Source organism: Python bivittatus, unplaced genomic scaffold (assembly GCF_059951505.1).
Source record: "Python bivittatus isolate LINGU-HERP-01145 unplaced genomic scaffold, Pbiv_v1 ctg000330_np1212, whole genome shotgun sequence".
NCBI lineage: Eukaryota > Metazoa > Chordata > Lepidosauria > Squamata > Pythonidae > Python > Python bivittatus.
Window position 1 is genome coordinate 41868108 of NW_028277058.1, and position 125929 is coordinate 41994036.

Below are 125929 nucleotides of genomic sequence, written 5' to 3' on the forward strand. Positions count from 1 at the left end.
TTTCTCCTCTTGAGTCCTGAAACTTTTTCATGATCTTTGTAGAGTAAGTTGTACCTTTCTGGTGCTTCCCAGTGTCTATGAAACCCACTTCAAAAGGTCTTTCTTTAGCCATTACAGTTAAATGTCAATCTCCTGGTTCCACTACAGTATAAAAGAAGCCCATCTTTTCGCACAGTGACATTGCACCTAATGGATTTTAATGTCTTGCTCCTGACATCACTGCAGTGCTGCTTAGCCAGCTGGGAAGGTAAGGAGTATTTCTGATACTACTACTTTGAGAAATCACAATCCATATAGAGTTCACAACTGCAAATGTGCTAGCTCAAAAGGGAAAAGTATTTTGTTACCAACAAATTATTGTCATTTTTGTGTCAAGAAAGCAGCGTATTCCTTAGAATTAATATTTTAAAGATGGATTGTTAGAAGTCCTAACCACAGACGCTACATAAAAAAATGAGCAAACTGTTTAAAAAGTGATTGTCTGGAAATGTAAGTTATTTGCGGTTTTAATTTTGCATAGCCACAACCCATGAAAACATCCTCTTTGCCCTGTGCTCTAAATCAGAAAACAGAAAAGAAATTGTTTCTCCGGGACGGTTTCCTGATGGGTTTGATCAGAGGTGTCTCCCAAGTCAAGTGTTTGTTACAGTGGCTGAACTCTTTATAATTAGTGTTTATTTGATAACTCTTCCCCCTCCACCACCAAAATTTGCAAATGCAAATGAAGACACCATGTGATTCAGGATATCTTAGAATTCTGCAGCTATACTCCAAATAAGTCTTGTACAGAGCTCCATAGACAAGTAAGAGCTGACTATTTTATAACATGTGGCTGCATCAATCCTGTTTGCTAATACTAGGGACTCTAATATTGTTATGCCACAGCAGCATAAGACATTTGGCCATCAGAATCAACACTGGACAATATCCTTTAAGTTTTTATTAATTTACAATCTCAGTTAATAACATTAAAAAAAATGAAATTATAGGTACAGGAAAATAACCTCCATTTACTAAAAATTACATTTCAATCAGCAACACATCAAAAGTTGGTCCTTTAAACTTCATTGATTTTAACAGTATATTGCCATTCCAAATTTTTATTTATTTATACATGTATGTATGTGGCTTGTTCTGCTGCAAATGGTTGATCTGTACCGCTTCCATGCAGTTCAAAGGATACCAAGATGAGCATACCGCAACCATTTCCTTTTCTGTCTTCCATACAAAATCTCTAGCTTATTGTCACAGATAGATGCAGCTTGAGCCTTTGCGTTTACAGCTTCTAATGTTCTCTTGAGCACTGTTCCCCAACCAAAGAGGGAAAAGAAAACCAGAAAGGAACATGTGGCCTACGTGATTGAATACTTGTCACTTAAACTCCTTTTGAACGCCCTTCTGCCTGCCTCTTATTTCTTTGCTTCTCCATCGTTTATTCATTGTACTTGGCCAATTTTAATCTGGGTATAATGTTCATAGACTGAAGTTCTTGGAAAAGAAGCTTACATGCGTATGGTATACGCAGAGAAGACACATGGCATGAAGATTTGCAGTAATGGCACCTAAAAGAGAAGAAAAACAAGGTGTTATTTTCATCACACATCATACAAAAACATCACATACATCAGAGTCATTTATTAAGCATCTCTTTAAAATGACCTTCCTTTTATGTCCTATGATGCCCACACTGATAGCAATAAAAGGCAAGTTACATGGGAAAACAGTGGTAACAATAACGGTACCCATAAATCAACAAGTAAAAGAACTTGCCACAAAAGTTTTAAAGAATGATAAATTCTGCCTCCATCTCAAAGGATAGCAGAGAAAAAGTTCTGTAAATTGGGCATCACAAAAGTCCTCTGTCCAGTCATGGCTTGCCTTGGACCCTCACTATATATTCAGGAACTGTTCCAATGAATGCGGTATGTTCAGAAGCTGAATCCAAACCCATTATTTATAAGAAATTGCTCTTTGGCCCAAAAGTTACTTCTCTTTACTTACACAGACAAACCTCTTCACTATGATCTAAATATCAGTCCTTAGAATTTACATATAGAGTCCAAACCCAACAAAAATGCATCAATTATGGAAACAGGTTGCAAGACAGACAATTTAGCAGCAGAACTAAATGATGTAACTATATTACTTGTCACAGAGGACAGACTATCTATGGGAACAAAAGACAAAGTGGTGTCTAAACCAACCAAGATGCCCCTGCCCAGTCCTCTCCCCATTTCAATTGGTTCAATACAATTTTATGCTGCCTAAAAGGCTACTTTAATGTCCTATGCTTTAAAATTAGGCTTAAAACATGAAATTAACCTTTATCTCTGCTCAAAAATCCCCCAAATGAAAATCATAATCCTCCAAACTCACCTGTATGATCCTCCAAACTCACCTTCTTCATCTCACAGTGGGTCTTAAGTGCTGAAAAAAAGGTTTCAGCTCCTAGCCATAGTAAAATTGCCTGGCCCTAGCAGTCTTCTGCTCTTAAACCCATTATTTGAGATAGAGGGGCATGCTAATTTATGTTAACTAGATAATTATTTACTGAATTAGTTCAAATTAATATATGAAGTTCAAGCCTTCCATGCCAAATGTTCTCTCCCACATTCTTCCAGGTGAAGCATTATAGCTACTTCCCCGCATCGCCAAGAACAAGTGGAACATTCTCCAATGACATAGCAACTTAGCTGAAATGTGCAGCAGATAAGATCAAATTCTACATACTATTAACATACGAACACACACACACACACACACATACACACACACAAATATAATGGTGCACAGTCTGTATAAATACATTCTTTACATTACACAAAATCAGCTAATCAGTGAAATGCATTCAAAACTTATGTTTTTATATTATATTTTAGGCCGAAAAAAGTAAAAAGAAAAAAGAGAGGTTCATTTATAAATAAAACAAAATTGTAGATAAGCAGAAGCCAGATGTTGATGTACTGCCACGGCTGACTAATTTTTGGGACTGGCCATGAACAGCTTTGTACTCTGAGGTCCTCATCATAAACTTTAGTAACACCAGCCATTTTCAATTTTCCCCAAATCTTGAAGAGACACTAAGTCTATTCCATTCCAGGACATTCAGCAAATTTAGGTAAGAATTTTAAGACTTTGTGGGCCAGTGTTTGACAATGATGGACATTATGAGGCCCATGAAGCTTGAAAAAATATGCCTGGCAATCTCAGGTGTTGAGGTAGTTCTCTTGTATATTGTGAATTTGGGATCAAATCATGCCATTTATGATGCAATAAATCTTTTTGAAATATTCCTTTTAGGATACTACAATTTCTGTAAATTTAAATACACAGTAGATGAAAGTGTGATCCCAATTAGCCAATTCTAACTTTTAGAACGGATCACTTTGAATGTCGTACTCCCTTCCCCCACATCACTTCCACTGTTAATCAACCTATGGTAACATTTAATGGACACGGATGTGCTAACATATTGGTGGCGCCCTTTAAGTGCTGTGAGAGCCTCAGCTGCAGTTCTCTATTACCAAGGAAACTCTCAGTCAGTGGCACAGAAATGTTAATTATAGTATTCCAATTTAGGGGTGAAGAATGAGATTTCCCCTCAATCTTAATTTGTGAGCCAAATGAATGGCCCAACCTGTACTTGCCAGAACAGAGAGGAAAGACAATACCCTGAAACCCATCAACAATAACAATAACCTTTTTTTCCCCCGAGAATGCCTGTCCAAAAGGCTCACTACTTCAGCCACCAGAGTTTCACTCTAACCAAAATCATCCTTTTTAGGGACAGTTTCGAAACAAAGTTTTAAGGGGAGAAGGAAAATTACTTGAATGTTATTCTCCAATGTGTGCAATGAGATTAAGATTTCTCTTTAGGTGATGCACTAGGAAAGCATGCCTGAAAGTGACAACCTGAAAAATAATCTCAGAGAGCATTGCCTGGAGGCATGACACAGCTATGCTTCAAAACAGCTAACAGTTATTAAAATACAAAATGCTGAAAGTGAAAAACACTTAAGTTAAAATCAAGACCAAAATTAATCAACCATTAATAGCCTGAAGAGATGTTGTAAAAATGCTTCTCTTCTGCACAGAACAGGAATGAGCACTCTCTTGGTAGCCAGAGGTTACACTTAACATTTTGTGGGTGGGGCAATGAAAATTGGGCAGAGCCAGGATTTCCTGGAGGTTTTTTTCTTGTTCTCTCTCTCTCTCTTTTTTTGGTTTTGTCCTTTCTTAAAACCACATTAAGTCCATGTTACGACCTAGCCACAATTTTTAAAAGTTTCCTACCTCAAAATGGAAGAAAACAATGTGATTAATCTTTGGCAATAAGAGATGATTGTAGGACCCCACCTTGCCCCAAAGTGTCTGAGGACCACATGAGGCCTTGGGACATCAGATGGCCTAACCTTAACTTACAGTATGCCAGTACTTGTCAAGAACAAGTATAAACTGAAACATTTTTAAAAAACTGCCAACCACCCTTACCACTTGCACTCATTTTGTTGCTTTTCTAGAAAATGTATCTAGAAAAGATACCCAGAAGTGTATTGGAAGGGATTTTGCTAATGGTAGGACAGATTCCAGGATGGCCTTTCTATATGTTATTCTTACAGAAAATTTTTGCATATCAGATAGCTACAAAGGGGCTTGGATAGGAATATTCTCTTGGCACCTATTGTCCATCTAACACCATATCTTATTTTATACTTAACTGTAAAGCACTACACGTGTTTTAGAAAGTACAAAATGTGTTTCTGAAATTTTACAAAATATACATCATTTTTTACAAAGTATAGAACAAATACTAGCCTCAAAGAGCTCCAAAGTATAAATTTCACTTATGGGAGTCCAGGAAAGAAGGAAATGATAGTGTACCCACAGTCTTTAGCTAGCACTGAATTGTTTTGCTGGGAATTTTAGGAGTTGCAATCCAACACATCTGAAAAGAGAACAGAGGTAGCAGTTGGGTTTTAGTGCGCTGATGATCGTAGTGAAATGTCTGCAGGAAAACAAGCTCAGGGGACACAAGAACCCAATATCTGAAAAGGCACCACCCCAGAGAGGTCGCATGGGCGTGATCTTGTCCAAGGCCTCGGCTTTGCGCAACTTCCTGTTGTGCGCCAGTTATGCTCCTTCCTAGATCAGGAGTCCCTCTGGTTTGTCACTCACGCCCTAGTCATCTCTCGTTTAGACTACTGCAATGCGCTCTACATGGGGTTACCCTGGAAGCTACAGCTGGTTCAAAATGTGGCCGTGTGGGCAATTTTGGGTGCCCCAAGGATGGTACATGTAACACCTTTGCTGTGGGAGCTGCACTGGGTTCCAGTTTGTTTACAGGTCAATTCAAGGTGTTGGTTATCACTCTTAAAGCCCTACATGGCATGGGTCCAGGTTACCTCAGGGACCATCTCACCCCCATTACATCGACCTGTCCCACCCGGTCTAGCAAAGAAGGGATGTTGCGGATCCTGTCAGTGAGAGAATGCTGACTGGCGGGTCCTAGGAGGAGCCCCCACCCTATGGAATACTCTCCCCACAGAGGTGAGGTGGAGCCCTACCCTCCCAATTTTTCGGAGGGAATTGAAGACTTGGCTCTGCCAACTTGTGTGGGGTGAGGAAAGATACAATCAACCCTGGGGATGGCTGGCACCTTGATGATGCTCCCTGAGTTTTATTAACACCTAATTAACATCTGCCTCTTGGAAGTATTATAAAGGAAGTTTGTTTTTATTATATTCTAATTAATCAATATCTATTTTAATTAATGTTTTATTCTATTTTTACTGTAAACCGCCCAGAGTCACTCCACAGTGAGATGGGTGGTGCAAATTTGAAATATAAAGAAATAAATAATATATATACACATATGCACATACATACATATATACTGTATATATCTCAAATGTTTAAAGCTTCACCATAGGTGAGATACTGGAACTTCACTTAACACATTAAAATTCTACTGCTTTTACTGCCATGATAAATGCACACATCTGATAAGCCCTAGATTAAACCCACAGTTTCAAACTCTTACGGTGTAATGTTCCAAATAACTATAGCATTCAGAATCTCTAAGCATAAGAGTTTATCTATGGGTTGCTCTATCTTTAAAGGAGCATTCTCTGAATAAACAACATAGTTCGAAGAAGCAGTTCAATCACTGGAAATAACTTGTCCTTTCTGATTTAACAATAAAATGAAATCCAGCTACTATAACATTTGCTGAATTTTCAATATTCTGCTGCCATTTCCTGGACAGTTTCAGTCTGAGAGCCATTCAATCCAAGTACCACTGGAAGTATCAAGTACCATATGTTCACTTGAAATACTTTTCCAATTCCTAGTTCACGGCTATACAGCTAAATCCAATATTTTCTTTTTCTGTCTTCCATACAGTTTTTCCAAGGCATGCTAATTTACACAGCAATTCCTCACTAAAGCTGGACTTATTGGCAAAGGCCCTTTTAGACGTCTGGAGTTGCTGTAATTGCCTAGCTTTTATTGTGTTGCTCATTAAAGGGCTGCTTGGTTCTTACTATTGACAGACAGAGCACATAATCACCTAATAACTGGATGACAAACCCAATTATAGGTTATGATCACCATCACACATTGTAAGGCCAGAATTACTTCCTTTAAACATATTTTCCACATTTATGTAATGTAACTCACCACAGTTAAACAACTTTTGTAAATGTTCTACAAATTGAATGGTAAGATATCAATTTTTACTTTTCTCTGTTTGAAATGCAATCCTTTCATGCAATAAATTACCATAGCTATGGGTAGCAGTTTTCTGCATTTGTATGTAGCATCTTCTTTATGGCTTTCAATTACCTTCTTTTAACATTAGTTCTACTAGTCGTCTCCTCCTCCTCCTCCTCCTCCTCCTCCACCACCACCACCACCACCACCACCGCAGCTCTAGAGGGGCGTACGGAGAACTTTTATGTGTATAATCACTGTGTAATTTTCTGATATTGTATTTTTGTGCTGCAATGCACAACTTACTTCTAAATAACTGTTCTTTAATAAATACATATACCATATGCAATGTTCACTGTTATTCTCTACTAATTCAATACAACCTATTGTTGTAGTACTTATTACCCACAATTGCAAAGAAAAACTAGAATCAAAATTGAAGATCTTAGGCTTTATAAAAGAGCTAATTAATGCCAACAGGTACATTTGGCTCCAATTGACTGCATGGTTAAACATTCACCATCTTGATTTGGCTCTAATAATAATCTGCAGTTTTTTGAAGGACAATCCTGTAATTTCTTTGATCTCATCCATCAACCTGATCTGTTGTCTCCTCCTTCCTTCAAACTTCCCTTCAAAGGTTTTTTGTCTAATCCATGATTTGTTCCCATCACATATCCAAAGCACATGAGTTTCTACTTCCTGTTTAATTGGTCCAGGGATAATCGACTGATTTTTCTTGCAGTTCATGGTTTTCTTAGCAGGTGTCTACAGTATACTTCGAAATTGTCCATCTTCTTTCCATAGCTCTTTGTTAACATCCTCCTTTTACAACTATGCATTACCACTGAAAAGCCTATTGTTTTAACTGTTCTGATCTTTGTGGTCATCAAAATATTTTTACCCTTTGTGATCTTATCTAAGTTTTTCATTACCTGCCTGCCTAGGACTAATCTATTTCTCCAGCATAATGTCAAGCTATTCTTGAACTCAAGAAAACAAAACTTCTTCACTGCCCACTAGTTCATTAAACATGGTGATTGAGTTTTGACTTTTTAATATTTAATGTTAACGCAGATTTTTCACTTTCAATGCTTACTTTCCTAATTAGTTCTTCTACATCTTCCTTTCTTTCAGCTAACAAAGTGGTATCCACTGCACATCTGAAAGTATTAATGTTTCATCTATTTTGTTTCCAGTGATTGTCTCTTCCAGTCCTGCCATTCTTATAATATATTCACTATGTAAGTTTAACAGATACCAGAATATCTGTTAAACTTACATAATTTCTTTCACTCCCTTGCTTTTCTGAATCACTCTGCTTCTCCAGATGTTCACTGTAAATGTTCCTCAGAAGAATAAGAATGTATCCTGATATAATCATTAGCCTTAATATGTTTCATATTCTGGCATGATATATGTAATCAAAGTCCTTGATTGAGATCTCATTATATTCTCCCATTGTCTCCACTATGCATCTTATGTTGACTATCTGATCTCATGTCTCCCTTTTTTAAAATCTGCCTGTTCATCTGGCATTTCATATTTATGTACAGTTTTATTCTTCTTTGTGAACTATTAAGCAAAATTCTGCTTGTGTGACGGATTAACGCAATAGCATGGTAGTTTGCACAGTCTTTTGCAGCTCCATTCTTTGGTATAGGTAAATTTTGAACATCTTTTCCAATCTCTAGGTCACTTAATTTTGGTCACACTTGTTCATGTAGAGTTGTTAGCATTTTGCTTTTTCTCCTGCAGCTTTAAACAGTTCAATGAGTATTTGATCTGCACCCGGTGCTTCCTTTATAGACTTATTCTCTGTGTATGTTTCTATCATCCTATAATCCCATTTGTAAAGGGTTTCAGCATAAACTTTCCACCATTGTTTAATCTCATTTACTTCTACTACCCCTCTCCCAAGATTACTCTTGAGTATTCCCCACTTAAATGGTAAATTTCCTAGGATTTCTCTGAATTTCTTAAAAACATTTATTTTTCTTTTCTTGTCATGTTCTTCTATTCATATTTTTGACTGAGATTATCGTTCCTTGTTGCTGGCAATCTGCATTATTATACAGTGGTACCTCGGGATACGAACGCCTCTACTAGCGAACATTTCGGGTTACGACCAGCTTCAGCAGGAAAAATTTACCTCGGGTTACGAACTTGCCTCTACTTACGAACCGGATCCGCAGCCATTTTCCCTGCTGCCACGCGGTCGCGGCTCCCTGTGGGTGAGGTCGCGGTAGCAAGGAGACGTTCGGTGAGGCTTGTGGTGTGTTTTGCGAAGGTTTTTGGTGTGCGTGTTAGCATGGCTCCAAAGAAAATGCAGAGCAGGCTTGGCGGGAGTAAGGCTCTGAAGAGAAAATTGCCTTGGGTTGCGACCAAATTCGGGCAGAGGGCGGCACGGATTAACCGGATTTACATTGAACCCTATGGGGAAATTTGCCTCGGGTTGCGACCAAATTCGGGCAGAGGGCGGCACGGATTAATCGTATTTACATTGAACCTTATGGGAAACTTTACCTCGACTTGAGACCAACCCGAGTTGCAACCAGAGTCACGGAACGGATTAAGTTCGTATCCCGAGGTACCACTGTATATCCTTCTTATTGCCCAAGGTTTTCATACTGTGTCTTTCTTTGCCATGACGATAGCTAGTTCTGAAAGGCAATGGATCTTTTTCCCTTTCAAATTCTAGGAATATCTTTGCACTTCCATTTGATAATGTTTCATATCTCTTTCCATAATTCCTCAGTTCTCTTTTACATAAGATAACCATACTGAACTTGTTCCTCAGGTTAACTTTTTATTTTAGTTGCATGCCTTCCAGAAGAAAAGCAGGTTTGAACCTGGCTAGAAGCTAGATGTGAGATTTCCAAAAACTACCTGGTCTTTAGACCAGACCAGGATTTGAAAATAATATCATGGAAGAAGCAAAGGCAAACTACTTTTCTACTGTTGCCAAGAAAAACTGCATGAGTATATCCATGAAGTCACCAGGACTTTTGACTTGAAGGAGATTGCTTTTTAAAAATATTTAAACATGCTTATTCAGGACATTGTGGGTTGTTAGGATTGGTACTGATGTGGGATAGAACTGCCTAGTTTATTAAAATACAAAACAGATTCTTTGCCATCTTCAGTTTCCCACAAGCCTGAATACTTTATGTCCATTATGAACAGGCTCAAAATAAATAGATGGGTTTCCAACCAAGCAGAAAATAAGCTTTGGCCTTTTTCCCTTCTCAGCAGCCACAAAGATTGGCCAGGCCAGGCCAGGCCATCCACTGCTCAGCCTGGTTTGTCATCTGCCTGTAGTAGGGGAGCCTGAGTTTCATTTCATTATGAGACTTTTCCTCCTGATTACATTTTTGCAACTGAGAACAAGGCACTACAATAGGTAAGTGAGAGACAACAGAACCAACTAATAGGGCACAGTTAATTTTAAAAGGGCATAAGGAAATGGAATAGTAGAAGCAGGCAGGCATCAGTCCTCAAAACTGGGTGAAAAAATGGAAAGATATCCTCTTGTTGACTCAGACCAAAGTTTAATCTGTTTAGGGATGATGGTGTTCAGGAGAAGGGAAGAATTCTTCCTCTTACGACCAGAACTCCTGACAGCTTCCCAGGCCAAGACCTATTGCATAGAGAGCAGCTTCTGATTCTCCTATTCCAAATTTGGCACTTTCATGGATATACAGTAGCTGCAAGAGAAGCCAAAGTGTGGTATCACCTGAAGCTTCAGCCTTAGTGGGCTGGAGAGCAGCTCAGTGCTTCTCCATTTGAGGAATTTGAGCTGGCAATAATAATTCCCTTGAAGAAACATAAAATAATAAAGTATACTTTTGTATTATTTTCAGGGAAGCCTGTCAGAATTGGATGGAAAGGATATTAGTATCTCTGTTCTTATTTTTCCCAAGCAAACTGTTATGATATCTTCTCAGATGACAAGTCTAGGAATTCTGCACTATTTGCAACATTTTGCTGCAGATGCTTCCCTTCTTAGCACTTAAATTTTTTCATAGACATTGCCCTTTCCTACTGCAAAGAATTGTCCTTAAGCCCTTTTCTACCTATTGGTGAAGAGCAGATAAAAAAGGGAATAATGAAAACAGTAAGGCCAGTAAGGAAGAACTGATTATATATCTTACATTTGGAGAAAAAGTTTTTCTCTACATCCAAAATATCCATTACATTCATCATCATCTTCTTCTTCTTCTTCATCATCATCATCTCCTCCTCCTCCTCCCCCCCCAAAAAGATACAATTAAGCTCCACTGCCAGACTTGTTAGTGGGATCCAATCTGAATTTTACCTTAAATGTTGCCATCTAGTGAAACCTAGGCAGTACCCCCTCCCCCAAGATCTGGCAAGACCCTACTATCCTGGCCTTCCAAAAAGATTTGAAGACTTGGTTTTATGCTTTTTATTGCTTTATTATTGTTTGTAAACTATTCAGGGTTATGATATGCAGGATGGATAGCGCACACTCGCTCTCTCTCTCTCTCTCTCTCGCTTGCTCAATAAATAAATAAATAAATAAATAAATAAATAAAATCTTAGATAGAAAAAGACATTGACCCAGCTTCTCCTATCTTTTCTGAGAAAAAAAAAACTGGAACTCAGCTATTTGTAACACAGATAATAAAAGCAATCACTTTCTATAATTCCTACATTCATGTATAATTCCTACATTCATCTGATGGACCCTTTTTTTCTGTCCAAGTTTAGGCAATTTTTTAAACTGCAGGATTGGAAAATGTCCAGAGAAGATGTATTTTGGAAATACATCTATATATTCTAAAGAGATGAAGGTAAGACTGGTGAGTCCTCTGGTGAAGTTGTGATTGATGAGGGTCTGACCTCTTGCAGGCTACGTCTCACATCCTGCTATGGTCTCATCTGAATCCTTAAGTCAGGCTGACAGACTGGCAGCCTGAAAAGTCAGCAGTCAATCAGACATCTGTAGCCACTGAGCCTAAGCAGGTGAAATCTGACTTACATAATGAGGGGCTAGATCTTGGCAGGACACCTAGCCCAAGAACCTATTAGCAGCAATGAAGGCTGAGACACAGAGATCAACACACCGCCTGAGAGGAGAGCACAGCAACACTTCTACTCAAGCCACATCAGCACCTCCAGGCCCTTGCCCAATGCTGAAATAACTTTCTGACTTCAGTCCTGTTCCTTGCCCTGTGTTTAAATCCTTGGCTTGACATTTGGATTGGCTTGTTGAATTCTCTGGTGTTCATACTCTGGACTGTAACAGACAACATTTGTATTTCAGCCTCTGTCTTTGTCCTGCTGACAACTCACATTTTAAGGCAAGACATTGGGCTCTGGCAAATCACTCACTCAATTACCAGCTGTTATCAGGAAGCTTGTAACATGGTAGTAAAGCTTTTCAAACCTGTAATTGCCTGGCTGTTTTGCACTCTCTGGCACAGGACACAGCCAGGGGAGACAAAAATGATTGCCATTATAGTTCCAATGAATATGTGAGTTGTGAGCTTGAAACCAATACCATTCCTAGGACTATTGGCAAAAACAAGGGGGAGGCCAAATAGAGCTGGAGGAAATGTCAAGTCTACAAGGCTAGTGCTTGATACAAGGCTGGTGCTAGTGCTTGATACCAGACTGTCACTGCTGCTCTGGTAGCAGCTTTTGCAGGGTCTCCTGGGACCCCTGTTGTAACTGGTTGCTTATATTTTCAGCATGCCTGCCTTGGGAAACTCTAGTTCCCAACTATCTCCTGCACCAAAGACCTTATATCATTATGTTATAGGCACCCTAAAAAACATGCATAACCACAGACTGTGAATGAGCAACAAGAAAATACACTACCAAACAAACAAAATCTACTTACCAGCCAGAATAGCCTAGTAATCCACACTGGCCACAAACATCTACTTCAAATGCATCGCTTGAAATCATAAGCCTCTCCAACAACAGCATGCTGGCTCCGTAACCGATCAAGCAGTCTCTTTCCATTTCTCCCAGACGCAGTCCTCCATCACGGGATCGGCCTTCTGTGGGCTGCCTTTAAATCAAGAAGTTTGTAATTATTTTATTTCTAGTTCCAGATGCAGTTATGGTTCAGTAGTATGTATATAAATTGTCTCTTTCCTTCAACTACCTAAGGATCCAGCAGTGGAAGTGGAAGAAGCACCTGATCACCTCTATATAATGGATAATAGTAAAGTGTACTTTCTTCTGTATTATTTATTGGAAATATTCAGTCAGTATATATTATTTAATGGACATTGCTATGCAGTGTAATGTTTAGTTTTGATTAAGAGTGGGGAGAACCAGGTTCAGGTCCACCCTCAGTTTGAAGTTCACTGGATGACACTGGGCCAGTTATACCTAATCTGAGCCCTTCTTTGCTCACAGAAGTTTCCTCTGAGGGAAACTGGAATTAAGCTTAGGTGGAAGAGCAGGATATAAATCTAACAAATAATAGTAACCACCACTGATGTACAATATAATTGAAAACAATTTGGAGTATATGTGAAAAATGTACATACACAGCCGAAAAACAGTAGCAATCTGAACATCAAACCCAATTCAGTGGTTTTCTTTTATACTGTATATCATTACATATTATTCATTTTGTGCATCTGTGTTCCTGTTTCCTTCATACCTGGTAAGAACTGCTCTGGGTCCTCTAGCTCTTGCATGCATCTTATCCAACACCATGTGCTTCAGCTTCTGATAATACACAGGGCCAAAATAGATATAGGCTTCTAAGGGTTCCCTGAGAAGGAAATGAAATAAAAGCAGAGAAATTAATTGTAAAAATATACACATCACAATTGTAAAAATATACCAAAATACATGACTTTCATATAACCAGCATCCAGAACAATGATACTATATATGGAAAAGTTGCATAGTAGACAACTTGGGTTTTTTCTCTTCATTATGTCTTGGCCAAGTCCCATCCTCTCAGAAGCCAAAACTACAACTGTTTACTCAATTGAAAGAAAAACTAGGTATCTGTGAACCAGGTAGGTAAAATGTGAATATTGTTATTGAAAAACAAACAGTTCAGATCTTTTTTTTACATGAAGAAAATTCTTGAAAAGGACTTTTAACATAGCTGCCGAGCTGAAGGGCCTGAAAATGGGGCCAATAGGAGAAAAAAGGAAGTGGAGAAATGTAGCAGGGATAATTGCAAACAGTGTGCTAAGAGGAACAGTAGAAGCAACAGTGGGGAAAAATTCAATTGTCCATCCTTCTCCCTGTGCCTAAGCAGTGTGGTGCAATTCTCTCCCTCTCTCCCTCACTTTTTTGTGATTTCCAACTCTTCTACCTTTTCTGTAAAGCTTAATATAAAGGATGTGTTTTACTGACTTATACACAGAAGTATAACGTAGGGGTGGGCAACCTGAGCTCCTAGGGAGGCATATAGTGTTCAAGCTCCTGACCAATATTACTGCAAATAAATGGCACGCTTCTATGGTAGGAATCACACAAAAACTGTAGCTTAAGACCTTAAAATAGACTGTTGTTTAAACTAAAAGGAACCCACCTACTGCTGGGGACTGAAAACTGCTAACATAAAAGAGAGGGAAAAAGCAGTTTTTAACACTCTTACAAATGAAGACAAATTACAGACTTTCATTAAGTATGTTGAAGTAAGATTTAACATCCCAATGTATTTTGTTAGGAAAATCACAATGTAAAATTAAAAAAAAATTGTGTTTATTTCCCTGACTTTAATCTGGATAGCAAATCTGATTTAAGATAAAAAAAAAAAAAAATCTTCCACACTTGGAATAACTCAGTGACAATGGATGTTGGTTTTGGAATAGGAGGGAATAAGAAATTGAAAAACAGAATTAAGATAAACTAAAGACATATTGTGATATGGTCCTATCTTATTCTTAAGTCATTTCATATTCCTTTGAACACCACATCTCTGAAGATAGTTTAATCAACGCAGCAGGAAGTTAAGAGATCAGTCAGCTATGCCAGACTGATTCGATAATTGTCAAAAGCCTCAGACAAAAAAGACCCAGTTGACTAACACCTGCCTCCAATACTATATTTTATATGACTTTATACAACAGAAGGTTACTGAACTCCTAAGAGTGCACAAAACTTCTGCCAAGGACCTTGAAAATATCATTAGCAAAATATTATTAGCAAACAAGACTTCCCAGTATGGAAAAGTTGTTTTTGTTTTGTTTTGTTTTACTGGATAATTTAGGGATAAGGGGTTAAAAAACCTTTTGAAACAATTCATATAAATATTTAACACACATTATCATTACATATTAAATTCAACACAAGAAGAAACATTAAAAACTGGAAATGGCATATTTCCCAGTACCCTTTTAAGATATTTAAAGCTATATAAATTTGTTAAAACAAACAAACAAATAAATAAATATTCTTACCCAGTGATGCCAGATGTTACATAATCCTTCCCCAAATAGTTATAGCCATAACGAACAAGATCTTCACACACATCCTTAACTTTACTGCCCCCAAATGCTGTTCCATAGTGAAATCTGCCATCTAGGACACCAGCTTTTCCTGCCAGAAGTTCAATTAGTTTTCCCACCTATGCAACCCAGAACACAGACAGCTTTCCATCAACACCAATCTATGATACGGAAAAAGAGGTTGGCTGTTTAAAGAATAGAAGTGTTGTACTTAAGGTATCTTAGCCCTTGGTGTACCTTAAGTGGATGCCGGACAGAACTCTCTACCTGACCAAGATGTTGTTGGAAGACCAAACTGATCTATTCAACTATTGTCATCTTGTATTTCTTTCTTCTATTTCCATACAGCCTTATCCATTCTCCTTGGGCAATACAACCAAGAAAGTCTCTTTTCCAACTGAGCTGTGTTACTTCTTCAAGTTTATGATGATGATGATGATGATGATGATGATGATGATGATGTACAATTAACTATATTTCCTTAATATTTTTTTAAAAAGGAGTATGGAATCAGTGAGCTAAAGCAAAACTATAAACTGGAGTTGATCAATGAGGACAGGTAACAAGAAACCTGGGAAGCCCCTCTGACATATAACTAATGCTTTATAAGTAACAAATAGAATCAGGTAGAAGACAATTAAAAAGGCTACGTAATGCAGTATCAAGCAAGTTTATATTTGATCACGCTGGCAGTAAAAGAAGCACAGATTCATTTTCACCAGCTTCTTCCACCAAAGCAGCTGCCCACTGCTTTATGAAGATAGATATTACAGATAAATAATGAATATAAAAGCCCCAACAGATAAGCAAAATCGTGAAAAATGTTATTGGGCAAACCAGTTTCTTTCCACATAGAGAAAAGCATAGCCTTTCAAGATATGTAATAGACTGCACATTTGTTCTACCCTATGAAGAATAATGTAGAATATGAGAACTGGCATTGCTAATAGAGAAATTTATAAAAAAAGATAAAATCTAAGCATTACAAAAGTCCATTAAAATGAAATGCAGTTATAAATGTATGCTGTTACATACCGTCATACGTGATGGGAATCCATGGGGATTCATAATAATATCAGGACAGATTCCTGAATCACAAAATGGCATGTCTTCCTGAGGTACAATCAGTCCACAGACCCCTAGAATAGAGTTAAACTTTCAAACAAAAGCAAAGAATTCATACTGTACATCAGATCAATAGCATATATTATGCTTTTATGTAGTCCAGTTCCTCTCCTGAATGAAGCATTACTGGACAAGCGTTAAGTTTTATGTTAGGAAATAGTGTTAAAACATTTACCACAAAAATATTCTCATGTACATGAAAATGTAGCTAACAATACTGTCAGAAAGAAGCTTGGGTTTTAAAATTATATTGATATTTTGCACACTAAAATGTCTTTTGATACATAGTTTTTGTCTCCTTTGTACTCTGCAAGAGCCAAGCTTTTCATAGAAGTATCCATTCCAAATTATATTTTATTTCTGAAAATTCAGTCCCACGTAGCTTAATTAAAAAAAAAAAAAGACTAGCTCATACCCCATATTAATCCAGAATACAACCAAGTTTAGATTATATGGGCCCCCAAGTATCATTATATAGAGTAAATGCAAATGTTAGAAATATTTCTTCTACCTACACAAACAGACTTTTCAGGCAGTTTAGTTTAAACTTTAGTTTAAAGGATTCAATCAGATCTAAAAAATATTTATAATCCACAGAAGATTTCAATAATTGTAAACTGAAATACTTATTTTATAACTATTATAAATTGGAGGGAGTCTTAATCTAGAGAAAACTTAGCAGTCATAATGATCTGACTAAAAATAATTTAGTCAATCAACTGCCTTAGTTTTGAAGAGCAAGGAAAGAAAATATAGAGATCCTGGGGCTTGTTCAGAACATTAACCAAGGAACTAAGCTCACGAGTACTAGGGAAGGCATAGTAAAACAAGAATTTTTTATTTTAATTTATTTAGTGGTTAGATTGCTTGTCTCTCTCCTTCAAGGGATCTTACATGGCTATTTCCCTTCATTTTTAACCTCTCAATAGCAACCTTGGGAGGCAGATCTGTTTGAGACCAGAGACTGGCCTTAGTCACCCAGTGAGCTTCCATACATAAGAGTGAACTTGGAGCCAAGGTCACCCAGTTCTTTTCCAATACCTTAACCACTACCCCCATGTCTATACAATTTAATTCATTATTAAATAGTGATTCAGCACTTAATCCTTAATTTGGTAAGATCAAATAGTCAAAAACATACTTCAATACCCACCTTTCGAAATAAACAACTGAGCTACCATGTGATTTAATAGGTACAAATACATACATATTGACAGACAGATAAGTGGTTAAGGTACAATATCAACTGGCTGTGCAGAAGGTGCACGTAGTCCATGACTGGGAAACTGGCTATTTCCCAGCAAATATACAAAGTATTTTACACACACACACACACACACACACAGTGTGTGTGTGTGTGTTAGTTAAAGTATGTGTCATTCACTCCTATACATGCATGTATATATAAACACACCCAAACATATAAATACATATAAATATAAAGACAGATACATGGGGAATGTATATCATGATGATTGGTTCTTACGTACATTAACCATTCAACGCATACTTTACCTACCCACCATTTTTTTACACACATATTGGGGCAGCTTTGGTCAAATTTACATGTTTCCTTCCACTAGGAAATTACTTGGTGTGATTATACTGAAAGGGCACCTATAAGGCAAAAATTAAATCTGAGCTAACTTAAAATTACTTCAGGCGCTGAAACCCTTTTCTCTGCCAAGACGGTTCCCATAGCAGACAGCCACTGTGTTGTTTGTTTTGTGTGAAAGTGAATGATAAAAGATCCATGAAATCGACACAGAAAGGCAGAACAGCAGAAAGAACAGAGGCCTCTCCATCATAGCAGCTTCTACCCTTTGCTGACTTGTATAACAATGGAATCGAGACGTCCAACTGCAGATCTAACACAGCTGTGCATTTCATTAGATGAAGAGCACTAGTGACACAAGTAAATAATTAACTTATTCTGGTCCGCTGACTGTGCTTATGAGACCAGTCATAGCTGACAGATTTTAATACAAGTTAAACACAAAGAAAGCATAATGAGATTAGACGTTAAAACAAAATATTTAGAAAGACTTGGGGGGAAAGAAACCACCACTTTTACAAGACATTTTCAAAAGTTCTTCTTTTTGGAAATAAGTTAAAATTCTTAATTTTAACCAAACTCTAAAAAGCTGCTCAGTTGAAACATTCAAAAACATACACATTTATGCTGTTGCAAGGATTGAGCAACAGCACCTCTGTTATTTTTGTCTCTAGAATATTAACACGCTTTTTTTGAGTCTAAGCATATATTTTCTTCATTATTAATTTAAAATGTTATTTTACACTGCCAGGTCTACATATTATTTTATATTAAAGGTTATCTAATACAGCAAAATAACAAGTCCTTTTCAAATTCTACAACAAAAACAAAAGCTGTTCAGAATCTACTCTATGCATATGAACGTCTGAAGAATTATTCCACTAATACATACATACATACCCTTCAATATGTGCAAAAAATTAGCTAAAGGGGGCAATAATTATATTTTAAAAAATGAAGTTTTAGATTGCAATATTACCTCTCACTTTTTTGGAAGTAAATCCCATTCAAAACTATGGCATGTAATTTTAAATACAGATTAAATCATTAATCTACTACTAATTATACTTAAAACTACTAATTATACTTAAAAGAAAATCAGGTTTATATAAAGGTACACCAGGTTTCTATTTCAATATAATGCTCATTATGGACTAGAAATACCATATTAATAGAGTCTATGAATCTGCATGTCCCTGATTTCTGATGAATGTACCCATCTTTTTGTAGGGAGCATAAAGTCAAGATTTATGATTTGGCAAATAAGAAACTTCATCAATATTTGCCTGCCCCCAACTATTTCAGCAGAGAAGAATTGGTGAAAAACACAGAACTGATTATTTGATTAATATAAAACATCAGCAAAATCTTAAACATAATTTTAAATTAAAAATATTTTGGCAATAAAATGTTTATAAAGAGGGTTCTTCATTTGCTCACAAAGGTATTGCTCACAAGGGTAGATGATTTTGTGCACTTAAGTATTAGCTCACAGGGACATTAAATATTATCCTGACTCGTGGGAGAAGGTTATTTAAATGAAGGACAATCATTAGTCTTGGAACCTCTGAACTGACAGTGGGGAACATACCTGTGGCTAGGATGATGGTTAAATTAAAGAATTTCGTATGTTTAGAGGATGCAGCTCTTCAGATCCAAAGCAGACAAGATGCTTCAGAAGAGATGTGGCTTAAGGAAGCCATCCCTTTTCCTGGTCACACACAGAAGCCACACTGACATCCAGGAACATATGTGTAAATTTCAAGAGATGGCACCAAGGTGCCATGATCCTGTCATACTCTATCAGCCCCTCCTTAACTCAAATGTACGCTTGACTGAAACCAGGTAGTTACTGGGAAAAGGTGTGGCCTCTTTAAGAAAAGTGCAGCAAACACGTCCCTACTCTCCAAAGTACCTCTTCTGCTCTGCGTCCAAATAGCTGTACATCACTACTCATGCAGAGTTGATAATTCAGAGTCTGGTTTGGGCTAGGGTGTGTGAAGTTCTGGTTTTCAACCCTAAATATTTTGATGTTCTGAAAAAGGTTTGTATTTTTTCCCATGTGCAAAATCCAAGTATTAGTGATATTTATAGTGTTTCTCTTTTAGCTGTTAAAATCCATACTATTCTGCCTTTATGCAAAAAGGCAACAGGAACAAACTGATACCCATGAAACTAAGCAGTAAAGCACTTAAAATTCAGAAAAGACAAATAATCCTATGACATTTAAACCCTGATTAAGCCGCACAGTATAAAGAATGTAAGCCAGGCCACAATTAAAAGATCAGAAGCCACAGCTGCAGTATTATCAGTTTCTGCTGAAAAGATTAAAAATAGAACTTGCCATTAGGACAGTATCTTCTAGATATTTAGTGTAATTTTAAAACTTTATATATTCAACAGAGGATCCTTTATTACACAGAATTTATATTGTATCTCTCAATTTTTGTTCTTGAGATTCTGCAGCATGGGTCCTGAAATGCTTTTAACTTTATACTACAGAAGTTCATATATTTTAAAATATTTTAAAACATATATTTTCTTAGTGATTTATTGATTCTACATTGGTATTAAGAATTCAGGATTATCTGCATACCTACTCTCTCTTTTTTACCTCCATTAATTTAGAACAATACAGATGGATTTATGGAATCCAGTTTATTGCTATATTTGGGGGGAAAAAACACAGATACCAATGGTCTTCTAGTTAGCAGAAACTCTTTGCCAATATGCACAAATTCCCCTAACAGAGAACAATTCATTTTCCAATAGTGAATAATGTGCTGATCTGTCATCTCATTGGGCAGATTCTAGATGAACAGAATGAGGTTTAACCAATAAATAATACAAAAGCAAATTTGATTAGCCTCTTTATTAAAACCATTCCAAGTTAGAGGAGGTGCTAGAAGACAATACTGCTTGTACATTGGTTTCCCATGAGCTGCTGAATGGTTTGATGTGATAAATTTGCATAGTCTGAAGGACAAAAAGAATTGATTAACTGAAAATCTTACAATGCTCCTGGAAGTAGTTACTGTAAAACCCCCACAGGAACTTTGTAAAATACACATAGTGAACTTAATCATGAGCTTCAGGAAAAAATGGTTTTAAAATTTAAGCAAAATTGGGAGTTTTATCCTAAGTCATAAAAAACATTGTAGTTTAAGGAAGGGGAAAAGGGGGGAGGGGGGAGAATTACTGAAAAGGGTCAGAAGGTTACCTGTTTGCTTCTTTAGTCAAAATGCTCATTTGACTGTTAGAATAGTAAATTAAATAGCTTGTTAAAGAAAATAAGATAAAAAGCTTGTATGCTTTTTTAAAATGTGGATTTGCTTTAAATTGGCAAAGAATAAATTAAAAAGAATGAATACGTTTTGGTTCCATATTAATTCAGCATGATTTTGTAAGGCTTTTTTGAAATGCAATCTGACTCAAGTTCTTGAGATGAGTTAGGTAGCGAATAACCAAAATAGAATTGCATCCTTCTGTGAATACACTTAAGACTATTTGTCCACCATTTCCTCATGCCATTATTAGAAAGAAAATACTTCTTGCATGCACTGTTAAGCTGTGAAATTTGTTATCTGTGGAAGATGTAATTATGTCTACCAGTGTGGAGAGCTTCAAAGGAAATTACCTAAAATCAGGGAAGATAAGGCCATCAGTAGCTTCTTGTTATGATAGCTATATGTTAACTGTAATGTCAGAGACACTATGTCTCTGATGACCAGCTGCTAGGGAATACAAGTGAAATGGTAGATTTGCACTCATATCCCTCTAAACCCAGAGTAGTTATTGTGAGAACAGACTGCTCGCTTAGATAGATTATTATTTAACATTGAATTAAATGAGTAATGATTTAAACAAGAAACCCACACATTGCACAAGTGTAAAGAGTCTATATTAGAGGAAATCAAGAATTTATAGAATAATAGTGGCCGGCCATTAAATGCTGGCCATTGGTATGTCTAATGAATGTGTATAGAATACTGCATTCATTAGAACGTTCATGATATTAATCAACCAGTATGATTTTTACTAGTTCAGCTGGAGCTTGATTTTGTCTGTCACTTGATGTATGTTTCTAATGACATTTGAAATCCAATTTTCTTGTTTTTTAGGATGCATCCTTTATGCATTTACCTGGGAGTAAGTCCTATGAACTTAAATGAAGCTTATTCTGATATTTGTAAGACTGTATTAATTGGATTGTTTTATATAAACTATTTTGGGAGTCTATTGGTTTAAACGGAGGATAAAAAACAGAAGAGATAAGGTATCCTAATGGGTCCAATCCAAGAAACAAAAGCCATCATAGATTTAAGAAAAATGTCTATGTGCCAGACCAGGCCTTAAAGTTAATTTATAAATGTGATTTTACATTATTTAATATTAAGAGATAGTCAATGTTGCAAATGAAGTATATTCTGCAATAGGATAAACACATCCTTTTCAACAGAATGTTTTCATAAACATACAATCAATGAATGTAAAATCATTTCCTTGTTTTTAGAAGTATTTTTAGTGTGCATACTCAAGAAAGGTTTAAGCCTTTATCTGGGATCTTTAGCTATTAAAACAGCTTCTGTTTGCCATTCCAATCCTCGTTGCTTAAATACAGTTCTTCCACTTCAGGAATACAGCTCAGCACTACTGTTTAGTTCTGTGATTTGCACGACCTTTGTTAGTAGTGTTAATCCTTTTTCACATGAGAGACTGAGAACTGTTCTTTCAGAGAAGTGATAGATTGCTTTTTCACATCAAAGGACTCTAACTTTTCCCTTTCACTGGGATTCATACAGAAGGAAAAGAAATATAAAGATGCAAGGAATATGAAAAGCCAGAAATTTTCTCTCAGTCTCCTCTGGAACTAAGAATGATTCCAGTTGGGTGAATTGAAAAAAATAAGTATGATATCCACTAAGTTGTTCTCCTATGCCAGTGTTCTTCCAGAATGCGTTGGGCTGTAATTACTCTGGCTGGGAATTCTGGGAGCTGCTGTCCCAAAACGTCTGGCAAATCTGGGAACTACAGTCTAACACAGTGTTTCTCAAACTTAGTAACTTTAAGATGCATGGGACTTCAACCCCCAGAATTCCCCACACTGGCTGGGGAAGTCTGAGAGTTGAAGTCCATACACATTAAAATTACCAAGATTAAGGAACTCTGCTCTAACAAATCTGAAAGGTGCCAGGCTGGGAAATGCTGCCTTCTGCTTTTCCCAAATTATCTGGATAACACTAATGAAAATTGAAGTCAATCAAGCCACTCATAAAACTGGACATTAATATTCACAAAAATGCTTGTTACACTAATAGGATGACCTTGTGAAATGTCAAGGATGGCATAAGTCTTCCAAATTTCAGAACTTTCACATTTTGACTTATTGAGTCAAGTGTAAAATTACCCCAACTTTCTAACTGTAGGGAACACATTTTCCAAAGCAGTCTATCTACAATACTCAGAAATTCAGATGCTGTTTCCATTTATAGGTACATTTCAACATTCATGTACAACACTTCCTGAACTGTGGAGGTTGATATCAACATACAGAAAGCAAAAATTCACCACGGAAAGCACATAGGACAGGAAGAATTTAAAGAGCCTCAAAGTCCTAATAGACCAAAAAAGTCTAGAGTTATTTTCTGAGGACAACTGGTTTAACTGGCAGGAATTTATATTTTGGTTAAATGTCAGAAGAAAAAAATCCTCTAGCTCATGTGTAAACACAGAATGATGCTAACAAGGATGCTGTGGCATCTTCTGCCTTGAGTTTTTAAATATCAACAGTATGTATGCATGTATGTATTTATGTATTATTTCATGGTTTTTTGTTCTTGCAAGCACTCAAGGTGGCTATGAAAATTAAAAATAGAAACAGAATATAAAATGTGAAAAGATATATTAAAATGAATGATAAAATAAATATCATCTAATGATTTTAAGCCTAGCAAAACCTTTACAAACTTCCTAATTACCAAAAGAGTGGGGGCCAAATGGAATCCTGAGGGAGTACGTTCTACAGGTTGGGAACAACACAGGAGAAGGCACTCTCCTATGTGCCAGAAAAAGGAGCCTCTGACAACAGGGGCATTTTCAAAAGGTATCTGCTGTTCAAAGCAACCAGACATGTTCAGTTTGTAATGGGAGATGTTGTCCCTTGGTTTGTCAGGCACTAAGCTATTTAAGGCTTTATAGGTCAGTACCAACATTTTAAACTGTACTAATTTAAAAACTGGCAAGCAATGCTGATCATTCCACAAATTTACTGGTAATTAAGGATCTTACTACTGCCTCCTTATGCAAAAGGGAACACAGTGCCCACAGGTATTGATCACCTCCCTTAATTGTGAGGCCAGTCCTGCCCTGGCCAATTTAATTATGGATAACAGTTGAGTAAACAGGTAGTGGCCATCACCTTGCCAAGCTGGAAGAACCCAAAAGAGTAACATGAAGGGATGGGCTTTTGAAGTTTATTCCTCAAGAGCTATAAGTCATAACCCCAGTTATATATCTTATAAATGCTATTTCCGTGGTTCTATGATTAAGATATCCAAGTATACAATTTCAATTTGTACTGAAAATAGTATGTGTACATTGAGGTTCCTGAAAGTACCTGAAAACCATTTCAGACCCCAGGTCCCTTTATGAAAAGCACGAAGACTTCTCCACTTCTGGCTGCACACAGTTCATTTTATATGAACATATTTATGCACAAATAAAAGTTCATAAGGCACTGAGGATCACTGCTCAATTTGACTTCAACTATTTGTGCCTATCTGCTTGATATCTGAAGAGCAATGGGGAAAATTAAAAAGCCCAATCTTTGTCCAGGAGTGGTCTTTATCTAGGATGAAATGCAGCATCATAGGAATGGAAATCCATTCACACAACAGGACTTTTCACTCCTCTCTTCTCCCAATTGAGGCTGCTCTCTGCAGAGCAGATATTGGGACTGTAAAGGACCACAGGGAAAGGATTAGTGGACTTTATTCCAAGAAGTTTCTTATTTTTAAAAGTGATTCCAAAAAGGCTTAGAAACCTATGGAAACTTATTTTCCTTTCCATAATTTCTCCCAAGAATGTTTCTGTTATCTTCTTTACTTGCAAATTGCCAATGGAGAGAATCACTTCATACTAATAATATACATCAGCTGGAGCAATAAAGCTAGTTTAAACATTGCATATACAATTAATTTCACTAGGATATTATGATGTGTCTGATTATAGAAAGCAGATTTGGCAATGATTCTACAGTACCCCCATTCTGATTTAATTATTAATATTTTATTGTATTTTATCTTTGCAACTGCATTAAGCTAGACTGATAGATAATGACTGACCCTAAGTGAGGTTACTGAGCAGATAGTTCTCAGCTCCCACCTCTTGCTATTCCTCCTTCTAGTGGAGCTATATACTAAAATATAGGGAAGCATTAAGATGAGTTCATGGAGTTAGTTTTTTTCTCACTTCAATAATTCTTTAAGGCAAAGATAGCAATATGTGCTGCCTACTGTTATCAGTTTCAGCTACTATATTGTAGAAACTATTGTCCAAAATATTTGGGCACAAGGTTGACTATACCTGATTTAAGTAATTAAGCCACACTGCGTCCATTTTAACTGGGTATGCATCAACCATAAAGATTTAATGGAATAGTTCTGGCCTGTTGTGTATGGGTAGTAATTTCTACTTTAGAATTTTCCTACTTGAAAAGAATAGGAATAGCATAGTTCCATAGATAGGTAGATAGGTAGATAGGTAGGTAGGTAAGTAGATAGATAGATAGATAGATAGATAGATAGATAGATAGATAGATAGATAGACAGACAGACAGACAGACAGACAGACAGACAGACAGACAGACAGACTCCTCAAAGAAGCTGGGATGGTTTTCAAATAGGAAGTTTCAATGTTAGATCTTCAAGTAATTACAAATTTGACCAGTTTTCACATCTTTTCAAATACATCTAAATAACTATTATGGCCAGAGTCCCTATTATTCTTAATGGTTTCTCATGTCTCTGTCACTTATTACTCAATAGAGGAAAAAGACCCAAGTATTTTTAATGACTGCATGTGAATTTATTCACAATATTACCCATTCATTTCAAAATATAGTAACTTTCATTATTTGCTCACATTGTATTTTCCTTCATGAGAGTGGTAGCTATTCAGTTTTAAACTTCCAAGGCAGCAGCAGCATTTATGCAATTGAATTTACTCTTTCCAGAAGCAGAAGATTCAAATTCTAGTTCAGTCTAATCGAGGCATGTATAACAATTATAGTATTCTGCTTAGTGTGCTCTGCTGTTATACTAAGAACTAGAAAAATATTTCAATGAAACTGAAACCATTGAAATGGAAAATGTACCTTTTTGCCCATGACGACTGCTAAACTTGTCTCCAATTTCTGGGCGTCTAGTTTGCCTTAGCAATATTTTGATTAAAAAAGCATCTTCTGCATTTGAAGATATCATGACTTTTTCAATGTATGAATCAGTTGCACCTTTGTAACTAATGAACAGAAAATGATATATGTATTTCAGTTCAAGAAAAAAAAAAGCTGAGTTTAGTCAACACTAGACATCTGTAAAACAGCAACCTGCAAATTTTAACTTCAAGTGGCAATTTTACTTCTTCAAGCAAAGTTTCAATACTGAAAGCAACTGCAAAAGAGGTGTGGGAACTAAGTAACAATAGGAATGGTGGTAGATGAAGAAAAGTGCCTTTGCCCACCTAGTTTAAGAATGAACAAGAAGGACCCATAAGAAACTTGGATGTTACAAAAGGCTGAGACAAGTTGAGATCCAGCTCCTTTATAACATATATAATGTAACATTACCAAGAAAACTAGACATTTGAACCCTTTTAGTCACCACGATGCCTGACATGGCTCACTTCTATTTTCTTTTCCAAACTAAGCATTTTCTACCCACTCTTTCTTTTCTGTTGGTTTTTAAAAATAAAATAAGGTAGCGTGTCATACGTTACTGGCACATCCTTAAACTGAGGTTGCTGGGATACGCTGCTCCCTTCCAGGGGGGTTTGGGTCACCGTGGGCATCGACTTATTCACAAGCACTTGCTTGTTTTCTACTTTTTCACCTGTAGGTACATGAGAAAATAATATGTTTACCACCTGTATGAATTATTTTCATCATCCTTAAAGCAGGGGCTGTGTTATAGTCTGAGGTTACAGGCCTCATCAAAGCCCCTTATCAACCAAAAATCAGGTCACCAAAATTTGGCAGCAAAACACTGAAAAATGAGGGTGTGGTTTTTGAGGGTTGTTAAACCATCCAATATGTTCAATGCATGTACAAATTAAACAGCAAAAAGAGCCCTCCATCGAATCAGCTCACTACTACTCCCCATGTTACAAGGCAAAGGCTACAGATTTGGGGTTCAATCTGATAATAGCACATCGACAAAAACAGTAGTTCCCATTAATAATTCTTATAATAAAGGAAACAATATTTGTATACCTGGAGAGCAAATACCATCAGCATCTAAAATTTCATGCCGCCAAATTGGTTTGCGTGTCCCTGCATCCAGCATGGGTCCCATCACTTTGTCAAATGTTTGATTTGTGTAACGCTTCAGAGTACACTTAGCATTTTTGTACACAAGACATCTTCCAAAGCCTCAGAGAAAACAAAAATGTTAATCAAAACTACTATCAGGGTTACCTAAGATGACAATTAGACAGCCATGATTATGTTTTAAGTATCCTTAAAACTCACCCATTGGGGGAGATGGGCGGCATACAAATTTAATAATAAATAAATAAAATAAATAAATACTGTACAAATCCACAGTACAGAAAACAGTTGCTTGAATAGTTATTTATGAAACCTGACAGCTAACATGTAAATTCTGTAGACAACTTAGAGACTATGGCTGCAGTCCTATGGATACTTTTCAAGCTATTATATTATACTGATTTCATAGTAATTTTAATATGGCATGAGCCAAAGGACATTCTGTTAGCAATGCAGTGGCCTATGACAATGAAATATTATGGCATGATAGAAAGTTTAAGGTGCCACAAGACATTTATACGTCATCTTTCATTAAAATTGCAAGTTCAAAGAGGTCACAAACTTCCCATATAACTGCATTTTTGAAACAGCTAAAAACAAGAAATTGTTATAATTAGAGAATTAAATTATATTATATTTATTTTTTTGGAAGAACAACAATGCATTCTTTTTAGAATAAAGCATGCACATTTTAGAACAAACAACCTTGTGTTTTACAGGTTTAAAGTACAATAAAAATGCAGCTATTATCTAATTTCCAGTTTGTTTGTTTTTTAAAAAGACCATAGTTTAACTAAGGAATGTTCCTCTGGTCCAAACTACTTTGTTACTTTTCTAAAAATATCAAACCAGAAACATTAATTAGCGTTAATAACTTTTGGTTACAAGATTACAAAATAAAAAGCAAAACACATAAATGTTCTGGATTTCTTTCCCTGCCCCTACTGGCTTAGTAATTCCTAAATTTAGGAGAATGCCTCTTCATAAACTTTACTCTTTAAAACTATATTTCAGTTGAAGTTATGCACAGTATATCTGTATCATTTGGCTGTATGAAGTAATTTTGGAGAGTCTTTGATTTCCCCCCTAATGTTACTAGTCTACCAGAAAGAAAACATTTTGCTTTAAATCATGTCTGCTATTGTTTTAGGCAAAAAAGAATAAATTAAGTGTGCAGACATTAATGCCAAAGATACATGTCCAGCAATACTACTAGTGCTGCCTGGCAACTAGCAAAAGGGCTCTTAAGGATGGGCGAGTGTAGTAGAATGTACTGCAGTACGCAAGCAGTCTGACCACACAAAATAAACCCACAATATTATGCCTCAATCAGAGGAACCGTGTTTTAAATATGATTGATGAGGCAACGCTAAAAAGCGTAACATCCAGGCAAGTTTGTCTGAAGTGAATGCAAATAATACTCTTTGAAAAGCATAGAATATGCTTTTCCTCAAAAAGATTTAATACACCCTTTGGGGAAGGTGCATGAATGGCATTGTATCCTAAAGATAAACCATGAAGGGTTAGCTTCCTTAAAAACAGGAAGAAAATTTATTATTAACCACATTCATTTGCTAGGCAGTTTAAGACTAAGGGACTTCTTTGGTCCAGTTTGTTTGCTATTAACTTTTTTCCAAGTATCATAATAATTCCTTATGGCATTCAAGGAATGTTCATCTCTACTGAAAATATCTCAAGTTCAAATGCCACTGGTTTTCATTATTAATGAAAAAGCAGTATTATGTAGGGCACAATCCAGCCAAATGTAAATGTTTTAAAGTCAGATGACCAGTTTATTTCAGCTACAATAGTGAATTTGGAGCTCGTTCTAAAAAGCATTTTCAGCAATCTAATTCTTGAATAGTTATTGTACAATAGTTCAGCTTAGATGTAACTATAAACCAAAGTTTTGTTAAAAAGATTTGCAAACTGTACCCATAAAAAGAGCCCACAAAAGTACAAGGAAATCAGATTTTGAGCCACCTGTTTTAATTTTCCATCAGCTCAGCATACTTACTTGTATGATGCAGTACGTCTGAAGGCAGACAGAGCCACAAGTGTGATTTATCAATTCAGATATCACACCAAATCATAGTTTTCACAAACTATGGTGTACAAACATATCTAAAAATATGGTTTGTCAATTTAAATGGTTTGTCAATTTAAACACCAACATCATGATTACATTTCTTTATTCATAGTTGTGAACTATTTGTACTGAGCTGAAGCAAGAGACACAGCTATCCTATTACATAAGTAGAGTCTTCCTACCTCTGTCTAAAGAAGCCTTGTTTAAAACAAGAGCATCTTCAATGTCATAACCACTGTAACTCATCACAGCAACTGTGGCATTCTGTCCAGCTGGCAGTTTTTCAAACTCGATGAGCTCTATTGTTTTGGTCTTAACCATTGGTCTTTGTGGATATGCTAACAGATACATAAGGGTATCAATCCTGTTCCTCTGATTATAGCCAATGGTACCTGCAATTAAAAAAAAACATACCCTAAGCAAACTTGGTGGATGCTTGATATTATTGCTGTAAAGCTATTTATGACATCAGCTACAAAAAGTGGAGAAATCAACAGAAAAAGCAGCAAACATTTTATGTCATCCATTTCCTTGATGTTCATTTTAGTTGACAGCTAATTAAATGAAAATGTGCACTTTGAATTACCAGAGTTAGATTGCAATTGCTGTCACAGTCTTTCTACTAGACACTTTTGAGAAGTAGATCTGAAATAACCTAGTTATAAATATAACAGCTATTTCAGTGGACCAGCCAATGTACAAAATATAATGACTACCAGATCGAGCTTCCTTTTCCACAGACATGAATGGAAAGTAATTGTTGAGGCTCCATAAATTGTTAAACAAGATGCACTGAAGAGGCAAATCGTTTCTGTGTACCTGGAGTATGACTAGTAATGTCTTAGTCTCATTAGTACCTGAACAGATTACTCATATAAGCTGCACCAACAGGCTTGTTGAAGGAAAAACAGGATCTAAGAATTATATAAAAAAAAATGTAAATGATTTTCCAACCTCTCAAAATATCATCTACAAATATCATTTTAGTTCTATTTAAACCTACTGTACACTTTCCAACATATATCATCAGAATTTCAGTTCATCTGCTCCGCTCCGTGTAATTTAAGACCCACCGATTCGCCTCACCCTAATTTTTACTAAGCTTTAAGGAAGGCATTTCTCAGGCAATGGAAGTATTCAAATGATCAGAATGGGGCAATGCTGAGTAACAAGTCCTTTCTTCTCAGCAGGGAGCCAAAAGACTATCTCAATAATCCCAAATTCTTGACAGCCCAGGAAGTGACTAAATGGACTTGAACATGTATCTCTCACAGGACAATACAAAGACTGTTAGTGGCAGCGGGTGGCGAGGGACAGGCAGAGACAACCATAAGAGAGGGCTGACTCTTTTAAAGAACAAACGTATTTTGATGTGATGAATCACTGTCCAGACAGATTTAAAACAGCCAACTCTTAAGTCACAGCACCAAATGTAAGCTATGCAGATGTGCCTGAAGTTAATTAGTAGCAAATCTAGGATTATATGGACAGAGCTTCCTATAAGCTCTATGTCTGCACTTTCTCTAATCTGGTGCCTTGGATTATAACTTCTTTCACCATAGCCAGCTGGCGATTATAGGAACTGCAGTCCCACACATCTAGAGGGCATAGAAGGGAAAAAAAGTCTAGGCATTATTAGCAAATATTCAGCATAGAACTAGATGCTTAATATGTCTGGGTTTTTTTTTAAATAGTCTATTACATCTCAACTTTAGAATTACACTTTTATCTCCTTGCTCATTCCTCAGGTGCTTGCAATAGCACACGGAAACAAAGCCTTTAACAATTATTACTAAAGATATTCAGCAGCTTTTGTATTCCCATCGTCAGCAGCAACGTCAGAGGATTGTATCCAAGGAGCTAAATGTGCAAGACCCAGGGTCAAAGCAGCTGAATACACCAACCTCAGAAAACACAGACAATGAATTGCAAATGACACTGAAAACAAAATGAGAAAAAAAGACCTTCACACAGAAAAGTACAAAAGAACTCTACAGATACTGAATTGGCTTTCTGTACACACTGATCCTGCTTAACTGTGTGTGGTAACTAACCAAACCTTCTGAGGCTAATAGTGCTAAAATAGATTCTCCTGGAAAAAGAAAGCATAACAAAGAAACAGGATGCAATTAAAATAAAGGGATGGCATATAAAATAATTTTTCAAATGTTTCTAATATGCCGAAGGGAAAGAAAATTTATTACATAGGGGTTTCACCTATATAAAAAAAATTACGTAAGATTTTTGTTTTATTTCCTCTCCTGCCATCAACAGAAAAGAAACATTATTTGGCTATATAATATATTCACTGGATTAATGTAACCACCAGGAATGACAGCCTACCTAAGTTTCACTGTTAATATTTTAAACAAATTGTAATGCCAAATTCAATTCACTGAAAAAAGCCTCACTGAAATGAATGAATGGTGGTAAGAAACTTCTCTCCCATCAGTTGCAATTGCTGCAGAGAAAAATCCTGCAGGTGTTATTTAAGGACTGGTGAAATGTCTTCATAAAGCACTTATTTAGGGAAATGGCGAACAAGCCAGGTTAAAGCTATACAGTAACATGTAATTTGCAAATGAAAGATTGTATGTGACAGGTTGCCTTAGTAAACAATTGGAAACATGTGTGTTATAAAAATGTATAATTTATAAATAAATGCTGAGCAAAGCATTTGAACCATACAACCTCATACCAGTAAAGCACTCCGCATCGAATTCTGAGACTGCTGCATTCCTCAGAAGCCTTGTGCAGTCCCAAGCACAGCCAAAGCTTCTGCTGGGACTGCTGGCGATGTGAAGCAGTTGTGTGTCCGCATGCGTGCAGAGACAAAAGGCTCTAGGGAAAACACTTTGAAGCCCTGCGCTATCATTCCAGGGGGGTGTGACTTCCTCAAAACTTCAAAAGGAGATGCTTCGCTTTTGGCAAAATGGTTTACAAAGCATCTATTCAAATGCTTTGCACTGTCTTAATGTAAATTAACAAGTATATGGTCCATGCACAGACTATGTATTAGTTCCAACGTATGTGGGCTATAGGGGCCAGCAATGTAGATATTAGTACATGTGATCCTCTTGTGCTTATTAAAAAGTGGCAAAGGGCAGGGAAATCATTGCTGGATTGAAACAAAATGAAACAAAACAATCAAAATCAGTAAAAGAGATGATTAGCTATTTGTATGTTCATTTATAGCATACATATATAATATACATATATACAGTGAGTTTTTCCCACTGGGCTAGTTGTGAGCCCAATCTATTAATGTAGATTAATTTTAATAAGTACATATTAGCAAAAGGTTGAACCACTGAACAAACGATAATGCATATATTTGCAGGGGCTGCAACAGAGCTGTTATGCAAATTTATTTCTTATTCATGAATTCTGGAACATAGCCTAAATAATATTTGCTACTCTGTTAAGAAATAATAATTGAATTGTGGGATTTCCTGTTTTCTGAAAAGGGAGTGTTATGATTACATTTCCATACAAAATAATCTTGATAATTTAATGCTGACAAATAAAAACAACATGTCACAAAATATCTGTCATCCATGTTTTATATCAGCCTTTGAGTACATTTCTCATTCCTTTTTTAAAAAAAGGAAAGCATATAGAACATTGTGCCAAAAAAGGGGGATATAAATTATATTCACTTCTAGTTTTCCAATATTTTGAAACACATTTCAAAATGATCAGTCAATGGAGTCAGATGTTCAGTCCAAACTGAATTACAGTCTAGTGCAGAAAAGTTATTTTACTTATTAAAAAATTTAAACCACCTAACAGCTGAAGTGCTCTGAGTGGTTTACAATAAAACATACTAAAAAAATACAATTTGAATTAAAACATGTACAATACAATCAAATAAAATACAAAATAAAAACAGTATATCAACTAGATAGTTGCAAGGCAGTCACTCAACATCTAAAAAATATGAACTAAAAGCCAAATAAAAGCCTGGGAAAACAGAAAGCTCTTCACCTAGCACTAAAATGATGCTGATATGGTTGCCAGCTGAGCCTCTCCGGGGAGGGAATTCCATAAATGGGATGCCACTACAAAAAAACTGCCTCCTTTGTAGAGGCCAACCTCACCTCTTTTGGTGGGGGAACATGGAAAAATGCTCATTAGACAATCTCAAGGTTGGGGTAGGGAGAAGGTGCATGTTTCCAAGTCAGATTGTCAGAAATATCTAACAAGGTGAGGGAAATTAAATCTGGGGTGAATGAAGCAACTACTCTGATCTGAAAGCACAGAAGTCTTACCCATAGCTTGCTTTCCCATAGCACATTGGTAAGTGTTTCTTGGAGATTGGTTATGATGAGGATATGGAATGAGACCAGCACAGACTCCAAGAAGAGTAAAAGGTTCAATCTCCAAGTGTGTTGTCTCTCTTACAAAGGAAAAAAAAATAGTTACATTTCTTAAAGCTTACAGACTGCATGGTTCCATACTGAAAAGCTGGACCCTGAAGTAAGGATGATCCCCACTCTCATGGCCTTCTGGAAGTAGGTGAAAATCTGGCTGTTCTGAAAGACCTTTGGGAATTAATTATATCCAGTGGTGCCATACCAAACAAACTATGAGTTCATTCACTGTAGTACCAAATCGGGAAATTGGATTTTGGATTTTACTATTTTAATTGTACTATTGATTTCATACTATGTTTTATTTGTAAGTTTTGTAAGCTGCCTAGAGTCTATTAGATTTCAGGAGGTAGACAAATTCACTCACTCACTCACTCTTCTGGATTTTTGTTTTAAATAATGGAAAAGTCTCCTACCTGAACCGAGAAAAGAGAATGACAACTTAAGGGAATAACTATGGAATATCTACATTGTTATATTAGCCACTAATATTACATATCCTCCATGATTCAGTGGTGCTTTGCAACCAAAATATCTAATTTACTACAATGGTAGGAAAATGCAAAATAATTGATTTAGGAACTAAACAAAGAAGCACACATGTGCTATAGGAGTTCTGGAGTTACACATCTTTATCAGATATGTGAGAACATAAATATTCTTGGAGATCATTTTAATAATTGAAAAGAAACTTCTTTTTAATATCACATATACATCTGTGCATGCATAATTTCCTCTTTTTTCATTCTTACAATATATTCCCAACATAAAATATCTTCTTGTACCAATTCCAGTGCTACAATACAAACATTATATTCTAATGATGCCAGAACACTTACTTATTGATGGTTTGTTCATATAGTGCAATGTTGCAATCATTTTCCTCATTCACATCCAAATATTCAACAAGGCTTTCATGTAAAAAGTCTTCAAAGTTCCTGAATATAGAATATGAATGTTTCAAAACAATTTATATTCTCACATAATTCCCTATGAAGGTATATATAAACAACAAGCTCTAATGCCAAAGCAAAATGAAAACAGGATTTTCAGACGAATGAGTTTCCAGACACAGATTCCTACCTTAAATAGAGTCAAGAGTATTGACCCATTTAACTAAGGACTCTGACTGGCAGCAGCCCTCCAGAGGTTCAGGGAGAGGACTGACTGAATCATCCCTGGAGATGCTGAGGACTGAACTAGATTTGGTTTCTGCAAAATATGTGCCTTACTCATTCAGCCAGGAGTTTCCATCTCTAACTTTTGTGGTGCCAATAAGTGCATTTGGAATAGGCACCCTCACCACATGACTACCATACTGGGTGCTGCTGATCATAAGGCGCCCCATACTGGATGGCAAACAAAGTATCGGACTGCAGCTACCCACCATTTTATTTCTTACTTCAGGGAGATGCAGGCATATTGTCACTCCATGTTTCATTTTGGGGAGCCAGACACTGAACAATAGCTCTTTCCCCAAAATAATGTGAAGAGTATAGAAGTATCTTATGTTTAAATAGTGTATTGCAAATGTATGAAATGTCGTTTACTCTATTTTTATGAACAGCTGTATCCTGGAAAGGAAACAAGGATGGCTGGCCTAGCTGTTTACCTATAACCTTGTGCAAGTTCTTCCATATGTTTTTCTGTAACAGCAGGTTTTTGCTTCTTCACAATAATGTAGGGTCTAGATTATAAGAAAGAAGAGTTAATGCATATTATGTATTATATTATTATCAGGTCACCTCAGAGATTTAAAAAAATGATGTTAATAGATATTACTAGCATGAGGAATATGATAGAGAATTACAATTAAAGTGCAGTGAAGCAGAATGGGCTCTAGAGTCTTAGAGCCCATATATTCAGTCTTAGCTGGCTGTATATCCATGCCATTAAGAAAAGACAGATTACGCTTGTAAATATAATGTGCAAACTAAAAGGTCAGCAAAGAAAGAAAGAAAGAAAGAAAGAAAGAAAGAAAGAAAGAAAGAAAGAAAGAAAGAAAGAAAGAAAGAAAGAAAGAAAGAAAGAAAGAGCATATGCAGGAAGATGACATACTGAAGGAATACAGGGCTTCCAGCTGACATACAGAACACATCTTTCATTGCAGTATGGGAATAGATCTGCACATACTTTCCAAAGACATTCCCAAGGTTGAACAGGAAATCTCATGCAGTAATTGTACTTATCCATATGGTGGTTCAATTTCTAAAGGTAGATGAACTTAGAAGGAAGTACCACTCAGTTATTGGCATTTATTTTCAGTTACAGTGATCACCAGGAGGCACCACTGGTGATCAATTTAACTAAAAATACCGCACAGGATATACACCGGGTAAAAGTAGAGAAACTGCCCTCCTCACCCCCTGGCGGGTGTGTATGTAAGTCATGTAGAAACTCTGTTTCTATAACGGCATGACATAGTACATCTGTATCTCTCTGCTCTGACAGCTTAACAGCAGGTAGACTGTATATCCCATTCTAATAGTGTTTGGCATTTATTTTCTAATATATAGGCCTAGCATGACACCTTTAGGAAATGCATTACAGACATCCATTTAATCTTCTTTATAAATGACTGCAACAATTTTTAACAATGAATAGAAAAGATACATATTTTAAAGAGGGCTGTATCAACTGTTATAACTCATTTAGTGAATAATGTATTGCTATCATTTATTTCTATATTTAATATTTAATTAATTCTCTAACTCTAGAAACGTCAAAGTTTAAATTAAACTTTAAATTAAAAGTAAATTAAATGTGAGTGAATGTCTCTTGGAGGAAAGACTAATCCTTTTTTGAAGGACAAAAAAAAGCAGATAACACAATATAGACCACTCTATGGGACATGGTTCAGAATAGAGCACATGGAAACCATCTATCCCTACGTCTTCCATATAACACTCCGAAAGACACCTGCTTGAAACTTGGAGCCATCATGTGTCAGTATTCATAAATCCTGACTTAGCAAGGCTATTGGTTTTGTTTTTGTGTAAGACACTCTCCAATGTTTTATGCTGATTCCACACACATTGAAAGAAATGTTTCCTACAGTATTCAAAATTGGCTCCAGAAAACCCAGAACTGAACTCTTGCTGTAATTTACCTACTGATAAACCCCTCATGAGCTCAGGTCCAAGTGTTTGGACTTTTTCAACAGGGGACAATTGATTTGATTATGCCAAGTTACTGATTAAAATGCTAATTGAATGGTACGTTCAGTTAGTTCCTACCAATTTGCTGCTCGGTAGAGACACATTTATTTAGCTTACACAGTAATGCTATTAAATCTATCATACCAGGGAAACAAAACAAATTCTGCCGTTTTCAAAGCTAGAAAAATAGCTTTGGAAAAAATGACACTAAATTATTGCATTATTCTGTTATGCTGATTTCTAGAATTGCTGATGAAAAATACAGCTTGCTATCTGAAAGTATACTTAAAATGCATGCTTTCAGTCAGCAACCTAAGCTTTAAAAGGCTTTTTACTATAAGCGAGGGTTGTTACTACTCGCACATGATTCTTAGTATGCAGTAAATAACTACAATATTCCAGTTCAAGCAAACAGTTTAAGAGCTAATTCCTGTTTTCAAAGTTGAAGTGGAGATCTCAGAAACTGCGACAGGATGAAAGAAGAAAGCCACAGCAAAATTGAAAAATTAGGTAACACCAGTCATACAATATAAATTCCAATAATGATATTTTTATTGCTGAAATGTGCATCTCTTATACTTGAGTTCCAATTTATATGACTGGCTTGTTGGTGAAATGCTAACTACTTGGCAGTCAACTTGTGGAATGCACGTGTGTAAAACTGTTTTTTGTGAATGAACTGAACAAACATGGTAATATACCCGGAATGGAATATTTTGTGCAACGGCCCAGGAAAAGCATATTCAAAATTCTTACCTACATAGCCTTCCACCATCACTAGAAATATAGACACATCTGTCTGTAAGATTTGTGGAGATTGAAACAAATTCATTGATATAGCCTGCTCTACGCATCAGCCGGAATGTGTAGACCAGTTTCTGATGATCTCGAATGACACCAAGGATGTTGCCTGTTTAAGCAAACAATAACATTATATTGTAAATGTTACTGTTGTTTGGATGAATGGATTGGGCTAACACTAGCATTCAGTAATAACAATCCAAGCTGCTATAAGCATAGCTATGAATGTTTGATCAAATTCTGTTCTTTCTGGGGACATAAACATGCATCAATCAACAGCAAAGTCAGTGAATTTTTAAAGAAATTACAGTATGGAACTCAACTGGACTTCTGCTATAATTTGGATTAGGATCAGTCAGTCCCAGAAATGAAACAGTAGTAAAATTTAGAGCACTGAAAAGTAAAATAAAGTGATACAAGATTAGAATGGAGAACAATTTTCATATTCCCACAAAAGCAATTTTATCATACTTATTCTGCACTATTACTTCTAAGAACTTTGGTATGGTCTCCTAAAAGTTAAAAATTATGTTTTCTGGAAAACTTTTGCTGGGTTGGAACTTCCATAGTTATGGCACATGGAGAGATAAAGCTTTCTTTCATGTATATCTTTCTTCTATCGTTTCTACACAACTTTTCCCCAGTTGGTGCTTTCCAGATGCAAGGGGCAATAACTCTCAACATCTCCACTCATGTACTGTATGTATTTTTCTTAAAATAGGTTCACATTGTATTTGATGCACTTTAAGCATTTATTGCATATTACCTGGGAACATTTTGCATGAGGGATGAAGTTCTGAGAACTTCTCATAACAGTATTGGGATCAGTGCACAATAACTACTCACTATCTCACATCTTGCTCCTGATTTGTCAACAGTGTTTAAGGGTTATTTCCTACCATAACTGCATTTAGGCACTTTTTAAATGTGGAAGCTGTGTTTCTAAAGCGCTGTCTCATGTCATAACTAACATAAAAGATTTACAATCATGCCCATTATATGAAAATGGTATCTCTACAATGAAAGGAACATATTACAGGTTTATGAAAATTGGCTTCCCCAATCAACATTTAAATGCAACTTTAAATGTTGCATTGATGCCATGGGATGAACCCTAAAAAATAGCAAGAAGCATTCTACTTGGCACATTTGCACTCTGCAGTTCCCAAACTGTGCACAACGGCCCCTAAGGTGCCACAGTGAACTCACAGAGTCACTGTGGGATATTTTAAATTTTCAGGGGAAACACAGCGATATTCAGTGTTGGTCAGACACCACAAGAATTACTAGCTTGAAGTAGTTCACAGTTTTGGCTTAGGGGTGCTGTGAAAAAATTACTGAGACACAAAGTGAACTGAGAAAGTTTGGAAACCTCTATTTGCACTGTTAACGTACACAATCACACATTAAAAATCTCATTTTCTGAAAAATCACCCGATCAAGCCTTGATTATTATGAGAAAGACACATAGCTTATGCTAGTATTTAATTTTCTAGTATCCTGTTTTGTCTGGGTTGAAAGCAGTAACATACCATTAAGGAAAACAAGAAACACGTTTGGATATGAAAGTTCCTCTCCACACAGAAGGTTTATGTCTTCTACTCCAAGGTTACCAGCTAATTTAATAATAGGGCCATCTTCCATGTCAGTAGTAATGTGCGTCATCAGTGCTAGGTTTTTAACCAAGCCACACGCCTGAAGAAAACAGAAATCAATTAAAAAAATGAAAAAGGAAAATGAGTATATAAAAATGGATTTATATAACTAAAGCACTGAGAGAAAATTTTAACAAACATTCTGCCTGAGGTGGCCATCAAACCTGTTTTCATATGTCAGCTATATTGATATATTGGTTATCACCTTTAAAGCCCTACATGGCACGGGTCCAGGTTACCTGAGGGACCATCTTACCCCCATTACATCAACCCGTCCCACCCAGTCAGGCAGAGAGGGCATGTTGCGGACCCCGTAAGCGAGAGAATGTTGGCTGGCGTGGTCCAGGAGGAGAGCCTTTTCTGCCATTGCCCCCGCCCTTTGGAATATTTTCCCCCCAGAGGTGTGGCAGGCCCCTACCTTCCTGGTTTTCTGGGAAGGATTTAAGACCTGGCTCTGCCAGCTTTCATGGAGTGATAAAAATTTTAATCAGTTCTGGCAGTAGCTGGTAACCTGATGTTATTCGCCAATTCTATCATTCTTGGAATTTATTTATTATTTTTAACATTGTTTTTATACTGTATTTTAATTGATTTCATATCCTTTGTAAACCACCCAGAGTCGCTTTTCAATGAGGCAGGCGGTGACAAATTTGATGTATATATAAAATAAAATATATAAATATGTAATTTTGTGCAGTATGTAATGGCAGTATTTATGTTTGCAATTTTAGCCATTGTTACTTGGGGGTGACTGCTATCAGAATTTGCCAGGTTAGTGGTGACTAATTCAAATTAAAAAACAAAACAAAACAGAACAGGACTCACAATTTGATCCTAGGAAACATAAATCACAGGTAAGGCTGAGATGTATAGATTTATAACCTTACTTGAAGTTAAAATTATAGCTCCTTCTTTTTGGTTATACCCAATGAACTCAACCGTATGTCTAAGTAAAAACATAACTATGCGTGTGTGTAACTTTTCCCAGAGTGTACCCAAGTGTCCTAGTAAAGTAGGGTGAAAGAACTTGCTATGCAGATGTTCATTTCTCAGGGTCAGCTAGACCATTTTGCACTAAAGAATAGTCTTCTTGTAAACTATTGTCAGGAGAATTTATTTATCAGCAATTTGTTTCCAATAATTCAAAACTGTCTTTAGAGAGGATAGCTAGCCAACAAAATTCAAGAACACAAAATCATTACTCAGAATTGAGGAAAAGTTCAGAGCAGGAAAGTAGCTATGAAAAAAGGTCTGCTGAATCATGGACATCCCAGTAAGACTTGTTTAACAGCATGAGAAGCACTACAAGGACATGGCCAATGCATGAGGCTCCTCATTTTGGAGACGAAAGAGAGCAAATAAGGATGGGAGTAGAAAAAGGCAATTCAACAAAAAGCAGAATTTGAGATGATAAACTGTTGAAAAGCTCAGAAGACAATAAAAACAAATGAATCAGTATTTTTTAAAAATTGAGCCAGATAGGTGCATTAATGATACATATAGCACATCAAGAAATGTCATCTAGGTTATGCCAATATTTGTTAATATAAAATAAAGGCGTTAACTTTATGTGGATGCGTAACTGTCCACATAATAAACTGTACAACATAACATAACATGACAAGGAGAAGTGAATTAACCCAATGGAGCTTACCTCTCCTTCAGGAGTATCTGATGGGCACAGCATTCCCCACTGAGATGGCTGCAGAGATCGGGGACCACTCACTTTTCTGGTCTTTTCAAACTGAGAAGAAATCCTTGTCATCATACCCAGACCAGATATATAAGACAAGCGTGACAACACTTGAGTCACACCCTGTCGATCCATCTTGAATCTCTTCAGTGACCAATTCCCCTAAAGATAAAGAATTATGTAAATCTGGTGAAAGCTTAAAACAACCTTTTACATTTCTAAACAGTATCAGTTTGGAAAACATGGTAAAATGGTTTCAGATTTTCATCTATCATCTAGATTTGACAACAGTAAAATCTAGTAAACTTTTGTATAAACAGCAACAAGACATGCTACAGGTGATACTTTGAATTTCAAGATGCGAAGATTTTGCTATAGACTTTGATCAATTGTTTGTTACAGGTATGTTTCTCAATTATATAAGGTCCATTTCAGACTTCATTTGGCATCTTGATACAAGTACTAAAATGAAGAGATATATAAACAAGACATCTCTCTGCTGGGAAACAACTGGAATGTTACTGAACAGCCCAATACGTTATTTATTTCTAGGATGCATTATAGTACATTCGCTGGACAGGTCCCAGAATATAAATCACAGAATCTTAGAGTTGGAAAGGGTCATTTAAACCACTGAATCCAGTCCCCTATTTAATGGAGAAATCCAAATTAAAACATCCCTGATAGTGGGCTATTTAGCCTCTCTACTTGAATACTTGTAGTGAAAGGGACACTTCCCTCTTTCTTGGTAATTGATAACATGGATAATCTGTTCTTAACTTCAGGAACTTTTTTCCTAACATTCATTCATAGCATATTAAGTCCTGCACTCTGGTATGAAGAGCAGGAACAACAATATAATACAAGAAAACACTAAACAAAACAAAATAGTTAAACAAATACAGTTTTTAAAAAAAATTAGGGAGCTATAACATAAATTAAGGAGCTTGGAAACATGCACAAGTCTTTTCTGGTAGTAGAAAGACATTAATGTAGATGCTAAGTAGTTTGGAGACAATATTCAACAACTAGGCTGCCACACCTAAAAATATCCTTTTTACTTGAGTCAAGAAATTGACTGGATCTGATGACACACCTTGCTCACATTCTCAAGAAAGACATCCAACAAAATAGGAACACCTCTAACAACTGACAGAAATTTACTGTATTATCCACATGATGGGAACCATGAATGGATGAACTTTAAAATGACTTACAGACACAACACAACAAACTACTAAGGATTTTGCTATAAACTTCCTAGGAAGATTTTGAATAAAAAGAGAAAAAAGAACCATTATACAATATGACAACATGTAATTTACATTTAAACCTGTCAGTTGGCTCATAATATCTTAAGGCTGTCTGCCCTTGCACTTAAAATATCTTACAGTCTGCTTAATTGTCCTCATCCCAGCACAGTATCAAGGAGGTAAACAGATTGTATTTGATCAGACTGATTGCTTGCAAATGATTTTGTCAAGCATCTAGCCATTCCCGTATTCCATAAAGTAATAACAGATTCAGTAGAAGGAGTTGAAAAATGCCCCAGAGCAATCAGAAATCTTTCAGTATCCTTTCATTTCTACGGTAGACTATTCTTTCAGAAGGAAATTGCCCCTATAATAAATAAATATATTAAAAAGGCATATTTTTTAACAAGTAAAAAGGTAATACATTTTTTATACTCAGGGGCACAGCTATTTTTAAAATCACCTGAATCCATATGGCCACTAAAGATTTTACTGAAGGAGCCAGAGGAATATAATACAGTAAACCCTTAGTTTAGGGACCTCAGTTTTAGGCATTTGAATACAACAGATAAAATTTTCCTCTGGATATCACCCCAAATAATGGACAAAGTGCATTGTATCCAAAGTAGTCCAGACAATTTATGTACGTTATATCATTTACATCAACTTATGTCATTTGAATGGCATCATTAAAACCTAAACATGCAGACAAAAAAACCCTAAATTGATCCAAATGATGTAAACTGACTGATATAATATACATTTGGTTTTAAGAGACATGCAGTTACCCCCCTCCTCTGATGTTCCATTAAAGTGAGGGCTTACTGTAGGTAACAATACTTAAAGAAATCAATCAGTTAATAATGTTGAAAGCAGTCACATACATCTAATCCTGGAATTCTGTTTTAAAACTATCCATTAAAATAACAATACATTATTTTGTATTTTTATGGTCACAGTACTGGACAGAAATGCAACTACATGAAATGACAATATTTTTCTGGGATTTTTAACCAAAGCTGCTGTAGGAGATAGAGACCCTACATATTTCAAGAACAAATGAAACACTTACGGTAGAGATGGCATTCACCATACCGTTGGTGATCTGATCTTGCCGCATGTGCTTAACTACATCAAACTGGGCTGCCCTTTGCTTGGGAATTACTTGGTCAGCAATTTTCTTCAACTCAGAGTTGAATTTTTTGAACAAGTCTTCAAACAGAAGGGAAAGAAGCTGCAACAGAATTTAAAGCAATTCATTTAAAACCAAGAAATGTTGAACTAGACCACCATTGCTATAAACAGTTTATCTAGTACAGGTAGTCCTTGCTTAATGACCACAATAGGGACCAAAAAGTTGGTCATTAAGCAGGACAGTAGTTAAGCAAATCATCATGTGACTGGACCCGATTTTATGACCATTTTTCCAATGGTCGTAAAGCAAATCACCACAGTCAGTAAGCAAATCACATGGTCATTAAGTGAATCCAACTTCCCCAATGGATATTTTTTGCTGGAATTCACTTAACAACTGTGGTAATTCGCTCTACAACCATTGTAAAAAGGTCAAAAATTGCAATCATGTGACCATGGGGGGGTGATGCGACGGTTTGAGATGGTTCTGAGTACAGGTCATAAAGTACTTTTTCCAAGGCCATCACAACTTTGAACCATTGTTAAACAGTCGTTAAGCGAGGACTACCTGTACTTATATAAGGAGAAAATAGAGGCTCCTTCCAATTCTGTGGAATTTTACTTGTATCATATTTAATAAATTCCTTCCAACTCATTATTTCACTTTATTAATTTGATCATCAGGTTTTTTGTTTTTTGTTTTAGTTTGCTCACTAGTTAGGCCATTCACATGCAGTGCTGCTTCTACTGATGCATTTTTTCGGTTATCTTAAAGCTATCTAACATTTTTCATAGCAAGGTATCCATAGATTAAATCCTTCTTTTCACTCTCAGGTTCTTCTCTCGTCCCTAGAAAATAACTCCATTCCAAATCTTGTTTCTTTTTACAACTCTAACTGTCAGGAAGACTAAAATACAGCTACTACTGAATGCCAAAAATGCAAGTTCCCAGTATACAATACATTGTTAAGTGCTAAACAAACTAAGTATTCAAGCAGGCCCTGTTAAGACATTCTGGAGTCTATTGCATAATTTAATTCCTGCATGGAATGAATCTATTTTAAAAACTGTCTCCATTTTCTTAGATGTATTAGCGATACTCTGCCCCTTTTGGCTGAAGGCCAGTCATCTACTTTGCTTTCCAAATTAACATTTCCGCTGATTATATTTGTCATCTTTCCATCATTATGTCCTTAATAGTTTGCAGAAAACACTGGCTGATAAAGCTTCCTTTGGTTTTCATTTTACTGGCACAATACATAGCATCGATATGTGGCATTTCATGCATATGCACATAAACTTACATATATGTAAATTACAGCTGAATTTATTCAATTAAAATGGCCCCAACTGAAGCTCCTGAAGAGCTGATGGGGTTTAGCTAATTGCAAATATCAGTGATTTCTCAAACTAACTGCTGAAATGAACTACTTTCTCACTATTAGACATAATTCAACCATGTTTTTGCCTAGCGTTAGTAGCCTTATTCTAATGTTAGGGAGATGAATTATTAAATCCTAATTAAGTGATGGACTTTATGCCAATTCAGATACCGCATTTTCCAAATCATCATTCATACCTTTTCCTAAGTTTCAAAATCTAGATCACTTTGAAAACCTAATAACACAGTAAATTCATTGCTTTACTATCAACTGTGCATGTTCCAGATTTTATAAACTGCACTCTACAGTACAACTTTAAAGAGACAACTATTGTCAGCTGTGCATATTCCATTATTACTTTGAGTTTCTCGTACCTTCCAAATCTGGTTATCAGTCTCTTTGATATCGGAATAAACTATAATAAACTATAAGTGATTATTTACAACCATAATGGTTTCATTCATATAATATATTAGCAAAACCAAACAAATCTTTTCATATTTTATAGTGAATTCAGTCACTTAAGTGGCAGCAGCTATCCAGGATTTCCAACCGAAGTATTTCCCAGTCCTACCTGAGGCTCTATAATCCACAGTATAGAATATATAATAAACACTCTACAAATTTTACTGACTTCAGAAGACTAATCAGCAGTATTTTTTTTCTGTTCCAATCTGCTCTAAAGTTAGATTGCCTTTTTTGACTTTTGTTCAATCTAAAGAGGTTTATTCCTAACAGCGTGAAAAGTTTCAGGATAGCCTATTTTTTAGATCAGGAGTAAGTGATTAAACACAGAATGGAATGGAATCCCAGCAATAATAGCCATTAAATTTTCATTGCAAGCCCAAGGCCTTTCAGAAAAGAGGACCGAGGAGTAAATTATATCTGAGTGTGGTTGAGGACATAAGGGAAAGAAAGTGACAGTTCATCAATTGATTTCACGGAAAATCCTGAGAAAAAAAATTAATAAAGTAGTTAAGCTGCTGAAATAGAATTTCACCAATTAGCTTAATGTCAGAGAATTCTAATTAGGCTCCTTGAGATTGCCATTTAGTGTTTAAGGCTTTAGAGTGCCAAATTCTCCTTTTCACACAAACTGGTTGCAAAATTAAAGACATTAGGCAGCCTTAATTATATTATCAGAACAGCTGGGATTAGTCAATCTCTGAAGTCAAGACGGTTTTCTTTTGTCACCGGGTAGAAATCCTTTCCTTTCCAGGGTGCCGGATTTTGGTGCTGTTCCATATCTCACCCATACAAAGCAAGCTGAATTAGAAAGAGAGAAAAGAAAAAAATGCCAAACAAACCCTGAGGACAAAGAGGAGGGAAATGCTCAGCAAATAATGAACACATTAAGGAAAGAGAAAAGGTAGGTGAAAAGATTAAGCTTGGAGTCGGTAGGTTTCGCTAACACCTCTGCTGGCACCCGGCCTACCAAACCTCTTGTGGGCCGAAAAAATGAAGAAAAAGCTCTGTAAACCAGCTTGGCTAGTGGAAACAACTGTTATCTAAAGCTAAAGCACATTTCGTGCTCCCTTGTCCCATGGGGTGTGAAATTAGCTACTATTGTTTTCACACATTTTTATAGACACAATACCTTTTATGTCTTCGTATTGTGCAGATTGCTCTGCTTTTCTCCTAATACAGGATCAATCCCTTTTCATTCAAATTTTTAAGCAACTGGATTTTTAGCCCAGAAACACTGCCAGCTTTTTAAAGGATGAAAGCCATTTAGACAGAAACATTAACTGAAAACACAGGCTTAAAGTAAGGTGCTTTATTATTCTGCAGATATAATGCAGACATTATGTTAATAATAGCAGAAACACGCATGCAAGATATATTTAAGACTTGATCATAAATATTAAAATAACTAATAATGCAGTAGATGTATGTCACTATTTATGAAACTCTAACTTAAAAATCATTCTGTTTCAACAGAACCTATTGTGGCAAGTTCAAGGTGCATCTGAATCTGAACCGCTGTCACAGCTCTTAGCTGCCCACTATCACAGAAAAGAATAACCTAATGAAAGCAAATTATAGTTGATTGATTTGCTAAAAAGTGGAGGGTTAATCAATTAAACACACATAGAATTGCACTTTTTAACTAGTATTTTTCTGAAAAACTAACAAAGAATATTGTTTTATGTTTCTAAAAAATTAGAATAGTGAACTATATAAAAGGTAAATACCGCAAAATTCACCTTTTAGTACTGTTCAAAAACTTGGTCTTCCTTCTTTCAACAATCATAAAATAGGTGAAATTTTATCCACGTTCATGAGTGTGTAAACTCAGGAGACCTTTACAGTACTCTTAAATGCACTTGTCAATGTCTGGGTTGCCCTTCCTCCCATTCCTGCCCCTTAAAGAAAATGAGAAGTAGTTTTGCCCTTTTTGTGTTTATCATTTCTTTTGTGCTGAATTCCAGAACCACACCAGCATATCGTGCAAAGGCTCGCTTCACTCTGCACTTGGGTCAGACTGAAATAAACACCCCACCTGCAGTGTCTCTCTCTGCATTTCACTCTGAGGGAACTGGCAATTTCTACGGCCCTATGGCTTTAGTCATACATGCTCCATTTCAGAGCAAGGGGGAAGCAGCCAAGTAAAATACGTCTTCTCTGGTTGGACTAGAAGGCAATCCTTGGCAAACTTCTTTTTATTTCAAATCAAGGAACAGAATTTTTCTCTCATCTTTTCTCTCATCAATTTGTTTAAGAAATTATCACAGCTGCACTACTAACTCTTTAAATTAAATTACTACGTGCATTTGGCTGCTAAATTAGGCAAAACAACATATTCCAATTTTATTTAGCTTTGAGGTACACCTACCTGTCCTGCTAGTTCCAGCCTTTTGTTTCCATAATAATCTCTGTCATCTACTTTGTTGTCTCCCTGAGCTAGAATCACCCTGCGGACCATCACAGCTGTATAGATGCATTTGGAGCGGAAATTGAATTCTTTTACCTGAAATACCAAAAATGTGATGAAGAAAGACAGAAAGAGAAAGTTGACTTAAGTGACAGTACCTTGCATGGAAATATCTCTACTTCTATGTTTTTAACCCTCTGTTAGCCACCCATTTGGTAAGTGGAGAGGCATGCAAATTGAAGGAATGAATAGTACTGCAATGGACTGGCTACGAACTCATTAGCTGGATAAATAATAGGACCAGGATGACCTACTTTAAACTTTCCAGGATACAAAACTCACAGGGGCTGCAGGGACTCAAAACCCAATCATTTTCCACCTTTCAGCAAATAATCCTTCCTGCCTTGCCTGTCAAACATATAGATCGTTATGATGTGTTTGAGAAGGCTGACACACAGACCCTGCCCTCACCCATCAGTTCTGTGATTGCACAATCCACTTTATCCCTGGAGCCCAGATTCCTGCAAAGCATCACTACTCAATGCCCAGTACAGAGTTCGCCTTTCTGAAGGATCTAATGACAAAACGTATAGAAAGTCTTTAAAAGCCCTTCCTCTTTCCCCACCAGTGCTCTTCTGTTTTTGTCAAAAGGGACTATTCCCTATGTATAGTCCATGATCACTGGCTCCTGAATTCCCTGAAGATTAGGGATCACTACCACCTTCCTATCATTTTGAAAGCTGCAGGACGTTTTTGCCAGACTAAACCTCTGAATGGCTTACATTAGATTTACATGAAAGAGCAATGCAAACATTTAACTACTTTTGATTCTTACTATCCAAAGCTTGAATAAATGGCAATACTCTCCAGATTGTGGAACAGCCCATTGGTCTTTCAAAGATTTATGAATTCTATTTTCCATGATTTTCTGGACAGATTCTTGACTATTTATTTAGATAATTTGCTGATTTATTCTGAGGAATATGGTTTGACCTGTTCCTTGGTGTGTTTATCACTACGGCCTCTGCACTAAGCTACAGAAATGTCCCTTTGACATGCCTTCGTTGATTCTTTGGGCTATTATATTTCTTCAAAAGGGATTCAGATGGATCCAGCTAAAGAACAATCCATTCTGTCCTACCTCCACAACCATAGAGATGTATACCATTTTTCAGGGTTTTCCAGTTTTTATCATAAATGTATTCTTAATTTTGCAGCACTGGTCACATTGTTAACTTGTCTTATTAAAGAGTGGGTTTCCTTTAAGGGGATTCCAAGGCCCAATAGGCCTTCTCAACTCAAAGTCATTCACTTCTCAGGCCATCCTCCATTATCCAGATCCTAACTCTCCCTTTATAGTAGAGGTTATGTTTCTGATTTTGTCTTTGGAGTGTGTTTCCACAATCCACTCCCAATTTTCAGGGCAGTCTTCTCCCTGCAATGGTCCTTTCTACTAGCTAAAAAAAATTATGAACCCACTAGAATCTGAAACACTTACAAACTATTCACAATCTCATACACCACCATGTCAAGTGGGCACATTCTTCTCTTGTCTTAACTTCTGAATCTCTTATATTCTTAGCTTGCTGAACAAACAGTTTGATGCTTTACCATGTAAGAAATGTTATAGCTTATCTTACAAACCTCCTCAAACGTCTATTCTCCCCCCCCCCCCCCCGCCGCCACTTTGCCCCTTTACAACCACTGGGTCTACCTTGTGAAATTCTTGGGGCTGGGAGACTCCTTCCCTAATTGATCAAATCCTTACTTGGCAAGAACAGCATATACTGTATATGATGGACAGATGACTATCAGGGAAACCCTTATCTTTTCCTTCTTCCTTTCCTGCAAACAGGGACAGCTCTGTCTGGTTATATGTCTCTTCTTCCTTGAGGGAAGAAGTGTAGCAGCTCTGCCATGATAGCTGGCTAGTTGGGCATTTTCCTTCTCTATGACTAGAGAAAATACTAAAAACTAGGTTCCTTCATGCCACTCTTCTCTGTGCTAAGACTCTGACTGGAAAACCTTCTGAAATTTACATCCCCTCTCCTCTCTACAAGGGCCTTGGGATACAGTCTCCTTCAATTTTATAAATGATCCACCATGCATCAAATGTTTGCACACACCATTTTGATTGTAGTTGATCTCTTTTTTTAAATGCTCCACTTCATTCCCTGTCATTGCCTACCCTCTGCCACTGAGACAATTTCTCTATTCCTTCATCATGCTTTCTGGTACCCCAGTTTGCCCAAGCTCCTGATTTCTGGCAATGGCTGACAATTCACAGGATAGTTCTGGAAACTCTCTTTTAATTATTCTGTGTAAAGCTCCACATTTCCTCTGAATATATCCACAGCTGGATAAAGTACTGGAGAAAATAAATGTCACCTTAGGACAATACATTGTTATGTAAACTACTAGCCAGACAATTGGCCTGATCATTACCTATGGCTGACTTTGCTTATAATAACTCTGTTATTACATATGGTCATAGCAATAACACAGACAAAAATGGTATCTTTTTACAGCATATCTAATGTGTTGCAGAGCAGAGTGTTGGTCCTGAATTCAAAGTATCTGTCTTCAAGCCACAGAAGAGACACTGAACCAGGAGGGAAGAGAAGCTGCAGGTATGTGATCAATGTACTATTAACAGTAAAACCATTCCAATGAATGGCTTTACTGTTATTGCTGGCAATAACAGTTTAGTGGTTATTACGCGTAATACAAGGAAGGAGAATACTGTTTTATTTAACAGGCGGAGAGTTTTTCAGGTTTAATAGATACTTGGATTTCTCTCTCAGATTATGTACAGCTCTCTCAAAAATTCTGAATGAAACTACCTTATGTCCCACCCAGGATCAACAATCTATTTTGCAGGATAGACTGCAAATTCGTCTGAATAGGCATGTATACCTGCTGCATGCAACAATCTATAAATGAAGACACCAATTAATACCGGCATTAAATGAATAATATAATAAATTACATTAATAGTATTGAAACCTGTTACTCCTGTTTAAAAGGATATACAAGGAACCATTGATTACTTTTTTCTGTGTTGATTTATAGTTGTCCTTATAAACGGCCTTGAGTTTTATGAAGTAGGGTGGTATATAAATGTATATATAAACTATCACTAGAACCTATCAATAAACATTGAGCAGCAGTTCTTCCTGAATTCCATTTCATCTATCATTCCCTAGGCATTCCTGCAAAGTTGGGAGAGTATCCTGTAGTTTAAGAACAAATAACTTACCAGCACATGAGCAAGAATAGTTGTTGCCAACAACTCTCTTGCTTCTTCCATCTTGGTTTTCTTGGGACCTCCCCACATTCGCTGCCTTCGGACTTTATTTCCCAAATATTTCAATGCCTGTGAAGTGAAAAGATTGTGTGCTGAAAATTGTGATTATCGTCATTGTGTACATATCATGAATCATTTTCCATGTACTTTTTCCCCTCAGGGAAGTTCAGTATTGAGGTGTTTTATTTTAGAAGGAAGCCAACGAACTACAACATAGTTGTTTTAAAAATAAAACCAGAGAGACAGATAAGATTATTTTAAACAGATGATTGGTAGAAATTGCTGAGCAGCAACAATTATTCTGTTACACTATGTTATTTTAAATTAATCCCTTACAACTAAGGAAATATATCACCTAGCTTGATGTTAACACTGCATGGATAAGCACCTCTTTTTCTAGCTATGACACTTCAGTGATTACTGCAGTAGATGGCTGCTGTTTAAAAAGGTTCAGCATTTTCTGTTGATTGTATTGGATCCTTCTGCTATTAAAAAATTGGAATGTGAACAGGTTAAAATAATTGCAATCTGATATATAAGGCAACATCTTCAGTTTATGTATAGAATATCTGTTTTTATTTTGTCTGATTTCATTTCAGTAAATCTGTTAAGAGTCCCATTCATGTGGTCAAAATACTGTATATGAACAAAGCTTTTCTTACCTATCAAAGTAATTTCAGCCAGCGGATGGGACAAATGCTTCAGTAATTATGTAATGTGCCATTTCAGATTGCGGATGGGATATTTTAAAATACTACTCCCTCCCCACATTCATATGATACAAGTTTAATATATTATACATCTGCCTATCCCAAGTCCTTGGGAAGGACTTGATAGGTGGATAAAAATGCCAAATCCAGTTTAAACAACTGGCTGACTGTGCAGCCAACAACATCTTTAACACCAACCCTCGGTGAGGCACTATCTTGATGTGGTTGCGAGGCTTGCATGCTCCAAGGAGAATGAGAGCTGTGCCAGAGGTTCAACCACACTAGACAGGTCTCATCAGAGGAGACAGATGAAGAGTGTCTCTCCCATAAACAATATGGTGAGATATAATTTACAGAAACCCATATCAGATTGGTTGTCACCCGGGTCAACAAGGACCACGCTACGTGTTCTAGTTCCTGGACATCTAGTGACAAATGGGCTACAGGACTCAGGACTGTTGGCTGAGCAACCAGGCCCAGCAGCTGCCTTTAACCTTATAGTTGTTGTAGTTGTAGTTGTTGTTGTTGTTGTTGTTATTATTATAGAACAATAGAATGTATAAACCCTATTTGCCATCTAGTGGAGCGATCCAGTTTTATTACTTCAACCCTTCCAATCAATTCTCAGATACAGGCTTTTTGACATGGACTTACTCTCCTGACCTAATTAAGCAAAGAGGGTTGACAGGTAAAAGATCTACTGATGCATCTTCTGTGCTACCTATTATTTTTTAAAGGGAAAAAAAATAACCATTCTCATTACAAATGCACTATAGATGGATGCTTGAATGTCACACACCTGCATCTGTGTGAAAATCTGAGCTTTTTGGCATTCCTCCAAGCTGGGGCCAAATGCAGCCATCACATGCTCCTCTGTTCCAATCATCTGCACAATCTCTTGGTCACTCTCAACACCCATGGCCTATAAAGAGGGAGGAAGAAAAATAAAAGGTAGAAAAGGGGAGAAAGAATGTTGGCTTTGTGTTAACTCGCTGACATTTGCTTATGCTAATTTGGTATTGTAGTCAGTATACTCTTAAGCAAAAGCGAGTTCTCTCAGAAATAGGGCCATCTGGCATTGGCAGCAGCACATACTCAACAATCAAAAGGAAATCTTGATAAGCAGCACCGAAAGCAGGAAAGATGAATGACGGGACAGTACATTTTTGCTAGAAAGATATTGGCTGATCGTTAAAAGAAGAAACATAGTATACTTTCTTAATAAATAGTAACTGACAAATGCAACAGAATAAGCCAGCTGAAGAACTACAGGAATTGGGGCTTGTATATACAGAATCCAGTAAAGTTCTATAAATTTATTACTGATCAAGTCTGCAGTATGTAACTTCCTTTCTCAGGAGTAGCTCAGTTAAGGTGGTGTTACTGAAGCTTACCAAATCCTGCTTCTGAGCACTGCTGCATAAGGAAGAGGAACCTGGATTGTTAATGCGGCACTGTGCAGTGTGCATGGCATACCAACACCATTGGGGCACTTAGCAAGCATAGACCTGGCCCCAATAAAGAATGCAGGATACACATGGGAAGGCACAAAAAAAGAAAACAAAAACCAGAAACATTTAAAAACATTCCACAGTATGGTGGGGAATTAAGATAGCAGCTATAACCTGCCCCCTTTACTACAACTTGCCATGTTTATGTACAGGAGTTTATGTACATGTAATGGAGCCAGCTCTACCTCTTTACGATGCAACATTACTGAGTGCTGGTAATGAGCCAACTCTTATAAAAATAGAAGATTAGGATTTCACACAGAATGCTACTCTTAGAATCACGCTATTTTATTTTTTCCCACAAGTTAATAAGCACCTGATTATATTTTCTACTGAAAAAAAGGCTTAATAAATTACAAATAAGCTTTTCAGGTGTTAAGGAAGCAATCTACCCAATCCCTCTATAAATAAAGTGCTTCAGAGCAACAGACAGCAGTGCAGGCCTTTGTGACTTATGGATAATATTAAAGCTTCTGGTTTCACTATTTGCTTGGAATTCTGCCATATCAAAAATGCATATCGAAAACACAACAGAAGTTGGGATTCAATAACATTGAAGGGCTCTAAATTTTTTTGGAACTGCACAACTAAGAGCCCCTCTTGTATGCAGCATTGGCTTCAAATAGTAACGCAAGAAAGGGGCTTTCTTGGTGGCACTGGACTATGTGGAATTGCCTACCTCAAGATGTTAGCTGATTTCTTTATTTCTCTTTAAAAAGCTGTTTGATTCTGCTGTTGTTTCTTTTACAGGTTGTTAGTCTTTACTTTTAGTTTGTTGCCACCACATGGGCTAGGAGGTAGTAGCCTCCAGCATGTGAATACTTCTGAGCTGTACTTCTCTTTTCCTGCAGGCTCATATTTGGATATCTCAAAAGCCGCTGAAAGACGAGTTGCTACTGACTACGTGGACTAGATTTCAGGATTTGGAAAATATTTATTTATCTATTTCTCAGCAGGATGCAGTAAAAAGTTAAAATATTGATAACATTTACAATCATGATTAAAGCAAACACCTAAAATAAGAAAAAGGGTTAAAATTAAATATTACAACTCTTTTGTCAAATGCTGTACCAAAAGATTTATTTGGAAGGCCCTTTTAATAGCTAATAAAATCATCAGCTCAACCTTAAAAAAACTAAGATCATGGCATCTGGGCCCATCAATTCCTGGTAAATAGAAGGGGTAGAAATGGAAGCAGTAACAGACTTCATTTATTTGGGCTCCAAGATCACCGCAGACAGAGACTGCAGCCATGAAATTAAAAGACACTTGCTCCTTGGGAGGGAAGCTATGGCAAACCTAGATAGCATATTAAAAAGCAGAGACATCACCTTGCTGACAAAGATCCGCATAGTCAAAGCTATGGTTTTTCCAGTAGTAATGTATGGCTGTGAGAGCTGGACCATAAAGAAGGCTGAACACCGAAGAATTGATGCCTTTGAACTGTGGTGCTGGAGAAGACTCTTAAGTGTCCCCTGGACTGCTAGGAGGCCAAACCAGTCAATCTTAAAGGAAATCAACCCTGATTGCTCATTGGAAGGATTGATAATGAAGCTCAAGCTTAGATACTTTGGTCACCTAATGCGAAGAGAGGACTCTTTGGAAAAGACCCTGATGCTGGGAAAGATTGAAGGCAAAAGGAGAAGAGGACGGCAGAGGATGAGATGGTTAGATAGCATCACTGAAGCAATGAGCAAGAAACTGAGCAAACTCAGGGAGGCAGTGAAGGACAGGAAGGCCTGGTGCAATATGGTTCATGGGGTCACGAAGAGTCGGACACGACTGAACAACTGAACAACAACAAAAAACATTAGCTACTCAACTTTGCAGGGAGGACATTCCAAAAAGCTGGGGCAGCAACAGAGAAAAAGATCCTTCTCTAGTAAACTTGCAGGAACTGCCAGTGAATCTGCTCAGATATTCTCAGTAAGAATGGAGGTTCACGTATGAGGCATTCTCTTAAACTACCAGAATTTAAGCTGTATAAGGCTTTAAAAGTAATGACCAGCACTTTGTATTTTGCCCAGGACAAATTAGTAGCCGCTACAGCGCTTTAAACACAAATGTAATGTGATCACTTCACGTTCTTCCCAAGATCAACCTGACTCCTATACTGAATTTTGTTTCAACTGAAGTTCCCAGACTAGATACAAAGGGAGCTCCACATGAAGTGCATTGCTATAGAGAAGACTGGAGGTTAGATTATCAGTTTTCAGAAAGGGATACAGTTGGTTGATCAACTGAAGTGTTAAAAGGTGCTCCTGTCCATTTCCTTAGCCTGAGAAATTAGGGAGAGTTGCACCCAGAAGGCTGGAATGGCTGGCTGGGGAATTCTGGGAGTTGAAGTCCACATATCTTAAAAGTTGCTAAGTTGAGAAACACTGATTCAGAATAAGCAAATCTACACCACCGCCCCCACAATTATGGCTTCTTGCAACAAACATTTTGTCTGCATTCAATTTTAATTTGTTACCCCTCACCCAGCGCATTAGTAATTACAGACAGGCATTCAGAGGAGCTAGACCATTTCCTGTCACAGAGAAATAGATTTGGGTGTCATCCTGTTGATCTTCCCCAGCAGTGTTATTTAGAAAAGCATTGGCAACAGAATGGATTCCCAAGGGACGCCATACAATAGCTCCCATTTTGAGGAGCAGCTGTCTCCAAGCAACACCATCTGAAATTTACCTGTGAGATAGGAATGAAACCACCACAAAGCCATACATTCTATTCCCAATTCTCTCAGGCTATCCAGAAAAAATACTACCGAAAGCTGCTGAGAGGTTTAGAAGAAGCAACAGAAACACATTCCCATTATTGATCCCCAAAGATAATCCATCAAGCTGACCCAGGTAGCAGCAACTTTATAGCTTGTTCTAAAACCAGTCTGAAATGGGTCAAGATAATCTGCTCCTACCAGGACAGCCTGCAGCTGAGAACCCATCAATTCGATTCGGATGAATTGCTAGTGAACGTGGGTCAGAGCTGGTAACAAAAAGAAACCCCTCAATATGGAAAACTATGTTTATCTAGTCCCCAACAAACTGACAGAGTATTAGTGAATATCTAGTATGGGAGAGAATACTTCCAATTATGTTCAAAGAATTTCTAAGAGCTATGAATATGTACTACAATTCTTTAAAAAAAAATCTATATGTTAGGTGTCAGGTAACTACTTTGAGAAAATTACTTTATCATACATGATTTCATCCTTATTCGTATCTCATACTCATCCAAGCAAGATGAAGACTGTTGCCAACAAATTTTCCAAAAGAGCTCAGGATTGTTTGGGGTTTTATGAGTACAAGTAACCTGTTTTTACACAAGTACTCAGATATAGATAGATAGACAGACAGACAGATATCTGTTTGCAAATCACCATATATGAAGTACTACTATCTAAAGTAGTCGCTAATTCACATATGATATAAACACCCAACAGCAACATTTATTTTAAATTATTCCTGAAGGAAGGTAATGACAGTCAATTTCTTGGCAAATGTTTTGCAAGTCAAATCCAAAGCATGATAGTATAACCAAGATTGTATTATTGTAATGCACCATTTGAACTCTACAAAGTCAACATGCTCTTATCTTAACCAATCTACTGCCCATACTACCTGCAGAATATCCATATTTAAAACGCTATCCATACAGACAGGATTACAGGCAGTAATAGTATAAATTACCCTCTAAACATATACACTACTCTAAGAAACATTTGCTTTCATGAAAAATATATTGTTGCATGTGGCACAAAGATAAAATTTAAATTCATAATCACTAACACACAAAGTAGATAATACAGCATAAGCTTTCAGAACATTGGATGCCCTTCTCTGATGTATGTGAAGAAATATATTGCTCAAGACCTGGCAAAATTATTGGGATATTTTTTTCTTATGAGGACATAAATTTTGTGCTGTCAAAACCAAAAAACACATAAAGTCTTAATCCCTAAAGATAACTTTTCAGAGCTGCTCCACACTCCAACCCATTTTTTGGTTGTTGTACTATGATCAAGCACTGCCCTCTTCTGGCAATGCTTTTCAGATCTATTTAGAGCTCTGTTTTCCAGTGTGATTCCCTGATGAGTTGGCTGCTGTCTGGGGAAGATGGGAGTTGTAATCCAACACATCTAAGGGATATAAGACTACGGAAAGCTTTTTTAGGTTACTGTCTTGCAGAATTCCCAAGGTACAATAAATGAACTTAAGATGGACCCAATTTGGCCAGCAGCTGCTCCACAAGGAAAGATGTCAATTTAATCAAGAGACTATCTTAAAAATATCTACAAAAATATTCATTTTCTTTGAAACATTCATTTCTGTATATATTTTCTTTCAGAAGGTACACTTCTAGGCACATGTTAGCATATTTTGAGCTGAGAACAGTATTAAAACTCTCTCAGAAATAGTTAATAACACATTTTCAATCAATTCAAAAATCTGGTCAGTCTGTACCAGCACTGGCAACATCCGACATCCTCAAGCATTGTTACTTCCTCAGTCACAAATAGGCAACCTTTTTTGGTCTGGAACTATATCTGGAGTTTTGAGAACTTGTGATTATCACATTCACAAAATTGCTGTCATAGGAGACTTAACTGTTCACAAAATGGATGCTAAGTGGGCCTGGCAAGGTACAAACACCCATGTAGCAGAAAGCAAATAGGCTCCACTCATCCCCAGTGCTCCCCACCACCTTTTTGGGACTGCAAATAGATCTGATGTTAGAGGTGGATCCTTTGCCTCTAGTAAGTCAACTTTTTATTTAGTCACATAGGCAAGCAACAAGGAAGGTATCACAGGGTACCATGTTTCCCAGTCCTGTGCTACATCCTTTTATACTTTTTTTCCTCCTTTCTCACTCCCATCTTTTCCATCGACCCAAGACATTTTCTCCTTCAGTTCTCCCTTTGCTCTCCTCTTATAAAGAGACAAAGCAGACGATAATATGAACATTTGGACAATGTCCAAATACAACCCAAGTGTTCAAAACCAATGAATAAAAGCATGTTTACAACCTCTACAATATGGAGCACATTGCTAGGACAGCCTTTCCCATCCTGGCATTCTCCAGATATTTTCCGAGAATTGCAGTCAGAATACATTTTAAAAAGTATTTGGTTGGGAAAGGCTGGATAAAAAACAGCAGACCCAAACAAAATCAGTGGACTTATACACTCAAGAGCCAAACTTCTCACATTGTTTCAAATATTTTTTTTCAAACTTCTGAAGTTCTTTTATGAGCAATATTTTTATTATGGTGTTTGTTCTTAAAAATACCTTAAAGATTATTGCTATAGGGATGTCTTCTGAAAGGGTGTTATGCTTCAGATAAAACCTTCCTTGCTTCACAGTTATATTTGTTCTGCTCTTCTTTTCATGTGTAGAGCTAGGAATTTGTTAAAAAAAAGGAATATGCCATTAATATTTATACTTTTTATTTAGAGAGAGGAAAAAAAATCTCAAGACTTCTTGTGTATTTGGATTTCATAGCTCCAAAATATGCTGCTGTTAAACATTGAAAACAAACTATTGTACCAACCATTTCTCTATTTTTGGCTGTGCTGAGTGAGGAGGAGACCCAGACAGAGACAGGCTTTGCTGACTATAACTGCCAGGCCAGGAATAGCCAGAAAGATTGATGGGCAGCAGGAAAAGCCATAGTGAGCTGCCAGTCAATGGGAGTGAGAGACTAGCCACTGGTTAGCCAGAGAGGGAAGCCAAGCAACAGAAGCTGCTGGCAGAGTATGTGCGTAAGTTGGATTTGGAGACTGAGACAATCATACCAGAGGTTGGATGATGGAGGAGACTGGACTTAGTTGGTTGAAACATGAAAGAGAATAGTGATGAAGAAGAGGAAGAGTGGATGAGGGACAGAAATAGTGGATCGAGTGGTACCAGCAGAATTGAAAGAAATGTGAGTAAATGCTAAATGGGAGGTTGGAGGATGAAACTTGACACAAAGGACGTTGAGGATTATCAGGAGATCTGGGAAGATAATGGGGGAAGAGCTAGGGACCCTGGGGGGCTGTTAGAAAAGGAGAACAATCAGAAGAAAGTGGGACAGGCAACTAGAATCTGGTTTGCCATCTTCCTGCTTGGATAATGCTCTGAAGAAAGAATGCCATTTTGGAGGATAGGAAACAGCAGCAGGGGGAATCTTCATGACAGAGGAGAGATTTAAAGTGAACTCCTTCAGTCCTGCTCTGATACTCCATCTGATACAACCTAGTCGGCTAGTAATTAGTTTTCAACTATTATTAGATTTGAGGGAGAAATTAATTATCTAGGGCCGTTAAAAGCACATGAGCCAGGGAGCTAAGGGGCATTGGCCTACAAAAACCAAGGCACTCTGAAAAGAAGTTGTAGCCATTTTAGAGAAGACTAATAACCCACACATATCTACGTCCTTAAATGTTATTGTTACATATTCCCCTCCCAGCTATTCTTCCACCTTCCTTTCTTTTATCATTCAGTTAATTCAGGATCTATCCAACATCAATAAGCTTTTCCTTGATTTTGTTCCCCTTGCATCTGCAAGAGAGTAAGCCATGCACACCCACTAAAAACCAATCAAATATACAGCTAGAAGAACCAGGGCAATAAATAAATACCTGTGACATGTACCCTACAGATCTGCCATTAGCAACACTTAAGCCACTTCCCAACAATGGCATGGAGAGGCTCTTTTGAACATGACACTTTCCAATAAGTTTATGACAGGGTATTGCGTTGGGAAGTGGATGTGGTATTTGAAAGGAAAAAAACAAGGAAAAAAGAACTCCCCCCCTCAACATGTCCAGGTTCTTGAATAATCCTAAAACAGCTTTCTGAATCCCAGCCAGGCTTAACATAAGAGACAGTTATTCAGCAATTTTTTTACCTGGTAACCGATGCACCAACTGTTCCTTTTCTGTCAGCTTCCACTATTATTCGGTTTTTTGATAACTGCTCTTGAATAAGAATTACCTTTTCCACCCCTTTGACAATGAAGTAGCCACCTACCAAATGGAAGATGTTTATTCAGTTACTGAAATCTAACGAATAAGATTTGTATAATTTTGAAATATGTATTTGGAATTTCCTGCACCCTCAGTAATATAAGATAATAAATCCCTGGATAAGTGGATGTGAGATCATCCATCACCATGGGGTGAGGTATCATCAGTGATACTCAGTTATATATCTCTGCCCCGGCAAACTAAGTGATGCGGTTGACATCTTGTCCCGGTGCCTGGAGTGTGTAGGGGTTTGGATGGGGAACAACAGACTTCAGCTGAACCCTGGCAAGACTGAGTGGCTCTGGGTTTTTGGGCCTTCTGGTTCTGGGACTTTACCAACTTTGGTACTGGATGGGGTGGCACTGCCCCAGATAGACCCAGTGCACAATCCTTCTAGAATCTAGGGGTCCTTCTAGATTCACAATTCCTGCTCAAGGAGCAGGTGGCAATCGTGGCTAGAAGGTCTTTGCAAAGCTTCGTGTTATGTACTAGTTGCACCCCTTCCTGGACCATGAGACTCTACTCATGGTCACTCACAGCCTGGTCACCTCCAGAATGGATTACTGTAACGTGCTCTAAACGGGGCTGCCCTTGAAGAGCATTCAGAAGCTTTAGCTGGTACAAAATGTGGCTGTGCAGAGAGTTATGTGTGCCCCTAGCAGGGTATACATTACACCTCTGTTCCACGAGCTGCATTGGTTGCCAGTTTGCTTCCAGGAGCAATTCAAGGTGCTGGCTTTGACCTTTAAAGTCCTACATGGCATGGGACCAGGTTATTTGAGGGACCGCCTCTTCCTGATTACCTCTACCCATCCCACCAGGTCAGGCAGGAGGGGTATGCTGCGGGTTCCATCTCCAAAGGAGCTCCATCTGGCAGGACCCAGGTGGTGTGCCTTTTCTGCTGTGGCTCCCATCCTCTGGAACATCATTCCCCGCCCCCCCCCCCGGTAAGGTTAGCCCCATCTCTGTTAGCCTTCCAGAAGGCCCTTAAAACTTGTTTTTTTCACCAGTGTTGGGGATCCCAGGGAGAGCCTGCAAGGTGGCTGTATGAGATTAAGTGATGTTTGTTCTCCCACTTTCTTGGGCTTTATCTTTTTATTTTATCTGTTTACTTTATCTGTTTATTTTATTTATTTTTATTGTTTTTAGATTGTTATGGAGTTTTAACAGTTGTGGTGTTGTACACCACCCAGAGTCATGTGTTTGTGAGATAGGCAGCTATATAAATATGCTAAATAAATGAATATAAATAAATAAATAAACCCCAGCAAATTTAAGGAATACTAGGGAGCTGAATACAAGCAAATCACATAAAATATAGCTACCAACGATGCTGCTCTATTCCTGAATGGGAGACTCAGTAATTGTTTTGATTACTGCAGCTTTGAATTGGAAAATCTCAGATTCCACAATAATTCATGCGTTGCAAGATCTTACTAAGTACAGTGGTACCTCGGGATACGAATGCCTCTACTAACGAACTTTTTGGGTTACGACCAGCTCCGGCCGCAAAAATTTACCTTGATGTGCGAACTCCGCCTTGGGGTACGGTCATTTTTCTGCCCTGACACGTGGTCCGCGGCCATTTTTCCGCCCCTGACACGTGGTTCGTGGCCATTTTTCCGCCCCTGACATGTGGTCCACGGCCATTTTCCCGCCATGCGGCGCCCAGCCATTTTCCCACCCCTGACGCGTGGTCCGCGGACGCCAGAACGGATTAACGGTAATTACATTGAACCTTATGGAAAAATTTGCTTCAGGGTGCGACCAAATTCGGAGGGCGGAACAGATTAACTGGATTTACATTGAACCCTATGGGGAAATTTGCGTCGGGTTACGACCAACTCGGGATACGCCCAGAGTCACGGAACGGATTAAGTTCGTATCCCGAGGTACCACTGTACTATGTTAAAAGGAATCAATGCATAACCAAAAACAGCAAAGAATGTTAGAAAACCAGTTTGGAACCTGGATCTAAAGGACATTCATTAAGCTTTGCAAATTCTGCTGGAGTCTTCCCAGTGAGAACACAATTGGAACTGCGCAACATTATTGGCATCCTGTAAGGAAAAAAAAATAGTATCAGATTAATGGTTTATCAACCTGTCTTTCAGACAGGTTACCCAAATACCACTGGAAAAATAGTAAGCCAGTGAATAATTGTGACAGCCACTCTCTTTTTTCGTAGTTTCAGATAATACTCAATACCTTTGTATTTGTATTTGAACAGAGAAATCCTTTATTTCATTGACAAGGCAAAGTGCTATCATAGACAGACTGATTATGACTAGGATTATGCTAACACTATTTATGTTAGCGGGCAGCCAATCATACAATGCAGAAAGAGGCAATTTTATTGATCTTTTACCTGCCAAATCAGTTTATAAGACCTTTTGGACTGTTATAAATTTAGTTCTTATAACAAGTAGGCCTTAAGAGATATATAACCAGGAAACCAAATAATGAGATATGAATGATTGGAAAATTTGGTACATGGAAATATTCTTCATATCCCACCCTTGCAGCTTTCTATATTTCACATCTGCTTACAAAGAATGGTCAAAATATACAGATGACCTATTTTTAATTAGAAACTCAAACTGATTATGCATCGATGCAGTGAATATAGGCAAATATTTGAAATACAGGAATTTCTTTAGCCAAATAAGCAAAGATCAAGCATGGTTTCTGTTTGGCTGTAATCCCAGCATCAGTGATACAGAAAATTACCACATCACAAAACCTGAATTAACTTGCTAGCGTAAGTGCTGGAGCTCCTTTATAGTTACAGGCGTTTCCATAGCATTGCCACAATCATGCCGTGTGCCAACATGGCATCACATGGCAAAGTTGGCTTAAGCAATTCTAAGTGTTTCTCACTTCCCACTCTCCGTGTTCAAAAAATAATTATTTGTGCATTTAAAAAAAAAATTGTTAGTTTTCTTACGCATAAAATCCTTTTTGGAATTGGTATCTTCATCTTAAATGCTATCTTTGCAATTCAGTTCAGATACTTAGCTTCCAACTATGTCTCCTGAGACAGCAATGGTTACTTATTTGCTAGAGTTAAATAGCTTAATATGTCAATCATCTTAGAATGGCAATATAATTACAGGTAGTCCTCGTTTAGTCACCACAATTGGGGCTGGCAACTCAGTCATTAAGTGAAGCGGTTGCTAAGTGAAATCATGACTGTGCTTATGATCTTACTTCAGCTTTCCTTTGCTTTACAGACCCTCAAAGATCATAAATGCAAGGATTAGTTGCAAAGTTACTTCTTCATCACTGTCGTAACTGTGAATGGTCGTTAAACAAGTCATTTGCTAAACAGGACTACCTGTAACCTAATTCCTGAGTTTCTAATTCAGAAGGTTCATTCATTTGGTACAGAGAAACCAAATTATGCATGTGCAACTCTGGCACCAATATCCCAAAGGCACAAAGTAAAAAAAGTAAAAAGAACTGTCTTCATATGGAATTTAAAAAATCTATTGTTACACACGCCCAGCTGTATAAGTACCTAACCTAATTTCCTGAAATGAAAATATGAAAGAAAATGCAGGTGGTGTGAAGGAAATCAAGAGTAACCATTTTAAAGAAGATAAAACTAAATTGTAGTAATGTTACATGATAAATTGATATTAACAGAACCAACTTTGCAGGAAAGATTTTAATTGCATTTCTATATCTAACTACCTACCCATCAATTCACACAAGCTTGAGATCCAAAAGGGCCAATCAGATCAGAGATTCTACTCACGGTGAAGCTTTTAAATTTTGTTTTTATTTGTTTTTGCTCTCCACTGATGCCAGTGCCTACCAGACAGGAATATGATCTCCAGCTTGAGAGTTATTCCTCTAAAAGACTACTGCAACCAAACCACATGATCCAAAAGTACTATGCACAAGATATGTAAGTTGGGTTGCACAGTCAACAGTCATCACTGTCTTTCAACCCCCCATAGCAGATGGACATGGGGATTTTGTCACCTGCCTACTAGGAATAAGACTCAACAAAAAATAAGGGTCTAAGCTGGTTTTTGTTGTGCCTGATTTCCTGATTGCATTAAGGTGGCTGTTGGCTGCAAAAGAAAGGACTGGTGCTGCTGCTGCTTAATTACATGAATAGAATTCATTAGCATTACAAAAGCAAAATGAAAGATGTTGACCATCACTCATTGCTAGTATTTTGCCAGTACAGTATCAGCATTTAAATGCACTAGCAGCTCATCAACAAAACACAACAGTCAACACACTATGTGCAAACCAGCAACCAAACTGACATAAAGTCTTTTTAGTTTTTAAATATGCCTTGAAGCTTAACAAGACCAAAGAACAAAGATAGTCTTCTTGGACTTTTAAAATGCATAAGGTCCACATCAATAGTATAAGAGTCCACCAAAATCAGCTTAGAGAAGTCTTTTTGAACAGACAATATATTGGCCCATACTGGCAGTTTATAAATCTACAGCTCCCAGTATCACCAAAATTTGTGTGAGAAATATGCACACATCTTTCATTTGCCTGCTTTCTTCAGCATGCCACATTTATTTATTTAACATATTTTAATGCAAATCAACCCATACAAAATCTAACTTCCTTATAGCAAAGAAACTCTTTTTAAAAAGTATCTTAACTTCCAGGCCCGTGGACATTTCTCTCTTCATCTGGTGTTCAGACTGTAATGTACTAGCCACAATACTACAAATTCTGTGTGTGGTCTGCAGCCTCAGTCAAGTGGACTGTATCAGACCCACTTGGGTTGCTGCCTGGGGCTCAGCAACAGCACTGTTCATGAAGGTGTGTGGGCTACCTTTGGATAAGTGGTGGCTGAATCCCACTGCAACTAGGCTTATGTAGAAACTAATAGGGAGACATGTGGTAGGCACTGGGGATTCCATTTAGTGTGTGCAACTCAAGTGCTTCTGCAGAGACATCCATGTGAGTTACATGTCATTTTCCAACCAATGTCAATCAAGGGTTATTTCTGGAACTAGAGAAACAACTTAGTGAGCTATATAGGATCTCCTCCGTAAACTATGCATTTCTCAGGAGATGTGAGCCAAAGATCATTTCAGTATGACCTTTTTACATGAATCGGTGACTGGCTTGGAGTATGACTCAGGTTAGTTGGTGTCTAAGGGACATCACTCATTGATCACTACTGGCTATATTGGGTTGGTGAGCAGGCTACTGCCAGCAATCTGAAGGAAGAGGCAGGGAGGGTGTCGCTCTTAGTCCTTCTCAGGTAGCAGGTTGGGAAAGACCAACAAGGGGAAGTTCATTTTAACCATATGACCTGTCCTGGAGAACACCCTCTTGCTTGAAAGGATGTACTGCTGGACACATGTTATTAAGTCTGGCCAGATTCTGGCACTGATTGCCCTAAACAGGAGTGTGTCAATTATCTTGCCTTCCATGGATTCAGTAAGGTGTCACAGAATAGAATTTTCTGTCCTGCTAGCCATGTTAACAGGTGGTAATTTTCTTCTGACTAGCAACATATGATGCATGTTGCTTCAAGACAAGGTTAGCATGCTTGAGCCTGCCAAAAAGAAACTCTTCTGTGAATCTGTGCCCTGACTATTCGTACTGCTAAAGATGGAACTTTTGCTGGGCTTCCAAGCTCCTTCCTCCTGGAGATGATTTAGTCTCCCTTTCTCAACTTGAAACACTTCTGCAATCATGATATCCCTCTACCAGAAGTCAGGCTGCCAAGGATCTGCCATCTACAAGGTAACCAACTTCTAAAAAAACCCTGGCTCAGTACAACTGTTTCTGTGATTAGGGGTAGTCACAAAGAATAGCTCAAGCACAGAGACTGCCTTAGTCATGAATTTCTATTCCTGGGAGACCTACCTACCATTGCATACCTTGCCACATTCAAGCTACTATCTGAACACAGGTAGAAGGAATTCCATCAGGTAGGGTTATCCTGAGTGTTCTAATGTTAAGGTAGATTAAATTCAAAGGGCTGGACTAACATGTGCCTCCCCTTCAAACTGAGGTGAAAATGATCAGTCTTATAGCACTTGTCCATAAAAGCGCTGATTGCAATCTTGGTGCCTGTTCAGATCAAGGCCATCCACATTATCAAGTACAGTTTCTAACTATTTTCAAACTGTTATGTGTTAACTAATGATAATATTAGTTTCTTACCTGCCAACAGGTAATGCATTACGAATAATTCTTTGACTGCCTCGAGTATATTCAATGTCCACTGTAATTGGGGCAGAGTAAGTCATATCTCTCAAGCGACACTTAAAAAGAAAAAAAAAATTAAACATTCTATATGTGGAAGTCTTCAACACTCCTTCAAAGCTTCTCCCAGAGACTACCATATTTTTTTAATTGCTAGGATTTTATCTATAGCAATATAGATAGCATTAGAGTAAGCCATACTATTACAGTAAACTACAGTATTACAGTAGAGTTGGTTTAGTGGATTTCAGATGCAATGGTAAAAATCTGCACAAACATTATATGCATAAAAATTTGTTACATACATTATGGGTACTCTCATTCTACTTTAACAGACTACCCCCCCCCATTAGTCTATTAACTGAGAGCTTATTGTAAATTCAAACTCTAATTCACTAGTTCCCAAAAAAAATTAGAAGTGAAGTGCTGAATAGAAACAGATACCTCATGAGGAGAAACAGGTCTTGTTACATTGAAGCTTTCTTCAACATCTGGAGTACCCACATAGATATTGAGATATCTGCAAGGTAAGACCCAATAAAACATAATTACAAGTAGAATATGAACCAACTGCTAAATATGTAGTTCAGGTTTAATGTTATATTTCCATTTACTAAAACCAATTATGAATATTTAGAAAAATCAGACTAAATACTACAAATGATATTTCACTGCAAGAAAAAAGAAAGCTGAATTTTTTTTTATTAAATCTATCATCTGGAGGAAAACCATATTGCCACTTAATCCAGCTTAGCTAAATCAATTATATCATATGTTATTCTGCACATCTGCAGCACTTTGTATAAGATCCCACAGTGGATTTTCATGGATTAAACTAAAGCCTGCATGGAAGCTGAATCAAGTTATTCAAGTTACAACCAAAATAAAATTTAGGCTTACTTTAAATACCACATTGGGTCAGCATCACTTGTAATTTTTTCATTGGCTTTGGTTATTTTCTTTATCTGGAAATGAAAGAAGTTAAGGTTTACATAGCGTTGCAGGGTATGCTATATACTATAGGCTTTAATATTCAATGAAACAAAATAGCTTACCTCTACATTGATGAAATAATTGAATGAATCTATATGTTGCTTTACAAGTCCTTTTACCTAAAATAACGACAAAGGAGGATTCCCTTTAGTGAAGAAAAAAAAATAAACTAGAACTTTTGGACTGGTTAAATTTCAATACTTTGATGTTTTACTGGAAAGATTTCCATAATATCTTAAATTATTTAAAATATGAATTTGGTTTTGCATACAATAATTCAGCCATCCTGGCAGTGTGAACATTAGTTTCATAGCATAAATTATGAGATGTGCATGGATGTTTAGATCTATCATTTATAAGTGTGTGTGTGTATTAGGGTGCTTCATGTATCAGGTTTCTTGGTATACATTTAAAACATAAAAGATGAAGATAACATACATGTATAATAAAAAAAATTTTTTTTAAAGAAACTTGGATTGTATCTTCCAGAATCAGGGAGAACAGGCCTATAGTAACACTATTTGCTGAGGTACAATAGCATGAGAACACTATTACTCTCATTATTACAGGCCCAGCTTGTAATGAACTAGTTGACCCTTGAAATAAAGAGGATAGAATGGATCTTCCTTCTGAACCAGTAGATATTTTAAAATACAGATAAAGCTAATAATACAGACAAATAATACAAAACACAAGTAACTAAGCTACATTACTCCTGTTGGCTTTAATTATACTACCTTTCAGCCCACATAAACTCATTCTAATTTTAATTCCTAAATATACCTAAGAGGATAAAATTAAAAGGAAAAAAATGTAATATTACAAAAGTTACAATATTACAGAAGGAGTTAGTAGTTACATTAGTAGTCCAGATAAAGAAATAACAAAATGCACACCAGGAATATGCTATCTTAAATATATTTTCCCATTATTGTAGAGAATAACTGAGTAAAACCAGCAACTATATATAACTACTTTGTACTAACCTTCAGAAAAGCTGGAAGTAACCTCCATTTTTCCTGAAAACAAAAATACATCAAAAGAGTTAAAAGATGAGGAATAAATGTGCAAGAAAAATAGGTAACTTTTATTTTTTAAATGAACAGTTTTATAATTAAAACATACATACATACGTACATAAGATTGCAAGCTTAGCTAATTTATACTTTTATTTCTTATTCCACAGAATTTAAGAAGTACTGGACTTTCTAGCAGGTCTCTCATTTAGATTTTGATCAGATTTAGAATGCTGAACTAGAACTTTAGTAAGGTGGGTAGTGGTCTTCAAACCATGCTATTTTAGCAAGGTGGTTAAATCATGGCCTTCAAACCAATGTAAATATAAGAAGATCTTGTTCATACATAACAATTCATGATTTCTAAGAATTAGAGGTTATTGTGAATGAGCTAGCATGTTGGTGCCCAATTCTGGATTATTCCTAAATGGCTCCTGCTGTCAAATGGAAGGCTAAACAAAACACGAAAAATACCATGAACTGCAAACCAGAAGTTCTGACTTCTCTTAATAAGCTAAGATCAGAAACATAAAGACAAGCAGATGTGATTAAGCAACATATTGACTCATTCCAGTAAACCAGAATTCTTGGAAATGTTGGCTTACCTTGGCAAATGAACTTTCCCATTAGTTTCTTCCTTCATTGCTTCTATGAATGCCCCATGTTTTCCTAATTCACTCAGGATTAGCAAAGGTAACTGTTTCTGAAAAGTGGCTAGTAATCAATTTCAAACTATACTACTTAAGTTTTTTATTTTGGGAGGAATTTGTTAAGAAAGACCATGGGTAAAGTGCATGTGTGTGAGAGATGCATAGGCACCTAAAGGTACTGAAGTACCTATGAGCATCACTCTTCAGTGGTGAAACAAAGCTGCTCTGATCAAACATGAGACAGCAATACTGGCTGGAGCAACAGCTGCTTTGTCTGGGATTCCTCAAACTCCAACAAAGTCTAGGAAAGTCAAGTTTCCAGAACTTCTGACCTAAGATCTCTAGGAAAAGTAGGGGAGACAAAAGGTATTGGCTGGCAACCACACTTAAGGTCAAAAGCAGAGATGAATTAAATCTGCTGGTTTAGGAATATAGTATCATAGAGAAGGCACACTGATAGTAGCAAATCTACTAATCAACCCAAATAGATGACAATTCAATCCTTGGGTTTCTTGTCTTAGAAAGCTGAGAATTTTATCAAGGATAGCCCTGCTTGTTTGAAGACTGATTCCCCTTTTAATCACCAAGATGCCGAGAAGGAAAGAGGTCTAACCCCCTGTAAACTACCTACTCTATGCTTCACTTTGCAGAGTGACTAATGTGTCTCTTATATCCTCCAACAGTAAAAAGAGGGTCAGAAAACTGTTTAATCAGAAGCCGCTGAAGCTACATTTACTCCCTCTCTCTCCCTCTCTCTCTTTTGTTTTGTTTTCTCAGCGGGTTTAAAAAGCTTCAAGTTTCCACGAACGCTTTTTTGTTTTGGTTCCGCTGCTTTCACTCACCTCCACCGTATTTACCGGAGCCGCCGCTTGCTCGGGAGTAAAAGCCCCCAATTCTGCCGCATCCATGCTGCCGAACGGCCCCTTACAGACCCGGCGTTTACTGTGTACAGCGCATGCGTGTATCGTTGAAATATGTCCCCTACACAACTCGCGAGCTGAAAAGAGGTTCCGTTCAATGCGCTACTAAAGCACATCTGTCGTGAGAAAGTGAAAGCGCTTGATCAGAATTAGATGCCTGTTGCTGTCCGTGGGTGTAATTGAAGCTCCGTGGGTGTAATTGAAGCTCCGTGGGTGAAACTGTCTCATCAAGAGCAGAGCCCATTTACCGCATCTTAATCGTCCCAGCCCACTATTCTTTGGGATAGGATTGTAAAGCAATTAATAAATTAAACAGGTAAGTCAAAATCGTTAGAAACAGTGTTTTGTACAAAACATCCTTTAGAGCAATGTTTCTCAAACTTGGCAACTTTAAGATGTGTGAACTTCAACTCCCAGAATTCCCCAACCAGCATGGGAGTTGAAATCCATACATTTTAAAGTTGCCAAGTTTGAGAAACGCTACTTTAGAGTGTAAATGTATGTGCCAGCTCCATGTGACAGGCTTTATTTCATTGATATATATCCTATCTATAGACTTCCTTCAGAAGCGTAAGGTGTACCAACTAGATCATGTCTGAACTGCAAAGATTTGGAGAACTACCACCAGAGAGTTAAGCATTTTCTGTGTTTCCATGTGCTATCAGGTGGTTGCCTGGATTGTTGAAGCCTAGTTATATTGTGCCTGTAAGGTGTATAACCCTGTGAATATATATTATGAATATATGCCTGGTTGAAGAGAGAATGATTAGCCAAAGGCACCCAGGGATTGAGTTGCACGACGTCCTATACCTGTGGCATTTCTGCTGCATGGCATATAGTAGCAAATCCATCATCTTTAGAGTATCTGTAAGGTTCATTCATTGGTAAAGTTCTGCTTTTGTATCCATTTCATAAAGTTGTACATTTCTTTTACTACTATATAGATTAAAATGAAACTATTAAAATAGCTGGCATATTTATTTATAGGCCCATTCTAAACCCATTGAAATCATTAGTGTTGTGTATGGATGGAGTGTGGTCAGATTCAGACATCATTTTAAAGGGGTTGCAAGACTTCAGAGAATTAGAGAATCCCCAATTTTAGAGCACCCGCAGTATCTTTTTATGTTTACACTTAATTATACATTTATACATTTATATTTGCAGAGTCTTTTAAGAGTATACCTTTGGCAGAGATATGTAAATATAATTTCTATACAAACAGCTTATATAGTACTCCATCCTCCATTCCCTCCTCAGTGACAACTTTGTGAAATAGGTCTGACTGAGAGTGACTGGCTCAAGTCACCTGCCAAGCTTCCATAACTAATTGAATCTGAGTCTCTGCAGTCCAAGCCCCCCTTTGTGTCCTCCATAGCCAAGTCTTTAACTAATCTGGTTGAGTGTATTATGCAGACAGAGTTTGTCTGATGGTATCAGGTGAGCAAAAACAAGCAAGCAAAAAAACAACAAAAAGAGGTTGAGTTTGAAATGGCAGCTGGGCTTTGCATAAACAAGCAAGTAGCCTAATCTGAAATATGCTGGATATTTATGTAAACTGATTATGCCAATTGCCATGTGAGTAGCAACATCAATGCATCTTGGTGTGTTCCAGGTGCTGACTGAAACAGTGCCCCCTATTTTAGTGGCTCTGATACAGTATACTTTTATTGCCACTTCACTTGTTTCCCTATTTCCCCCCACCCCCTTGCCACTAAGGATCGCTCTTTTACCCTTAATTGGACTATCCACTCAAAACATCCAAGAATCAGTGTAGGTCCAGCAACCATCTGTACTTCTGTCTTCATGTTTTTGTATTAGTACTTTAAAATGAGAGATAATCTCCACACATTTTTTAAAATCAAACCAAATTTAATGAATACATATAAGACAAAAACCACTTAACAAACCAATTACATACAATATCTCACTTTAGCCAAATGAAGTAAATATACTTCAATAATATCAGTAAGTAACATGCAAGAGGAACAAATTTACTTAACTGAGCATTCTGAACATCAAAGAGGTTATGAACATTAGTTGTGAGATGTTCAAAGACTGTTGAATGGACATACCATGCTATATAAAATGCCCTTTTCAAGTCATTTATAAAAAATCACACAATATCTTCTGCTTGAACATTGTACAATAAATATAGGTTGTTCATACTCTTAATTCCAATTAGTACCCACTGAAATAAATGGGAATTGTTCTGCTTAACTAGTTCCATTGTTCTCAGTGGTATCCAAGTTAAAAGAATGTGATCTGGATCTAATCCTCCAGGTTATTTAAAATATTGTGGAGACATACATTCCCCACTTGATCTCCCTGCATAATGTAGAGTGCTTAAAAACAGAACATATATACACCATAACATGATTACACTAAGATTTCTTTTTAATAGATGTTAACTTCACAACCTTATCAAGGCATGTATAGGTCCAAAATATTTTACACTTTTTAAATTTCAAGGTTAAGAATTAGATAATTGATTTTTCAATATATGGCATGAGTTAGTAAAGTGTAGTCCTCCAATTGTTGAGCTACAGTTCTTAGCATCCTTAGCTAAGGATGTAGGATGCTGGAAGTCATAGTACAGCATCAGAGGGACATACTTTATTCACCGCATATCGGGTATTCACGTATTCACTTCTTGATACAAGTCATTAGTATCAAAAAATATTGTGGCTCCATGCATACTTCCTTTAGCCATACACATAATAGTTCAATAGCTACCACAATCATATCTCACTTTCTCTCTTCCCAAACCAGCTAAAATTTATTTAGAAAAATGAAAGATGGAATATTTTTCCTTTTACTTGGAGAACTAAAAAAAAATATTAAGAGCAAAGGAAGACCAGAACAAGGAAGACCTTCTAAAAGACACTGAAAAAAACTATGCGGTTTAAGAAAATTGCTTTGTAAAGCTGAAGTTGGCTGTTGCAAGCACCTCTGGATTGCTGAATAAGCATTTATCACAAAAGGTTATCCTTTTGTTCAATTCCATATGGAATTGACACATATATGAAAAAGGAAACTGCTCTCTCCTAAAATAGCCAAGCAATATATATTCAAGAGATTTTTTACAAAATGAATTCATATCAGCCTTCCCCAATCTGACATCTCCTTGATGTTGTACGGATCCCAACTCTCAGAATTCTTTGCATCTTCCATCACCAGGTTGATGAAGGCTGATGTACATAGTTCTATGAGAACAAAAACAGATTTACCTATGTATCTACAGTTCTTTTAAACATTAAGGTCCTTCTTGAAAGTCTTTATGACAGTCACTTCAGAGGCATCAGTCATATGGTAAGAGGGCTGCATGTTATGCTCAAAGTTATGACAAATTATTTTAATAAAAAAGCAAATAAAATATAAACTGGGATTATTTAGTGACATAAATCTGCAAAAGTTGTTCCACTTAATAACTTCAGTATTTGCTGCTTAATACGATATATTTGTCTTCTTAAAGAAGAAGCTTTCTATTTTCAAATTCTGATTCATTCTGGTAGTAAAGTGAGGATTATATGCTCAATGTATTTTAGCCCTTCAATAAATTTGAGAAGATAAAAATATAGCTTGTATATAATTTGGCACATTGTTAAGCAACTGAGTTAAAATATGACTTCCCTTTTAAAAAAAGGAACTACTCCTCCAGGTGAAATCCAAGGGTACTAAATTCTAAGCAACTGGCACTGGACTATTATGAAGACTACATGCAGTAAGGGCTAAAAACAGGAAACAGCCTGGGATAAATTGGACATGTGCTCTTTTCCACCATCTTGCTTGTGAGAAAAGAGAAACTGGGCAGCGGGGAGGGGGACCCACCTTTCTTGAGCAATCCATTTAGGGTAAAGACAGAGGGCCAATGCCCTAACATTTAATTCAGATTAAATCTGAATTTACATTTTTATATTATTGCACCATAGTCATTAGCAAAAGCATATTAAACATTTAAAAGATTTATATTACTGTGGGCATTTATCATACACATCTGAAATACTCGTGTAGGAAAAAACATTTACAGTGAGTAAGTGCAATGTGTCATTGTTACAAACAGAATTCATCTTTTCAAAAGTTACTTTTTTCAAAATTTAGTAACTGCTTTAATTTGGGGGGAACTTTTATTTATTTGAATATAATCTGTATAATATCGACACATTTCTCTCTGTCTCCCATTAACAGTCATCACTGCAAGCTGTGCATATTCAAAAAAAGAATGCAAGTCACAGTATAAATACTGTGAAAAGGAGGGAAAAGAAGCTCTACGTATTTCAGTTGGTAGAAGACGGAAGTTCTGCTTTGTTTGTTTCTGTCTCACTGAACAGCAGTTTTCGAAAGATACTTGCATAGAATGGTCCATAAACCTGTTTATTAAGGTTAACAATGCTGGCATACTGTGATCCAATAGTCTCTATCTCTTTCTGAATCACTCCAAGACCTCCAGGAACTGTAGGCATAGATTTTTGAAAGCAAGGAGAAGCAAGCAAGCTTTTCATGTACAAATGAATTCGTTTATCTGTAAAGGAAAAAACACACAATTAGACTTCCTGGCATTACTCAGGACAGCATTAACTTCTCACTATGAATGAAAACTGATCAGCTGACAGGTTGATTAACTGCAATGCATCCACACATCAAAAAAGGCAGTATGGCTATACAAATGGCACCCTGATGGATACCCATGCATTAGCTGTTCACATCTAATCCACAAAAGATTTGGCATGTAGACCGCAAAATGCAATGGAAATCTACGCAATTAAGGTTCTCTCCTTCAGGGAAGTCTACAATGCAGACATGTCCACCTACTCATTCATTCATTCATTCATTCATTCATTCAAAACATCCATTATTTTAGCTCGCTGCAACCTTGTGAGCCTCGATGGTTACAATGTCACAGTAAAAACAACAGAATTAAAACATGCCATCAAAATTGCAAAAAACAAAACCCAAAGCAGGGGGGGGGAAAGAACAAGAGGTGCAGATGATGTTACTAAAACATTCTTCGAAAATTCAATTTTTAATAACTTCCTAAAAGCTATCAGGGAGGGGGCCAGTCTGATCTCACAGTGTTGGTGCTGTTACAAATAAAAGTGCCTTCCTTCTAGCTTCGACTCCCTGGACGTTCCAGAAATGTGGGACAAGAACCCCTATGTGATCTCACAGGAAGGGCCAAATCTGGTTGGAGGAGGTGGTCCTGTGGGTACCCAGGTGCCAAGCCTTGAAGGCTGTTATCGGTAAACCCCAGCACATTAAATTGCACACAGAATTGAAGTGGTAACCAGTGCAGGGGCTGCAACACAGGTGTAATATGCACCCAACACTGGAAACCAATTAAGACACAGGGTGCCACTTTCTGGACTAATTGTAATTTCTGGGTAACCCCATGTAAAGCACCCTGCAGCAGTCTATACGGGTGGTGATAAGAGCATGAGTTACTGTTGCTAAGTCTTCCTGCATCAGGTAAGGATGCAACTGGCACACATTTCCCTGGCTTAAACGTTCATGCCTACCAGCACTGCCTCTCCATGTGAAAGAGAGAAGGGGATTACAGTTGCTTTAGGATGACTTTGATTTGAACAGATCACAACTGGTTTGCAACTTTCTCTAAAACTTTAGATTCCAATTTGATCTCTATTTGTAAAGAAGCCTTCAAAAATGTTCATGTAAAAGAGATTTTAAGCCTGGCATTTATATGCAGATACACTTACTGCACTGGGATTTGCAATTCTAGAGGTAAAATCTGTTGATCTCTTCGACATTACATTGACATCCAAATAATTTTCTCATTAAAAACATGAAAGTAATTTGCCATTACATTCTTCCAGAAATGAACTTCCTGTACCTCCAGCCAACATGTTCACTGGGGACAATACTGAGAGTTATAGTTCAGTAATACTTTAAGAGCCATAGGTTCCCAATGCCTGCTCTGAATGTCTAGCAAAATCTCCATGTCTCCAGTTACAGCTATCTCTGCCAAGATTCACATATCATGACAAGTCATAACGTTGTTTGCTTGGTTTAGAGTAATTTGTTTAGCGAACTTCAGCACTGTGATTGATAAAACATGAGCAATGAACCCAGTCAACTGTGGTGTATCTACAGTCAATTGCATGGAAAGAGCCTTCTGTACAAACTATTATAAGCTGGTGAGAGGGTCTATGCAGGTTTTGAATAGGAGAGACCGAGCCAGCTGCCCTCCTGAACTTGTGCTCCTTTCAAACAACAATCTGGCTAAAACTAGGGTAATCATTTAGTTAAGCTAGGATTTCTAGATTTCTTCATGCAACTAATAATCTAAAATCAACAATGTACTATTAAGGCTAAGAAGTAGATAGGCCCAATCTTCACAATGGGAACAAGCAGAGGCTTAAAAAAAAAAAAGATAAATTCATAAAGTCTGTAAGAAAATGCTCAGAAGGAGTCACAGCTATATTTAAGCATACATTTCATATTAAAAAATCTGTCAGTTAAGTAATTTATCACTAACCAATTAAGGTGATGACAGCATTGTCTTCCTCAACAATGTTGCAGAGCTGACCCACCAAATTTGCTTGAACCTCCTTATTTAATGGTTGAAAGCCTCTCTCTGTGAGTGATTCATTCATTGCACTACATGTCTGAATACCTATTGTGTTGAGAGCTTCTTTTAAATCAAAAGTCCTGAAAGAGAGGTGGGAGGAGATTAAAAAGAAAAAAAGTTAGAATACAAAATGCTGTCACATAATGCTTTTGACTTTTTAAAAATTATTATTATTCAGTAATTCAGGTGAATTTACTTACTCCTTATGCATTCCTTCAAGCAAAACAAAAGAAATCCTTTTTTGTTTCTCAACAAAGTCTGGAATACCCTCAATAACTGCAGGTACCATGTTGCTTGTTATGAGAGAAATACACGCTACAGTCTTCATCTGATTCAATTTCTTGGATAACTCTTGAAGGCGAGCTTCATCTGTCATTAGTGTCTGAAACAATTGATGCAGTGTAACATTTATGAGCAATCATCAAACATCTGACCATATTTAACATCAAAATATGTCTTTAGGAGAGCTTCAACTTTTTCATCAGGTTCAGAATAAAAAAGTCTCCTGAGAAATGTAACTACCACCAAGATTTTCATTATATTCAAAAGTGCTGGTAATATAAATGCAAAATGTCCACATTCCCTTTCTGTATAAATATTTAAATTTAAATTAAATGCTGTTTTCTTAAATCTCTAACAGCAAACAGAACCTACATAAGTAGTGGTTAAAGCCGAAGGTTCATCTATAATAGCTTTCTATGGCACACATTAACCAATCAGATTCATTCAGGAAGCTTTCAGGTGTGGATAAGAGGGTACTCCTTCTCTTCTGCTGTTGCTCCCCAGTAATTGCTATTTAAGATAGAACAATTTTGAGAGCTGGGAGGTACTAAACAGCCATTAAGGCTAGCAGTTATAGATATCCTGAACTGCCATGACTTTGTCCAGTCTCCTAAAACTATTGAAATTATGACTGTCATCACATCAGATGCAGCCTGTTCCGCAGAGTTAGATGTTCCCATTAATTTCTACAAGAGAAAGTAAGTAGCTTACCACAGAGTTAGGGGCTCCATTAGTAACTAATCACATCAAATACAAGGCATAAAGTTATAATGCAATGAAATGTGTAGCTTTCAAGATATCAAACCTCATGATAAAAGGGAGTCAACCCCAATGGGCTTGAATGAGGTAGTTGCAAGTTTGCTTCTCAAAAAATCCTACCTGTGACACTATGGATGGTAATAACTAGTCTACTGGCCTAGATTCATACAACATGCTAACCTATAACATGACTTGTTTGTTTTTTGATTACTCTATTGTGTTAAATCAATGTTAAGCCATGACTCAACCTCCAGATATAAATTGCTATCGACTATGTTTGCTAGAGGAAAAAGTAGAACAAAAGTTTTAGAAATTCTGAGATAGGAAGCAAATTACCTCTGGAATTTTTTGTTTCTGGTAATCCCACTGTAACAGTTTCAGGTAGCTGTTTGTTAACACCACAGTAGGACTCAGGTTTGGTTTAGAGATCCCATTAGCACCAGGAGATGACGACATTTCACAGGAAATGGAAGATAATTCATCTTGTATTGATTCCCTTATCCATTCAGTTGTCAGGTCCAGGGCATCTGAACATTTTGAGACAAGCGAGATTGATTGATTGATTGATTGATCACTCAATCATATTTATATAGTCTCCCATCTCACATAAAGTGACTCTTGTAATAAGAGAGACCAGATCTGTACTGATTGTTTTACAAAGACATGTACCCAGTTGAATAAATAAGCTATGGAGGGGGATAACTCAAGGACCTAATCACCAAAAGGAAATAAAAGAAGTGAATGTTGAAAAGTAGAGAAAGTTTTTAAAAACTGACTAAGCCTACAACATGACAAAGAGACATTATAAGCACGCATGAGCACACAATGTAGAAACATCCATGGTAGAAGAAGAAACTGGCCATTTCAAGTTGCATACATTGCCAGCTCAAATTCTGCTCATAAACATGACATAATCACAGTGCAGTATAGTGTGGGAAGGCAGGATCCTTGTCTGGAAGGAGGATCAGGTCTCTCTTCTCTCTTTTCATATGCAACTGCCAAAAATAACATGTATGTGTGTGTGTGTGTGTATGTACACACACACACACACACACAGTTTCAGCCATTATAAGCCAATCTTATATACAAAAGGAGATTTTTTAAAAAAAATCTTGTAAGCAAGGACAGAGATTGTGCCCTTGAGAAACTTCTGACAAAGCCTCCTGCTTTATTTGCACTCTTAAGCAAATCAAGAACCTTTTACGATACATTTGAAATTTACTTACCTAATTCACTAGTCATCTATCCAAGCAGTTATTTTCTAAACAAAGGTCATGGAAGAATGATTGCTTTCTGGATTTACAAACTAAAATTTCATTTGTGCTATAATAGTGATGAATATGATGCAATCCAGCCAATTATACTTTAATTAATAAGCTATAACAAACCATGACATAGCATGATACATGAACCAGTTCATAATCAATCTTCTTAAATGGAGTCTGTGCGTCTCCCATTGCTTCTTAAGAACATATGTGTGTTCTGTCTTCCTATGCTTTTAACGAAGGCTTTATATGCAAAAGAAGGTGAAGAAAAGCAGCATCAGGCACCCCTAATGATACACTGGGACACAGGAAAATAATATGATGGGGCACAGCATTCCTTACAGTCAACATAACCTGCATTCAAAATACAATCCCCTTCATTAATAGCTTTGATCGGACAGGATGTATGCAGATCAAGCAGAGATCTGAGGGGTCTTTTTAAAAGCTGAGTAAGCATTCCAGACAGTAAAACATGTCAGCCAAAGCACTTTTGCAACTCAAGGTTGTTTTACTGACAGTACATCCTCAAAAAGATTTAGAAGGAGACTCCCCCACACCCGAAACCTGTTGCAGCTTTTTGCTCAACTGCTTCAGATCTCATATAATTGCCTTTGTTGCCACTTCATTGACTATTCCCTTTTATGTAAACAAAAAACCTACTTGGAGTTTCTTCAAGTATATCTTGGAATTTTGCTCTTTCATAATCTACCAAGTTGCGCTGAAGGTGAGGTCTAAGACTCTGAATGGTAAAATTAACCATATCCATTGTCATGAGGTCCAGAACATGGAATATTTGCCTGAAAGAATAAGGAAATGACAAATTTGCTGTATGTTCAAACCTTGTATTTACATTCTGTTAATCAGTCGTCCTTTCTCACAATGTGAACATGATGCACACCCTTATGATAAATTTCCCAAGAATTTACTTTTCACAAGAAACTACATCAGCCTCCGTGCTTCAAAGATAAGGCATGACACTGTAAAGTTACTGGGCAGAATTTGAGCTGTTTTGCAACCTTTCTGTAGTTATGTCTTTATATAACCTATAGCTACTGCAAACACGAAGATCACAAGAAATGATAACCCAAATCAAATTGTAGTCCTATCTATCGTACTCCTACAATGGCTTAACCAAATGTCTATGGAAAATGGGTAGTGCAAGAGTCCCTCCTTGTGCTTTTAAGCAACTGGCATTAAAAAGCATATTGCCTCCAAGCTGGAATAAATATATATCCATTGGGATTAATAAAAAACAACAGTGAAAGCTGTGTTGAACCATAAGAAAATATGATAGGGTGCTCCTTTTATGAGGGACAAAGTGGCATGGAGGTGCATGCTTGCTTTTACAAAAAGTGGGAGATGGGGAAAAAGCAGAAAACTAAAAAAAAAAAAGGCCAAAGATTTACAGTTTAAAATCAGACTCAAGATGCCAATTGTACATGGAATGTTTTAGTCCAATGTTTCTCAACCTCAGCAACTTTAAGATAAGTGAACTTCAACTCCCAGAATTCCTCAGTCAACAATGCTTTAGTCAGTGGTAGGTATTACTAACGTCTGACTATCCTTAACAATAAAAGACAAAGGATGGGATGGGAGGACTCCAACAGCCATGCTAGCTGGGAATTCTAAATGATGTAGGACACCTGGAGGAAGCCATGTTTGGGGAAGACTGATTCAGATCATTTGTTTAACCACCACTTAGTGTTAAAAAGCAAATCACATACCAACCTCAACAATGCTACAATATTCCCAGTGGCTTTTAACTGGTTGATATCATTATCCCTTACAGGAGCACACAGCTTCCCCATGGTGCTGATGACATAGTTTGCAAGACCCTGGATATCAACTGCATTGTGCTCAGCCTGCTGCCTTATGAGGTCTGTGTCGAGGACTTCACAAATTTGGTTGCGCATCCTGTTAGCCCCCGGGTTTAAAAAAGAGAGAAGGATCTGCAAGATTAAAACCACAAGGCAACTAAACTGTAGTTAATGGCCCATAATAGCAATGTGTGTTTCATATGGTCAAAGACACCACAGAGAGAACCCATCAATGTTATAAGTTAGGAGGAATTTCAGCAACTATGGCTTTACATTGCACATGCCAAAATTGCCTCTTCAAGAACTATTATGAATCCTGCCCATCTTGCTACCTGAGGTCACTCTTCATAAACTTTTTAATTCAAGTACTTTAAATGCCATACCTAGATGCAAAACAGGTACATGCTGATTTACATCTAGATTATCTCACATGAGAGTCTTGTTGGAGAAACTAAGTGGCCACAAAGCTAACAAAGTGATTTTGGTTCAGTTTGCTTTTTTTCAACCTAATCTATCTCATGGGGCAAAAAAGTCAGGGAAAACCATGGAGGCAATTTTGAATTTTCCGAAGAGCAAAATATACTGAAAAATTAATATATCTCAGTACTACTAACAACTAGAGGAGCCAGTTTGGTGTAGTGGTTAAGACATCAGGCTAGAAACTGGAAGACCTTGGGCTCTCTCTCTTTCATTCTCTGTCAGCCCTAGGAAGGAGGCAATGACAAACCACTTCCCAGAAACCTTGCCAGGAAAACTGCAGGGGCTAGTCTAGGCAGACACCAGGAATCAAAAATGACTCAAAGGCGCACCCTCCCCCCACCAAAAATCCCTAACAACTACAAAACAGTAATGTTATAATAAAGTTGTAATCATATTAGCAGTATCCCATTCAGGTCCAGTTTAAGTACTCTGCATGCAAATACTAATGTTTTAGGCAGAGCCTGCCATGCGCACGCACACCCCACTTTTTAACTGGCTTTCAGCACTGACAGGAGAAGGTGAGCAGTTATTGCGTCCATCTGGAATGTAACAATGCTACATCAGAGTCCAGGGAAATAGATGGCAAGAGCTGCTCAGCCTCAACTTCTCCACTCCCCCAGTCATCGTGGCCAAGGCGTCTGAAGGGTAGTCAGGCTATGGACAGCTTGAGAGGCTGCACACTTCACATCTACAACTTGGATTTACAGAACCCCGTTGTAACGAACCTGCTCTGTGGCCACTACCAACAAGACAGAAACAAACTTAGCTTGAGAGAGCAGGAGCAAAAACTCACCTCTTTAATTTCCTCAAACAGTTTGATTGCGTGCTCATACTCAGGAGGGTCTTCATTCAAATCTTCTTCCAAGCGATCCCAGAATGCTTTATGTACAATTTGTTTAACCCTTCCAGGCAAGCTGTCAGGAGTGAGGTGGGAAGAGAGGGCAGCACAGGCATTCAAAGAAAGCAAAGTGTTAAAACTGTTACATAACTCAAATCAAGTTCCTGCTTGGAGGAAAGTACTTATCATTTCATTAATAGAAAGATCCTAGCCATGGTAATTTATAAACCAAGGTTCATGGCTAAATTTGTTTGTGAAATGGGCCATTACAGTTATTACAGAACCCATGATTAAAGCTTTGTGAGATGTATAACCTTAGCCAGTATTAACAGGAATTAACTCTGTACACTCAAGGTTCTCCTTTGAATAGCAATGTGTAAGTTTAACGGGCTTGTTAGAACGAATCACAAGCTTAAACTGAAAACACACTCGCTTAACTAGTTGAGTACACATTCTGCACCAAAAGATGAACATTTGAAAAGACCCCGAAACCATCTGTGAATGCTTGTTGATTTGTTTCGAAAGTGGCTTTCCCCCATCATTTCTAAAACCCAAGCCTACCTGTTCTGTGGGTGCTCTATGCGTTCCAAATGAAAATTCTCATTTACAGCAATTTCATGAGCGAGAGTCAGGTTTGACAAATTCCTTGCCGCTGCCATCATTTCATCAAACGTAACCATTTTGGGAGGGCTTGTTGCTGGAATCAAGAAATAAAATGCATGACACGTTGACTTGATGTGAAAACAGATAAATACTTTACATTTCTGAGTAGGTTCGTTTAGGGTTAAAAAAAGAGGTTTACTTAGAATTTGTCTAAGTAATTTGTCTAAGTACTAAGAATTTTCACAAAATATGTACTTTTTTGCCAGCTCCCATGCAGGATTTACTGAGAAGATTTTGCTATCTGAAATTGCTTGCCCATGGGAGCCAATTAATGCAATCCCTTTAAAATATGTAAATCTATCTGATTCAAAAATGGCCCCTGCCCCTGTTCCCCTGTCACTGTTCCTATAACAGGATGGCAGTGTCTATTCCTGAGGCAACAGACTAGCTTAGAAAGTTCAGGACACATTAACTGTGTCTCCCCACCATCCTGCAGCTGGGTTCGCATACCATACTAAGTCATATTGCACTTTGTTCTGGCCTGCGGGTTCAATCAACATCCTACTGTGGCTCAAACCATGATTTATGTATGAAATCAGCCAACTGTTCCTTATTCAGCAAGCCCTGGTTAATGAGTGCTGCCCCAGAGACTTCCTCCTTTCTACTTGACCCTCTATACAAAAACTAATCAAACTGGCATTTGTGTTTTATTTTAACAGCAAAAATAAGACAGGAATGATAACTTTACTTGAAGGAGGCAGATTAACATCAGAGGTCCAAGATGCTTTTCACTGCACACAGAGCTTTATCCAGAGTTGCCTCATTCTGTCTAATGGAATGGCCAACTCTGATCTCTGGACATCTGAAATTGCTTGCCCATGGGAGCCAATTAATGCAATCCCTTTAAAATATGTAAATCTATCTGTTTGATACTGAATGTTTTCAATCTATTGACATGCTATTTGCTTCTATTTTTATAACAATTTACTTATTATTTCCCCCCACATATTCCATTGCAAGATATTTTATTATAGGAATCCAATACAGAAATGTATTAATAAAATAAATGAATAAACGCTAAGCAGAGGTGAATTAAAATGAGAAAATACATGTTCTATCTAAAGTAGAGTTTTTCAAGCATAAGTATTATCTTAGTGAAATGTTTTTGCATTGAACTGCATTTACAGTACACTTATATGTTACAGAATATTCTGGACATGTTCTAAGGTGATCACTCAGTTCAGGTAGAGGACAACTCAGTTCAGGTAGAGGACAATTTTGCTATTTTATACTTTTTCTGCAAAATTTCAAAATGTATTCAAGGATATGGTTGGCATTTCTCTGCAGATGGGTAGGGTAAGACATTTTAATGATAATCATAAATTAATCATGATAATTAATTTACGATAATCATGCTAAATTCATAAATGATAATCATGCTCTTCAGGGAAGTTCTTTATGATCACTTTACTAATGCCCAGCATCAACACATGGGCAACTGCTAGAATCCAGACCATCTTGGCCAGAGGTTAACAATAATCTCAGATGCCGCTGCGCAATGGCACAAATTATGACATTCTGGCAGTCTCTTCTACCCACAAGACTTTGTATGATTTCATGCAAGATAGCTGAAATCTTCTGAAATGCTGATAGTCTCAACTCCTATAGGAAAACACTGAAATTTTGCACAATTTGGGGAAATATTTTATTTGGGTGTTTTGAGGACCCAATCTAGAAGTGTCAGAGACACTGCATTGACCTCCTTGAACAAAAATCCTACCAGGGCCCAAATTAGGCCAGAAGACAATAGTCCACCAATGTCCCCCTCAAAATGGAGGAGGATCTGCATACCCAGTTTAAAGTTAAGTATCACAGACCCTTTTGGCAATTCAAAGGAACATATCCCAGTATGTGCTTTTTGCTTACAGGCTGGGGAACTGGGCTTGCTTGAAGAATCACTGGTAAAACTCTGCCTTGAGTATTCAGACTCACTAGACGAAGAAATTGCACTTTCCGAGGATCTTGAAGAATCACAGTCACTGCTTTGCTCATCACTGAAAGGCATTTTGGATCACTTATAGAACCTGCCAAACAAAATTTTAAAAAAGGGTTTACTTAAATCTGTTTGATACAGCTACAAGAGAGACTTTAAAATTGTTGTCCCTGAAGAGCATTAATACTGAATTTATTTGAAAAGAAGACTAGTGTTTATTCCAAATAATTTACTTTTAAAATGGAAAGATATTCCTAGATTCACTGAGCATATGGGAGGCAGATGAGCTTTTTTCTCTAAGCTTCCTTTGGGGGTTGGGGTCATCTTGCCTTTGGATAAATCTGTTATGTTAGTATTGCCCATCTTACATACAACTTATCCATTTTATTGTCATTTAAAATTGAATCAGGCAATAATATTACTAAATGTCTTTGTATTTTGTAAAAACTGGCTTAAATTGTACAGTGTACAGGATAGTGCTGAGACCTTATGAAAAGGAATAAAATTAGACATGGAACCTGGAAACCTTTATTCATAATCCCAGATTCTGTGATTTGAAAACAACAACTATTTATATGATTCAATTCTCCATACTTGCACATATATGTTTAATTCTTATTGCAGCCACTCCCAACCCTAGTAACTTCCAGGTGTGGCCACTGGCCTTGTTGATGATTATGGAAAATGTGGTCTAATATAAGTAAATCACTGAACGTTAGTCAAAATTGTATACTAACCTGTGTAAGCAAGCACAGAATGGAGTAATCACAATTGGCTAGAGGTAGATGCAGTCCTCTTGAAAATTAAAAAGACAAATGTTACTTAATTTAACACTTAGAATTTAGCTAATACTTCAAAGAGTTCTCTACATACATCATTTTATCAGTTTTTACAACAACTGTATAAGACAGGTCCATATTCTAAAGCTAAAGATAAAACCTGGAGTGGGCATTTGATGTCCAATGTTAAAAAATAACAATACTTTTTTTAGGCTATAATCTCATAGAATTTAGGATAGCATCTTATGGACCACTGGACTCCTTGTAAACTGAGATACTCTTCCTTACCAGAGCACTCAAGATTTTGTTGTCTAAACTCTCCATAACTGAAGAAGTTCCATTTTTCATGGAATTTCAAACAACAAAGCCAGTGTACAAGGGGGGGGGGGGTCCTCCTTGGATACAGAATCCAGCAGCTACTATTAGAGTCAGGCTAACAGAAGTTTTACTCTGTTTTCTGAGCCAAATGACCCTTACTCTATTCTTGTTAATAAAAAGGTACTACAACACAAAGAAAAGTGATCACTTTGATTTCTTTCAATATGCAATAATATTTAACCATAGTTAAATAACTGGTAGTCATCCAACTGATCAACTTAGAATATTTGACTAGTGAATTAAAAAGTGTGCCAATTTATCCAATATGAAACGCACCACCAACTGAGGTCAGTGTGATAAGAGTTTTAAACCAGCCATTATCCAATCCATATACTTTATCCATTATTATGCCAATACACCTACTCATTTTTGGAAAACCCACAATCTGAGGAGTCATTACTAATATATAACACCTCTTGTAGTGAATCATTAATAATTCTCATGATTTAATGCAATGAAATACTTCCTGTGCCAAGGAAAAGCAACTCCAGTGTCAGGTAACTTAAAAATCCCACCAACCATCTCTAGGCACATGTGCAGGACAGGAAATAAACATGACATCATCCAGTTTAAAAACTACAGTTGGAACTTACATAGTCACAGTACAATTACTAAACTGCTCTGGCTATGAGTCAACACAATGTACTTCAGGCAAACATGAATCTCTTGTTTACAACATGAACTTTTGCCAGATGTCCCTCAGTTCCATAGGAATCTTCTTAATCATAACTGCCAATTAATTGGAAGCCATTATTAATTGTAAAGAAGGTACTCTATTTATCCACAAATGATAAAGGAGAGACAGATTAGTATGCTGATCTCCATTCCTCTTCTCAGGTGTAAACTTAACATGTAAGCACAAAGACTGAATAGAGTGAAAACAGCTATCCTAACTTGGTGTCCTCAAGATGTGTTAGCATATTGGCAAGGAATTATGGAAATCAAAGTTTTTCTTATCAGGAGGGTAGCATTTTGGGAAAAGGATGGACCAAAACATCATCACTTGTAACAAGCATTTGTTTATTTCAGAACTTTTTAATATCAAAAGTTAAGTCACAACACAGCTGTTGTTTGTTCTAATGGTTCCATTTGAGGTTACCCCAAAATCTCTTTGTCCTCAAATGTGCAAGGTACCTTACGGCAGCAGCATAGTAGTTGCCCACTCTTGATTTGCAAGTGAAGTTCCTTGTTGCAGCTATAAAGTAACCTTGATGTTCACGGTAACAGAAGAACAAGTTAGACTATAAACTATGGTTTATCAATGACAATGGCTGAGTTTACACAGCTCACTAAGCCAAAACCAAACAAGCTACATTATGGTTTAGTTTACGTGAATAAAATCACAGTCTGAAACTATACAGTCTAGGCACGATTCACCCAACTTATGAATGTTAGACCCAGTGAAGAGAACTGACATAATAATAACATAACTACATACTTTAGAGTTTTGTGCCTTGATGTCATATTGCACAGAATACATAAGAACATGAATCACTGAGCCAGGCAATTAAAAGAGACTGTCCCTCATTTGCAAAGAAAATTATGACTCCTGAAAGAAATCTGAGTTGCTGCCATTCCAACTTCATTGTTTCTTTCCTTGGATTTCCATCTGAGGTCTTTTTAAAGTAGCTAATAGAAATATGCTTCTTTTCTGAGTAGATTCTGGTCCTCAGATTTTACCATACTGACATTTTACAAATGGACCTTCTTTCTGACTTTATATGTGATGTAGTAATCAAAGTGTACACTTTTCCATTTTTTCTGTAAAAGGTCTTAGGAATGTGATCATATATAAAAATAAATAAGCTACAGAAAGTTGCCATTTAAAAATGCACACATTAAAGAAAACTGATGTTTGTGCATACTGATGTAGAAACTGGATGGGACACACCAAATACCAAATAACCATCTACCAATAAACCAGAAACAAGTATATAATCATTTCTATGTGCTTTGCATACTCTTCTTCTTCTTCTTCTTCTTCTTCTTCTTCTTCTTCTTCTTCTTCTTCTTCTTCTTCTTCTTCTTCTTCTTCTTCTTCTTCTTCTTCTTCTTCGTCTTCTTCTTCTTCTTCTTCTTCTTCTCAGGATATGTTCTGACTCTCAAGACCAAAGGGACAGCCTTTACATAGATCAAACCAAGCCACATATCCAAATACTGATTTTCCTGTATGCTTATTCAGAAGTAAGCAAGGATACCAGTTGCAAATACTTCTCCCCACTTGCTTACCCAGAATATATATACAAAGCATCGGAAAAAAATATTTTTAAATTTGTTCTTCAAATTGCATGCATCATAAATTTACTAAAGTTAGTTAGACTCACTCACAGCTTTCTCTTCTCTACTCTTTCCACTGCTTAAGCAAACAATAAACTCCTAAGATGTCACCAACCCTAAATTGCAAATAGGAGACATATGGCTAATGTTGTTAATTGACCATTTTTACATTATCAAATGAGTTTGCCCTTAACTGACTGTTAAAATATGTTTACATGAGGAAGACCAACCTTTCCACTGATGAAACAGACATCAAAGGAGAATGCTAAAAAGAACCAGCTGCAGAGGAAAAACAACAACTAATAATCAAATCAAGAGGAGACTGGGAAGAATGGCATGAAGCTACTCATAGAAATTTCTAACTTTCAGATGTTTGCGGCCCAAGATTGTTCTGGTGTAACTTTTTGCTGCAGGACCACATGAAAAACATGGTGATCTCTGAAAATTCATGACAGTCAGTAGGTATGCAACTCTATACGCATGGAACCAACCAGAAATAGACTGACCAAGTCCATGCACCACTGGACTGGACAGGATTCTGGAGTGGATAAAGTTGCAGTCTGCACATTTTATGCTATCTTAGGGAACTGGAAAGCTACTACAAATAGCCTTACAGCAGAAGGCAATAAATAAAAGTAAATATGAAGAGCTCTACATACTTCACTTGCTCAACCTGAAAAGCACACTGTAGATCCAGCCTATCTGTCCTAAGTGCAGCTATACAAGACACGCATACACAACAAATAAAATCAGAACCTAAAATAGAACTTCATAGCCTTATTGTTATTCTATTTTTCTGGTTGGAAAATAAGCTTTATCAGAAATTACACAGTATTAGAAAACTCAAGATATTAAAATACTTTAAAAAGCTTATTTAACAATAGAAATACATGCATGTTTGTGACCTATAACACCTTGCTTACCATGTTTACTGCACTCGTTTTAGACTGCCTATCCTGGTCAGTCCTTACCTGTTCAAGAGTTGCTCCCTGTATGGGATTTGATGCAATTCATTGGCAGTTATGCTTTCAATATGTATACTGAAGATCATTTAAGTAGCGCAGAGCAGATCTACAGGCTGAGACATAGAAAAGAAGAAGAGATTTCTGAGTAAAACCAATATAATTGTATAGCATATTGTCAATGTAAGTATTGTGCCTATTTGGGACAGAAGAAATGAGACAGAGATGAAATTTTCATGACAGTGTAGACTCTTCAACCCCATCACTGTCAACATTTATATAGTTGTGAAAACACCTATTATTTCATCAATACTAATGTTTAAGCAATATTCATTCCTGCATGAATATCTTCATGAGCATGAGTACATCAACTGCTTAAGCTGATGGAGTGATCTTTTAAAAATACAATTTTACTCTTACACCATCAGTAAATACCCCTACAGCGGCAGGGACAAACATAACATTGACTCATGCATGAACTGGGCAAAATTCTAGTGAAAAGCTGGGGAAAGTCACTTCAAACCAATGGGATTATGGAGAGTCATGCAAAGTACCAGTTGCATAATTCCACTCAGAAATGCAGAAGATCCTGTAGTGGCAGCTTGCATTTACTCCCTTGGGAAAGAAAAAGGTTTCATTTTTCCTCCATTTGGTGCTTCTAATAATTCCTAGCCAGCCTTTGCTGACAAGGAATTATATGAGTTGAAATCTAATCCATCCACAGGACACCAGGGTAAGGCAAGGCTGGAGTATAAATACTTCTTTGGAACCAGCAAAAAATTAAAACAGAAAAGTGGTTCACTTTAGTTTTTCATGCTGGGAATCAATCATTTAAGGAATGTGCAATCTTTCTTCTTGCACACAAGACAATCAGTGTTGACCAACATCAATGATGGTACAATACTTTACCTAGAAATTCTCGGACTGTACGTTGGATTTCTCTTTTCAGAAGGGCAAAATAATATACAGATATGGGTAAATAAGGCAATATGGCTCCTTAAATTCTATAGGGCTTCAGCTTCAGTTGGAAAATGCATATGTTTGTATGCATGATAGTGGTGGTGGTGGTGGTGCTGGGAATTAGCAGATATCATAAGCACAACTTTTTGTTTTTACAGTATATCAGTAACATAGCAACCCATATTCAAAGGGATAGCAATAATCACATCTAATGTCAATCTCCAAATGAATGGAAGCTGAATAGCAACACTTACTGAATTATTTCTGTCTTGAATTGTTGTAGACCTATGGATAATTAAGTGCAATTATTATTTCAAATATCTTCTACATCAAAATTAGCTTCTCTCAAAACTCACAAATGGGAAATAGTTTTTTTCTATGAATTCTTTTAACCACAAAATAGGTAATGTTACAAAAGGTGAGGATTTAATTTGATTTCACCAGTGGTGTTTCAGTTGAGCAGATCTGTTTCTTGAGAAAATATTGTGTGTGCACCTAACTTGATAACACTAGTGATGTCTGTAAATCAGACTCTGAACATTTAGTTTTTATGTATAACTTATTTCAAGCATTAATCCAGGAGCAGGAAACCCTTTTTCCCCCTGCTGTGGGCTAAATTCAATCTTTGGAGAAAACAGCTTTTTTTTTCTTTCTCTCCCTGCATGCTACTAGGAAAGGGGTAGATAACTCTCCCCAGAGATCTAAAATAAATACTTGTAGAGGTATGTTCTGAAATTAGACTCTAGCATTTAATAGATTACATTACACAATGTTTACCAAGTGTTATGGGTGCTTTAATAACCTTTCAACCTATTGTTCTATCCAACCCTTGCATTTTTATCAAGCTTCAGCTATCCTAGTGTTTTCTTTAAGAAAAAGTAACCTCGAAAATCTGTAACTGGACTCTCCCCCTGCCAACCTCCACCCAGTATCTGTATTTTACACCTAGATTATTCTTCCATTTAAAAGGGCAAATCCTACTTTATGAAGTAGCAGCTCTGAAGGGAGAAGGCTTGAACTTCCCTCCCTCCAGAAAATTGCTTTCCTCATTTAAGTTACTCCTTCAAAACTAAAGTGAATTCCCCAAAGGGAGAGAGAAAGTGTACCTCAGTTAAAATACAGTCCTTTATTAAGATGAAGATATAAGAGACAAAGGCTTACAAAATTTACAGAACTATTCAAAATGTAGAATCTCTCCCCTTCCCCCAAGAAAATATTATTCATTTAATCCCTGAGTCCATATTTATTGCAGATTTATTTCTGCATGGAGATTTCTTTCCTGGCATTGAACAGTGGGTTGAAATCTTATGTACATCTACATAGAAGTGAAACTTCAGAAAATATATTAGTAAAAAATATGGTTGCACCTATTATTCTATCAATATTAGGATCCTCAAGATGTTGCAAATTTAGAATTCCCAGAAATTGCAGTGGTGCAGTGCTGAGAATTCCTGACTTCCATCTCTGATACACCTGCAACGAAGAGTCACAGTATAATTTTCCTCCTACTACAAATGCCCCTGGACTTACAGGTCTATTCTGCCATTCCTTCAAAGTGAATCATTCTTTGCTCCCATACCTTTATTACTGAAACATAATTTTCCTATCCCAGATCACGGCGCAGGTGCTATCATTTCTGAGAATTTGTGGGAATTTTTTTTCTTATACCTGTTATAATGACTACATTTATTTATTTATTTATTTATTTTTTAAAAAAATTATTTATAAAGCCACCCATCTCACACAAAGTGACTCTGGATGGCATACAACAATTAAAAAGAATAAATGCATAAAAACAATTACAAATAAAAAACCATAAAAGGAAACAAAACAGGAGGGGATAACATTAATAAGGGAACCATCACAAAATCTCCCCGGTCCCCTGGGACCCCCAGGACTGATCATATGGCCAGGTCTTGAGGGACTTGCGGAATGTTGAGAGGGATGGAGCTAATCTCACTTCTGGGGGGGAGAAGATTCCACAAGGCGGGTGCCACGGCAGAGAAGGCCTGTCCTGGGACCCACCAAATGTAACTCCTTGGCAGACAGGACCTGCATCTATGTACTTATGTAGTTCCCTTGGATTTTGGCATCTGCTCATAGAATCTATCAACAGAATCTATCAATACATCTATCGATCACCACCACTTTGGATGATCTATATCCTCTGTGTGTTTACTTTCAGATTAATTTTGCCTGCTTTGAATTCTATGGCTGAGTTATCATCAGGTAAAATTTAAATAAACCAAGTTCCTTTGGTTTTGCAACACACTGGAAGCAAAAAGTACCAGTTTTGTGATTTTTGTTTTTCTGCCCATTTAGAAGAGGTGATTTATCACTTGATGTTTCAGACAAATTGTGTGTAAAAATCAAGAATATTCATGAGGATTCTTGTTTCAAATACTAATTCATTACATTATGGTGTTGCCCCAGAGCCTCAGATCTGTGATTTTGATGTTTGGTTTTATGCAAAAAGCTATGATCAATGTTTTGGCAATGATTTCAGCTGGATCTGATGTAAAAAATCATGCAGATTCATGCCTCAAATACGAGTACACATACTATCATAGGGCTAAAAATGATTGGATCTATTGTGGTAGGTCACTGTATAGAAACAAAGGTGTTCTATGACATCAGAATGATTTCATGTGAATTTCACTTAAAAATAAAGCAAAATCAAGATGATCTCTGCCTCAAATCCTATTTTTGTGCCATGTCGGAGCCAAAATTGGTGAGATCCATGATTGTTAAATTGTATTGAACGAACAGACATAATTTACTTCTTGATGATTTCATGTAGATTCCATGTAAGGATATGAAATCAGGAAGATCCATGCTTCAAATCTGTTTTAATATCACAGTGGATCTATGACTGAGAAGCCTCATTGTGTGCTGGCAACTGTGTCCTGTGATTTGATGGTGGTTGCACATGATCTCATGCAAAAATGAAGAGAATCTGTGCAGAACCAGAAATGGTGAGATCTGTTCTTGTTATGGTGTATTCTGTACTAATAGACATAACTTATGACTTGACAGTGGTTTCACGTGGAGCCCATGTAAATATCTTAAGAAATCAGGAGAATCTGTATTTCATTTAAAAGAGCCAACGTTTACCCTTTTCCTGTGCTCTTAGAAACATGTAATAATTAAGTAACTTTGTTATTGGTCGAGTTAGGAAAAAAACACACCACCCAACCGTCTAAATGAAGATGATAATGGTGACGATTTAAGTGCAAGCGTGTTTGTAAACATCTCAAACTTGTGCTACCGGATCTGAGCTGCAGAAATCTAGACAACCACTAGATAAAAGTGTTGCTGTTTAATTTTCCATTGCAGTTGTGAGGAAATCAACTAAAAAAAAATAAAGCAGAAGGCAACGCATACCGACAGAACTCTTGCCCTTGGCTCCTGTGCAGCGCCCGTCCGGATTTTTCGGGGGCTCCCGCCTTAGACTTTATTTCGGAAACCCTAAACGCCGCGGGCAGAGTAGGAGGCTCGACTAGCCCCCAGCCCCGCTCCCGAGTCCTCCACGGCTCGGCAAGACTCGCAGCGGCTGAGGAGCAGCCCGGCGCCCCTCCTCGAGGGCGAAAACAGCTCCTCCTCTTCCTCCTCGGGCTGGCTGATCCCCTCCCCGCGGACGTTGTTTTGGCACCGGCTCAGGGGCGCGAGCGTCCTGGCACCCTCCGGTCCAAACCTACCAGCGTTTCCAAGGAAAGCCTCCAAACACCAGGTCGCGTCTCTTCGCTACTTCTCGGGGTCTTTCTCGGCACGATCTCGGCCACGAAGTCTTTCTGTAGACGCCGCCGGATCTTTAACTGCCCCCGAGAAGTTACGGCGGGGGAGCGTCGTTAAAAAGTGTTTCAAAGGGGGCGAAACGATTAGGGTTGCCCACGCCAGATCCCCCCCTCCCGCCCGCCCCCCAAGAGGGAACTACGGTTCGCCTCCCCCACTCAGCTCTGCCGAGCTGCAAAAGCGCGCCTGTGGTTGAGAGGCGAGAGGAGTCACCTTGAGACCGGGCTCCCCCTGCCCTACGTTTGTTTAACCAGTCCGCTAAACAAGCCAACATGGGCTGAATTCGGCAACACGCTAAGCCATTAACCATCGTTTGCAGATCAGAAGCGCAGCCTCTGCTTCCCTTCCTGCCAGGATCCAGCCGGAACGACCCCCCACCTCCCCCCAAGTGCGGGCGAGCCCCGAAGGCTCCCCGGGCGACCCAGATTCATCGCTACGGCACTCGGGCTGGGGGGATGCGGAGCGCTTCTTTCCCGAGACGAAGGAGGAGAAGACGAAGAGGGCAAACCGAGACCCACTCACCGCAGGAGACTCTTCCAAGCAGAGGGATCCTCCGCTCCCCCCGTTTTCGCTCGGGCTGCTCCTCAGCTGTTCTCGCTCGGGCTTTAACTCTCCATCCGCCTCCCCCGTTTGGTTATACATAGTCCTTGGCTGTCTATTAGCAGCTGCCTAGACGCTCCCACTTCTCTGTGAGGAGGGGGGGAGCATTTCATTCCTTATCTTTCCAGCGCGGACGGGCAAGGGAAGTTACGCTCCGAGGGTGAAGCGACAGGTTTGAGCCCAGGCGGGTCGCAGCCGGCCGCGCAACACCTTTCCAAACAGGGAGGCAAGCCCCCCTCCCCGTGAGCTGGGTCTGCTCCCCTTCCCTGGGCACGAATGCTCTCTCCCTGCTGGCGGGGCGGGGCTGAGCGGTGTTTACGGAAGCGAGCGCGGTGTCCCCAGTTCTCCCCGCTCGCTCGCTCGGCTCGGAGGCTCCGCCCCCAGCGGCTCATTTCGTGGTTCGTTGCCAGCGCTGGGGCCAAAGCGCGGCTCCCTCCTAACCCGCTCTGGCCTTCCTGCCCTCTCAGGCGAGCCGTTTTATGTTGCTGTAGGAATGGAGATTGTCCTGGCGTTGTCATAGTGCTTGCCAGTTTCACTTGGCTACATATACGTGTGTGATAAAATGTTTTCTCGGTCGACGGTGGAAGAGAGGGTTTCGCAGAAGGGAAGCGAAAGACGACAGGAAAGAGTCACGGATGTTCTCTGTCACTGCATAACTATTGGCCCAACGGTGCTAAATTTAAATGGCTTTTCACTGGGACCCATTCAGCCTTCCCCAACCTGGTGCCTTCCCAGAACTTCAGTTTTGGAGCTGTAGCCCCAACACATCCACACTAGGTAAAGAGACTGGGACAGAGCCAAATCGAGCAAATCCATGGAATGGTCTGCCTTAAAGTGGTCCCTTTGGCCAACGTATTTGGAGGGCATCATCAGTTGGGCAACCTTGATAGCTAGGTGGAATTTCCATTTTTAAAGGCAACTGAAGAGCAGTTGGAGGGAACAATTATGAAGTAATGTTGCCCCATGACCTGCCTGGTAGTTATTGGAAACATGATAATTACTGTGGAAAATGAGATGAACTATGCATAGCTATATATTAATTTTATCTAGCAATGCTGCTTTACTGTGAGACACTATGGAAGTGAAAGTTGGACTTTGAAGAAGCTGAAGTGTATGGACGCTTTTGAACTTTGGTGTTGGAGGACTTCTGAGAATACAGTGGATAGCCAAGAAAACAGATCATTGAACACATCAACAGAGTTCTCACTTGAGGCACAAATGACCAGGCTCAAATTATCCTAGCTCAGACACATTATGTGATGACCCAGCTCTCTGGAAAAGGCTCTAATGCTGGAAAGGTGGAAGGAAAGAGAAGAGGATGACCAGTAGCAAGATGGATGGACTCAGTTATGGTGGCGATAAGTGCACCATTAGAAGGCCTGAAGGACCAGGTTAGGGACAGATCATCAGGGAGAAAATCTATGTGGTCGCTAGGAGTCAAAAACAACTTGATGGCACATAATTAAAAATGCTGTTTTAAGTTTTCCCCCAAATCACAGTTTTTAAAGTATCAAAATGATCTGCCTTGAAGTCGAATAGTGGTACCTCGAGTTACGAACGCCCCTCCTTGCGAATTTTTCGAGATACAACCAGCTCCAGCCCCAAAAATTTACCTTGACTTGCGAACTCCGCCTCGAGTTACGAACTGGATCTGCAGCCATTTTCCCTGCTGCCACGCGGTCGCGGCTTCCTGTGGGCGAGATCGCGGTAGCAAGGAGACGTTCGGTGAGGCTTGTGGTGTGTTTTGTGGCGTTTGGAAGGTTTTTGGTGTGCTTGTCAGCATGGCTCCAAAGAAAATACAGAGCAGGCTTGGCAAGAATAAGGCTTTGAAGAAAAAAGTGACAATCGAACTTAAGAAGGACATTATAGAAAAGCACGATCGTGGTATTCATGTGACTGATCTGGCCTTGGAGTACAAGATGGTGAAGTCGACCATCTCGACTATTTTGAAGAATAAAGATGCCATCAAAGGAGCTGCTGTGGCAAAAGGAGTAATGATCTTAACGAGGAAGAGGACAGAAGTGCTGGAAGAGGTGCATATGTTTCAGAACTGTTTAACCATATGTATTTACACTGAACCTTATGGGGGAAATTTGCCTCGTGGTGCGACCAAATTCGGAGGGCGGATTAGCCGTATTTACATTGAACCTTATGGGGAAATTTGCCTCGAGTTGCGACCAACTCGAGTTGTGACCAGAGTCACGGAACGGATTAAGTTCGTAACTAGAGGTACCACTGTACAGTATTTGTTTAGTCACAAATGTTGGCTTGAAAAGATCAAATTTTTGAAAGTCAATGTTAAATTTAAATCATAGCCAAGCCATTTCAAAATGCATACTGTAATTTCTTCCATTAATGCTTTAAATGATAGTTTAACCAAGAAATCCTGAAAGGACTACAGTATATATTTGTATTTGCTGCACTGACCCACTCCATTTCTTGGGAGAATCAACTCTGAATCATATGATTAGGATTCCACCTGTTAGGAGGGTAGGATGCTAGACTGTTTCCAGCTTTATAAAATCATCAAAACACTCCAATGCTACAACAGTGTCATATTTTTTCTTCTTCCCTATGACTATTATAACCCCGATGCAAAATCTCTGGCTTTATTGCAGAGTTCTCTCAGAAGCAAAAGAAATATTTCACTTTTCAGTCTAGAATGAAAAGTCATTCTCCAAGTAGAAAAAAATGGGCATGTCTGCAAACATAACAAAACTCATTAGACAGTAGATTGTTGCCAACTATATGTAGTCTATTGTGAGGAATGAATGCTTGATGAAAGAAATTAAAAAGGGTGTATATAAGAGCATGCTTCTGCCTACTCTGTTATAAAGAAGTAAGAGTTGGGTATGGCAGAAGAAATGTAGCTTGAATGCAGTGGAAATGGGATACATAGGAGGTGTGGAGTAAAACAAGTTAGGGTCAAGAATGAATGGGTTGACTAAATGAGGATTGACTGAATGGATAAGTGAGCGGGCAGTGCAAAAGAAATACATTGGGATGATTTTGTCATATAGAGTAATGGATGCAGATTGATTGCAAAGCAAATGAAGAGTGAATAGATGAAGAGGAAGGAGAAGTCTGTGGTTGGATTGGTTGACAAGATCCTAAGAAAGAGGTGAGAAGTTTGAAGAACAAATACATGAAGTGAGGCATGGACATGGTAGAAAGAATTATGGTTTGCAAGACAGAAGGGTATAGTGAATGGATTTAACCTGGTTGCTAAACCTGAAAGGTGTGATGGGTATGTATGTATGCCTACTGTTTTCCTCCTGGCAGGGCTCAGTACTTCTAGCTCTTGCACAACAGGCAGAAAATTGCCAAGTGATACTTCCCCATCTCTGCATTTCCTTGCTAGGAACATTCATAATTTCTGTGCTACGTATCTATTAAAGCCTCAGGATCACCAGCAGCAAGAGTAGTTGGCAACCCTAGTTACAGATCTCTACAGTATCCTTGTTTACCATACTTTATCACAGCAGCAATGACAAAAAAAGAAAACAGAAGCACACCAAATTTCACCTTCACGAGAAACTTGTAACTGATTTTTGTTAAGCCTCCAATGTAATATTATTAAGAATACTATTTTAAAATGAAGCTAATTGTAGAGGAAAAAAATATCTCTCTCAAGTTCTACAAACAATACAGAGGTATGGGACTTGTTCAGTTCTATAAATACAAATAATATTCAATAGGCAAACATAATGTATTGCTTTGATTATACAGTTCTTGAGGACTTGTATATTAAAGTTGGCCCAACAGAAGCATCTTCTACTGGCTGACAAAATTATGTCAGCACACTGTTTCCCAGCATTTTTAGTTTCTTCCAGCTGTGCCCAGTCTGGCTTCAAATGTTTGGGGCCTATAACTCTGACAATTCCCAGACAACATGATCAATAGGCTGCCTGGGGATTCTGGGAGATATAGGACCAACACTTGTTTTAGAAATGCTGGTTTATTACCTTTTTTCCCTGCCTCCATTTTTATAACTATCCTCTGTCAGAATTTGAGATTGGTGGTCAAATACAAACCAATTGCCATTGGTCAATGAGCTATTTTTCTCCCTTATTTGATCAAGTAACTGTCAGTTTTTATAGAATACATGCATTTTCTCTGACATAGCTGGCTTTTGGGGAGGAGACAGAGCAGAAAGGCATAATATCCAGAGAAAAAAAGCAATATACTTGAGTTGAAGGAGGGCCCATAGCAAATTTCTGCCTCATGTCTTGATTGGGTTCCAGGTTGCAGAGAAAATACATGGGGATTAGGCACAAAGTCAGCAACAGAAAAAGGTCACTACTGACTTGTTCAAACATGTTCATTCTGTTCTCAAGCAGTTGTGTCTTGGCTATTGTTGACATAGCCTGGAACCCTAGAACATACCTAATACAGTAAAATGGACTGTAATTGTAAAAATATGCCACACTTTGCCACAAGGCAATCCTTTTGATTAAGAGGGTATATTTGGAAATTTGAGAGGATATTACCGGTACATTCACAAAATAACTGCAATTGTAGCTGTGGCCAGTAACCAACACCCATTTACAAAAAGAAAAAGTGGTGCCCTTGAGCCTTGTTGCTGCTTTGAGTCCCCTTTTCCTTCTGCCAGAATGACCCCTAGCATCCTGTTTACATTTTTTCTAAGGAGATGCTCTGGCTATATGGATCCAATAAAACTCATGTGGAATGAAACCTGTAAAGATTCAGATTGCAAATTTTATTTAGTTATGTCCATTAGTATATAAACAGTTCAGCAAAAATAGTGTTAAACACATATACCCTACTCAACTGAAACAGTACAATCCAAAGATCTTTGTCCAAAGGGAGATACGTAGATCTTGCATTCAACTGTATATTCATCCTATCTAGAGTCTCTACTGGATCCTTAAATGCTGAACGCTTCAATTACTCCTTTGCAGACCCACCCAATTCCATGCAACAGTACATTAACAACAATTAGGAAGTTAGAATTTGAAACTAGAAGTCATAATCCTTGTTCAAGAAGATAAAAGTCTGTAAATATCATCTAAGTAATAATTTTTTCACGGAAGTACTCCAGCTTTATATTCATGGTTTTCTTTGAATTCTGCCCTTACTAAGCTCAACCATAGTTCATGGAGATTACTTGAATACATTTCCAAATGCTAGGCCAATGCCATGTCTTTCAATTTTCTAAAACGCTTATGAGACCCATGTAGTCCACAAGGCATTATTATAAAGATGAAGCTAGGCTTTACTTTACACTATGCAAACTTCTCTTCCTGTCAGAAGTAGCTCAGGTTGAAGAAGACAGAATCTTAAAACATTCCCTTATTACTAATCTAGAGTAGTAGTTCTAAAAATGCATTTTTCCTCATTAAACACTTAAGGGCTAAAAGTTGCCATCTTGACTACATCATTGGAAACTAAGGCTTCTAATTCTGCACACATCTACCTGAGAATAAGTCTCATCGAACTTAGTGGAATTTGCTTCTCAATAAATGAAGAATTGTTCAGAAGCTCATCTGTACTGAGGCTACCATACCTGGGTTCCAGGAACAAAGACATATTTTGGCGCCATTTAGTGGCCACCTGGATGTTTGCAGTGCAGATCTGGTAGCACATCTTTCTCTTAACCCTGGATGCAGCCTTTAGTTTTGCATTTACGGTCTTGATCCTTCAATAATCACTGAGTTTAGTATGTCATACATCCCATTTTCTAACGAAGGCCAGTCTATTTGGGCAAGGTAATTTAAAATTGGTATCTTCAGCACTGGAAACCATCACATGAATACAGTTCTGTCTGAAAATGGGAAAGAAGTCCAAAGTTCAGAAATAAATTGATTAGCAGAGAAATGGGGGGGGGGGAGGGAAAGAAATACATAAGATGTTCACATTTTAGTAATGAGGACTCTTATTCCATTAAACAGACTCAACATGCTCTTCTTTTAGAGAAAAAGAAACAAGTGTTTAGAGAAACATCTATATTCACCTACATTATAGCCAATGTAGATCAGAAATAGCTGCAATGTTTGCCTTTTTTTCTCTTGTAGTAAAGTTACTATATAAAGGGCACAGCGACAATAGTATTACAATTACACTTCTGCAGTTTGCAACTGGATCACTGAATCAAATTCTTATCCCTCCTTAAAAGACTGTACTATATATGTAGGAAAAGTTAAAACAGTTTAACAAATGTAAGGATGCTTAATATTTTTAACTGTAGAACTGCTGTGTATCACTCTCAGCATTTCACAGAAATCCTCCAGCATTCTTGCCAAACTATTCTAAGGGAATGATGAAATAGCTATAAATTGTTTTGGATTGGCATTACTAAAGGCCGAATTGCTTCTGTATGGAAAACTCCTAGCACTCCTGTAAAAAGCCACCGTGCAGCTATTTTATCTTTTCTTTCCCTACACTTTTTTTTCTGTTAAGAAAAAAGTGGAAGCAGTAGTAAAATATGAGGATAGTTACAAATAGAAAATATCTGAGGGCATCATTAGATATGACTTTAAGTCTGAGTAGGAAGTAGCTTGAACATGCCAGTAATAAAATCAATTGCATTGCTAGGCACATTTCATTGCAACAGATTCCAGCTGCTACCTGCTGGAATAGCAAAATTTTGTACGAAGAGAAACTTATCATCATGCTGTGTGCACAAAACTCTGTGCACAGAACTTTGCCCTCAGTGCAGGAGGGAGCTTGACCCAGCGCTGGCATCAACCTGATTGGTAGCAGGAAGGTGGCAGTGTCAGTTTAGTTCTAGCACAGATCTGCAGCCATGTCTGCTAAAACTCTTGATCCTCTGAACTATTCTGAATGAGGCAAGGAGATCACCCAATCGAAGCCCCATACGGAAACACCTTCTCTAAAATATTAAAGTTTTGCTGAAATCTGGCCTTTATGAGTGACTATGATTTGAAATGTGGTACTTTCCCATTACACAGTATCATTATTCTGAGGGACCGAGAATGTTTAAACTGTAGTCCTATGAAATAGCCACAGCTTCAAGAAGACAATTTGCCTACCCCCTCCACAAAACATAACCTCCCCTCCAAAACAGGTGGGGCTTTCTCTTAAAAACTCATGAATTGGATTAGCAGAGCACACCACAGAAATTAACAGGGTTTCTTTTCCAACTAAGTACATGCAGAAGTTCAGCAAAAATCTTCCTGTAAGAGAATATACCAGGTGAGTCTTTTCCCCAAATTGCACCTAATCACAGCACAAATACCATGTGTCAGGATTTTCTTTTTTGGTCCAGTCTCCTTGACATTACTTTCATCTTATCCCCAGCCCACAAATGAGACAGGCTCAAATCATTCTTAGCTGTTCTGGACTTAAAATAGCATTTTCTACTTTATTCCAACACCATTCAAGGACAAACTCAAGGTGTGTAAAGTCTGTTGGGCTTATCTGGGAAGGGATAAAAGTGACTGCAGTGACTTGAAAGAGAAGCAGGATGGGATTAGCAAGAGAGCAAATTTCATGGGGTCACAACACAAAAACAGAAAAAAAGATGCTGCCAGGACATGTTTATGCCATGATTAGATACAAATGGAGAAAGGCCTGTAGCCTGCAATTCTATTACTATTAATTATGTGCATCTTATTTCCTATACAAAAAGGAAAAAATAAGCAGAAGTAATATGAAAACAAAGGAAGAAAAGAAGCAAACGTGTTGTGTATAAATCATTCAGACCCTTTTTTAACATAGGATTAATCCCTGACCACACGAAATAAACTCGGTTACTCCACCTCCCCACGTGTTGGTCCGCAACTCCCAAAACTCTCCCGGGGCCACGTCTTCAGGATTCTCCCCTAGGTATAACTCAAGTTTAAAATTCTTGGATTTGAAGGGTTTTCCCTAAATAAACGTCGAAGCGGCTGAGCTCAAGGCATCAAAGAGGCTCGTAACGCTGGAAAGACATTTGTTATGGCAGAAATTTAGGTGAAGACTCGGGGGAGGGGAGGACAAGAGATTCGGCACCGCTCTCCCCGTGCCCCAGGCAGATCTCTGCAAAACTGCCAGGCTGCAGGAAATGCCGCTTCCCCGCGCCTTCCTCCCTCTGCGCTCCCGGTCCATCCTTCCTCCTCGGTGTGCGTGGCAGTCACCCTTCCCACCCCCGCGTCAAGGAACTCGGGAGGCGGCGCTCGCTGCTGGGCAGGGCGGAGATGAAGCAAGTCTGAGTCCTGCGCCTTCCCTCCCGTCTCTCCCTGCCTAGGATTGAATGGAGAAGCACGCCCTTCTCCCAGCTCCAACAGCCGCCGCTTTTCGCATCGCGCAGGCTCCGAGTGCGCCTTGGTGAAGCCTCCGCGTGGCTCCATCTCGCTCCGACGGCTTCAGGCAACAAGCGGGTCGAGCCGCCGCGCGCAGCCCAGCATGTCGTCCTCTTCGGCCAAGCAAAGGAGCGGCAAGAACAGCGGCCACCCCGCTTCCTCCGAAAAGGGGGCCCACTCCAGCCATCCCGATGACGTGGCAAAGAAGCCGCCGCCGCCGCCGCCGGCACACGCCAAAGGCGGCAAAGGGGGCTCGCCGCCTTCTGGCGGGGGCAAAGCTCCCTCGTCCTGCAGCTTCGGCGCCATCCTGAACTTTCTCTTGTCCGTGACTTTCCTGGCAGCGGCTGCGCTCTCGGGCTATTACGTCCACCACCTTCTGGGAGAAGTCAGCCAGCTCAGCCTGAGGCAGGAGGGCTTCGCCAAGCAGCGGGAAGAGCTGGCCCGCTCCTTGGAAGGGGCCGTGCAAAAGGTAGGCGGGGAGGACAATAGAGAAATACCCATTCCTTGCCTGCGGGGGGGGGGCAGCCCTTTCAGGCCCACCGGAGCGTGTGAGGGGGGAGCCGGAAGCTGGCCAAAATGAACCTCCGTCTTGGATTTAATTGCTCGAAGGCGCGCGGCGGTGTTTCGCCCTGCCCGAAGCAGCCGCGTTTAAGAGGAAGGCTCTCGGTCTCCGCGCGCGCCGCACTCGGACGCCGTCTTCCCTCGGAGGGAGCCGGGGAAGGCTGCTTCCGGCCAGTCTTCATTGGACCGAGGAGAGCGACGGAGCTTGCTTCTGCCCGTGTAAAACGCAGCCCTCCTCCCGAGGAGCGTTTTTGTAAGCCCCATTTTAGCACGCGCCTCGAGGAATTTGCAGCAGGACGCTGCAGAGAATAGCCAGGCAATAACGTTGAAATCCTCGGGGAGAGAAAAGGACTTGTTAAGGAACAGCAGCTGGGTGTTTCCTGACAACTTGGAATGTCTTTGTAGTCTTCTCCAGCCAGTATAGCCGGGGGGTGAGGGATGGTGGGGCTTCATCGCCCCACGTAGGTGGAGGTCGCTGGATTTCCTGGTTTTTCCTGTTTGCGGTAGGAAATAGGATAGTGAAAAATTATGCAAGTTTTCTCAGAACGAGCCCCATTGTGTTTGGTGGTATTTACTCTTTGGGAAGTGCCCTCTGGGTTGCAGCCAAAGAAGCCTTGTGCACTTAAAGCCCAAGCGGCCTAAGTTTTTGTGAGCCATAGTACATACTTGACAACGTGAAATTTGACTACAAAAGCTAACGCTGCAGTGTTTGTAATAAGTACTCTCCCTTGGGTGAGGATGCACTAATAAGGCAATTGAATGCTGATTCTGCTTTTCCCAAAATGGTGCCCTTGGGAGTTAGTGGACCAACTCCCATAATCCTTAGCTTTATTGAGTGAGGATTATGGGAATTGAAATTCAGGATCCCAGGAATGTACCATTTTGTGGAAACTGGATTAGATTATGAATGCATTCTTTTTTAAATACATGGATATTTAAATTAAGTACCTGTTTGATTTTTTTTTTTTTAAAGGAGCAGAAAGCTCCAAGATTCCTACAAAGAAATTGCAGGTTGTGCAGCAAAGCTATAGAGGAAGTTTGTGGGCTACAGATTGCTCCATTCAGTAAAGTTTCATCTTTAAACAATCTAAATCAGTGGTTCTTTTGAAGTGCTTTAATGGCATTAGTATTTCCAACTAATCAGCTGGGTGTACAGTAATTGGTTTCTCAGCTTCTACTCAAGGGCCACTGGGAATTGTAGTCTTGGGATGAGGAGGGGATGGCTTCCCCATATAGTTCAGGACAATATTTTATAGTATTTAGAGTCATAGAATCTAGTGGATATGTTGCAATCTGTTAGTTTGCAATTGTGAGAGCTAGAAAATCCAGATTCCTAGGGTTTTGCAAACTGTTCCATAGAACCTTAGGGTTCCATAAGAATCTGATGGGGTTCTGTGAGAGCAAACATTTTTAAAAAGTTCACTTGAAGATAGCCAGTTTTCTATCACTGATCATTATTGATCAGGAGTTCCAGGATTTTTTTTAACTAACAGTTTCCATGATTTGAACACTCTAAGCTCTGTTGAATGCAGTGTTTCTCAACCTCAGCAAATTTAAGACGTATGGACTTCAACTCCCAGAATTCCCTGGCCAGTCCATACAGTACATTTTAAATCTGCCGAGGTTGAGAAACACTGGTCTAGTGAATTTATGGAAGAGGCAGATTTGAAGCAGGGTGGTCTGTGGTTAATCTGTGGCTCAGTACATACAATGTGAGCTTGGCCTTAGAGTTAAAGAATTCTGTGTCCAGATTTGTGGCATATGTACTAAATCCAGTGCAGCTCACATTTTGGTTAATTCCATACTTTCTTCATTTCAGCAATCCAATATAGGACAGGGAAAGAGAATCATTCCATTTATATTATTGTTAAGCAGGAGTCAAAGATTCACATATGTCTTCTGCAAATCATATGCCAGTAAAGGAAAACTCACATTTGTTACATAGCTTAAACCATTGCTACACTTCTTTTCCATTTATTATTCCATTTATTTGTTTATAGAATTTATAAGGCTGCTGCTTTCAACTTAGTGACTCTGGGCAGCTAACAATACATAAAACATAAAGCAAAATAAAATAACAAAAATACAATGTGGCTAAGACTCCCTAACCCAACCCAACCCAACCCAACCACATTGTAAAGCATAGATATCAGGCTCAGCTGAGATCATAATGTCAGTGCCTGGGAAAAAACAAGTCTTCAAAGCCTTCTGGAAGATCAGCAGAATCAGGGCCACCCATATCTCATGGGTGTTCCTAGGACAGGGGCCACAAAAGAGAAGACATGCCTCTTGTATCCACTGTTCAACAAATGACGCTGTTTAACAGAGGAGACCCAGAGCATGCCTATCCTGCAAGATCTCATGGGATGGGCAAAAACAACCTGGTCTTGTGCCATACATCAGGGATGGGATAGGAGTGCAAGATTTCCTGGCCCTGCAAGTAAGATCCGGGGGGGGGGGGATTTAAGAAGCAGTTCCTCTGCTTCAGTCATGTCTTGTACCTTGTTTTAAGATAGATAAAGCAAATGTAAGGTTTTTCAGTGGCACATAGAATTACCAAGGTATTTCATTCTGGTTGTACTTCTATTGTTGAAATTGCCCTTTGGGTAAGATTCTAAAGGTGTTTAGCTGCATGGTTAAAGGGAATGAATGAATCTCTCTCCTCTCTCTTTCTCTCTCTAATTTACCACAGCTTGACTGTAGATATGACACAAATTTTCTATACTGGTTTATATTGGTTTATATTGACTGTGAAAGTGAATATTTCCTGTATTTACGTCCTACAAACCAACATGTTTATAATTGATATTAGCCATAATGTTGTTGAACTAATGGCTTATTTGAAGCCAGACATTCTAAGCATTAAAAGAGAGAAATCTATAGCATATCTCATTGTTCCTTAGTAAAGGAAAAACACTGGCCACAATACTATTGCATAAGCCGTCTTGGTTGTTGGATGGATAGAAAATCTACATATAAATTGAGTAATAAAATAAAACACTAATATTTTCATTGTACTGTGACATATGCCCTACATGCATATTCCATGTGAATCTGCAGCACAGAATCTAGTCATTGATACAAAATTGGATTATGAACATTTTAGACTCCATTTAAAATATTGCAAATTTCTGATTCTTGTATTGCCCTTTATTTCCATCAAAATCTTTGATGATGGAACCTGATTTAATCAGATCACTAAACCAAGATTCCTAGTTACATAATAAGTGTGGCTGTATATGTATTTAACTTGTTATATTTATTTTCTCCCTTTGGTACAAAATAATGTAAAGCTAGTAAGAATAAGAATAAACATTCAGAATGCCACAGGTAGAAACCTAGTAAAGCATTTAATCAGATCACTAAACCAAGCTTCCTAGTTACATAATAAGTGTGGCTGTATATGTATTTAACTTAAGTCATATTTATTTTGCTGTCTTTATTTTGATCTACCATGTTGTTCGATTCTTCTGCTCTTAGTTACAGATCTAGTGTGGAACATGATTATTTTGCTATGCCAGCCTTAATTTATTTCTATGTTTGCATTTCTTTTTAGATGCATTCTTTACAGTCTGCTTTTGGTGGTTTTGAACTGACACTGAAAAATACTCAGCAAAAACAAGAAGTCACTGAGAAGGTTGTTAGGCAAGGGGAGAGTGAGGTCAATCGCATTAGTGAAGTTCTCCAGAAATTACAAAATGAAATTCTTAAAGATTTGTCTGATGGTATCCATGTTGTAAAAGATGCCAGAGAAAGAGATTTCACATCACTAGAAAACACTGTGGAAGAAAGGCTGACAGAGCTAACAAGATCTATAAATGATAATATCGCTGAATTCACACATATCCAGAAGCAGAGCCAAAATGAAATCAATGAAGTTAAAGCAAAGGTGGCTTCACTTGGTGAAACAGAAACATACAAACATGACCTTCAGGTTTTGAAAGACATTGTTGATGAAATGCAGGGATCCTTGAAAGCCAAAGAGAAGACTATAGAGTCTTTGCAAAGTACCATAGATTTGATGGAATCTGATGTACTGTCTGAAGTTAAAGCACTTGTCAACCTCAAACAGGAACATGAGAAGTTTAAAGAAGTAGCTGATACAGAGCACCTTTCATTACAGACTTTAGAAGAGAAAGTTCTTAAAGCAGAAGAATCCCTTTCTCATCTTCCAATGGAGCTCAAGAGACTCAGTGATGACTTGGTGCACATCAAGTCTTCTGTTGGTATACAAGATGGCTATGCATTCTCCAAAGATGACATAGAAAGTCTGCAGAAGAGCAGTGAAGAATTTGAATCCAGGCTCAGGTCCATAGAAGAGAATGTTCAAACTCTGATATCACAATCTGCACAGAACATAGAAGGAACAGAACCTTTTATTTTCAAATATGACAGTAAGCTAGCTGCATTAGAAGAAGGTCTAGGTTCTGTCCAGGGTGCTATAGAAAATGATGTACGCTCATTGACTGATACTGTAAGGAGTCTTGGCGAAGCACAGCTCTCAATCTACAGTGATGTTGATGAACTAAGGAGAAGCCTGAGCGATCTGCCAAATAATGCTGATGCACTTGATCATATCCAGAAACAAGTTCTTGCTTTGCTGGACCAAGAAAAGTCTTCAGTGAATGTAGGGCAATCTGGAGATAACCAGGGAGAACTCTCTTCTGTTAAAGGCTCTATTGATGAAGTGCGATCTTCTCTGGGTCAGGTGGAGTCTGACATAAAAATGCTTAGGACAGCAGTTGACAGTTTAGTTGCTTACTCAGTGAAAATTGAAACCAACGAGAACGATGTGCAGACAATGAAGGATTCCTTAGATGACATAAGGAATGACTTGGATAGGTTGTTTGTTAAAATGGAAAATATAAATGAGAAGATTTGAGCATCGAGTACTGAGCATGTTTTAACTTTGAACTACCAAAAAGAAAATGTTTTCCTAGTCCAAAGGAGCTTTGTTGTTCTATTGTTGTTGGGGAAGTTGGTGGAATTGAAATGGAGCTATTGATGTCTCTGGGAAAAACGTTAACACAATCCAATTAGGTAGGCCTATTTTTTTTTTACTATTTTAATTGCTAGGACAAATTAATTTGTTTCTGCAGCTTAACCTATAGTGCACTGGGTGGGGGTGTGGACCCAAAAAGCAAATTACGATGGCCATTGTCCTCATTAATCTAACAAACATGGGGGCCCCATCATGCACAAGGCTGTCCCACTCCTTTGAACAAAGAAAACACATGTACACACGCACACACATGCATTATATTGCATGTATCAATCTTCTACCATTGAAATAAAGCAGATAATTCATAGAAGGGGTCTGTGTACTAATTGGAATATGCAAAGGGATGTAATCATATATAATATATACAGTATTCATATGAAAATTACTGTATGGAATAATTGCATTCGAGATTGGGTTGTTCCATAATCTACAATGAGACTGTGAAGCTCATCAGTGTGGCCATTCCACAGCAAAACCAAAGGTGCTTTTGATGTGTCCATGGACAATAAACTTTGGCAGTATTGGATAGAACTTTGCCATTAGCGCCTTCCCTTGGGACAGTTTACTGTGATGTCAACTGAATTTGTATTCACCTTTGCTGCCCTAATTCATTGGTGCAGAGATGTATAAGGATCATGACAGGGAAATGAAAACAGCTAAAGAAAAAGTAATCAAAAGATGAACATGCCCCCCCCAGAAGATAGGGCAACAAAAACAGAATTGTTTATTGTAATTCTTTTTAACGTCTTCCATGTGACATAGCAAGATGCAACATAGAAATACAATGACGTCCAGTCTTGAGTGCCTTACTGCCTTCCTAGTATTGACTTGCATGAAACAAAATTAGACTTTGGATTGATTATAAAAAAGTCCACAAATAAATAAAAACTATCTTTGGATTTGAGGAATTCTTCAAAGAAGAGATATTCATAATATTGTTCACTTTACAGATCCACTGAGTTTTACAGTTGGGTACATTCTTGTTTATCTTAGAAAATATTTTCATGTTGGTCTTTCTGTTGATTTCTGCTTAATTGTCAAGAAAGATAACTAAACAGAAGAAGACTATGAAGAATGCTATCAGTTATCTATATATTCAGGTATCCAAATAAAAAATACATCAGTAGTAGAGGTGACACAGGAAATCCTCAGGAATAGAAGCAGACAAGGTGTGCAGTAGCCATTTATAATACAAGCAGTGTATTCAGAAACTGCTTCCCTAGAAATACAATGCCTTAAAAAACAAGAACTATGCCTTGTATTGAAATCAGTCATTATTTTTCTGGAGTGCTTTTATCTTGTGAGTCTTGAACGACTGTGTAGTTGGCTGTGAAATAACTTTCTCGATATGTGTAATGTTGAATAAATACTTACTCTGGTTGCAGTCAACAAGTCATTTTTAGTTTTGAGGTAGATTTGATAAGGGATAAAACACATAATGAGTTGTGTTATTAGTCTCTTTGAGTCCTTAGTTTGTTTACTAAATAGCTGCTACTATTGAGACTGTCATGGGCTCAGTTAAGATTCAAGCATCTATTCCTACTCCCCATTTGCTCTTGGATGTTATTTCTCTGCAAAGTTGCATTACATCTAGCTAAACCCAAAATAGTAACATTTTTATAATCCAAGGATAGGTTGCATTAATCTTTTTTGTAGATATATTATTCTGAGAAAAGAGTTTTTATGTATACACCTGTGGTTGTGGGAGGACTAGTTAGCTAGTAAAAGGGGAAATGAAATATAGGAAATTAATCCAAGGCAGTTCATACATTGAGCTAAATCATGACATATTTTTTAAACTTTGATTTTTTATATTTGGTGATCCCATTGTATATTTAAACCATAGTTAAATGGCTCAGTGTTATGTGTGAATTAGGCCACCTTGGCTTGTTTAAAAAGTGGTTATAATAAACCATGGCTTAATGAGAAATGTGAATTCAGATGTTTAGCTATGGATACCAGCCACTCACAAAACAGTTTTAACCTAGCTAATGAGGGTTCATTGTACTGCATTCTGCATACTTCCAGTATTTAAAATACACTTCTTTTCTTTCATGGACATCTTGTAGTAAGCCATGGCCACATATGTAATTCTTGGCTGGTGAGGAGACAAGACCAACCTTGGATTCTCTTTTTGCCTCTGAAAGTTTTTATTGCATATCACCCAAAGGAAGAAAAGCTATAATTGATAATCCACTTGTGGGAGAACCCACCCTAGATACTTTCATAATAAGTGTGGGTTGAAAGAACATGGGAAGAGCTGCATTGTCTGTCCACCCAGCTGTATTGCCCCATGCTTCCTTGGTATCATGGCTACTGAGTGCATAAGCCGTTTCAGCAGTTTCTTTCAAAGGATGGGCTGGGGCAATTGTCCTACAGGAGCCAGGCAGCAGAATCAAGCTATTTTGGTTCCCTGCACTTCTGTGTATGTTTAACCCATGAGTCATTCCAACCTGCTTCCTCCTGAATCTGCATTATTTATTTATTTAAGCATTTTAAAATAATGTATTTATTAAAAGTTTACACTGCTCACCTCCCAGCAACTATCAAAATATATGCTGATACACCAAGTCTCTGGGGTTAATACTTAAAATTGAAAGCTTATCCATACCCAGATCTCCACATATATATTTTGATAGTTTTCTTGAGTGGAGATTTGAGTGTGGGTAATCATTCTGTTTTAAATAGTACTCACAGAGACTAGGTGTATCAACATCCACAAAAATATAATTCTTCTGATCCCCTTGTTTAGACACTTGTGTTAAAATTCCTAGTCTTTTGTTCAGCCCTGTGGTATGGTTGGTTGATGGAGTCACCTGTCCATGTTTGTTCCCATTAACCCATCTTATTCATTTTTCTTGAGTGGGCAAATACATGGGGCAAAAAAGTATTTAGTCAGCCACCAATTGTGCAAGTTCTCCCACTTAAAAAGATGAGAGAGGCCTGTAATTTTCATCATAGGTATACCTCAACTATGAGAGACAAAATGGGGGAAAAATCCAGAAAATCACATTGTCTGATTTTTAAAGAATTTATTTGCAAATCATGGTGGAAAATAAGTATTTGGTCACCTACAAACAAGATGTCTGGCTCTCACAGACCTGTAACTACTTCTTTAAGAGGCTCCTCTGTCCTCCACTTGTTACCTGTAGTAATGGCACCTGTTTGACCTTGTTATCAGTATAAAAGACACCTGTCCACAACCTCAAACAGTCACACTCCAAACTCCACTATGGCCAAGACTAAAGAGCTGTTGAAGGACACCAGAAACAAAATTGTAGACCTGCACCAGGCCTGGAATACTGAATCTGCAATAGGCAAGTAGCTTGGTGTGAAGAAATCAACTGTGGGAGCAATAATTAGAAAATGGAAGACATACAAGACCACTGATAATCTCCCTTGATCTGGGGCTCCACGCAAGATCTCACCCTGTGGGGTCAAAATGATCACAAGAATGGTGAGCAAAAATCCCAGAACCACATGGGGGGACCTAGTGAATGACCTGCAGAGAGCTGGGACCAAAGTAACAAAGGCTACCATCAGTAACACACTACGCCACCAGGGACTTGAATCCTGCAGTGCCAGATGTGTCCCCCTGCTTAAGCCAGTACACGTCCGGGCCCGTCTGAAGTTTGCTAGAGAGCATTTGGATGATCCAGAAGAGGATTGGGAGAATGTCATATGGTCAGATGAAACCAAAGTAGAACGTTTTGGTCTAAACTCAACTCGTGTTTGGAGGAGAGAGAATGCTGAGTTGCATCCAAAGAACACCATACCTACTGTGAAGCATGGGGGTGGAAACATCATGCTTTGGGGCTGTTTTTCTGCAAAGGGACCAGGACGACTGATCCATGTAAAGGAAAGAATGAATGGGGCCATGTATCGTGAGATTTTGAGTGAACACTTCCTTCCATCAGCAAGGGCATTGAAGATGAAACGTGACTGGGTCTTTCAGCATGACAATGATCCCAAACACACCGCCTGGGCAACGAAGGAGTGGCTTCGTAAGAAGCATTTCAAGGTCCTGGAGTGGGCTAGCCAGTCTCCAGATCTCAACCCCATGGAAAACCTTTGGAGGGAGTTGAAAGTCCGTGTTGCCCAGCGACAGCCCCAAAACATCACTGCTCTAGAGGAGATCTGCATGGAGGAATGGGCCAAAATACCAGCAACAGTGTGTGAAAACCTTGTGAAGACTTACAGAAAACGTTTGACCTCTGTCATTGCCAACAAAGGATATATAACAAAGTATTGAGATGAACTTTTGATATTGACCAAATACTTATTTTCCACCATGATTTGGAAATAAATTCTTTAAAAATCAGACAATGTGATTTTCTGGATTTTTTCCCCCATTTTGTCTCTCATAGTTGAGGTATACCTATGATGAAAATTACAGGCCTCTCTCATCTTTTTAAGTGGGAGAACGTGCACAATCGGTGGCTGACTAAATACTTTTTTGCCCCACTGTACACTTTCTCCTGCTACTGTTTGGCATTGGAGATGAAGACAGGATGCTCATATTTAACTGAAGGATATCATTCTAGGAGTAAAATGCAAATTTGCCTGAATCCATCATCTGAGTTTTAAAAATCCTTCTGACTACTAAAGTTTCACTTGTTATATTTTGCCTTTTTTTTAGGAATTCAAAACATGGGGATTTCCATTTTATTCCTACATCTACAACCCTGTGAGATAGGCTGGGCTGAAACAGTGACACGTTCTAAGTCACCCAGTGAACTTCCATGGTTAAGGGTTGACTTGACCTGGGTTTCCAAAGTCTATGCCAATGCCTTAACCATTACACAAACTGATTTGTTTGGCAAATATGAGCAGTAACATTTCAAAATGGGAAAGGAAAATAATAGTACCTTCCTACAAGATATCCATAGGGTGGGGAAGAGGGGGCAGGGGATCCATGATTTAGGAGGGTGGCTGAAACCAGATCCTTTTTTACATAGAACATGGTTGCCACTAAATGTTTTTTATTGTCCCTCATGGATACCCCTGCCCTCTGGAAGCAATGGTTATTACACATAGAAAACAACAGAGAAATCTAAAAACAAACAGCAATCACTATTTAGGGCCCTCTGTTCTTTCAACTTTTTTGTTTTGTTTTGCTGAGTTTGTAGACTATTTTAAAAATTAGCCTACTGCTGGAAGCAAGTCCTATTGATGAACCCTTGCATATGGCTAGAGCACATGTGGCTGAGCATTGGCTACTTGAGTTGTGCGCTGTTCATATCGCACAGTGGGAGAATATTACAGAAGACTCTTGTCTCGGCTACTTGAGTGCCACTTGGAAACTGTTAGTAATACGAAAAAAAGCTAAAGGACAATAGAAACAAAGGAGAGAAGAAACTGCAACTGTAAAGGTGAGATTGCATACTGTAGTAAGCAATAATACAGCTTGATTGGTTCTGGGTGAGTGTATTGTGTAGACTTGGCTATTGGTCATAAGCCATAGTTTATGTCTTAGCAATGTGCGAGCTCAGCCAATTGCAGTTTGTTTGGTAAACTGGTTCAGTACAATGTGAACAACGTGGAACTGCTTTTCTTAAAATGGTAAAGGCTACAGTCTTAACATAAGCTTACTTGGTTCTCAGCCTCACTGAACTCACTGGCATTACTCTTGAGTAGAGATGCATAGGATGGTGCTTTTAATAAAATTCCTCAGTCAAGAATGAGACAGAACATGGAGGCATGTGGATTTAAAATTGTAGAGTTGGAAGAGACTACTTAAGGTATCAAGTCCAACTCCTTGCAAGAATCCAGATAAAGCATAGTTGACAGACCAATGTCTGGTCTTGGACTGAACACATCCTGTAAATACATTCTGGGTAATTGGTTCTTTCTGTGAGCTTCCAGAGAAGTAACTTAATACTGGAACAGGTGGATGCTGCCATCTAGTGACAATGTTTGTAATACCACTTAGAATTGCTTTGTAAAAACAAGGTTCAGGGCTGGGTCCTCAGCATTCCATAAAGAACACGGCTTTCCTGTCAAGCTTAAACCAGATTTATGGTCATGTTTAAACTGAGGAGGACAAAACCCTGACCGGAGCTGAGGAGCTTGGAAAAATCATATTTGAACAGACTGAGAGTGAAGATATTTTTATGTTCTATAACACACCTTTTTAAGTGCAGGGAAGAAAACTGAACGGTATTCTACATGTGTCTAACCTCATTTTTATATATTTACAATTGATAAATTGGTATATAAATACTATGCTGTACAGATCTATTATATTTTCAGTTGATTTTTGACACAAAATTCACTTTTGCCAGATACTTGAGTGGGCACTTTTGCTGAACAATCCATTGCAATTTCAAGATCCCTCGTCATACTCACTGCCAACTCAGTCTCTACTGGTATATATATATGGAGCCTGGATTTATGTTTGCTTCACACTTGCTGCTACTGAATTGTGTTTGCCGTCTGAAAGTCGTGTTGGAAGAAAAAGTTATCTTACCAAGTCCATTTCTGAGCCGGGAGTAAAGACACTGACGAATTGCATGAAGTTAGGAGATTTATTCTTCACCCAAGTGCAGAAGCAATGACAGCAAGCAGTTAGGTGGGCGGCCGCCCTGGGCCCCCTCCCCACAGTCCATTATATACCTTCCGTTACATTCACTTTCTGATCCAATCAAAGCCAGTTACCTCGATCCATACTCCTCCCCTTACCCAGGACCCCTTTCTCTGATGCTGAATAAGGTTCTTCCTTTCTGTATGTAAACTAATTTCTATCACCTTGATTGTTAACAGCCATATGTAAAGTATCCTTTATCACTCTGCTTGTTCACCGGGCGCTGTCCTGATCTACATCCCTAAGAAACAAGGTCAGGACCGCTTATCTCTCTTTGTGAAGGGTCATCTGAACAGGAAAGAACTATCAAGTCAAGATAGTTTATCTGCTCACATGAAGTGTCTTCTTTCCAGTCAGGAAGAAGCAAACCATGAGAGCAATTATCATATCCTTGAGATATTGAGAAGTGTTGAAGGTTACACCCTTAAGAATGCAACCTTTTGATAATTTTAATAAGGTCAATTACTGTGAGGTCAACCATACATACAGGAAAGGGAATATTGGCATATTGCTGGGCCTGTTTTTACTTCATGTTACACAAGCAGGTAAAGGCAAGTGTTTAAAACATCTAAATGTCCAAATATCCAAAATGTCTACAAAATATCTAAAATGTGTGTGTGTGTGTGTGTGTGCGTGCGCCTATAATGCCTATATGTCCCAACCTTCTAACAGTCGGTTCATCCAGTTTGGACACATCCTTTTGAACCCCTAGTTGGCAATTGATTTTCAATGTTACCAGCCTAAATAATTTGAGGTCAGACTCAGCTCTCTCTCTGCCCACCTCCTTTAAGTCATTTATGAACAATTGAACTGTAGAACCCAGATAACACAAGGTAGGGAAAGAAGGCAGAGCAAGTTTTCTGCAATTCTTTCCAACCCTTGTGGTAGCAATGGGCATATGAAGTATCTGTATTTGCATTGCCTTTTGCATACAGGTAGTCCTCATTTAGTGACTATTCACAGTTATGACGGTGATGAAAAAGTAACTTTTTGGCTATTGGCCTTAGAAGGACACAATCTGAGATTTGGGTGGCCTGGATATTTGTGGTACGACAAACCTAAGGTTAATGTAGATTTTAAGAATAATTATGTTAGACGTGCCATTCTGAGAATATGGAATAAATACAAATCTAGGTTGTGCTGGAAAACACCTTTGTGGCTCCCAGCACAAGAAGCATTTTATAGATGAGAAATGATAAATAAACATAAATGGTTAACTTATGTGATATACTAGATTTTTTTCAAGGGGAATATAAAATCAAGAGAAGATCTGATAACAGAAGGATATACTTGCCAATGGTTTTCTTACATACAATTATCAGAAAGGTTTAAAGTAGATAAAAGATATTATGGTTTTGAACAACGTAAGACTGAGTCTTACAATATAAGAGGTAATTTTGTAATCATACTTGTATTTGCTACAAAGAAAATCAGAAGCTTCTTCCTTCTATTTCTTTTTATCTTTTCTTTTTGCACTTTTGTCTTCTCTCTCTCTTTTCTTTTTTTTCTTTCTTTACTTTATATTAGTTTTTTTAGTTTTTATCTTCTTTTTAAAACTTTTAATAAAATTTATATGAAAAAAAAAATAACGAGGACCAATCCTCTCATTTATTAACTTTGAGGTCTGTAAAGCCAAGGAAAGCTGAAGTAAGAGCATAAGCACAGCTGTGGTTTCACTTAGTGACCGCTTCGCTTAACGACCAAGCAATTGTGGTTGCTACACAAGGACTACCTGTAACGAAGTAGTGTGTCAGGTCTGTGTGTGTGTGTGTGTGTGTTTAAGCTCTCCTCTTGTGTGTCTCTGCAATTGTGTACATGTGTGACCTGGGAAGACTTGCTCTGGTCAAGTGACTAAGATGGAGGCAGGTTTAGAATGAAACAACTCTATTTGCTCTATTTGGAATCACTGCCCGAATGCCTCTCCTGTACAGATGCATTAGGAGGTGCTTTCCTGGAATGTTTTTCTCCACTCTCCCTGGCTTGATCTGGACCACTTTTAATTCAATCTTTGTTGTTCTGGCTTTTCCCCCATACATCAAATTTGACCCTGTTCTGTTTAGGTTTCAGAGTGCTATCCTGCTGATGGACAGGTAGACATACAGAGCCTTGAGTCTTTTTGCATAATTTCTTTCCAACATTCTGTTGGGATGGAAAGAATAATAAAGAAGCACAAGCATGTAGAGTTTGTCTTCTTAAATTATTTCCAGCCCCTTTATCTGCTCTGCCATAGGGTTTGTCTGTATTTTCTTCTGTGTAACAAGCATGTGTGTTACATCTATGTATATGCATTTGTGTATGTGCGCTTTTTGTCCAGTACAATCTCAAGGCTTGAAGGGAACAGCTAAATTTCTGATTACTTGAAAAGGCCTAGAATTAAGCTCTGGAACACACACACACACACACACACACACACACACACAGGGTTTGATTTCTGGCACTGTTGTAGGCAGATGTTTTTCTGTATATATACAGATGTATATACATCCACAACCAATCTAGCCATCTAGTCATGTCTGTGAGCTTCTGATGTAAATAAGTTCCTGAATATGCAGTTAAATATTTGGAGGTTGAGATCTCTTGTCAACCTCGTGGGAATCTTAGGTCATCCAATGAAACCGAAAGAGCAAAGATTCAAAAAGTACATGTCCACTTAGCTCATAGTGAACCCATGAAAATGATTCCCACAAGATCTGATGATAGATTCAAAAGTAGGCTGAGAAATTCATGGATGAGAAGAAATTGATGGAGAATAACATTTTTCGTGGCTACTAGTCATGACAGCTATATATTATTTCCAGTATCAGAGGCAGTATCCCTCTCAACAGTAGTGGTTGGAGAACACAACAAGATGCTCATGTTCAGTTTGTGTCCCACTGGCACTGGCCACTGTGAGAACCTAATATTGAATAAGCAAGTCCAACATAACTCTTCTTATGTTGTTATATTTTTGGATTCTGCCTCATGGCCCAACATCCTAAAATAGAGCAACTAGTTCTTTTCTTCCCATTTATCACCTGCTCAAAATCAATGGGTCCTGCTGCAAAAGAAATAGAAGCAGGGATAGGTTGAGGTAATCAATTCCAAGTATGGGAGATGTAACTTCTTCCCTGATGTCAGTTCTATCCACCAGATTTTGTATGCTATAATCATGCCAAGATGTAAAGTGGAAACCTTTGTAATCTTTTACTGCCACACAGTAAAAGATTTACTTAAAAAATGACATACCTCACCTTTATATATTGATAGGACTGAAAGTATGCATTTTTCTAGCAAGATTCCTGGTCTATCAGCTGCATCTCAAAGAGACAGTGGAAACATCCATATCATGCATTGCATCCAGTACCCTGCTCCTCCAAGTAGAAGCATCTCCAACAGATGGCCATCTAGCTTCTGTTTCTCTAGGTCAGTGCTGGCTGGGGAATTCTGGGAGTTGAAGTCCACCCATCTTAAAGTGGCCAAGTTTAGACAACACTGCTCTAGGTGTTTCCCCTTTCAAAGCATTCTTACCATCAGGATTTCTTTTCCTAAGATTCAGTTAGAATCAGTCTTTTTGCCTCTCTGGCCTCTGGAACATGTCGGAGTGTGAATGCAGCATCTCTTTAAAACAGCTTTTCAGGTGCTGAACTTTGTGGCACCTCACGCTAGCATGATGAGGAAGCATTGATGAACCACCTTTGAATTCAGTGTTTGAGCCAGTGGTATATCCACTTAACAGCCTTGCCATCCAACCCAAACCTGAGCACACACGTACTCAGTCACACACCAGGTGCTTTCACATGTGCATGTACACATACATATGTTTTTAATTTATTTGATTTAGGTAGCACCAAACTCTGGAACACACACACACACACAGGCACACCATGTTTTGCTCACTTGATCATTGCTCCTTCTCCCTCACTTGTTCCCTCACTGATCAACTAGTTGGCAAGAATTTCAATGGAGAAACATCAATTTGGCTGGCTGACAAATCTGGATAGAATTTTGATAATTCTTGTGGCCAATGGTTACATACATCCCACAGGCTATGAGTTGCTTGCCCATCCTCTGATCCAGTATTTCTCAACTTTGGCAACTTCAAGATGGGTGGACTTCAACTCCCAGAATTCCCCAGCCAGCCATGCTGGCTGTGGACTTCTGGGAGTTGAGGTCCACCCATCTTGAAGTTGCCAAAGTTGAGAAACACTGCTCTGATCCATTCTTCTGGATCCAACTTAAGCCTTCCTCTGCTCATACTTCTTTAATTATAATGGCACCCCCAACTCCAGTACTAGAGAGAGGAATCAACCAATGCAGAATAATTCTGAGATCTGCAGAATCCATATTGCATCAAAGAGCTGTAATGAAGGAACCTTACCCACAAAACGCTATGGCAGAAAATGTTGAGTGACTGAGAGGGAAAGATAACCCAACAGCCAGATGGTGAGAGGAATGGAATGGAAAGGCTAAGAAAGGATGGGGAAACCCACAGACATAGATTAATAAGAAAAGGATGGAGACAGCTCATTGTCTAGATATGTTATTTCTTGGTTCACAATGAGAATCCTTTTATAACAGAGAAATGAAACATTTTAAGGCAACTGAGATTGAGCACCAGTGTTTCTATCCCTCCTCAAGAACACTCATTATCTTTCCAAAAAAGGTGAATGAAGATTGAGCGTATCAGGTGAATATAGAAGGCAAACTGACTGACTGTTGGGGAATAAAGAGGTTGGAATACTGAACTGAAGTACTCCATTCTGTACAACTTTGGTGGAAGGTCTCTGATCTTCTTTTCCGACTTATCTATCTGCCCAGGTGCTGTACAGGAAAGCCACCTGCAGAGGTCTTCAGGCACCCCACTGATGTCTGATTTTCAAGAAAATAAAGTGGAAGAGCACACATAGCTGTGACTACTATTGCATGAGTTTTTCAGCAGAGGGCATTAAAAAAAGAAAGGTTTTCATTTTAGCACAGTAAATGATTGGAAAAACTATTCTGATTGAAGTGTTAGTCATCTCCACCCACCCTTCCCATTCCATCATAATGACAGAGGGTCGGTTATTCTAAGTAGGTCAGCAATAGAAGGATTTTCTCCCCGAGCTAGACATAAATATACAAAATTCCAGTCTTTCTTATCCATACCACTTTGGTCTGTGGTGGAATGAAAACCTTAAAAAATTATGAGACAGGGCAGAAAACATAATAAGCATAGTGCGATTAACAATTTCCTTGGAATTCATTTGTGAATTCAAAGTTAACTTTCTCTTCCATTTTGCTGTTAACATTCCATCTCTGCCCTACATCCCTTTGTTATTTTGTTAAAAGAACCATGTTTATACTATGTGGCTTTTAAAATGCATATACATTAGGAAAGCTGTCAGATTTTTGGCTCTTTTTTTAATAGTGGGAGGAAGCTTGACTCTCCTTGCCCCAGTAAAACCTGGTTGAAATTCACTTAAGGACAGGGTTGTTGCTGCTGTTGTTGTTGGCATAAAAGAACAATGATGGGGGAAGCCACCATCATTGTTCCGTTATGCCAAAAACAACAATGATGGGGGGAAGCCACCCCTGCTGAATGTCCGCCTATCACAAATATATTAATAGAACAGCTGCCAGGATTATGTTATCTATAGTGACATGATAAGACCATCACATTGTTTAAAGAGGTTAATTCCTTCATTGGAATAGGCCCAGCTATTGATGTATGAATGAATCTTGATTGAGAAGGAAGGTTTTGTGTGAAAGCAAGACCTACGCCACTATTTTGTGAGACCTACGCTCTATTTTGTGAGAGCACGTCTCATACCAACCCCAAACTTTAGCCTGTCCCTGAGCCACAGAGATCCACCTCCCATTATCTGAGCATCAAGCTATTGCTCTGTGCAACAACACTTAGAATGAGAAAAGGAATGCACGGGGTTATGGAAGATAAAACAATTGGTTAGGCCAACCCTACATTAATACATGCTTTAATTTCAAAACATCTGCCTTTTACTCAATGTCTTGACCTGAAAGTCTTAGCTAATCAACTGTTCTTCAAGCAAACTATTGTCCCAATCAGAAACCTCAGTGGAACTGCATTTATTTACTATAATATAGCCTAATTTCCCCTAGGGTTTTTTCCTCTGAACATACATAGCCTATACATGTGGTAAGAACTATAATGAGGGTATGGCTATGTACTCCAGGGAACTATTTCTCTTCTTTAATGTAGTGAATTTGCCATTTCTCTTATTACTTGCAGAAGCCTTTGTCTGATGGTCTCTAGTCTTAGTCTGCATCTCCCTCTGCATCACATTTTTTTAATTATAAGAACTAATTAAGAGAAATGTTCTAAGCAAATAGAACATTTCTTGTTATAACTGAACATATGAATATGATTTTATGAACATAGATTCAATATTGTTTTTTAGCTGAAAGATTATATTTGCATGACAGCACCTTGCAAATTCAAGAGTTAATTAACATAGGGATTTATCTCTGTATTCTTGAAAACCCCTCTCTCCATCATATGCTGTCAAGGAGTATGCAAGAAAGGTATGTAAAAACAAAATATTAAAGGAATTAAATAATTAAATCAAAGACTATCAAGAAACAGACATAAGGATAGATATATGAAAGAAATGATGAAGTTAGGAAATTATAATATAACTCAAACTAGGGTCCAGAAAAATAAAAGAGTTGAAAGGATAAAAGTGTGGATACCAGCTGGATATCTCTAGGGAAAGAGTCACACAAAATCACACCAGATATACTGCCTAATATTAAGTACAGCCAATTGGCTCTTCTGACTTAATAATGTCACAATCAAAATTTGATATAACTTACTCAATTTTGAAAATGTATCTAATACTCTTGAAAAACCAAACAGAAAAAAGAGAGGAGGTACTATGAGATGTATTTCCCTTATCTGCCTTTCTTAGTTCTGCATTCATTGATTTTATTAACGTCACATTATATTTGACTTTCCCTTTAATTACATTATTTTAATTCTTTTGAGTTGCACAAAATCATGGCCATTTTATATGGAAAGCGGCTATGACCCTCCAATATGTCAAAATATTAGTAAAATTCTCTGTAATGCATTTGGCCCAAAATAATAATGTTCACCACTTGGTGGAGCTACTGTTTGACCAACAAGGAATGAAATTCTACAAACTTTGACTTTTCTTTACTTGTTTTCTCTGAAGTAGCAGAGCAGTAAATATTTGCTACATAATTTGTATATATCAGCCTAAGATGACGTGCCACAACAATCTGTTTTGTAGTTTTGTACTAATGCAACATATATTTGGGATTCAAAGAGCTTCTCAAATTAGGCATTTTAAAAATGTGTTATACTACAACATCTATCATCCCCAGCTAGCCTGGCCACTGGAATGATGGGAGATGGTAGCCAGTACATTTGGAAACCACAATGAAAGAAGGCCAGACGTTACACATAAAAAACAGGAGGACCTTCAGTCACACTGTCATGACTTTTTTTGACCATACATTGTGAATATCCCTGGGGAAGTTTGTTTTAGGAACTCTGAATAAAGCACAACCAGGCAATATTCATGTCTGGTATTTCTATTTGGAGAGTACACAACATACCATTTTACAAGCTGTTGGGGGGGGCAAATTCATACATGATTCGAAAAGTAGCTTCCCTTGTATCATAGCCATTTTTGTTGTTAAAAGAGTTTCACTGGGGATGCAAATGGGTTAAACTGCTCCTGGACCCTAAACAGGTTCCATCTTTTTTTTTTTTTTTTCTGCTATCTTAGAAGGTGAAGGAGAAATGGGGAAGACACAATTGTTTTATCAAAGAAGATTCCATCAGGGATTTATAAACTTTCCCCCCAAAAGCTGAATCCCAACATTCAAAGCAAGGGTAGCCAGGGGAAGGTGACAGGCTAGGACCACCCCCCACCTTCTGATGCTCTACCACTCTCTAATGCATCATTTAAAGTTTTTAAAGCAACCATTGTTTGAAGTTACCAGAATAATAAATAGTTCAAACCTGAATCTTTCAGATCCGTTTTGTCTTTCTTTGGGATCAGCACAATCTCCAGGGCATAAACTCAAGTAGTTTAGTTGGTAGCTTTCACATAAACAGCATATAAAATATATAAAAGAAGTTTACATTTCAGCCTTGCACAAAAATAAAATGTAATCTCTCATGCAACTATTTTCAGCCTCCCTTTCCGAGAAATGCATGCAAATTCTCTGCCTGTTTCCCTCTTTCTCCTATAACTTATTTGTATGAATCATCTACCATAGAAGGTTTCCACTGCTGTTATCATGTTTTAGGGACAGTCTATTTACACGTTGCGTGCAACTGCCTCTAGAAATCGCTGAAGGCATCTGACTTACAGAAAGAAGACTTTTCCTGACCTATAGTTATATCATGAGATAACACTATTATTAGATGCACTATTTCATGACTCACCCATCTCAAAGGTGACATTATAAGACAACATATCTTATTGATCATCACTATTTTTGCCATTTTCATTGTGATGCCCTGTGAGATAATTTTTACAGCTTTCCAAAATACCTCAGATGGTTAAGAAATCCTATTTTTTTCTTAATCCTTTTGTTAAAACCTTCCTGCTGTGGCTAGAGAAATGCAGATCAATTTAAATCCAATCTACTTTCTGGACAGATTTCCATCCAAGCAGATTCACTGGGTTTTTGATACAAATCTTCACACATAAAGATGAGGGTGAATCTGTAGGGGTGGAGGTTGTACTTTTGAAAATGCACAAGAGAGCCAGGTTCTTGGCTCTTCCTTTTCTGTCAGCAAAAAGTTCCGATTGCCACAGGGCTCTTGATGGATGTTGTTCTTTGCAGCATCTCTTTGGGTGTCCACGCAGCCACACAAAACTCTGTCTTAGCGACCCATTTCATGTAACTCCCTATGTTGAGATCAAATTCATATGCAGCTCTCCCACAGAATGACTTCTCACTAAACCTGGGTTCCATATATGGGGAACTGGCTCAAACATAGCCTATGCTAAGGGGGGACACTTCGAGTACAGAGTATATTTGTTAAAGAAAAAAAAAGTTAGCCTTGCAAAAAAAAAATACAAGAATTGAAATACTGAGCTACATATTGCAGGTTAAGTTTCTTTAGAACATGGCAGCAAATTTGTTCTTCTTCTGGGAAGGCAGTTAAAGCAGGAAAAGAGAGTGATATATGGAGTGCAAAAAGAGTGCTGAAGAAAATGTATATTTCCTGAAGATTTAAAATATATATTGGTAAGAGTGAAAGCCTGGTAGCTCCAACTCATAGCTAATGATGTGTTGGTGAGAAAAATTTATTACTGAAACAAATCAGGGCAAAAATGTAATGTTCTAAAAGTTACAGCTTGTTGATATACGTATATGGCTAATATTTTAAAGCTTAATGATCTGCTAGATTGTTCCTTATTCAGAGTCCCATTAAACTATAATTGGAAATAAAAACAGATAGCAAAGGGAGGGGAGTACATAATCTAATTTAGGAATTCTAAAGAGGTCTTTCCCTAAATATATTTGATAGCCAAAGACGGTTAGGGTTTAATTCACAAAATCCTTCAATTGTTCCATTAGGAGCATAAGTGACCTGAAAGGAAGGTGGGGGGATACTGAGAGAAAGTGCTGATGATTAAATAGAAAACCACAGGATGAGGGAGCAAACAGGGTCCACCCCACATCATTCATGTTCGAAGGCTGCAATAAATGGTCATATCAAGAAAGTGATAATAATATGACTGGAAAGTCCATATTTTGGTTTCTCAGAAAGTGATTTTTCTGCCTCCCCAGTTAACTTGTTTTCCTCTCCTGCAAAACTAAACTAAACTAAACTAAACTAAACTAAACTAAACTAAACTAAACTAAACTAAACTAAAATAAACTAAAATAAATTGGGGAAAATCTATGTGCCAAATCTGTGCACCTCTCAAGCACTTTCAAAACTTGGGAAGCCAGGGAGGGAAGGAGGGCTTCAAAACTGCACGGGACAAACTTCTTCCCACACTGACCCGTTTCTGAAGGCTAAAGCAAAGGGCCTCTGTAGCGGCATCCTTGATTGTCCAGCTAGGTATAAGTGGGCTACCTGTCCTAAATGAAAATCCACCCATTCAGTATGATGGGAAGGCCTGTGGAACCATCACAGTTCCAGTGATTAGAATACTTGAGAACTCTTCTTAGAGCTACAATTGTATTCATTTATTTAGCAAACTTATATACCTCTTCAGTCCCAACGAACTCTAATTAGTGTACAATATATATAAAAACAGGACAATAAATTAGCTATAATAAATTAAGATAACACAAGATTCCAATGCAATGCAATGCAGTGCAATAATATAATAGATGGCACCATGGTGCTTTAGACCGCATACCACTAATCCATTCGGTTCCCCAAAGGCCTTTCAGAACAGCCAGGATGTATCAATGATGAGTGAAAGGGGGCACTCTCCTATCTGGGGTTAGTTGTTCCACTGGATGGGAGCTCCTACAGAGAATACCCTCTTTTGCATCCTTTCTGGAGATCCCTCTTGTTTTTCCATAAATATTCCATAAATATTTTCAATCCTTATTTATGGAAGAGGAACCAAGTAAGTTACCCATTCAAGGACAAACATTATTGGATGTGTTCCTTCGGGTGTGTGCGTGTGTGTCTTGAGTACAAGAGATGGTACTGACAGCAGGGGATCTGGGCAGTATTGGAGTGGAGCAAAATGTCCCTGATCCGTCTTGAGGCAACATTATCTCTAGTAATGGACTGCCCCATGCAGTACCTGTGACACATTTTCTAAAATATGCAACAAAACGTTTTGTAAATTGTTGGATCCTACAGATAAAAGTGGATCGTCTTCATGTTATATACTTTTTTACAGTGGATAACCTCAGACATGGATCTGAGGTATAAATGCTGATGGAGGGTTCTTTCCTTTAACTGGGAAGGAGAAAGAAACCCCACCCCTCTGATGGGCACGTCTGGGCACATGTGGGTGTGATATACCCTTTTGTATAGGAGGTCCTCCAAAATCTGTCATCAAATGCCTGTTTCC

The 125929-nt window shown here is 38.0% G+C and overlaps 3 protein-coding genes across 5 annotated transcripts; 1 reads left to right on the forward strand and 2 right to left on the reverse strand.

The window, feature by feature from the left end:
* Positions 1 to 908: 908 nt before the first annotated feature.
* Positions 909 to 70152, reverse strand: POLR3B (RNA polymerase III subunit B). Of its 2 annotated transcripts, none has more exons than XM_007430384.4 (28): positions 70044 to 70152; positions 68522 to 68554; positions 67598 to 67654; positions 67443 to 67507; positions 66987 to 67062; positions 66501 to 66601; positions 62310 to 62401; positions 60224 to 60341; positions 58621 to 58729; positions 52621 to 52743; positions 51064 to 51180; positions 47766 to 47900; positions 43486 to 43647; positions 41122 to 41322; positions 39345 to 39507; positions 37768 to 37921; positions 35466 to 35540; positions 34693 to 34791; positions 33752 to 33879; positions 29663 to 29872; positions 27335 to 27493; positions 26837 to 26954; positions 26222 to 26364; positions 16203 to 16306; positions 15120 to 15286; positions 13358 to 13471; positions 12581 to 12754; positions 909 to 1562 (listed from the first exon to the last, which is right to left on the reverse strand). In XM_007430384.4, the coding sequence occupies exons 1-28, from the start codon at positions 70107 to 70109 to the stop codon at positions 1433 to 1435; spliced, it is 3393 nt and encodes a 1130-aa protein (XP_007430446.1). In that variant the 5' UTR covers positions 70110 to 70152; the 3' UTR covers positions 909 to 1432. The 2 variants fall into 2 exon arrangements, with proteins under 2 accessions (XP_007430446.1, XP_087997220.1); XM_088141094.1 differs by lacking the exon at positions 909 to 1562 and adding an exon at positions 1574 to 4945.
* Positions 70153 to 71985: 1833 nt separating this feature from the next.
* TCP11L2 (t-complex 11 like 2) lies at positions 71986 to 89229 on the reverse strand. Of its 2 annotated transcripts, XM_025168041.2 has the most exons (11): positions 89150 to 89229; positions 85482 to 85539; positions 84678 to 84835; positions 82710 to 82845; positions 82104 to 82224; positions 80742 to 80962; positions 79674 to 79810; positions 78085 to 78275; positions 76908 to 77089; positions 76615 to 76787; positions 71987 to 74643 (listed from the first exon to the last, which is right to left on the reverse strand). In XM_025168041.2, the coding sequence occupies exons 3-11, from the start codon at positions 84814 to 84816 to the stop codon at positions 74399 to 74401; spliced, it is 1545 nt and encodes a 514-aa protein (XP_025023809.2). In that variant the 5' UTR covers positions 84817 to 84835; positions 85482 to 85539; positions 89150 to 89229; the 3' UTR covers positions 71987 to 74398. The 2 variants fall into 2 exon arrangements, with proteins under 2 accessions (XP_025023810.2, XP_025023809.2); XM_025168042.2 differs by lacking the exons at positions 85482 to 85539; positions 89150 to 89229 and having other exon boundaries at positions 71986 to 74643.
* A 13406-nt stretch (positions 89230 to 102635) lies between these two features.
* Positions 102636 to 110249, forward strand: CKAP4 (cytoskeleton associated protein 4). Its single transcript, XM_007430382.3, has 2 exons — positions 102636 to 103225; positions 106874 to 110249. Exons 1-2 carry the CDS (start codon positions 102860 to 102862, stop codon positions 108197 to 108199), a joined length of 1692 nt encoding a protein of 563 aa, XP_007430444.1. The 5' UTR covers positions 102636 to 102859; the 3' UTR covers positions 108200 to 110249.
* The last annotated feature ends 15680 nt before the right edge of the window (positions 110250 to 125929 follow it).

Coding starts and splice junctions, on each gene's coding strand:
- POLR3B (XM_007430384.4), bottom strand. CDS start 70,109: ATGGATGCGGCAGAATTGGGGGCTTTTACTCCCGAGCAAGCGGCGGCT. Junction 35,541..37,767: donor GATGGTGGAAGGCTATGTAG/GTAAGAATTTTG, acceptor CTTATAATCTAG/ACCCTACATTATTGTGAAGA. Junction 13,472..15,119: donor GTAACATCTGGCATCACTGG/GTAAGAATATTT, acceptor TTTCCTTCTCAG/GGAACCCTTAGAAGCCTATA.
- TCP11L2 (XM_025168042.2), bottom strand. CDS start 84,816: ATGCCTTTCAGTGATGAGCAAAGCAGTGACTGTGATTCTTCAAGATCC. Junction 82,225..82,709: donor ATAGAGCACCCACAGAACAG/GTAGGCTTGGGT, acceptor CACTCCTGACAG/CTTGCCTGGAAGGGTTAAAC. Junction 78,276..79,673: donor TATACTTGAAGAAACTCCAA/GTAGGTTTTTTG, acceptor CAAAATGTTCAG/ATGCCCTGGACCTGACAACT.
- CKAP4 (XM_007430382.3), top strand. CDS start 102,860: ATGTCGTCCTCTTCGGCCAAGCAAAGGAGCGGCAAGAACAGCGGCCAC. Junction 103,226..106,873: donor TGGAAGGGGCCGTGCAAAAG/GTAGGCGGGGAG, acceptor ATTTCTTTTTAG/ATGCATTCTTTACAGTCTGC.